General features: G+C 42.0%; 2 protein-coding genes across 3 annotated transcripts; one reads left to right on the top strand and one right to left on the bottom strand.

Annotated features, from left to right (window-relative positions):
- Nucleotides 1-337: 337 nt before the first annotated feature.
- LOC103671894 (cytochrome P450 1B1) lies at nucleotides 338-7417 on the top strand. Its single transcript, XM_040623121.1, has 2 exons — nucleotides 338-1413; nucleotides 4279-7417. The coding sequence occupies exons 1-2, from the start codon at nucleotides 371-373 to the stop codon at nucleotides 4865-4867; spliced, it is 1632 nt and encodes a 543-aa protein (XP_040479055.1). The 5' UTR covers nucleotides 338-370; the 3' UTR covers nucleotides 4868-7417.
- Nucleotides 7418-30581: 23164 nt separating this feature from the next.
- RMDN2 (regulator of microtubule dynamics 2) lies at nucleotides 30582-98325 on the bottom strand. Of its 2 annotated transcripts, XM_040623120.1 has the most exons (12): nucleotides 98184-98325; nucleotides 90376-90843; nucleotides 64943-65117; nucleotides 63319-63421; nucleotides 60162-60222; nucleotides 55436-55511; nucleotides 54494-54571; nucleotides 49740-49838; nucleotides 46457-46510; nucleotides 45832-45912; nucleotides 35821-35870; nucleotides 30582-34740 (listed from the first exon to the last, which is right to left on the bottom strand). In XM_040623120.1, exons 2-12 carry the CDS (start codon nucleotides 90825-90827, stop codon nucleotides 34731-34733), a joined length of 1239 nt encoding a protein of 412 aa, XP_040479054.1. In that variant the 5' UTR covers nucleotides 90828-90843; nucleotides 98184-98325; the 3' UTR covers nucleotides 30582-34730. The 2 variants fall into 2 exon arrangements, with proteins under 2 accessions (XP_040479054.1, XP_040479053.1); XM_040623119.1 differs by lacking the exons at nucleotides 30582-34740; nucleotides 35821-35870; nucleotides 45832-45912; ... (5 more) ...; nucleotides 63319-63421; nucleotides 64943-65117 and adding an exon at nucleotides 80673-82037.
- Between the last annotated feature and the right edge of the window lie 23480 nt (nucleotides 98326-121805).

The raw sequence follows: 121805 nt of genomic DNA, 5'->3' as shown, positions 1-121805 counted from the left end.
GGGGGGGGGGGGGGGGCCGGGGTGGTAGACACTGAGAAGGAATTGAGCGCCTCCGTCTTGATGCCCTCCGGGTTGTCCCCGAATTGCTGGAACCGTTACGCAGCTGGGGATTGAGGTGGGGACCGAGAGTGCGGGTCACAGAGAGGTGGAGACACGCTCTTTGCCTTCTCCTTCGGGGAATGGGTTTGGGATGGGAAGAAGCGTCCTCTGCTGCTTCCCCAGTGAGCCCGCCCTACCCTGCCCTGTCCTACGCGCGACCTCCTCCCTTCCCACCGGCGCACTGTAGCCGGACGCCAGGCGTAGGGGCGTGGGGCGCCAGCTCCCTTCTCGGCACACCTGAGCGTCACGCCTTCGCCCTTCTCTCTCCAGCATGGCCACCAGCCTCGGTCCCGACGCTCCCCTGCAGCCCAGTGCGCTGTCGTCCCAGCAGACCACGCTCCTGCTGCTCCTTTCGGTGCTGGCCGCGGTGCACGTGGGCCAGTGGCTGCTGCGGCAGCAGCGGCGGCAGCGGGGGTCGGCGCCACCGGGCCCTTTCGCTTGGCCGCTGATCGGAAACGCGGCGGCGATGGGCCCCGCGCCGCACCTCTCGTTCGCGCGCCTGGCGCGGCGCTACGGCGACGTCTTCCAGATCCGCCTGGGCAACTGCCCGGTGGTGGTGCTGAACGGCGAGCGCGCCATCCGCCAGGCGCTGGTGCAGCAGGGCGCCGCCTTCGCCGACCGGCCGCGCTTCGCTTCCTTTCGCTGGGTGTCCGGTGGCCGCAGCCTGGCTTTCGGCCAGTACTCCCAGCAGTGGAAGGTGCAGCGGCGCGCGGCGCAGAGCACCATGCGGGCCTTCTCCACGCGCCAGCCGCGCAGCCGGCGCGTCCTCGAGGGCCACGTGCTGGGCGAGGCGCGGGAGCTGGTGGCGCTGCTGGTGCGCGGTAGCGCGGGCGGCGCCTTCCTCGACCCGCGGCCGCTGACCGTGGTGGCCGTGGCCAACGTCATGAGCGCCGTGTGCTTCGGCTGCCGCTACAGCCACGACGACGCCGAGTTCCGCGAGCTGCTCAGCCACAACGAGGAGTTCGGGCGCACGGTGGGCGCGGGCAGCTTGGTGGACGTGCTGCCCTGGCTGCAGCGCTTCCCCAACCCCGTGCGCACAGCCTTCCGCGAGTTCCAGCAGCTCAACCGCAACTTCAGCAACTTCGTCCTCGACAAGTTCCTGCGGCACCGCGAAAGCCTGCAGCCCGGGGCCGGCCCCCGCGACATGATGGACGCCTTCATCCTCTCGGCGGGAACGGAGGCGGCGGAGGGCTCAGACGACGGCGGCGCGCGGCTGGACCTGGAGTACGTGCCGGCCACTGTCACCGATATCTTCGGCGCCAGCCAGGACACGCTCTCCACCGCGCTGCAGTGGCTGCTCGTCCTTTTCACCAGGTAAAGCCTCCAGGAGGTGTGGGCCGGGCCTGCCTTTCCTCCCCTGTAAAAGGCGGGGTAGGACTAGAATATGCTGAGGTCGCGACGAACGCCCAGGGTTGGGGGTTCGGCGCCAGGTCCCCACCTCTCAAAAGCCCAGCTCGGGAAGGAAGGCAGCGTGCGGGCGGAGACCGCGCGCGCCCCCTACCCAGCCGGGCCCGGACCGCCAGCGTCTTTGATCTTGGCGTTCGCTACCTCTCCAAGTGGGGACAAATTTGTGAGAACCCCCTGAAAGGCAAGATCTTTTAAGTGTCCGCAGGTCAGCCCCGATCTCTGCCTCCTTGGCACAGCAGAAGCAGAATTGGCACGGGTCCGAAAGAAAGGGTAACGGGAAATACGTTAAACAAACACAGCCGCTAATCGGCTCGGCCAGTCCGGGAGCAGCTCAGAGGCCGCCCAGCCCCGGCGCTGCAATCCAGCCGCGCGTCCGGGCTTTGTTCCCGGGCAGAGGGAGCGCTCGGCGGCGCTTACTCGGCGCGGAAGCTTTAGGAAGGCGGCCAGAAACTAGCTGGTTGCGCTGGGTTTACGAAGCGGCCGCGCTAGTTGTGTCGGAAGTGTCCGGGTAACAAACCGGAGAAGCAGTCACTTTCACGGAGCGCAGAGCGGCGTCTCGAAAGGCAAACCGGGTATCCAGGAGGGGTCTGCGGACGGACTTTTCTGGTCCCCGGGCCCGGCTCGGTTGCCAAACTGGTCGGCAGTGTCCACCTGGATTACGGTCGCAGAGCTCAAGGAAGCTCCGCACGCAGGAAGCAAACGGATTGCTGGGAGAGGGTTTATTAGAAAATAAAAAAAATTCACACAGGACATGCTCTTGCTAAAAGATTAAACCACTGTTGATCTGAAATTTAGATTTAACAGAGCAGCCTGTTTTTGTCTGGCAACCCTGCTCCAGGGGCAGATGTCTCCTTCAAGGCACATCTTGGTTGCTTTGGAAGACCTGAAGCCCTGGTTGGGCCATTTCTTGGCGCGGAAGGCAGCGGTGGGGGTTACTGAATTTGCTGGCAATCCAGAAATTGGAAGGCAAAGACTGCTTCGCTTCTTATTAGAATCCTGCAACCTATATGCCCTGAGATCCTCTGCAACTACTTTTATAGATTGAATTTTTTGTATATTTAACTGCTTTTCAGTACTAAGAGCACAGAAACACATGCGCAATGAGCAGAAATCAGACACAAAGAAGTCAGTAAGAGATCAGAAAGAAGACATCCCCAAATGAGATCAATAGGCCCTTTGCATCCCACCATATCATCTTTTGAAACTGCCTTTTTTTTTTTTTAAATCAGAAACTGAATTGGGCAGCAAAAGTAAATAAAACAATTTTGGAGTCACTTTCAATTCAATATTGCTGATGAATACGTTTTTCTTATTTTTAGTGAAAAGACAGTATGACGGAGGTTGGCAAATCACATTTATGTTTACTCTCTGGCCTTTCATGAACAAGTTTGCAGACCCTAAAGTATGATACTCATGAAGCAATTTTTAGATCATCCATAATTTCATACCATACATGCTTAAATTTTTTTCAGAGATGCAATAATTATTTACTTTTTTTTAACTTCTGACATTTTCACTTATTGTAATGGACATTTGCCTGTCTTTTAAACTTTATTTTGGTGATTTTTGATGGCTCCCTAGTATTTTTGTCATAATAGCACCCTTATACATGATCACTTCTTGTAATGTTGTCGATTTCATTTTCAAAATTTCGGCTATCGTTGTAGTTACATATTTTTGTACCTGTTGTTTCCTGCACATATATTTCTAGGCATGGATTACTGGGTTTAAAAAGAGTGGGGGGGAGTTACCCTTCTGCATCTTGCTTTGTACTCAGATTTTGTTTTCCAAAAGGACAAACTATTTGTATTACCAACAGCGAATAAGCATTACAGTTTGTACCGTTCTCTCTTGAACATTGGGAATTTCCTTTTATTTTTTATTTTTTTAAAGATTTTATTTATTTATTTGACAGAGAGAGAGAGACAGCCAGCAAGAGAGGGAACACAAGCAGGGGGAGTGGGAGAGGTAGAAGCAGGCTCCCAGCGGAGGGGCCTGATGCCGGGCTGGGGCTCCATCCCAGAACGCTGGGATCATGCCCTGAGCCAAAGGCAGACGCTTAATGACTGAGCCACCCAGGCGCCCCTGGGAATTTCCTTTTAAATTTAAATTGAGAAGAAGTGTAGCTTTATCTATCAGGATAAAGTTTGTGCAGGGTGAGAGCAGTGTATGTGCTAGAATTACCCTGGGACATGAGTGGGGAAAAAGGATTCATTTTGGGGGCTGCTTTTTTACTTTTGTGGGCCTGGGCACTTAGGCCTCTGTAGACGGTGTACCCCGTAAGAGATTTTTAATGACATTTTATTGCTACATTGGAGTAAAGATAAATATGTTAAAATTACATATTAAAACATTTTCTTTGACCTAACAGTTCTATTTTTCTTGTTCTGATTTTGAATGAAATGAAAACATTTTCATGGGCCCCTGAAAAGTTTTGTGGGTCCTTCGCACTGTCTGCTGTGCCTCATGGAGAAGTTGTCTTTGTCTGTTAGGAGCTTCTTCAGGCTAGACACCTTAAGACTGTTTTCAACTTATGGTGGGAAGGAGAACATCAGCCGTGTGAGGCTTATAACAGGAAACGTAACTATTAATTTATCCATCCTGTAATTTAGTGAAAATTAGGAAGCTGGGATTCTTTTCTCTTTGGGGCCTGGCAGTGTTAGTTCAGCCAGTGATTCAGATAAAGAAAGTGGAATTAAATGGTCGTGTGCTTTCCAGATGAGAGGAGAATTCATTTGCCTCACTTATTTTCTCCTTCTAACAACCCGACAGGTATCCTGAAGTGCAGGCTCGGGTCCAGGCCGAACTGGATAGGGTCGTGGGTCGAGCCCGGCTCCCCTGCCTGGACGACCAGCCCCACCTGCCCTACGTCATGGCCTTTCTGTATGAAGCCATGCGCTTCTCCAGCTTCGTGCCCGTCACCATTCCTCATGCCACCACCACCCACGCCTCTGTCCTGGGCTACCACATTCCCAAGGACACGGTGGTTTTTGTTAACCAGTGGTCTGTGAATCATGACCCGGCGAAGTGGCCTAACCCGGAGCGCTTTGACCCGGGCCGGTTCTTGGACAAAGACGGCTTCATCGACAAGGACCTGGCCAGCGGCGTGATGATTTTTTCGGTGGGCAAACGGCGGTGCATCGGGGAAGAGCTTTCCAAGATGCAGCTGTTTCTCTTCACTTCCATCCTGGCTCACCAGTGCAATTTCAAGGCCAATCCCGACGAACCCTCGAAGATGGATTTTAATTACGGTCTGACCATTAAACCCAAGTCATTCAGAATCAACGTCACTCTCCGCGAGTCCATGGAGCTCCTCGACGGCGCTGTCCAGAAGTTACGGGCCGAGGAGGACTGCCAGTGAGAAGCCAGAAGCAAGTTCAAGCTGCAGACGTACTCAAGAGTGGGGGGTGGGGGGTAGACTTTTCTAGCGCCTCTGGGCCCCTTTCTCAATTCGCCTCTAAAGTGAACAGAAACCCACCGACGGGCAGACGAAGTGCCGCCCGCGTGTCAGAGGAGCGCTGGGCGGAGAGGGGGCGCCTGGGCGGGTTCGCAGCCCAGGAACTAAAGGGTCCCGGAATTCCGACACAATATCGAGCGCTCGTTACGGGCTCTCGGGGAGCATCCTCGGGAGCTGGAACCCGCATGCGCGCAATGACCTAACGGAGAAGAGGCCCCGCAGCCCGGCCTTTGCGGGCGGCGTCCAAGACCGACGCTCCGGCGCCGAGTCTGCTCCGCAGAAAACCGTAGTAAGCGAAGTTCCAGAATGTTTTGTTGAATACGCAGAGGCAAATAATTTCCGTGTGAGACATGGGATGGAGGGGGAAAGGGAAAAGGGTCCAGACCAGAAATCCCTCTCGCACCTCTTCAATCAAAAATAGTTGAGGTCGGCTGGGTTTGTCTCTTTGCCTACTGATAGGCTTTCTCTTTTTTGCCTAAATCATAAAGTCATTTGCATACAAAGAAATTAATAGTGGTTGATTCAGTGATTATAGGAGGCTTCAATGATTTATTATGAATTTTAAAGTGTAAGTTGTTGAAATGTAAAAAACTCCAGGCCGAAGTCATACCTCTATTGTTGCCAAAGTACAGAATTTCAATGATGAGAAGAAAAAAAAAAAAGATTTACCAGCCCGGCTAAGGTTTATATTATATGATCATAATGCACTGATTTCAGTAAGTCTCATAGGTTAAAAAAAGTCACCAAATACTATTCAATATATTTACATAGATAGTTATTCATAACCAGTATGTATGTTATTGGACTATTATATAGTATTAGTTATTTTGGTTAAGATAAGTTTGAATAATGTACGTCTTTCCAAAAGAAAGACAAATTAAAAAGTACAATTCAACCAATTAGGGCTCAAATACGTGAAATGAGCCTATTTTGACATCATGGAAACCAAATGAAAGCAAAGTCCATTCTCTTATCTGTAACTTGAATGAGAACTGAAAAATCTCAAAATTGGATCTCCAAGATGTGTTCCTTATTACTTTACAACATATTTTCTAAAATTACATTCATAATCTAGAATCTTCTTGTGAAATCGATGTAGTTAATATAATTCCAAACTCTTGGCATGCTTAAATTTTAATTAAATTTTAAAGCCATTAAAATTTAGCTCAACGATAACTTTTTATTGTTGAGTTCAGTTGAAGTTCCTGGAAATCTGTCCATTAGTCTGTGCAAGGCAGAGAAATTTAACCCATGTCTGCCTGATGAATAGGGAAAAATGCAATGAATTATCTAGATGTTGTCTTTATTAGAGAACCAGGGTGGGGGGGGGGAATTCCCATCATAATAGGCCTAGTTTCTTAAATGATTTTTTAAAAATAGCATTCATGTCTGTGTTTTGGAAAGTCAGAATCAGAAGGTAGTGTTGGGAGGCTGTTTTGAAGATTACATCACATTCCATGGGAGCTGATCAGGTGAGACATGCTGTTCAGGAAGGCTGCCCCGTGAGCACTTTGGTAACTGAAAACATGAAGCCTGAACAAAATACGTATGTTCCGCTTACGTAAAGAGCCAGAAAACCTTTAAAACAAACCCAAGACAAATGGAAGATGGTGAAAGTTCAAAGTGAAGGTTGGAGCTTTGACTTGCGTTGCTGTGAACTTGCAGGAAGGTAGCCCATGTTCTGAAGGTTTACTGCTTCTTACATTCTATTAAGGTTTTTGGAATCTTTTAATCAGAATTACAAAGGGAGGAGTGTCTGGCTGTGCGAAGGGTGGTGAGAAAAAAAGTGAAAAAGGAAAAGGAAGAAATATGGTTAGGCCTTTCCCCACGCATTCCAAATTAGTTCATCTGAAGCACGAAATTTGGAATATGAACACTTAGAAAAAAGATGTTTCATGGACCGCCTTTAAATCCCAAGTAGACTAAAAAAAAAAAACCATGTCTACAACACAGATCTATTTTGCAATTTGGAATTCTTTTATTAATAGACATTTCATATAATTTTAATCAATAAAATCTCATCACTCTACCTCTTGAGTATGGAGAACTGTGCCGGTATTTTTAAAGGCACTAAAACCAGCTGTAGACATAAGGCTTACTCACTACATTAAAATTTTTTTTGTCACACAGCTATTCCAAAACGTGATTACCCCCCCCACCCCTAGGCAGGGCCGAGACAGTGATTTTAGGCTGCCCTAGCCCGCTTACTCTGAGACGTGTGTGGTACCAAGAGTAATCACGTACCAATCTGGATGCCTCATTAAGCCAACCAAGTGCAGATGTGCTAGGATCTGTTGGTACGGACGCAGGCTCAGTCCGTCTGGGACTTCTGGCGATGGAGAAGCTATGCTACGTAGGAGGAAGTGAGGTGGGCTCTTGGAGGCTACCTGGCTTATTTAAATACAACTAGGTTATTCTCTATTTTATACTCTAGTTAAAGGAGGGAAAGCAAAACCAAAAAGAAACAAATACAACTAACCAAACTTGGAGGCTACAATAATCTGGCTACTGGTTTAATCAGAAAATCTTATTTTATTCCTTCCAGAGAAAGAATGTATTCGCTGGTCACTAGTGTAGTCAGAATATCAACTCCAGGTTACTGTGATAGTTAAAGTATATTATTTCTTAAATGCTTCCTTGATATACCGAAGCTTTGACTTTGCAAGAAGATCACTTTTTTCCCAAACAAAAAGACGTCTCAGGTGTGTTTTGTGGGTTATCTGAAGGCTTTCTTTTTCCCCCTCCGAAAGCTTTCATGTCTCAGAACTTAGCCTTCACCTGTGAAATGCTATTACGGCCTTAATATTTCCTTGTTAGATCTATATTAGATCAGATAGCTGCATAGCCTTTATATTAATTTGTATGTTTTTAGCTATGACGCACTGTGTGGTACTTTAGTAGATGTTTATAGCTCAACGATAACTTTTTATTTAGCCTTTTCTTATTTTTGTATTTTATCGTGTATGCCTCCAACATGTACAGAGCAGCTGTCATCCTTCGTCGTAACTCAAATACAGCAACACAGCGTTAAAATGTATCTTTGTTTGATATACCAGATGAAAAAATTCTGTATCTGTAATTACCTATAACCGGACACCATTACCAAAGTAATAAAAATCACTTTCATAATCTCGTTATGAAGTTTTACTTTATGTTGTAGCAAATATGCTACATTTTTCCAACATGCATCCATTCTTACTGCATCCATTCATTTCAACTACTACTTATAAGTGCTTGGATTAAAATGTTACATTGTAAACATCTTACTTGGCCATTTGACATTTTAGGCTTTTTGCTTTTTTTTTTTAATAGGCTTTCAGCATTCAGTTTCCTACCAAATTCCTGATCTCTGTATTTTTGAGTTTATAAGAACCAACACAGAGGTTAAATTTCAGTGGCAAATACCTAGCAAAGTGGGAGTTAATTTTTAATTTTGAAAGATAGACTAGATTGAGATTTTTAAGACTCCAGCCTTTCATTTCTGCTTCATCTAAAAACTGCAGGATGCCCTTTCACCCCTCAGCAGCTCACCAGTCCTTTCCCCTAGTATTTCATTCATTCATTTTGTTTCCTTTTGTCATGAAAGCTTTCGTGTGTGTGTGTGTGTGTGTGTGTGTGTGTGTGTGTGTTTTGAAAGTTTTTGTCTTCAATTTGGCTGATACACATTTGTTCATTCATTTTTAAGGTACATGTGCCTTAATATATACAATTCATGTCCAATAAAAATAGAAGAGAAAACATTCTGTCACATACTCTGTGGAAATATTTTCTGCGACCTTTTCACTGGGTGAAAGATGTGACTTCCCAGAGCCTCTGCTGGGACTCTCCGGGCTCTCACCGCCCCACCCGCACGGATGGCAGGGTGTGCAATGCCGAGGGCTCTCATTTCTTCCAGACCGAAGCTCCCATTACCGTGAAAACAGGGAAAGAAATTGGGAAGTCAAGTTGCACACAGTGTTACTGATGCCTTGGCTTGACAACGTCATTTCAGCAACTATCAAAGGTATGGCTATAAATTGGTTTAAGAGAAGACCCACTTGTTTTCCGAAGGTGCTAACATAGGATCTTCAGAATGGTCGTAAAGTTTTAGGATGAGTGAAATACATTTTTCCATAGGAGACATTTTAACAAAATTCTAAGTGGGGTCAGGTGTTTGCAAAAATGTCAAGCAGAGTTGAATTCCATCCCATCAATGCACTAAAATGTAAGGCTGGAGGGCAGGGTGGGAAACGGATGTAGCTTTAGACAGAAGACAGGCATGATTGCTGCAAACGCGTAGAGGTTATTTCTCTGACCTTGAAGCCAGTCCATTTTTCTGCGGAAGTCTGCCTGTTGACACTCCTCACTTCGCCTCCGCGACGCATATGCTCTCTGCTCTGCAGTTCTGACCTACAGGCTATAATTCTCAGAGAAGGGAAGAAAAAGAAAAGAATACGTTCAGAAGCAATTATTTGTAATGGGAAAGACTGGAGAAAATCTGGTTTGAATGGGTTTGGGCAAGCTACGGGCAGCAAGGACTAGAGCCTGGAGCTGCTGCTGACGCTGCCCGGGCTGCGGGGGGAGCAGGGGACGCACAGCCGGCACGTGCTGAGCGCCGACGCCGTTTGAACCGCCAAGCGGAGCAGAGCCGCCCAAGAATTCTGTGCGGGGCGCACTCATGTGGTGTGTCCTACACCGAGAAGTTGGCGGTGGAGAGATGAACTGACGCTCGAGACGTGAACGGACTCCAAAGCCCATTGTCATCCTGCTGTAGTGTCACCTTCCGACCTGGCCGTGTTTGGGGGGACAGTCCAGTCCGTCTGTATTTCAATCTCCACGATCCTTGGGTTTCACAGCCACGCACCTCCTGTGTCTGGGGCACATTGCACACGGCAATCAGGGTGTAGCTGACTTTGTGAAGTGCCGGGAAGACTCACAACACCCCTGTCTCCTGAGAAAAGCACCCTCAACTTCCTTGTTAAAAAGAAAGAATGGAAGGGAGGGAGGGAGGCAGGGAAGGAAGGAAAGGGAGAGAGAAAGAAAGAGAGAGAAAGAAAGAAAAAGAAAGAAGGAAAAAGAAAGTAAGAAAGAGAAAAAAGAGAGAGAGAGAAAGAGAAAGACAGAGAGAAAGAGTCATGCTTTGTTTTACAATCCTAAAACCTCTAGCCTATAATCTGTTTGGGCTAGGGATCCTTGCCCGAGCCAAAGGCCATCCATAGGTAGGACCGGTTGCCTGTGAAGTGGCCTGATTCAAGCATTCTCCTGATGGGGGGGGAACCACAGTGAACATTGGCTCATGTGACCGATCAGAACCTTTCCTGCTCCTGGTGAACCGGAGTAGGGTGAACACACAACATCCGCGGAGAGAGTGCAAAACCAAGGTATGAATGAGACAGGCATGTTGACGGGAAGCCTGCCTTTGAAAGAGCTTCCTGGAGCTACTGGAGCTGGCATTGGACCACCTGAGCTCCCTTTAGGTGATAGAGAGGCTAAATAAACTAACCAGCTAAGTGAGTATTCTGCTAAGTAAACAACACAATATTGCACAAATTGCACAATATAGCAGCACAAACCCAACAGCCGCTGAGATCTCTTCGGGTCAGAGCTAAGAGTCACTCCACCAGCCGGGAAAATCTTCTAAGCTCTCTTAAAAATTTTTAATTCTGTTTTTTTATTCCTACCTGCCTTTTTTTGTTTCTCTCCCTCTCTTGGGGCTTGATGGGTACTTTTTGTTCGCGGGTGTTCCAGTAACACTTGTAGTATTGTTTTGTATACATGTGGTTTTGATTTGTGTCGGCGCTCTATCTCATCTCGTTGCTTAGTCTTCTCTCTGTACGGTACTTTCAATATCGTCTAATCCCATGGCTTCTACCCGCTGCCTCATGCTTCCGGGCATTCATCCACATTTTCTCTATCCAAGTCTTGGGGATGGGCACCCAAATGGCCTCCAACTTCATGTGTCCCCAGATAATGCTGCAAGGAGCATTTTTGTACGTGTTCTCTTACGGACCTGTGAGAAGTCCATAATACACGCCATACCCACGATCGGAACTGTCAAGTTAGCAAGGCCGTGTCTACGTGATTTAGGGACAGTAAGCACGTTTTCCAGGATGCCATCAGGCACACTCCCATCAGCCATGTGACGGTCCCTCTACACCTATGTCCCCACCAACACATGGAAATGACCTCATTATTTTTTTTTTACATGAAATACACTGTTTAGGGAGGTATAATGCATTAAATAGGTTTTTTTTTTTAAAGAGATGTCTACCCTCATTTTTCAATATGTCCTGTAGATATATTTGTAGTTCTGTCACATCTCTCTTCGATGCTACGGTCATTAAAAGCAGGCACCAGGTGCCAACAATTTGCTATTGAATGGTGGTTTGCATATGCAATTATGAACGAACAAAGGAGTGAGTTCTGTTGAACCTGCTTGTCAACACGAATGACACCATCTTTCCCCTGACCCCATTCGCAATCCGTGCCCTTGAAATCTGACCTCGGTTTCCTCTCCCTGCTGTACTATTGAGCTTAGTTAAGGTTCTGAGGTCCTCTCTAACTCACGCTGTGGCAAGCAGAAATGCCAGTCCTGGGTTTTCCTCCTGTGGTATGAACAGTGGCTTTCAAACATTTTTTACCATAATCTGCAGGATAAAATACATTTTGCATTATGACTTAGTATGTACCTATGTGTGTGACTGTGTACTTACATACTTATATAAAAATAGCATTTACTGGGGCGTCTGGGTGGCTCAGTCGTTAAGCATCTGCCTTTGGCTCAGGGCGTGATCCCAGGGTCCTGGGATTGAGCCCCACATCGGGCTCCTTGCTCAGCAGGGAGTTTGCTTCTTCCTCCCCCTCTGCCTCTCCCCCTGCTTGTGCTCTTTCTCCTCCTCTCTCGTGTCAAATAAATAAATAAATAAAACCTTCTTAAAAAATAGGATTTACTGTTGTTTTCTGTGATGCAATCTGTTTTCAAATCTATTTTATTACTTTTCATTAAAGATATACTGTAATGAGATACCAGCACAAAGCTTTGATAGAGGTTGAATTAGAAAACAAACACCGAATCATAACAAGCGCTAGAGGTCATTGAAGCTACTAGAGCATTTAAACATCACTGGTGGGGAGCACAACACGGTACGGCGTGATCCAGCAATCCCACTCCTGGATAGTCATCCTACAGAAATGAAAATTCACTCACATAAAAGCTTTACATTAACATTTATAGCAGCTTTATGCATAATCACCGCAAACTGGAAACACCCCAAGTGTGCTTCACAGGTGATTGGCTAAGCAAGCCTTGGGACGTCCACTCAGAGGCGTGACACTCAGCAATAAAAAAGCCATGAACTCAGCTGGTCTGTGCACCCGCCTGGAGGAATCTCGAGGGAGCACCATTGAGTCAAGAAGCCACCCTCGAGTGCTTCTATACTCTCTGAATCCAGTTGTGTGACGGGCTAAAAAGACACAAGTACAGTGATGGAGAGCGCATCACTGGCCGTCAAGGGTCAGGGCTGGCGGGAGGCTGTGACTACAGAACGCGGAGTGTTGGGGAGGTTTCTGACTGCGATAATATAGTTACACAGACCTACACATGTGTTAAAACTTATAAACTGTACATTAAAAGAGGCTGGAAAGTATTTTTGAAGGAGAGTTGGTGCAAACACGCTTCAGGGAAGCTGAAGGGAGGCCGGCCGACAGGACAGCAGCTGCTGGGAGCCAGGGAAGCCCTGAACTCAGAAGGTCAAGTCCAGGTGTGTGAACCAGGCTCCTGGCCTGTGTTGAGCCCTTGTTGGCTGAGGGAACAGGGTGGTAGCAGGCTCGCAGGGCAGAACCAGAAGGTAAGAAGCCAGTGTTTGGGGTGAACAACAGCAGCTAGAAGTCGTGAGTTGGAACCTGCTGCTTGGCACGACTTAAATTCGATACCGTAAGTGTTAACCGAGGACCTACTGTGTGGCGGGCACTGTTCTGGGCACGGGAGATAGAACGGCGAGGACGACACCTGGCTCTGAGCTCTTGGAGCGGACATTCTAGTGGAGTGAACATGGAGAGAGAAAAGAAAGAAAGAAGACTTCAGTTAGTAGTAAGTGCCCTGTGTTGTAAAAACAATGAAGCAGAGTGGAGAGTGTGTGTGTGTGTGTGTGTGTGTGTGTGTGTGTGCGCGCTGTTGGGGGACTCTAGAAGGAGCAGTCAGGGAAGCCTTTCTGAAGGAGGTGGCAAGGAGTAGAATTAAGGACAAGCATCCTCTTCCTCCCACCCTTTGTGTAGGAAATAACCGGCATTGAGTTTTCAGAGAATAAATTAGTTACCAAAAAAAAAAAAAAAAAGCTGGTTACAACTCATTCAATCGATTCTATGGTCCCTAATGAGTCACAGGCCACAGTCTGAAATAAAATCACCTCAGCGCGCCCAGTGACAGCTGCTGTGGGCAAGCCCGTCGTCAGCCTGGGCGTTTGGTTTTGCCACACGGCGTCGGTCTGGTCCAGCCCGCTCCTGCCTCTGCCTCCAAGCTCCTCCCCGGGAGCACTGAACCAGCTCCGCAGCATCCCCAGCCAGGGGGCCCTCTGCGCACCTACGGATGTTGGCGCTCATGTGCTTGGCAACGGTGCTTCGAAAAACACAAGTTAAAAGGGCCTGTGGATTCTTCAACTTTACAAGCAGCGAAGGATTTCAAACTGCTTCTTCGGAGCACTTAATGGATCTTCTGGAATATTTCTCAGACTTTACCTCTGGCCCTTGAATGAAAGTTTTATTGTATCTGCTTGAAAAAGGATTTCTGCCCTCATCTCCGCAGGCTTGCGGGGAAGAGCCAGCAGTCTGGGGTTGCTGTGTCCCGGGTCCTGCTCCCCCGGTGCCGCACTGCGCGTCTGCAGAGGCTGTCCTCGTGTGCCTTGCTTTGCTGTGTGTCACTCAGACGCCAGATCTCAGGTCACACCCAGCTTCGAGAGTGTTCACAGTTCCTTTGGGGCTGGTCCTTCTGACGCCTCCTTGGGTGCTCCCCCCCTTTCACTGCTGCCCCACTTCAGGGGGCCATGGGGCACCTCGGCTCTCCGACTGCCCCTCTCAGCAATCATTGTTTTAACTTCAGACCCTGCTTCTGCAGTTTCCACGGTCCCCGAGCAAATCCAGCTGGCACTCTGCTTTCCTAGCACTTGGCATTGACGTTGAGGGAAAAAGTGGGGAAACACAGGCTGGACAAAGACGTGGAAGAATAAGGTTTGTTTTTTACTGTTGTGTTTTCCAACGTGGTTTCCAGAAACTCATTGTGGTAAAAAGCAGAGCAAGCCTGCTTGCCACTTAGTTTTCATTTCTAACTTCACGAGATGGTTCTGGAAACACATATCAAGGGGTTTGTTAACAAACCCCCCAGACACGGTCCTCTCTCCTCAGGGCCCCTCCAGGCCCATTGTCTCTGTGACGATGGGGCAGGGTGCTCAGTCCATGATCCAGAGTCACCCCTGGGCTCTGCAGAGTGCGGCTCCTTTGTCACTTTCTTTGCCCCGCTTGCTCCTCGCCCCTCGCTCCAGCCCGAGCTCAGCCCTCACCCTCACCGTCTGGATGAAGCGTACTGCGACCACCGCCAGGCACTCTCAGCTCTCCTTATCTTACTCTACGTTTCCGGCATTTCTTTTTTCCTTTTGCATAGCACATACTTTCGGCTAATATAACATAAACCTAACCTTTCCACCTTGTTTACGGCGTACTGTCTCTCTCTAATGGACCTCACTCCACAGAATGTAAGAATGGGCATCTTTATGTTGCTTGGAAAGTAGAATATCCGATCATCCCACTAGGTTTCCTACACAACATCTGTGTGGTCCAATCACTGCCCAAAATAAACAATCCATTCACACACACACAAAATTAGTGAATCATTGTCGTATAGACCTGTGCTGTCCAATAAGATAGCCATTAGTCACATGTGTCTATTTAAGTTTAAAGTAGTTAAGATTGAAAAAATTGAAGTTCAGCTCCAGGGTCTTGCCAGCCATATTTCAGGTGCCCCGAAGCCACGTGTGGCTAGCGGCTACTGCTGGGGACAGCGCACATATAAAACACTTCCATCAGAGCAGAAAGTTCTACCGGACAGCACTGCCACAGAGGAATCAGTTTGTCAACGTATTGGATTTTTTTCTTTCATCCAAGCGGTAGCTATCTACTTAGTGTCTACTTGGAGTAAGGCATCATCGTAAGAAATGCATGTTGCCCAGGGGGGATTCGGAGAATTTTCTTCTTTCAGCAAGTGGGTCTGAAGATAAATATAATATGAAAAGATACGTATCAAAAACCTGGAGGTAGATACAGATGAAGTACTGCAGGAATTCAAAGGAAGGAGAGATTTATATTTTCCATTTCAGGGTAGGAAGTCAAGGAGGACTTCTTGGAGGAGGTGGGTCTGAAACAGAAAACTGCCCATTACTTTAGTTTGAAAGCACAGAACACGCAACACATTGAGATGACTAGAGGAGAGGACCCCTATAAAGTAACAACCTGATGGGAAAGTGAACACACAAGGAGATTAACAGTGATATTCCCATGGCTTTGGAGTTCTGCTTTTACTCCTTCCTCACCTTTGCCTTGGGACAACAAGTCCCCCAGGAATGAAGACTTCTGGTCCTGACATCCTGTGCCTGCACAGAGCTGGGAGAAGCAGGTGGAAACCAACAACACGTGAATGGCTGCTTCTCTGAGTCTTGCCCTCTGTCTGGGAGTCGCAATGCAGGGAGAATCTTCTCCTCATGCCACTGCCCGTGCAGAACAAAGCTTGAAGTCCTGACCTAAAGAGTTCTATCGTAGGATGACGAGCGATTGAATGTGATTTTTCGGGTATCTGAGATTCTCCACCTGGGCTCATTCGCCCTCTCCCCTGAGCCCATGGGTGCTGACCTGTGTGAGCCTGGACTTCTCTCATACTCCCCGTGGGAAGATAAACTCGGGGCAAAGGAACAAGGCATGTGAGGAGCACAGTGATTTCCACAGAAAACCATTACCTTTCGAAGAGCTGGTGTAGCTCTCCAATGCCACTAATCCGATTTGAAAACTTCGGAGTGCCTCTTCCGACACCGCTAGGACAGCCCCAGAGGGCTCGGCTGGCCCCCGGCCATCTAGAGAGATGCCATCTTCTGTGGTTCACGCCAGAGGTCAGCAAACCGCAACCCACAGACCACATCCGGCCCATGGTGTCCTTTTCTTCCAGCTTGTGAGCTATGACCGGTTTCTACGTTTTTTAATGGTTGGCAGATATCAAAAGAAGAATAGTATTTGGTGACACGTGAACATTTCATGAAACTCAAAATTCCGTTTCCGTAAATCAAGTTATGCTGGGACACAACGACACCCATTTATTGGCTTTTTGTCTATGACTTGTTTTCCTTCCCGGAAGCAGAGTTGAGAAGTTGTGACGTGGACCACGAGGCCCGAGAAGCCGACCATATTTACTCTCTGGCCCTTTACAGAGGAAGGGTGCCGGTCCTGGTCTGTACCATCAACTTCTCGCGGCTCTGGTGGACGTTGATAATAACTTCCTCATGCTCCTCAAGCACGTTATGGCTGACAGAACACTTCCCCGGGCGCCATTTTCCCCTCGGTCTTGGATCGTCCTGGGCTCCGGCAGGCTCTGGCAGGCCGAGGCCACTTCACAGATAGACATGAACCCACAAAGCCCACACCCCAGGGGAGGTCATTCAGGAGCAGAAATGGGCGACAGGCATTTTTTTACCAAGGCACTATTCCAGAGTGTTTGAAAAGGAAGGCATTTAATCACAGACTAGAGAACACAGCAGTTATGTTCAGGCAACATTCAGACCCACGCAGTGTGGTAACATCACTGAAAAAAAAATATAAAAAAACAAAAACAAAAACAAAAAACAGATCGTGGGGTCAGGACTTGAAGTTCTTGCTCAATTATTTCCTCTTCCTGAACGATTTGGTTTCCGTAAGTGTGTATCATCTGAAAGGGTGCCCTGCGCAATTATTACGTGTAGCCTGAGATAAGGCAACCAATCCAATAAATGAAATTCTTCATCTTATATGGTCACAGGGGACACTCTGAAGTGTGTTTTTGAGCAATTCTCATACGATCTTTTGTGCAGAGCAGAGTAAATCAAGTATAATTTTATATACATTCAGATCATTTATTCACATCCAATTTATGCTTCTAAGCATTGTTAAGCACTGTTAGATTTTGTTATAAGAGAAAACTACTATAAAGACAAACACAGTTCCTGATTCAGTGGTGTTTATTCTCTTTCCGAAGAGACACACTCAAGCACCCCGACCGAACACAGTGGGATGGACGCAGCAACGATTTCGAACGAAGTGCAGGGGCAATAAAGATTAGAAAACACCTAATTCGCCTAAGGAATGTGGGGACATGAGGGTCGGGAATGGCTCTGAAGAGGAGGTTCCATGTGAGCTGGGCCTCGAAAGATGCTTGGGGTTGACCAGAGAGACAGGATGCTCGGCAAGGGGGGCTGAAAAGATCCTGGATAGGCGCTGAGGGGCGGAAGGGCCTGGGGGTCTGTCTGGCTCCCTGCTGGGTCTCCAGTGCTTGCAACGGTGCTGGCGCCTCGTCCGTGCTCGGTAAATACCTGCTGGATGAAGGAAGCTGACGTGCTGGGGGGTCGTGATAATCCAGATGGAGCGGGGGCTTGTTTGCGTGCGCGGTACCGTGCTATTTGAGAACCATGCGGGGATGAGATGAGACTTTCAATTTGATTTTTCATGCGTCCGTGGATAAATAAATAGCTCGTCTTGGAGCCCCCGGAAACAGCTGCACCCTCTCTTCAGCCGCATTTCTGTACATCGTTGACACGGCTGTGAAGCTTCCCGCACCGCCCAGGACACTTCTGCTACCGGTGCTGAGATAGCCGACTGTTCACAACAAGCCAGTACCAGCCACCTGTGTGCTGTTCCGTCTGAGGTCAGACAGGCTGGGCGTCTCTGGCAGCTGTATTTGGAAGGCACTATTCTTTCACTCAAAAAAGCATATCATGATTCAAGTGAGAAAGTTATATTATTATAAGAATAATCTTAAATCACTGCTCTCTGTTTGCTTGTTTGTTTCGAGCATGCCAGGGAGGGGCAGAGAGAGAGAGAGAGAATCCCAAGCAGGCTCCGTGCTCAGTGGAGAGCCCAATGCGGGGCTGGATCTCATGGCCTGGAGATCATGACCTGAGCCGAAATCAAGAGTCGGTCGCTTAACCCACTGAGCCACCCAGGCGCCCCCACTCATTTATTTTTAAGGGACATTATTCTTTGTACTTGCTGGTACTTTACTTTTGTGAACAAATGACTTTCAATCTCACAGTGATGAAGATATAATAACTGGGATTGAGGACCAGTGCTTTGTATGACAAAGAGCCCTGACATTTATAGATTCGGCAGTCGTGGAGTTCGTGACCGAGGATCTGTGCCATATAGTGATTTTTCTGAGGCACAAACTTGAATCCCATGGCCAGCGAGGCCGGAGGATGGGAGTGAATCCATTAGCTGGTGAACCCAGCCCACTGCCCACCTGCCCATGTCAAAAAAGCATTAACATTTTCTACTTGACTTCAGAGTCCTGTAATTCTTGGGAACCGATTCAGAAAAATAGTTTGTAGAAAATGTCCCCAGGACAAACAACAACTGCTGGTGATGACAATAAAGAGACAGAGAAGTCTTCAGACAAAGAAGGGTCCTCAGGCGGGTTCATCAGTGCCTGTGGAGAATCATTAAGAGTACGGAGGTCACGCAGAATTTCCATTTCCACTTGACTGCATTGTACAGAGGGCGTGCAAAAGCCCGCTGCCGTGCACGAACACCTCCCGACACACCCCTCCTGACTGCCAGGGGTCAGCGATACCGTCAACACTCCCCTGGCAGTGTGGTTTTGCTATGAATCCGCGTGACCCTGAAAAAGGGGGTTGGCAAATCAAAGATAAACGTCAAACCAGACTTGGTCTAATTGCATAAATTCCAGGTTGATGAAGCCTGAGCTAATGAGGTTTCATGCCCTGAAGGAAATCTTAATCCTTGTCACCGGGCTTGGGGATGTCTTTCCTGAAGAGGCTCGCGGGCCCCCCGGGGCACAGCGAGCCCCACGAGGCCACGTTCTAACTTGCTCTCCCTCTCTGCAGCTCCGATTCTGGCCTTTAAAAATAACGTGCCCTTCATGATACTTTCCAGGTAATTCTTCCAGGTGGAAGACTGACAAAACACGGGGTTACCCATGAGCCTTCTTGGGACGCTGCTCGCCTCTCTCGTTTCCTTCTGATCCTCAGGCATCGGCCACGGGGGGTTGTCCCACTTGATCTCTGAAGTCGGGTGCCTCTCTCTCACAGCCACGAAGCTAGACTCAGATGAAGAACTGCTATTCGACTTCAAATTATGATGCTTCTATTAAGCATGTTGGGGGAAACCGTAAATAACAATCCTAGGCATAATCTTCCAAAATTAAGTAAGAACTCATTTCAATTTCTTAAACTCGTGTCTTTTAAGGGGCCGCTTGCTCTCAGAGTGGTCCTAACTTTTTAAGGTCTTTATACTGACGGCCTGGTTTTTTGTTTACATCGATCCTGTAGAGGACAACACGAATCCCGACAACTCCATAGAACGACATGTCGTTATACTGAGACAGAAGAGGAGGTGATGGTCCGCGCTCAGGGCCACGGAGTGAATAGTCCTCCGATCTTACGTCAAGAAATACATGTGGCCTTCGTGTCGGGTCATGTTTTCTCTCGGTTCCAAGGTCACAATGAGGTGACCGGAAGCTCTTAGAAACTGAAGCATGGTGGGATATCCAGGGCCCAATTCTGCCCTGGATATATCCAATATCCAGTTCTGCCCAATTAAAGACTAGATTGCACCCCAGGCAGCCAGGGCAGAGGCCCCATGACTTTTACAGATGCCGCAAGAACATCCGAGATCTGGAAACAATATAACGGGCTGGTGATGTTGCTCGCCTCTTCACGAACACGAGAGGAGAATCAGAGAAATTGGGGCTACAAGTGGGGATGTGTGGAAGGAGATGGATGGTCAAGGGATGCATTTTGGCAAAGTAGGTAATGCTGGAGCAGGTGGGTGTGCTGGCCACAGCGGTCCCACAGGGAGGAGACGATGAGGCAGGACAGAAAGGAGCCAGTTGTAGGAGTGAAGTCCCTGAGAAGGCAGCAGAACATGGAAGGCACAGCACATGGGGACACTGGGTCGGGCGTGCCTTCTTCTTTCTTCTCAACCCACATTGGCCTTCCTCCAACTTGGACTTGCTGATTGCTGCTGGTCCACTGGATGCTGGAGGGCAAGGGTCTTCACCTGCCTGGGACACGGTCGTGGATTGTGCTGGAAGCGCAGGGAGCCCCGCTGGGCGAATGGCATGGCCCAATAGCCTGAGGAGAGGAGGGGATACCGGGAAGTGGGAGGGGGGCGAGAAGGGCTTGCTGTGGGTTTGTCAGACACGGTGCTGGGCGTGTTCACATTCCTTGCCTCACTGAATCCTCACAGCAAGGCCTGACCCTTGGCATCCAGGGGCAGGTGGTGAAACAGGAGACATTAGGGCCTTGGGAGGGCAGGGCCAGCCCGGCATCCTTCCCTGCTGTCCTTCCTGACCCCTCAGGGAACACGATGGATGATTTTGTAGCAAGGGAGGAAGAGGGGGCTTCCCTCATCTGTCTGCAAACCTAATTCCTCTGCAAGGAGGCAGGGCCTTCTGGTTCACAATAGGAGTGAAAGGGAGGGGGAATGTTTCCATCAACACAGAAATGAGGTATCAGAGGAGCAGGGGGTGACACAGGAGGGACCGTGTCCCTTAAGTAAAAGGAAGTCACAGCTTCTGAGGAAGAAGTAAAAAACAGGGGTGCCTGGGGACGCTCAGGAAAAGCTTTACAGACTGCATGTCACCTGCCACAGATGCCAGGGCCAATCTATGCGTTTAGAAACCACAGTTTTGAGTCATTTTGCGACTCACTAGTTTTATGACCTTAGACAAGTTAGTTAGACTCTCTGGACAATAGTTTTGCACTTATAAAACAAGAACAATACCAAATACCATGGCTAAAACCCTAAAGGACAGTCCTAAAATGAAGAGTGACTTTTCCAGGACAATCATATACATTAAAAGTATTTATTTTTTAATATTTACGGAATATGGAATGTTGAATAGCATTTGGCCTTTAACTGTTGCTTAAAAAAATCATTACTGTGTTTTCATCATCATTTAAAAATTTCCAATCAAGTTTGGGTGCAAAAAAACCCCTGCACTCCCTGCTTGGCTTCTAGGGGACATACCCGAACCGGAAACGGGCCAGACCCTCCTGGTGCTGAGAGGGCACTTCTCAGGGCAGCGCTGGCATGAGAGATGCCAGGACATTACCCACGGCCCTCAGATCCAGACTCCAGAATCAGGTCTGGTGAGACCAAAGCGTCTGCTTCTCTACCTGTCCGAGTCTACCTGTTAGTCTCAACTCTGCGGGGTTCCAAGAAGCCCCCAGTTTCCTTTTGATTTCAAAAGACTTTTACCGGGTGCCTGCTGCGTGGCAGGGTTCGTTCTAGATGCTGTGGGTGCAAAGACTGAGGTGTGTGGTTTCTGTTGCTTGCACACAGCTCAGGAAGATGGAAGGAAGCCACAGACCAGGCCCCCGAATGCGCAGGCCCTTGGCCTGCAGACGCAAACGGCCCCACAGCATGGGCTGCAGACATCGGGGCTGCAGCCCTGAGCCTCGCAGGAGACAGTGCTGAATTTCCCAGAAAACAGCTTACACAACACGGGGTATCAGTTTTCTCCTTGGCTCCTTCCCCCATGTACCAAGATAACTGAACCAGTTACACAGAACACTCGGCTTATTTGATTGTTGGGAAAAACCAAAAACACCCCAAGGGAAGGGAGGCCAGAGTGTTTGGTGCAGAGAGACTGGCAGCTAGTGGTGGCCTTGCCCACATGCTCCCTGCCCGGCGGGGGGACCAGGACGCCTCCGCGCAGGGCTCCCCCCACCCCCAAGGCCAGAATAAAGCCCTCCAGTGGAAAGTCCCCGAAGGCCTCCCTCGGGGGGCTGGCTCATCGGAGCCACTAAGTGCCTTCCTTGGTCTAACTGCGGGAGGAAGTGGAAACAAAGAAGGGAACAAGGGAGAAGAGACACGAGAGGACAGAAGGAAGGCAGCCAGCGTCCTGGACGCCAGACTTGAAGGTGAAGTCAAAACTACCAGGCTCCAGAACTCTACACGCTGACAAACCACTCCAAAGCATCGCGTTTAACCTTTTCTTGAAATTCTCGTTCCCTCCCCTCTCTTTCCGGCAGCTCTGGGTGCGACTCCCAGCCCTGAGGTCGGTCACACTGCAGGAGTCATTTAGCTGCAGGGAGCCTCTGTTTTATCACCTGTAAAATGGGCATAATGACCTTGTGGGGGAGAGAAGGACAACAGCCGGAGTGTCATGCACAAGCATTTCATGCAGTGTGTTCCGTGAGTGGTTTGTGAACTGCCTGCCTGAGTTTCTTTCAAGCTCTCAGCAGCCAACGGAAACCTGAAAACATGATCGAACAAAATATGTGAGTTCAGGAAAGACTCATCAGGATTCTGAACTCATTTCGAGACCCAATTAAGTCAAGGAAACCGACGCGGACTCCCCAACGAGTGTGTGTCGTCGCCCCCCCACCCCCCCACCCCGAGTCTGTGGACGCCGCCCGACCCTTCCTCTGGGCTTCTGGGCCTGTCACCTGTCCCTGCAGATAGTCACTCAACAACCAGAATCTAGATGCAGAGTCAGCAAGCACTTAACCTCATTCTTACATGTGGGCAACTTCGGTGACATGACAGCGTTAGGGGCATAAGAAGCAACGTGGCAACATCTCGAGAAGATGTGGCTCGCTGGCCCCCGCAGGAGGGAAGCTGAGAAATCCTCTCCGGGTCCCTATGTCAATTATTTTACTTGCATGCATTTAATCTCTCTCACAAAATGTTGCATCGTAGCACTTTCCAGCACCGCTTGATGAATGGGAAACGAAGGCTCACAGAGCTGAAGTCCCAGGTGCAGCTGTGTGCGCGGAGCGAGAGCGGGCCTGGATCGGAATCCGCTTCTGAACGCAGTACTGTTTCTCTCTCACATCGTGCCCCCTTCCCCTGGAAGCCTCTGTTTATGGAAAATAAACGAACTCCAGGGATAAAGCGGCACATGTTCCCCACAGTCTTTGCTTCGCACGCCCTTCCTGCTCTTTCTCTGGAAATAGAGCACGAAGCCCCCAGCACCCCGAGGCAGCGTGCCGTCCCCACCACGGGGTTCTGGCCCGGGTGCTTCCCATAGATCTGCGTCTCTGCCAGCTCCGCACAGCTCGTCTCCGGCTCTGGTTTCTCCCCGCGGGAACCCGAGCGGCTGTCTCGGGATGTGTGATCAGACCGGCTAAGGAGTTACACATGTCCGCGCAGACGAGGGGGCTTTGGGGGCGGCTCCGCGTCCAGGAGAGCCTCGCTGCTCCCCTGCTCTGGCTCTCATCGAGCTCCTCGGGACGCCGCGCTGCCTGCCAAGATGAGGGCAAACGAAGCGCGACGCTCCCAGGGGGAATGCGCCTCCCGGGACCTGCCTTTGGATGGGGTGCTGATTATTCCGTGGCTCCCAACCTTCTCTTCCTTCGGGGGAGGGTGTCTGGATTCTTGCTGGGGCTCCAAAGCCCATGGCTCCTTTGGAAATGAAAGGTGACAACGGCAAGGGGCGTGCATGTTACAAGCAAGGTGCAACTGGGAGTGAACACTGGCCTCTGACCAGAGTTTGCAAAGTGCGCTCACATTTGTCATTTCGTGGCCTTCTTGCGGGAAGCCTATGCGCTGGGCACGGCAGGGAGGAGTCTCCCCAACACGTACTTGCCTTGCTCACACCCTGAGCCGTGCCTCTGGGCTCCTGGTAAGACTGTCCTGCAGGGGGTGGATAGCCCTAGGCGACACCTCAGGTCTCTCTGTGATGAGATCTCCATGATCCTCCATCGTCGGCACCTCTTTCTTTATCCTCAAGTCGGGCCCATCAACAAGGGTCCCCCGGATGTGTGCCCAGCGAAGCTCTTTTTCCACTTGTCCTCGTTGCCCCTGAGCCTTGCATTCCTTCCTGGATAGCATACTCTTCCCTGCTGTAGTGTTCAGGGCTGACGAGCGTCCGGACCTCCCTGAGCAGTTACTGCGTGCAGGAGGGTGCCTATGACGGGGCGATGCCCGGCGTGGGGCTGTGAACAACAGTGCCTCGGGAGGACGGGTCTCAGGATGCTGCTGCCTCCTGCTGGGAAACAAGCCGGCAGTATTGTCCATCTTCCCACCCTCTTCTGCTAAGGGCTCCTTTACTGCATCATCCATTGCACGGGCCCCCTGGATCCCATATTAAATTGGCACGTGTATCTGGGTGTACTTACAGCCTCTCTATTCTGCGCCCCTGATCGCTTCATCTATTCACTCACAATACAGCCTTAATTCTTAGAGATTAATAATACATTTTTTTCCTATCTGGTAGGTATGCTTGCCCTTCCTTCCTTGACTTTTTCAGAGTCTCTACAACCACTCTTGCTGTCGCTTGTCCGTTTGAATCTTGGGACCTGAAAAGAATCTTGTTGGCATTTTAATGGGAATTATGCTAAATTTGTAGATTAACTGAGGAAGCTTTGGTAACTTCAGGATGCTGTCCTCTTAGTCAAAATTATAGTAGGTCTTTCTACTTGTTCAAACCCTTGAGGCCCTTAGATTTCTGCTGTTTATCAGGCGTGTTTCTCGTGTCTATTCCTAGAGACTGGATTCTGTCTTGTGGTTATGGCACATAAGGCCTTACCTTCCACTACCTCTTCGAACCGGCTGTTTGTGTTTGGGACGGCTGTTGGTCTCTACGCACTGCACTCTTAGTAAACTCTCTCATGTTTGGAAATAGTTTTTCAGCTACTTCTCTCAGGTTTGCGTGTATGCAGGTCGCTTTACCTACATAAATAACAATAGTTATTATACTCTGTTAATCTATTACTTCCAAGCGGACTCTGTAATTTACTTGTCTTTTTAAATTAGAGCTAGTACCAGGGCGCCTGGGTGGCTCAGTTGGTTGAGCGTCTGACTCTTGATTTCTGCTCAGGTCATGATCTTGGGGCGGTGAGATCGAGCCCCACATGGGGCTCTGCACTCAGCCTGGAGTCGGCTTGAGATTCTCTGTCTCTCTCCCTCTGCCCCTCCCCCTGCTCACGTTCTCTCTAAATAAATAAATAGATACATTTTTAAAAAAGATTTTATGTATTTATTTGAGAGAGCAAGTGAGAGAGAGAGAGCACAAGCTGAGGTGGGAAGGGGCAGAGGGAGAAGCAGGCCCCCTGCCAAGCAGGGAGCCCAATGTGGGGCTTGATCCCAGGGCGCTGGGATCATGACCTGAGCTGAAGGCAGACACTTAACCGACTGAGCCACCCAGGCACCCTTATTTCTATTTTTTAAAGAATTTCTTTTTTAATCAAGAAAGGAGGCAATCCTATACTTTGAAAAGTTCTATTTGTGTGTATGTTTTATAAGTATTTTAATAGAGTTTTAATGTTTGTAATTTATAAATAAATGAATGTAAATATGTTGGGGGATGCCAACTTTTAAAAACTGCACCAAGCATGCAATCAAAAAAGCTTGGAGACCAATGGGCTTACAAGATTGTAATAAAATTACTTATATTAAAATATTAACATTTACCATATATAATTTTTTAAAATGCAGAAGTCACTTGAGGATCTGAATGTTTTAGGTTCATCATTATGGATATAGGTTATCTTCTCAGTTGATGGGAGATTGGCTAACTAAGCATCAATCATTGGAAAGCCTTAGTTCACCTCTGAAAAAGTCTGATTTCTGTGGCCTTCTGAAAGTCTTCCTCTACATTGAACGGTTTCAGGGAAGCAGCAATATGCTGGGTTTCCCCAGCCACACCCCCAATCGTGAAGGCACCATAATATGACAGAGGAGGGGTAGAGGGTGGGCCTGTGTAGCCTGAACCCTACCTCTCTGAAGCATGCCTTGGACAAACAGAGTGTCCCAGTTGAAAGATGCTCTTTCTGGCAGAGGCAAGGTGGTGACACACCTAGGGACAGACCGCTCAAAGGATGCGAAGGAACCAGACCTCAGAAAGACTCATTGCTTCAGCGCAGTGGGACCTCCTGTCAGGGCCACTGCCAGAAGTCTTCTCGAGCAGATGATGACAAGTAAAGAAACACAAGTATTCTCTGTAGTCACGAAAGAGGAAAAGATGGCTAGAGGGATAAACATCTCAACCAACAAATTCTTTTTATGGGATGTCTGGCTTTCTGCAAATTTTTACTGAACCGAGACATGTGTTCTTTTCAAATTAATACATGGAGTGCAAAAACTCAAAACAATATGCTGATTTCTTCCATAAAGATAATTCTCAAGCTAGCTGTGGTTTGTTTTACATGTCAACAGGAGTAGGGAGTTGGGGGAGGAATCTTGTAAAGTCTGGAAATGAAAAGTTTGGGTCCACATGGAATGACTACTCTATAATCAAAAGTAAGTTCTGTCTCAGTCTCCTTCCTTCCCTCCATATCCCTCCCTCCCTTCCTCTCTCTCCTTCTCTTTTCCTCTCTCTCTCTCTATACATATACATACATATATATATATATATATATATATAATAAACATATATGTTGAAAATTGCAAATTTAATTCAACTTTAAAAGTACTCACTGAACACCATGGGAACACAGAAGCAAGATAAAATGGAGTGACTTTTAACCTATTTAAGGAGTGAATACATGTGCATATGGAGTTGATAACGATTCAAAGAAATACAGAATTGTGGGGTACCTGGGTGGCTCAGTCGGTTAAGCGTCTGCTTTCAGCTCATGACCTGAGCTGGGGTCCTGGGATTGAGCCCCACATCAGGCTCTCTGCTCAGCAGTGAGTCTGCTTCTCCTTCTCCCTCTGTGATGGCTCTCGCTTTTGCTCTCTCTCAAATAAATAAATAAAAACTTAAAAAAAAAAAAAGAAATAGAGAATGAATAACAAAATGAGAAGCATGGACTGTATTGCAAGAGGTTAGAAAACTCATGACTGGTTGTTGGGATTGTACCAGTGGGGGTTCCTGTAAGTACAGTGGAGCAAAGGGGGTTAGAGAGACATATGATTTATCTTCCTTCTCCCAGCATTGTTCCAGTGTCACAGGCTCAATCCACCTGCCCAACCATCTATACCTGGGGTTTCTGAAGGTCTGTTCTGATGACCTCATCCTGGGACGGGAGGCAAATCAGAACTTCTGTCAGCTTTCTTACGTGCTGCCAGTGTCAAGGAAAGAAAGAAAAAGTAACAGCCTACCAGCAAGTGAGAAGAATGTTTTTGGCTGTAGGATTATTGAGTTTAGTGCCATTTGCTAGTCAGAGCAATTCAGTCAAGGAAGTAGATACCCGATGAAATCATGAAAAGATGCTCAGTTATTAGCGAAGTGCAAATTAAAACCACAACGCAATGGCACCACATGGCCATTAGAATGGCTAAGATTAAAGACAGTCTGGCCGTGCCAAGTGGTGAGGATGTGGAACTCTCATCCATTTCTGATGGGAATGCAAAATGGCGCTGCCAGTGGAAAAGCAGTATGGTGGTTTCTTGTAAAATGAACATATGCTTGCCCTGTGACAATTCCATGCCAAGGTCTTTGTCTCCACCTTCCAAATAAAAACATGTCCTTGAAAGACTAGTATATGAATGTTCACATGAGCTTCGTTCATAATAACCCCAAACTGCGCACAACCCCAAACAGGTGAACTGATAAACCATTTATGATATTCGAGTTACGCAGTATTACACATATTACACAGTAACACAACGGAATGAACTATTGGTACCCCTGATACCACGGATGAACCTCAAAAATGTGCTTGGAGAAGGAATGATTCCCTTCCTGTGCTATTCTCAAAAACAACCTATAGTGCCAGAAAGCAGATTTATGGTTGCCTGAGCCTGGGGTGCGGGCCGGAGATGGAGTGGGAAGGGCCATAAGGGAACTTTCTGGAGTGATGCATGTATTTTATATCTCGACTGTGGTAGGGCTTAAACTGGTGTATAAATTCGTCCCGACTCATCACACTGTACACTTAAAATGAATGCACTTGGTTGTATGTAATGTATACCTCAGTGAGGCTGATGTAAGAAGAGGAGGAGGCGGCCTTCCTCGGATGAACGGGCTTTCAGCGCGGGTGATCCAGCGAGAGAGAGCACTCACCTCTGAGCAGTGCCCGGGGGGTGAGGGACAGTGAGCAGCTCAGCCCCACATCTTCTACGAGGACGAGGATGAAGGCTCAGTCAGAGCCTGGCAGCCACGGTGCAGGGTCTGCTTGGTTGGCTGTTTCTTCGAGACCCAACTCAATTCACTGGCTCCTCTCTTGAACAAGAAACTTAAGTTGGGGGGCCTCGCTAACTGTGCTTTGAAAGAGCATTCCTCATGGGCCTTGGGCATCCTGAAGAGGGTCCCTGTTCTGAGAGCATTTCCAGTCTGAGACAAGGTGGGAGGTCAGAAGGAGATGGGCAGCTTTCGCTTCTGCCTCTTTGTGAAGAAACCATGTGTTCATAGCACGTTGCCGAGTTTGGGGAAAATCCAAATAAACTTCCCCTTCACCCCCAAACTTCTCAGCCAACTCAGTGAGCCACATTGGAACAGTCTAGATGTGGGGAGGGGAGATTTGCAACTGTGAGATAGATCATAATCTCCACTAAGTAGGCTCTGAAATGCAAATTATAGTTATGGAACAGTGAGGATTCACATAATTACACTGAAATTAAAACGGAAACAAAGTAGGACTGTGAGCGGCATCTCGTAGAGAAATGACCACAACCAGATGTATGTAAATTGTTCCCTGAGTAAGGCTCCTTTCCAGGACTTTCCCATGAATTTATATTCTATGGACACTGAACTCCCTATCCAAAGCCCATCTTAATTACTATTTTCCTTTCCAATGAACCATTTCCCCCACCCTGGGAGATACTTGTGTGTCGTTGGCTAGTTTAACAATTACACGAATTTCAAGAAGTCTTTGTTTTTAGAAACAAAAGATAGACTGCCATAGGCACTTTTTAGGTAAATAAAAACAAAGGAAAAAGAAAGAGTTCCTAAGTACATTAAATCTAAAATGGCTTAAAGCTGACTGTATGGTTTTGAATAGGATTTCCTCTCTCCCTGCACAGGTCGGGGCTGGGAGTCAGCACCCGGGGCGGTCTCCACTCTCTCATTAGCTAGGTATGTGACCTCCAGCAAATCGAACCTCCTTCCGGTTCCTCACGGTCAAGTTAAGATGGCACCATGTCTTTCCCAATCTCAGCAAGGAAAAAGCTTGCACTGAAATGTTACATCTGGTGCTAACACTTTGAAAAACCGAAAGCTTGATATAAATATAAAGCAGTGGGGTTTTTTGCATTTAAAAGATAACTTTGACAATGTTACGAACATAATATATGTGCTATCACTAGATGTACATGCTGTAGGACTGGTCCCTAAAGCAATAAAAATCATCTCATTTTAAAATCTTCCAATCTGTTAGCAGCAAGCACAAGGGCTAAGTGTCCTCCAAGAACAGCGTTCACTCGCACCAGGTGGCTGTTAGGAACGGTCCTCTGTCATCGCTCTAAATCGTCTCAAGTTCCACGCTGGGGGATGGCAGGACTTACTTCATTACTAAACCAAGAGACTGCAAACCGCAGCCTAGAAATGGAATATGAATTAAAATTTCAAAAAGAAAAAAAAAAGCAATTGGGTCCTAGAAATGCCACAATGATTAACCCTAGTATATGGTCTATATTCCATTCAGTGCGTAGTAAAAAAAGAAAATGGAATGTCCACGTGTCTGTGTTGTTTAGGGCAGTAAGAGAGTACTAGGAATTTGAAGTCAAGGGCTGGTCTTGGCGTTGCCTCGAGCTTACTGCCTCTGGCCTAGTCCCTGAGCTGCAGGGCCGCTCCATTTCCTGCCCTGCTCTCCCTTCCCTCCCTCTGCTTGCTCCCTGTCACATCATCTCCGAGCAGAAATGACCCTTAATTTTCTTTTTTAGGAAGCCTAGGAGCTGTGAAGTGCTTTTGTGTTTCTTAGTGAACACATGTTAATTGAGTGCATACTGCTAGACAGGCAATACAAAAGTGACTAATCCATAGTCCTTGTCTTGCTGAAGATCTGATGGCTGGTCAGGCTAACAAAGGACACAAAAAGTGCCTTGCTATTTGGGGAAGGAGAGAGCACATCTGGTTATGTGAATCAGGAAGGTTTTATGGTGGAGCTTCTGTCACTTGAGCCAGGGCTCGAGTGGGTTAGAGAGATGTCCACAACTTGGGGCTCAATTGCAGGACCCTGAGATCATGACCTGAGCTGAAACTGAGTTGGACACTTAGCCGACTGAGCCACCCAGGCTCCCCTGACTGGGACCTTTTAAAAATTAGGGCAGCCAATGTTGGGTTCCAGTGATTTCATACACACCACGGTGTGACTGGTCTACCTGACAGGAAGTGGTTGCCCACTTAGGGCTCTGCGAACAGCACAGTTGAGTGACATTAATAACTCCTAATGCTGCTTCTACTTGTGATTTTCAGCAGATTCTTTTCCCAGTCAAGTTTCCCAAATTTAAATTAGTTGGGTTATGTAAATCTAAAGTATTCAAGAAGGAAGAAAGGTATAATTTAATTCTTCGTATGTAGACTTTATTTGCCAATGCTTAAGAATGCTGTTTAAAAACAAATTATCTGAGTTGTAACCAAAGTCTAATTAAATAATTTCATAGTACAATTGTTCAACTTGTTTTGTATTATAGAATGGATACATCTGAACATTATAGAAACTTGTTTTAAAAAGCAATTTAATACGTTTGAGCTTGCTGTATACAAAATAACGGTTTAGAGGACTGAGAAGTGCTCCAGAATGACAACTCCCTGAAGTTACAATTTCTGTTCTTCAAAATCCAAAACATGGATGAAAACGTATGAATCAATGGTTATCAAGATACTGGACAGCGAGAAAGAAAGGACAGTCATGGCTGGGAGACTGTAACAAACAAGGTAAGCCCTACAGTTGGCTGGGGTTACTGCCTTAGGACAGTTTCCAGGCAACAGCGCACAGAGGGGGAGCCCGAGAGGAGCCCCACAACCTCCTTGGGTGGAAGAGACAAACTGATCAACAAAATGCCCATCAAAATCCCAGGTAGATTTTTTTTCTTAGAAATTAAAAATTGATTCTAAGATTCATATGGAAATGCCAAGAAGCTAGCACAGCCAAAACAAGTTTGAGAAGAAACAAAGATGGAGGAATAACAGTTCCTGATTTCAAGAGAATATAAAACCACAGTAATCAGCAGTGTGGTACTGGCATGAATACTGATAAACAGATCAATGGAACAAAATAGAAAGTACGTCCGTTTATGGAAAACTGAGTTCTGACAAAGGTGCAAAGGCAACTTGGTGGGAGAACGATAGTCTTTTCAACAGATGGTGCTAGAACAATGATATATCCATATACACAACGAATGAACTTCAATCCATACCTCATGCCATATACAAAAATGAACCCAGAATGGATCATAGATTTAAAGGTAAAACTCCACATACAAAGTTCCTAGAAGAAAACATAGGACAAAATTTTTATGACCTCGGATTAAGCAAGGATATTTAGAAACACCACCAAAAGCAACATACATGAAAGTATAAATTGATTCATCAAAATGAAAAATTTTTGTCCTGTCAAAGACACTGTTAAGGAAATTAAAAGATAAGCCACAGAGAAAAAATATTGGCAAATTACCTATCAAATAAAGGACTTCTATCATATAGAATATATAAAGAATTCTCAAAATTCAATAAAAAAGAAAACAAGTATCTTAATTAAAATAATGGACAAAAAAATTTGAATAGATACTTCACCAAAGATATACAAATGGCAAATAAGCACATGAAAAAATACTCAATGTAGTTTGCCACTAGGGAAATGCAAATTAACCCCCAATTAGATATCGCTACACACAGAGCAATAGCTAAATTATGGAGAATGACCATACCAAGTGTTGTTAAGAAGGTAGGGGAAGTGGAACTCTCATTCATAGCTGGTGGGAAGATAAAATGGGATAACCACTTTGGAAAGCAGTTTGACCATTTTTTAAAACGCTGAACATAGATCACATGATTCAGCCATTCTACTCCTACGTATGTATCCAAGAGAAATGAAAGCACATGTCTATTTGAAGAATTTATATGAATATTCATAGATTTATTTGTAATAATCAAATACTGGAAACTTCCCAAATGTTCATCAACAGGTGAATGGAGAGAAACAACTGCGATATGTCCGTGCAATAAAATACCCCAACAATAGAAAGAACACACGACGAGATGAACGAATCTCAAAAGAATTTTGAGTGAAAGAAATCAGACAAAAAAAGAGAAAACATAACGTACAATCCCAATTATATAAAAGTCTAGAAAATGCAATCTAGGTGACAGAAGGCAGGTCAGTGGTTGTTTGGGGATGGAAGGTGCAGGGAGAGTCAGGAGGGAGGGGTTGCAAAGGGTGTGAAGGAACTTTTGGGGTGATGGAAATGTCTGTTACCTTGTGGTGATGGTTTCAGGGATACACACACACACACACACAATCAAGTTATCCACCTTAAATATGTACATTTTGGTGTACATATGCCAATCACACCTCAATAAAGCTATTTTTGAAACTAATGACATGACTTTGGGTACCTAGAGCAAAATCCTGGCTTGGAAGCAGCGGAAGTCATGGAACAGCAAGATATTAATGATACTTAGTTCTGAAATGTGACCTTGTCTCTAACTGTGAAATAAAATATTCTTGTTAACTGTCCAAAAATAGGCCATAAAGTCTCTACGGAAGCTTTCCCACCACACAGATCGAGGGGAACGCATCCTTTAAAACAGGTTTCACCACGTCTTTTCCTCCTTCCTATCTTGGGAAAGGAGAAGGAGGGGAATATGAAAATAGATTTAATATAAGGCAAGATACACAACAGGCTATTAGAAATTTATGTGACCCAGAAAATGGATATCAATATCCAAAAAATAAATACAAGTTTTTTCTTTTACCCCCACATCCCTTTGGACCCCCATTTGCTGGCAGGATTGCACAGTGGTTCAGACTACAGCGTGGACTGAAGCAGACGGCCCAAGTTCAAATCTTACGCTGAGCCCCGTGCGGTATTTAATATCGCCTGCCTTAGCCGCCCTGTCTGTAAATAGGGTAATAGCAAAGGTTCCTTCTCATCACGCCGCTGTGAGGATTAAATGAGTTGCTGTAGGTAAAGCACTTAAAACAGGCAGAACCATGGGTTAACACAATGCAGTGCTACCATTCCGGGAGCCCCTAATCTACGACAGACATGCTGGGCTGCCATCAGTTAAACGTAACTGGGCTCAGAGAAGAGGGCAGAGGGCACAAGATTCCGAGAGCTGGAACCTAGTCCTGGCTCGGCCAGTGCCCAGCGCCCCAACCCCTTCCATGTGATCTACGCATCAGAGCTTAGACTGTTTACTGGGGAGAAGGAGAAGGCTGGTCTAGAAGACTGTCTCCACGGTCCCATCCAGCTGTTAGTGCTGCTTTTTAGAATTCAGAATTATACAAATATTATCAAATGAAAAGCTTTTTGACAATTGTAAGGATGATTGCTAAAATTTTAGCAGAACGCTGACTTAATGTTTTATGAGAAATTTAAACATGCAGTTTATGATCTTCTGGATCAGAACCTCCCCTTTTCAAAGCTGTGCGTGAAGTCTCTTGGAAGTTTAGGAGTTGGAGTATCTTGCTTGTGGTGGACGGCGCACCGCTAGCTTGGCCTCAGGGACCCCCGGAGAAATCATTTCGGAAGTGCTCTGGAGCAATGCTGTCTTCTCGCAGGCCAGCAGCATGAGCGGCGAGTGAAGCAACCACGGAAAGAAAGCTACAGTCAGTTCACGTGACTCGCTTCGTGGGAAATTCACTGGAGTATTACCATCTACAATAGAGCTGCCATTGGAGAAAAACACTCAGCTTTTCAAAGGGGGCAGATTTAATGTGGAGACTGTGTTCCGTTGTGACCTAGACCACAGGGCTTTAACGTTCATTTGAAGGGGATCCAGGAGAAGCATGACGAGGAGGGAGACTTCCTCTGCTANCATCCTGCTGAAGAAATTGTCGAATGTGTCAGCAATTCCTGATGCTTTAAAGGTTCCAGTAACTTTTAGGAGTGTTACACTCCCGTTGGGGTCAAGTCCTTATCCAGAAACTGGATCACTCCACCAAGGGACATCAGCCTGTCCACGGAAGACACATTGACTCCAGGGACCAAACAGGAATTTTGTTAAAACAAATGCAGATCGGTTCGATGTCCCTCATATTTCCTAGCAGAAGTCTTTGCACTGCTCTCCACTGGGATGAGCTGCTCCCACGTGGTTGATTCTGTCATTTGCTGCCAGTGACAATCACCTGTCTCAACTGGCCCATTCCTTGAGCTCTTTAGAGAGAGCCAGAGGCATCCGAGCCTGTGGATACCGCGTATCTGAGCAGGGACCTACAAGACTCCTGTCGCTTCCAGCTGGTGGTGTCAACATTAGACCAGCTGTCCGAGTTTGGGCAAGAATCAGTCGAACCCATTCAGGTATCTCGATGGGTCACTGGAAAAGAGGGAGGAACCAGCTCATTGTGATTAAATGGCATCTCTAGGCCAGGGCTTGAAATCTTGAGTGTATAAATGTGTGTATGTGTTTGGGATCGCAAGCAGGAAATTCAAGTTTTGACCCGATTTCCAGGATGAGGCTGGTTGAAGTGCAGTGAGGAATCTTTATAGATCACAGCGAGCTAAGTTCAACGAAACAAAAAATCCTTTTAGTTTATTAAAAATTGGGAAATACAAGAAATAAAATGCAACTCCACAGAAATATGAACTGCTACCAGATTAGTATCTTTCCAGGTGATGCTTTTTCGCACACGTTTTCATATAGCCGAGATGACATGTACACACTACTTTGCCTTGTACTTGCTCTTAAGATGATTCGAGCGTTGCACAATTTTTGTAACGTTTTCTATGTCAAAATAATATCCTGTTGTAGTTTTATCCTAATATGGTTATATTCTCATACGGTGCTTTTTTTTATCATAGGACTTAGCGCTCTGCTATAATAAATAATGTTGTTATAAACATTTGTGCATAAGTAATTGCACTTTTTCTCTTTAGGACTATTTCCCTGAAATGACATTTCAAGGTTAAAGAGTTAACACATTTTTAAGGCTCAGGATACATTGTACCAAATGTTTGTGTTTAAAATACCCTTGGGCCAGCTGTGGTTGAGAATGTTCCAAACTTGTGGCATCATTACCAGCACTGAACATCTCTTGAAAGAAAAATTCCTTGCTAATTTGATGACAAAACAGTATCTTACTGTAATTTTACTCACATTTCTGATTACTAGTTACAAAGTATTTACTCTTTTGTTTTTCCTCTTCTGTCAACAATTTGTTTATGACCTTTGCCCATTTTTCTCATTTTTCATCCACATTAATGAAATTTTGTTTTGTAAAGTCTCCCATTGAAGCAGCAATAAAACACTCACTAGTGTTCATTTAATTGAATTGATTTAAATATTTTATTAAGAAATATTCTGAAGACTATAGTTTATTGATAGGAAAAATATAAATCATACATGTTTAAAGATCATTTTGTACTGACATTATGGGAACCTGATTTCTCCAAATAACATGATTAGTTTCGAAGTGTTACTATTGGAATGCATTCTGCAGAAACGCGGTTTTACCTTCAAATCTGAGCACATTACCCTTACTTCAAAAAAGAAAAAAGGATAATAAAAAACACAACTTGGATTAGTTTAAATTTTTAGTAGACCACATCTGATTTGTTGAAGAGTAAGCTCTTTTATTTACCTCTTCAAGGACGTGCTTATTTTTTTCACTTCTTTCTGTGCATCTTTATCCTATAAAGAAAATACAAGTACACAATGAAATTTCACACATTGACCCTGCTATTCTGGGTACTTTGAAGCAATCTTTGGTGGAGTGAGGCGATACTTTCTGAAGGACCACTACAAAGAAATTACAGATTTCTTAGATCCGGGCATGATTCAGATCTCTGAGAATACATGTCACGTGGAGAGCTATTTCCAGGCTTTTCCCCCACCAGGCCTGGAGTGGTGGGAATACAGGGAGAAGAGAGCCTTCCGTGTAGCGGACACACTCAGTATCACCAATGTGCTAATGGTTAACTCTGTTTTCTTCTTCAACTTGTACCACGAGGAAGAAGTCCCAGCCCTAGCAGAAGGATCTGAGGAAATCTGAGATTCTACTGCAAGATCCAGACTAGCAAATAAAACTTTCATTACTGACTTTATCAAGTAGTTTACATTTAGGATGAAAAACCATGTAATATGTTTTTTAGTATCGCACATGTATTGTCATTTCTTTAAAACAAGTGTGGAGGTTAGAAACAGTGGCAGTAAATTCAGACTGCAGGGTACTCCTCTATACTTTTGCATTTAACATTTATGGAGGGGTGCCTGGGTGGCTCAGTTGGTTAAGCTCAGGTCATGATCTCGGGTGCTGGGACCGAGCCCTGTGTTGGACTCCACGCTGGGGAATCTGTTTCCCCCTCTGCCTCTCCCTCCTGCTTATGCTGTCTCTCAAATAAATAAAATCTTAAAAAAAAAAAAAAACCCAAACATTTATTGAGCACCTAATCAGAAAGAATTTAAGGGATGTAACAAATTAAAATAAACAGATGAGGAAAAATGAACAAGTAATATTTGGAAGTAGCTGTTAGATTAAAAAAAAAAAACCAAACCTGGAAGTTCTTCAATAGTTTTACTCATAAAGTAGTGTCTGATCAATAGGATGTCTGCTTCTATCAAATAAATATTTTCTGAAGGTTGTGAGAAAATATGACGAATGAATTTAGGGCATTAATGTATTATTTAAAAGAACGTATAAAAAATAAGCTGTAACCCATGTTTATCTTTGCAACCCTACGGCTAGCTGAGTGCCTGGCACCTGGAAGTCTCGAAACGGATGCCTACTATTAGCGGTTTGATGCTAGAACATACAGTAACATTTTCCATCAATTAATTTCCAGGACTCAGTTTCTTACAGAATAATGACATTCATGAGAGAATTATTTCAATCAGATGCCTAAAGAAATGAAAATGCATAAACCATAATGAAAGACTTAAAATTAGGATCAGAGCGTAGCAATATTTGCACTCACGCACCACAAAGAATTCCTCCAACCTCCACCCCCATTCAGCTGGCAGTGAATGCGCACACTCACACACCCACAACATCCCCCCCATTTCACCTCTTTCCCAGGGCCTCCATCCAAGTACTTTATTTACTTATGTTTTTATGTACAGAGGGTACTGGCAGAGCTTTTTAGCCCAAAATGCCAGCTAAAGCCACCACCTCCGACCATGCTCTCCTCTGGTAGAGTCCAAATTATATGTCCTTTACACCATCAATCCTCGGGGGTATTCCTCTTTGACTCAACCTCTCACCTTCTCCTTTTTTCTCAGACATTTCTACAGAACTCCCTGATGGGGACTTGTTTTGAAGCCACTTTTCCATCACTGGTAATGCATTTGCTGGGAGAATATATTTTGGGGGCAAGGGGAGAGGATGAGGGATATTACTGACGGAGGGGCTAGAGCCAATGGTAGAAGATAATTGCCCTCTACCACTTCTTATAGCTGTTAAACTCCTGGTCACTCTCCTCCTTAGGTTTATTTTTTTATGACTTCAGCACCTGGGTCATTCTGCACACCGTCTGCCATCACTGTTGGAGACATCCTTGTCCTTGTGGCCTGTGGATCCCAGCCTCCCAGGAGTTGGTCTCCTCATCTTCGATGTTCTTCCCCACCACCCCCGTGAGCACACCCTGGGCTGCATCACGACCTAGAACTGCTCTACGTCTGAAATAGGCATCCTGCTCTCTGAACACAACTGCCTATCTTTTCGGGTCGTTTATCCAATCACTCTCAATAACACCAATTTTTCAACTTCTGCAGGTTTATTAAGTGATTTTTCCCTTACTGTTCTCTATCGGCTTTCCCCTGCCTTGACTTATTTTCTACCCACTTTAGGTCCTACATCCATCAACTCTCTTAGCAAAAGATCAAAACCGTTTCTCTGTCTGTGGCGCCTGCCCCGGTTCTCTACAAACCCACACGTCTACAAACCCACTGAGTTTTCTATTGAGGCCACGACAGAAAAAGAGGACCGTGATGTGCTCTAGATCCCTTTCTGACCTCCTCAGGACCTTACTCTATCAATTACGTCCTCTCTCCCCAGTCTTTCTAGAACCCTGCCTTCTTTGCTGGCCCTTTCTCATCATTTAAATATGCTCCCCTATTTCCCATCTAAAAAAATATGATTTCTCAACTCTGGCACCACCTTAACTGCCACCTGACCTCTCTCTTCTCCTCGCCATCAAGTTACTGGAAGGCGCCTACACGTCCTGACGGCCTTTTCTTACCTCTGGTGCTCTGCACTGTCTCTGTTTCTATCGTTCCACGGAAACAATCTGGGTGAAGAGCCCCAGTAACAGAGACACCATTAAATTCAGCTCATTCCAGTCCTGACTTCTTCAGAGTGTCTGACAGAGGTGACCACTTCCCCCATCCTTTGGCTTCTGAGGCCCCGTCTCCTGTGGCCACTTCTTTCCACCTCACCTGCAGCTTCCTTTTCCTCCTCCCCTTCCATTATGTTGGTGTTTCTCAGAGTTGATCCTTGGCCCGCTGTCTTTCAAATACTCCATCGCTTTACTGGGTGATCTCTGCCATCTTGTGGCTCCAGGCCTCAGTTATAAGATAAATACACAATCACTTTATGGGCTAGAAAACCTCACAGACACAAACTTAAAAGGTCCATAACTGAACTCACTTTCTCTACCAAATCTGATTCTCTGATGTCCCCTAGATCCTTAAAAGGTACCTCCATCTACCCTGGTCAGTTTCTAAAGCCAGAAACTGAGATCTCATTCTTGAGTCCTTTGTCTCCTGGAAATTCAATTTCTACATCTTGCAGAGAGTACCACCCACATATCTGTTAAATTTGTGCTCTCCTTTCACTCCTTACTGCCATCATCTTGGTCTGGGTCACTGGCTCATGCCTGCGTTATTGTAGTAGTTACCTAAATGGTACTCCTTCTTCCAATTCTGCTCCCCTCCAAGCCGCCAGTCTCCACATGGTAACTAGTGTGCCCTCCCCCAAACCTCATTGTGTAGACTTGCTGCTTAAGACCCTGTAATGGTTTCCCCTTGCCTTTAAGAAAAAGGTACACAAGGCTCTCATCTCTTTTCTCCCTCTACTACTCAATATTTCAGCCATACTGTACATCTGATTCAATGCTTGTAGGCATATTTGTGAATTCCAAGCCTTCGTTTGTTTTTAGCGTCTTATAAAGTAGGGCATGTATATATATATGACCCACATCAGTATCACCTGAGTTATCTGAATCACATAGTGTGTGTTTATTTGTCCATGTTTCCATTCACCTTTGCCACGTAGATACATATTTCAACACCAATATAATCATTAGAACACAATATTTTGTGTTCTACATTTTTCAGTTACATTGAAAGTTGTTTTCTGATTGAACAAAGTCTTTGTAAATATGTTTACAGCTGCATTAATAATAGAAACTGATCAGCTTTCAACAGTGATCTACCAAAGGGAAAATGGCCTGATTATTCAGCATAACATTTCATGACTTTTTGAAGCCAAATACCAATGTATTAGATTTTTTTTTATCAACAACTTTTATTAATCTACTGAGGGATTATCTTACTGCCTATTACATTTTACCAAATTCTGCTTTCAACATTTCCAAGAATGCATTACAGTTCTACCTTTTTACACTACATTATTTTCAGTGCCATGTCATTTGCCAAAAGTCTAAGTTTTATGTTGAATTGTGTTCTAAAGGGTTCTTAAGAGTTTTGTATGAGTTTTCTTATATAAACTGCAGATAAAGGCATTTCTACTTGGACTTGAAGTCTGAGGGACTCCCCAGTGTGAGAACTTGAAGGCTGACTAAGGTATGCACGATCACTGAAGGCTTTCCTTCATTCGTGATGCTGACGGTGTTTCATACAGTGAGAACCCTCACATGTCCTGGAATGTTACTCTGTGAGGAAAGGGTTTCTCCTGTTGATTTCCTTGAATTACTTCTCTAACATGAATTATCTGGTATTTCTCAAACGGCTTCTTCCTCCTGGGAAAGACTTGCTGTTTTCCATCTTGTTTTGCTCAGTGTTTGTGCATTCCAAGGCCTGAGCTTTGGCTGAAGGATGCAGGGTGTCTCCCCTGTGGCAACTCTTGTGTAAAGGTTAAAGCTGAGGCTGAAGGTTCTTCTACATTCATTACATGTATAGGGTTTCATTCCAGTGTGTTCTCATGATGGGTAAGGTCAGAGCATCAGCTAAGGGCTTTCCACACAGATGACATTCGTATAGTTTCTCTGCAGTGTGAATTCACTCACGCTGTTTAAAGGATAAGTCATTACTGGAGCCATTTCCACACTGATTACGGGCAAAGGGTTCTTCTCCTGTGTGAATTCTCTCATATAAACAAAAGTCAGCCCTCCGGCTGAAGAGTCTGCCACACTCATTACATGTGTAGGGATTCTCTCCAGTACCACAGACTGAGTCAGTTGAGCCGTGGCTAGTTCCCCACGTTCATCGTATTCAAAGAGCTCCTCTCCAGTGTGGAATCTCTGCTACTAAGGGGGAGAGGAGTGGCTGCTGCACGTCTGACTACATCCATTCATCAATTCATTTTTCTACATAGGAATTCTATGCTGATCCTTCGGCGACACTCTCCAATTGAAGTCTTTGCCACTTTGGTTACACTCACATGGTGTGATACTCACCTGCCTGCATGTAAGTTTTTTCCTTCATAGCATGTCAACTGCACAGCTAGCTGATTAATTTTGAGGTCTTCGTTATGTGTCAAGCACTCGCTATATTGGCCATATTTTGCAAATGTCATCTTCTGAGGACTCAGGTTATGGGTTTGAGTTCAGGTTACTTCCTTTCTTCCCCAGATTCAGACTATCCAAATCTTTCTGCCGAGACAGCACACTTACTCTCCACAAAACACTGCAGTTTCAAATTCCGGGAATAGAAAGTTGTTCTCATGCATGCATCTAGGCCCTAGAGCCCAAGGGCTGACCTTCTCAGTATCAAGTGCAGTTGATGAGCTTAGAGCTCCCTGCAAGGGACAGAAGACTTGTCACAAGTAACTACCATGCCAGGAAGAGATTACGAGTGCCACAAGAAAGAAGCACATATGGGAAAATATATCGCCACTCTCTGCCAAAGACTTTGCACAAGTACGAGAGAGACTTGCTTATATTACATTGTTATACTCCTGGCATTTGGGTGAGGATTACCAATATCAACTTGACTAGACCGGGTACTGCTTAAGAACGACGATTCCAAACCGATGCTGTGTTATCAGTTATTTTAAGAAAATTATTAAAAGGAGATCTTAGAAACTTCTTTCAGGTGTTTTTAAGATCAACTTAAAAACTACAACCAAGACCATTATATATCTAGAAAGCTTAACGAAGAATATATTTCAGAACGCCAATCAATATAAGAGAAGAGCCAAAAGAGTAGAATTAGGGGATTGTGAGCAGAGCAGCACCCCCACCTGCAGCTCATGAAAACGTCTGTTCAGAGAGTGGGACAAGTCTGTCCGTCCTTTAGCGGCTTATTAATTTCTTTTAAAATGTACCAGGAAGAATGAATTCTCCAGGTGTGGATGCCACAGATGACTTAATCTATAAGAAATAAATCCATACCAGAGATAAATTGGCAAATCAGAATTTCTAACAAATGGGACCCTGGACAACACTGCTGGGTTCCAGTAAGTGACCCACTCATCACTGCGCTGTCCTGTTCCCTTAACAGGAAGGCAGGGTGAACATCTGTAGACTAATTCTATTTTATAAACTTCTCTGAAGCACCAATCTCCTAATTAAAAAAATCAAATATGAGGTCTTAACTAAGTCAGAAGATTAAAAGCAGGATTAGGATTTTATCGCTAAGAGTGGTTACTAATACGTGGGCTGATTCTTCATCTATGTAACAGCATGGAGGTACCGCCCAGGATTTTAAACCGCAGGTAACTTCCTTGTTGGCCGGGACACAGCAGTCTTTACTTTGAGTGCTCCCGGCGTCCTCTTCTTCCTGGAGTTGTTTCTCGTATACTTTATTTACTGTCCTCTAAGCTTTGTCTTAGAAGAGCAATTAATGCCACTTCAAAATATCACAGCCGTTTAGGAACAGTCTGTTCCTTTACCGATCAGCGCACCGCTCGTGGTAACACAACCCTACGCACTGCTTGGCCCGCGGAGCGCTGGCAGCGCCGTCCAGGTCAGTAACTTGGACGCTTCCTGCTGGCAAATAGCTCCCGGGCTGCTGGTGTGGTCCCGAATTCGTTCATCAAGCATTCTCACCCTGCCTTAGACACAGGAATCCCTCTTATTTTAAAAACAGAATGTTTCTCAGGACCTGAGATTACCTTCCCAGGGTCAAGAAAAGTCCACATGAATAATAACATACTGCAGTTTCAAGTTCTGGGAATACGGAGCTGCTCACACGCATGAATCTGGGCCCTAGAGCCCAGGGGCTGACATGGCCAGTACCGAGTGCAGCGTGATGAGTGAGAGCTCCCCAAAAGGGACGGAAGACAGCTCACAAGTGACTACCTCGCCAGGAACAGGTTATACGCGCCCTTAGGAAGAAGCGAACAGGTCACGCCAATGGCCCAGTGGTCTTCAATGTCATTAGTGACTCTGCTGGACTTTTTGGAAATGACTAGACTGGTCAACAGAATCACTAATGGGGTATATTTCAGTCAGGAAAACCTTACCGAGATGAGGGGTGCCACAGATAACTCTCCTCAGTCTATCTGCTAACTGAAAAAGAAACTGAGATATTCCCAACAGTACATTTACTACTTGAAAAAAACAAAAAACCCAAACCTCCCAGAAAATACAAATGGAAACAAAAAAATAACATGGGAAATATTTACTAATGCTGTTTCGCTTATTACATAAGTATTTCCACAGTGCCCAGCTCTCTTAGTTACATTCGTAATCTGTCCTACTTATTAGCACTAGTATTTTTATTTGCATGGTATTAGTCTTCTGATTCTTCCTACCAGGACTTACGAGGGCTTATTATATGCCAGGCCTGGCACCTGGCACTAGGCATAGAGGGGTGAGCGAAACACACCTAGCTGAGACTCTCGTGGAACAATCACGCACATAACGAGGCCACCACAGCCCTGCTAATCGATATGAAGGAAAAGCACGAGGTACTTTCTTGCCTGGGAGCGTCAAGGAAGTCGTTCCTACAGAAATGACATTCGTGGTGAGGCTTGAAGGGTGAGTAGGAATAAAGGTGGTGAAGGGAGTGGAGGGCTTGGATGGGAGCATTGCAGGAAGAGGTAACAACAGGGTCCGAGGGTGTGAGGCAGGGAAGAGCATGGTGCAGAGGTGAGGAGAGCGGGGCACATCCATCAGAGCCGTGAAGGACGTGCTACACATTTAGGACTTTTCAAGCAGGGAAGGGACAGATTGAGGTTTGTTTAATCTGTTGCCTTGGCTGCTATGAAGAGCCAAGAATGCACTGGAGGGAGGAAGAAAGCTGTGGGGCCAGTGGGAGGCTCCCACATCGCAGTTCAGGTGAACTTGGGGGCTTTTGTGCTTGGAGTGGTGGCAGCAGAGCGAGAGAGCCGTTGGGTGGCTCACGGCATGTTTCAGGAGAGGAATTCTGAGAACGTCGGGACTGGGTGGATGTCTGTGTTGGGGGCCGAGGGAGAAGGAGGGGTCAAGGATGATTCTCAGCACTCCCGATTGATGAATGAATGTGCCATTTAGTAGATGGGAAGATGGAGAAGGGCAGACCCAAAGGCCTGATGACGAGTTAAGTTTGAGATGTCTGTGAAACATCCAGGTAGAGATGTCACACGGGAAGTTGGATAATCAGGTCTACAGCTCAGAGGGGAGGTCTAGAGATACTGATTTGAGGACTCCTGGCAAGGAGATAGTATTTGAAGTCACGGACAAGAGGCTAGTGGGGTAGGGAGGACAAAAGGTAAGAGGAGAAGAGAGACTTAGGGGGTCATCGATATTTAGCCCTTGTGTGAGAGCTCTAAATTTCGTGCACGGATATTTGCATGTCACACCACATATTATGCCTCGTTACCATTCTGTAGTCTAATCTCAAATTCTAATAAGAATGCATCGACGCAGTTGAAAATGGCTGCATGTAAGCTAAGGGACATCATTCCGGAGAGATGGGAAAGATGGTAGGGTCCCCATCTCCGAAATGGAGCAGGCAACCAGAGGGAAAAATCTGCCCCCAGAATTACATAACGTGTCTTCTGGGGAAATGCCACTACTGAGCCTGTGCTGTTGAGCTCAGAACTGACCAACGGAACCCACTGAGGGATCTGAGGCAAAGGACAACCAACCCTGCAGGAAAGCCCGAACCCAGAAGCCAGCTAGACCTGGCGCAGGTCGTTGCGGGGAAGGCGCCGGGAAGGCTGACCAGCCCTGTCTACAGACGTGGGCATCCCCGAACCCTGAAGCTCCCGGCAGGCCTCATTCCACTTCCCCCATCATCCATATTTCCCACGACTGCCCTGGACACCCCGTTCCCTCCAAGCACACAAATCTCCGCTCTTGCACCGCCGCGCCTTTGTTCATGACCTGCGATGTGCTTCACTCACACCTCCACACCTTCAAAGCCCACCTCTGATGCTACTTGATCTCTTCTAGGTGAAAATAATTTCCATCTTCACNNNNTCCATAACCAATTATTTGTGCCTCTCTTAGCACTTCAGGCTTTCCGCCCTGAGCTACAGTTATTTGGATATATAACTTCTATTCTGGGCTGTAGAGGACTGTGGGCTATTCTAGAGGGCTGCGGGCATGCCTTCCATGCTTATATTTGGGATCACAACAAACATCGGAGCCAGTGTTGCTCCAACAGAGAAGAGGGATGCTTATTTCTGAGGTAGGTATGTATGTACGTATGCATTAATTAATTACATAGGCTCCATACCCAGTGCAGAGCCCAACGTGGGGCTTGAACTCACGACCCTGAGACCAAGACCTGAGCTGAGATCAAGAGTCAGACACTTAACTGACTGAGCCACCCAGGCGCCCATTGAGGCATTTATTTCTTTTAGCTGTGATTCAGAGGATGATAATATTTGGTGGTATGAAAAGGGAACAGGAGAACATTTATCGATTTTCTTTTGTTCCCACAATACCCATATATGGCTCACAGAAACACAGACTGGACTGTTAACTCTGAAATTCCTAAAACAGAGCACATCCTGAACACTGAATTAGTGAACAAAAGGATAAGAAGCCATACGATAGTTTCTTCTTCATTATTGGTAGGTGTTCAAAGACCAAAAAAATGTGAACACATGATTTCAAATCTTCTTCCTGCTAGAGGACAGCCATCCCCTGCTGTGAGCTAAGGACTGAAGACGGCAGTCTCTTGCTCTTGCTCCAAGGTGGGCAGCCTGCCTTCTTGTCTGCTGCCTATCACAGTGTCATCATCGGCTCCCCAGAATTAGGCTGCCCTCTTCCTTCCCCCAGCGGGGCTTAGCCTATTCCCTGCTATCTAACACTTAACAGTCATTAGGATGTTTTAACTGCTGGCCCATGACTTGTGTGTCCCTTAAAGATATAGGGAGTCTGCTGGTGAAGGGTTACCTACAGCAATTTTTAAAAACTTCATACTACACGTTAAATCCAAAGTTTTAGTATGCAAGAAAAATCCAGATGTATCTAATCCATATTTAAGCCAGAAAAGGACTAATAAAATAACAGCCCTCATTGGCACTGTTGGGACTTACCTCTTTGGTAACACAAGGAAGCAACACTGCCAGGTTACAAAACTTCATAGCGTTGTCTGTTTGTTCGAGATCAATGTAACACTAGAAATGAGAAATAGTCAGTATGAAAGGCAAGCACATTTTTATGTAATGGACTCAAAGTGATCTTAAAACAGTGGTCTTCCTGGGGCACCTGGGTAGCTCAGCTGGTTAAGCATCTTACTATTAATTTTGGCTCAAGTCATGATCTCAGGGTCATGGGATCGAGCCCCAAGTAGGGCTCTGTGCTCAGTGCAGAGTCTGTTTAAGATTCTCTCTCTCCCTCTGCCCTTCACCCCACTTGTACTCTCTCTCTCTCTGTGTCTCTCTTCCAATAAATAAATAAAATCTTTTTTTTTTAAGATTTTATTTATTCATTTGAGAGAGAGATAGAGCACAAGCAGGGGGAGAGGGAGAGGAAGTGGGAGAAGCAGGCTCTCCACTGAGCTGGGAGCCTGACGTGGGGCTCGATTCCAGGACCTGGAGATCATGACCTGAGCTAAAGGCTAGCGCTCAACCATCTGAGCCACCCAGGCTCCCCAATAAATAAAATCTTAAAAAAAAAAAAAAAACAAAAAAAAAACCTAAAGACAGTGGTCTTCCTTACCTTGGCCAAGAATAAGTAATTGGACTTAGAAAAACCAGGGTGTAGTTCTTCAACCTGATTTTAAGAGAAAACAGAAAAGATAATAATGGGACAATATTAAAACAACAACAACAACCAGTAAAGAGGATATATTTCAATAAATGAAATACTAACCAAATTGTCCTAAAAATTTAGGTTGATTGTGCTACATCAGAATAATTTTATCAGTTCAAGTATCCCCTGGGTAGAAAATAGAGCTTTTGAGATTATCCATTAAAATGAAGTTATTATTATGTTCATAAACCTTACAAAAAAACAAGATATTTTAAGATTTTGGGATTCCTTTGTATAACCTATCCTTTCTCCTTTGTCCGTTCAAGAACAAAAACAGTTGGTGATACACTCTCCCAGGACAATTCCTACACAATTTACAATCTGTTTAGGAAATGAGGACAGGATGACTGGTATCCCATGGCAAGCATCCTCCACTGCATTAATATTTGATTTCTTAGGATTTCAACATATCCCATGAATTGAATCATACCTGAAATCCATCACATCAAGTATTTTTTTTCACATCAAGTATTTTTAAAGAAAATGCAGACCCATGAAACTAGTCCAAGTAGCAGACCTACTTGCAGATTTTAATAAGTGGGTATTATGCAGGCACTTTACTCCTCATCTACTAAACTCTTATGCACCAGTTCACTTTCTATATCTCTGGTGAAGAAGAATTTTTTCAGGCATCTGGCATTGCTACTAGAAAGCACTTCTTAGAACCTAAATCAATCTTTGGTCAGGGTCAGCTTCTGCTGTTGTAAGGGCATATGCAAATAAGTTCCCAATCTGACCCCGGAACCCAGCCCAGAGAGACGCAGAACCCAAGAGAAGAAGGTTACTTTAAAACATTTACAAAGATATGCCTGTTTTACAAGATACAAATAATACGGACATTTCTAAAATTAAAAAGTGAAAGTTTCTCTGTTCTAATTTTATTTTCGATTTCAATCTCATTCCCCAGGGGTAACCACTATCAACAGTTTGACATGCATCCCATCAGACCTTTAACAAGTATACACAAATAAAAATATCTGCTTTTGAAAAAAAATTAATATGGGACCATTTCTACATATTGGTCCAAAACTGATTCTAAAGCCAGAGCTCCAGGGGCACCTGGGTGGCACAGTCGTTAAGCGTCTGCCTTCGGCTCAGGGCGTGATCCCAGCATTCTGGGATCGAGCCCCACATCAGGCTCCTCCGCTATGAGCCTGCTTCTTCCTCTCCCACTCCCCCTGCTTGTGATCCCTCTCTCGCTGGCTGTCTCTCTCTGTCAAATAAATAAACAAAATCTTTAAAAACAAAAAATAAATAAAGCCAGAGCTCCAGATCTCTACAGAACTGAACTGGATGGTCTGGGGACACATTCCTGGCCCCTGTGAACCCTCTTTGGAGGGACAGAGTTGGGGACAGGAGTCCTACAGTCTGGGGTCCAAAACCACAACTTCCTGCTGGGACCAAGGGTTGCAGACTCCCCTTGGGTGTGGGATCCCAGTTCCTTCCCCTCCACTTCCCAGTTTTCTTACTTCCTCCCCAGCCTTCGCCCTTAGCACTCTGGGCTCCTCAGGACCCTTAGCTGTGGCAGTCAGTACAGGCGGAAGCTTTCCTGATGCCTTCTCACTCCCTTAACAAATACCGTAAAATGCATTTTCAGACAGAATCTAAGTCATGACTGAACGATGAGGCCCCCAAGATGGTTTGCCAAGGTGTTTACAATTTAATGGAGTTAAAATTCCGTGAGCTTTTATTGAGCTTACTAGGTTTGGGGCCCTCTCTAAGCAATTTCCTTGTATTAACTTATTGAATCTTCACAACACTATGAGTCGGGTACTACTATCTCCATGTCATTGATTAAATTGAAAGAGAGGTTAAGAAACTTAACCGACGTTAATCAGTTGGTAAGTGGCAGGACTGAGATTTAACCAGGTGGTCTGGTTCTAGAGTTTGCAATCCTTACCTCTACATTATTGGGTCTCTGATCATTTTTGATTTTATCTGGGAAATATTTCAGGTACATCAGCACCTTAAGAACTTCTGTGCAATGTCCTGAAAACCTGAGCCCCCATTTATAACTTCGATACAGTGAAAAAATGAGTTTCAAGTCCAAATGATATTTTCCCTAATTAGCTTAGCACCTTCTATGAACTATCTTAAATATAACATGATCTTATAAAATGTAAATGTAAATTCCTATAAAATGTAAAATGAAAGAACTAATTCTCAGTGGTAGATTAAAAGCTGAAGAAACGGGGATGACACAGTCTCAGACTACATGCATATCTTTGGTCTGCCATTGTGTGACCCTAGAAAAAATTAAGTTCCTGAGGTCTTGATTTCCTATTTATAAAATTAAAAACCTCATGTTAAAAAAAAAAAAAAAAGACACGTCTGGCCCCTGTGCTTTTATACCCTGCACTCTTTTCCACTGGGCTCAGGCTTGATCTCAGAACACTTATTTTTTCCATAGGGCATTGTAAGCAGCCGCTAACCATTCATAAAGAAATGGAAAGTGCAATGAAACCTATTTGCGATCTTAGAATATATGTTCTCTAAATTCCCTCTTAGTTCTGCAAGATCAACCCCTAAGATACAACAAAAAAATATGAGCATACATAATATGTTGGATAATACAGTTTAGAGCTTGATTTTGTCCATATTGTTACAAATCTGAAATAGGTAGATATGGAAAGAAAAGTCATCTCATTGTCTATAAGATTCTATAATTGCTTCCAGAGAAGGGTAAAGGGATTAGCCCACCAGGAAGTTGATTATATGCACATGCGCGTTATTACTGTTTAGAGTTTTACTAGTCTAGCAATTATACATTTTAAGACAGGAATGAAAATACTGGTTTGGTCTGATGCCCCATGTTCCACAGAACTGTCTGCAACTTATGGAATGGCTTTTAAAATAATAACTCTCCCTTTTGGCATCTTTTAATTCTTCAAGATTAAACTGCTTCTATATTAGGTTACTTGGGAGTATTTGGGAACAAGTCTACTAATCGGGACATGAATGCTTTTGCATTTACTCACACGACCTGGAGAGCTGCTCTTGGATTTGGTAGCAAGGGCTGTGCACCTAGGACCAAGGGCATAACTCGCTGCTCTGGGAAGCAGTTGGAACACGCCCAAACTAGGATTCAACCTGGAGCTTCCGTTAGAGAGCTACACATGGAGAAGGGTAGGAGGGATTGGTGCAGGTTGTAGCCAGTTTGATACTAAAATAACGGATAGACAAAATAGACCTTAAGGAAATTCTGCAATGCTTCTTCTACAGTTGAGGACGGTATTTTTCCAAACAGAGTAGCAGCCATTTTTTTCTCAATCCAGCTCAGTTTTGAGACCTGCAAACAGGGAGGCGACATCATTCTTAGAAAGTTGCTCACCTTTTGAATGAATACTCTCTCCTCAGTTAGACGTGTGTGTGTGCAGGTGTACGTGTATGTATATGCATAGAATATATAAATATAAACATATCCATAAATGACATATATGACAGAGATCATCTTTATTGATATTTTACCTTCCCCTTTTTATAGTTCTAACAAACTATGAGCTCTAAAAGCACTGGTTGCCAAATCGATTTGAAATACTCATGAGCAGATCTGTGTTCAATCAGAGAAAGGGATGGGGATGGGGAATCATGCTGACCCTGTTTGTCTATGTGAGTCAAGATTCTGAGATGACCGCATAGTATTTCTTTGCACACAGTGTAGGAGCTACAAGCCCCCACCTTTGCTTCCTTCCTGCCTACGCCCTGCTGCCAACCTCACCAAGAACACAGCATCCCAGAAATGTAAATAGAAGGATCCTTACCCCGGAGGGAGTATAGAGTGAGGGCCCAGTACACATATTCGCAATCCAGGAGAAAATTTTTTAAACCAGTAACCACCAAAATTAAAATTCATATTATCATTTATTTTTTGCTTCCTTTTTTCCCCATTTTAATTCCAGTGCAGTTCACATACAGGGTTATATTCTTTTCAGGTGCACAATATAGTGATTCAACAATTCCATAGATTACTCAGTGCTCTACAAGAGAAATGTACTCTTAATCCCCTTCATCTGTTTCACCCACCTCACCTCTGATAACCATCTATTTGTTCTCTGTAGTTAAGAGTCTGTTTTTTTGGTTTGTGTCTTTTTAGTTCCCTTGTTCATTTGTTTTGTTTCTTAAATTCCATATAAGAGTGAAAGCATATGGTATCTATCTTTCTCTGACTGACTTATTTCACTTAGCATTATAGTCTAGGTCCATCCATGTTGCTGCTAATGGCATGATTTCATTCTTTTTTAGGGCTGAATAATATTCCATTATATGGTATAATATACCACTTCTTCTTTATCTATTCATCTATTGATGGACACTTTAGGTTGCTTCCATAATTTGGCTATTGAAAATATGCTACAATAAACATCGGGTTGCATGTATCCCTTTGAATTAAAGTTTTTGTATTCTTTGGGTACTCAGTAGTGCTATTACTGGATCATAAGGTAGTTCTATTTTTCATTTTTGAGGAACCTCCGTACTATCTTCACAGTGTCTACACCAGTTTGCATTCCCACAAACAGGCATGGGGATACCTATTTCTCTACTCCTCGTCAACACTTGATATTTCTTGTGCTTTTATTTTAGCCATTCTGATAGATGTGAGGTGATATCTCATTGTGGTTTTGATTAGCATTTCCCTGATGATGAGTGATGTTGAGCATCTTTCCAAATGTGTCTGTTGGCCATCTGTATTTCTTCTTTGGAGACAGGTCTGTTCATCCTTCTGCCAATTTTTAAATTGGATTATTTGTTTTTGAGTGTTGAGTTGTATCAGTTCTTCATATATTTTGGACACTTACCCTTTATTGGATATGTCATTTGCAAATATCTTCCCCATTCAGTAGGTTGTCTTTTAGTTTTGTTGGTTGTTTCCTTTGCTGTGCAGAAACATTTTTGGGTCTTTAGTCTATTTTGAGTTTTTTTGGTGTATGATGTAAGAACGTGGTCCAGTTTCATTCTTTTGCATGTAGCTGTCCAGTTTTCCCAACACCACTTGTTGAAGAAACTATCTTTTTCCCATGACATAGTCTTGTCTCCTTTGTCAAAGATTAATTAACCATGTAATTGTGGGTTTACTTCTGGGCTTTTTATTCTGTTCTATTGATCTATGTGTCTATTTTTGTGTGAGTAACATACTGTTTTGATTACTACAGCTTTGTTATATAACTTGAAACCTGGAATTGTGATATCCACAATCTTGTTTTTCTTTCTCCACATTGCTTTGGCTATTTGGGTGGTTCCATACAAATTTCAGGATTGTTTGTTCTAGTTCTGTGAAAAATGCTGTTGGTAATTTGTTAGGGATTGCATTAAGTCTATCGATTGCTTTGGGTAGTATAGACAGTTGGGACTGTCTATATTTGTTCTTTTAATCCATAAGCATGGAATGTCTTCCCATTTCTTTAGGTCATCTTTAATTTCTTTCATCAATTTTTTACAGTTTTCAGAGTACAGGTCTTTTACCTCTTTAGTTATGTTTATTCCTAGGTATTTTATTATTTTTGTAATTGTAAATGGGATTGTTTTCTTAATTTCTCTTTCTGCTTTTTAGAAATGCAATGGATTTGTGTACATGGGGACTTTCTATCCTATGACCTTACTGAATTCATTTATCAGTTCCAATAGTTTTTTGGTGGAGTCCTTCGGGTTTTCTATATATAGTATCATCTCATCCATGAATAGTGAGTTTTACTTCTTCCTTACCAATTTGGAAGCCTTTTATTTCTTCCTCTTATCTGATTGGTGTGGCTAGGACTTCCAGTACTATGTTGAATAAAAGTAGCGAGAATGAACATCCTTGTCTTGTTCCTGATCTTAGGGGAAAAGCGCTCAGTTCTTCACCATTGAGTATAATGTTAGCTGTGGATTTTTCATATAATGCCATTATTATGTTGAGGTATATTCCCTTTAAATCGACTTTGTTGAGGGTTTTATCATGAATGGATGTTGTACACTCTGTCAAATGCTTTTTCTGTATCTATTGAAATGATCACATGGTTTTTATCCTTTCTCTTAATAATGTGATATATCACACTGATTGATTTGCAAATACTGAACCACCCCTGCATTCCAGGAATAAATCCCATTGGTCACAGTGAGTGATTTTTTTAATGTATTGTTGGATTTGTCTTGCTAATATTTTGTTGAGGATTTTGCATCTATGTTCATCAGAGATACTGGCCTGTAGTTCTTTTTTGTTGTTGTGTCTTCATCTGATTTTGGAATCAGGAATTTGGAAGTTTTTTTTTTTCCTATTCTATTTTTTGGAAAAGTTTGAGAAGAATAGATATTAGCTCTTCTTTAAATATATGATAGAATTCACCTGTGAAGACATCTGGACTTTTTTTTGGTTGGGAGAGTTTTGATTACTGATTCAATTTCATCACTGGTAGTTGGTCTGTTCAAATTTTCTATTTCTTCCTGTTTCAGTTTCGGTAGGTTATGTGTTTCTAGGAATTTATCCATCTCTTCTAGGTTGTCCAGTTTGTTGGCATATAATTTTTCATAATATTCTCTTACAATCCTTTGTATTTCTGTGGTGTCAGTTGTTATTTCTCCTCTTTCTTTTCTGATTTTGTTTATTTGAGTCCTCTTTTTTTTTTTTTTTGGATGAGTCTGACTATAGGTTTATCAATTTTGTTTATTTGTTCAAAGAACCAATCCTGGTTTCATTGATCTGTTCTTTTTTCTTTCTTTTCTTTTCTTTTTTTAGTTTCAATTATCATTTATTACTGCTCTAATCGCTATTATTTTCTTCCTTCTGCTGGATTTGGGTTTTGTTGTTCTTCTTTTTCTAGCTCTTTTAGGTGTAAGGTTAGGTTATTTGAGATTTTTCTTGCTTCTTGAGGCAGGCCTCTGTTGCTATACATTTTCCTCTTAGAATCACTTTTGCTGCGTTTCAGAAATTTTGGATCATTGTGTTTTCATTTTCATTTGTCTCCATGCCTTTTTTTTTAAATTTCTTCTTTGATTTCTTGGTTGATCCATTCACTGTTTAGTAGCATGTTATTTAACCTTTGTGTAGATGTGGTCTTTCCAGATTTTTTTTTAAGCCTCAACAAATAATGTACATTCAAGTCCCAGACTCATGTGAAATAGGGTCAATGGTTTTTAAGCCTGAGGGGTCTTTTACCTTAATGAAGACTCAGATTCTTAATATTTAAAACTGGCATGATAAAAACTGCTTACAGGGCTGTTTTAAGGATTAAAGGAGATAAGAAATACCAAGTATAAACTGCACATCTGATACATAGCAGGTGTTCAATAAAAGAGCTTCCTTCTCTGTTCCTAATCCTCAAACCTCAATTAAAAAGCTTCCTCTTTTGCTTATGCTAATTTTCTCATTCAGAAATAGCATTTCTGTTCAGCATAATTTTTCACGCATCTCTTAAGACAGATTTTCACATTCTGTTAATTTTCTATAAACTAACATCATTTAAGACACTGGATCTTAGACTTGCCAGCTGCCTTGATTTATTTCTATATGTTTCATGTGCCTTTCTAAATTCAGTTCTTTGAAGACAAGAACAGTGGGCACATAATTTATGCTCAACACACTCTGATAAATGAAAAAGTCCTCTCACAAAACACAGAGTAGTACACCAACACAGAGCACATGCGTGTAGGTGGCTGACCACCAACCGAGAGCACAAAGGGGACATGTGATTGCTGCCAGGGGAAACAGACAGGTGGTCAGGGGAAAAATACAGATACGTACACACACACACACACACACACACACACACACACATATATATAATCATATACTGTATGTAACACAGTATTTAAACAAATCAATAATAAACTCATAAAATATGTACTGACTGATCTTATCATTTTCCCTACAGTAGGCACAAGGTAAAACACTTAAAGAATAAGTCACTGAAAATATACCCGGTAATCATAGTATACTTAAACAAGATTTATAGATAAAAACATTCAACTCACAGTATAACAGTATCTTCCTTTGAGGTAATACAAAAAGGGTTCTTCAGGTAAAAATTGGATTGCTTTATCTAGATGTTCCTGGAAGAAAATCCAAAACAAATACCATCCCTCAGATTTCAGGCAGTGTTGAATGGGAGTGTGCCTAGTAATGTCAAGGAGGCTTTACCGTGTTGTTTGGTCCTTCTCCTCAATCCCTATCACTAATACAAGTAAGTCTTACCAATAATTCAATTATCAGGAATGACTGCTCACAACTAGAACCAGACTGTGGCTATGATTTAATTAAGCGATGGATAACTTAAAACCAAATGTCACTCTAAAAACAGAAAACGTCTGATGACTTTTTTGTCTGCCCATGCCTTGCCTCGCTGATACTTAGGAAGCATGCTTGCAAATATCAAATGATGAGGGTATAACGTGGGGAAGAATAGCAGAACTAGGTGGTAGAGAAATCGACATCCCTGACATCACTTTAATGGTTATAGGGAGCTGGAAAACAAACTCTGACCACTTACATGGAGCTATCAAAGCTAGAGGCACGTTATAAATGACGTGCATGGGCCTTATTTACTTCACTCACTTATCATGTTACGTTTAAGCCTTAGATTGGATTCTCCTCCTCCCGCCAAATCAACAGGCAAGGAGTGTAACTAATTAGTCCCAGTCATGTTGATGATGTTGTTGAGCTCATAACCAAAAGACTAATCCTCAGTCTTTGAAAAAGCCATACTCATCTACTATGTGACTTCTTTCAAGATCCAGAGTAATAATAGTCTTCAGTCTCCCAAAGTTTCATTCTTTTTTGTGCAGTACGAGTCAAGACTGTCACTTCATTTAAATAAAAAAGATAAATTCCTTGAGATTCATTCGCTGAATAATTTGATTTCTATCTTTTAAGGGAACATAGAGCTACATTAAAATATTGTTAATATCAAGACATACCTTGAAGCGATGCCCATAGTTGATTTTGTTTTGTAAGCCCTCAAACTCAGATACGTAGCCACACAAAACCGCATACCTGAAAAGGATAAAAGCAGCGGATACTATCAAATACCATCAAATATAACATTTAAAAAAATCTCTAAAGCATTCATTAATATTTGACAGAAGTATTCATATGGACGCAAGGGCCCTAAAAATAAAAAATACCTGACGTGAACATGAGGCGTTTCCTCACCTCTAACTGGGGAGACTAGCACCATCTCATACGTACGCTGCGAGGGCAAGACGCCTAAAACACATAATTGCTTAGAATACTACCTGGCACGTAGTGAGTTCCAAGACATATGAGCTGTTGCTATCACCATCCTCAACATCGAAGTTACAAGGAGGCTCTCTGAAAAAGTCTCGTCACGCAAGTTACTCTGTTGGATAGCTGAGCCTTGACCCCTTCTCTCGATGTGGGTAACCCAGAAGCTTGCCCACATTTCTACATCTTGTCCACAAGATTGTTGTAAGTAAACTTAGCTTCATGGCTTGCTTAAATCCAGACAGACTAGCTCAATTTCCCTACACTATATGCTGGCAAAGAAATAAAACACAAATCATGTCACATTTTTAGAAAAATCTGTCAAATCTATTTGAACTTTGTCATCCAGAGATTTACAGAACAACCCAAATATTTGTGCTGGAATCAAAAGGAAACAATGTATGTTCACTGATCTTGAGTGGTGGGACCAATCATCTCCTGATGCTAAACGTCAGCATCAGAATGACTCTGTGCACAGCGCTAGGCACGGACTGCTCTCTCAGCACACTCTCCAAGCTACTCTGAGCGAGGAAAAAGGGGAAAAAAACCCTATGACTTATGAATACTATTATATGAAATACGCACATTTCCTTATGACTAATCAGTCTTAATGCTTTTCATAATCTTTTTTTGAAGTCTATTTCTTTCTTTCTTTTTTTTTCCTGAGCTGAGATCAAGAATCAGATGCTTAACTGACTGAGCCACCCAGATGCCCCCTGAAGTCTGTTTCTTTAAAGTCTAAAATATTGTTTATCTTTCTACACCTCGTAAGTTCAAAGTTCACCAGACCACTTTTTCGCAAAGGATCATCACTTCTTTTCTGGCAATCAGTTCCACTTATGTCTCTGTGTGTCTGTGTGTTTTTGTGCTTTTATGCTGTTCATCTTTAAACATGTAATTTAAAACTTTACTTCATGAACCATCCCAAGCTGACGGGAACGCTGAAGAACGTTAATTCACAATATGGTCTATTACCTCCATCTAGAGGTCAGGCTCACCATACAAAATTGACAAAAATTCTGTGTTTCTTTGCATTGATACTGAATATATCTTTAATACATGACCAACATTCCTGTTTCAACAACTACTAAAATAACCCCATTAGTTTCCTTGCATACTTCCGAGTCAGCATGAATGCTACTTATCCTGTGAGAAAGCAGTGGAAAAATAATGTAATAGAAAAAATAATGAGTATCTAAGAATAAAAGATCTGGTTTTTGTCTATTTATTGTGTGACTCTTGCTTACTCATCAGCGTATTTCGCCCCCCACACCTTCTAGACACGCTACCTTGCTCATCCTTCTCTGTAAAACGGACGCAGGTTGCTCTGTGATTCATGTGCTGTAAGCCATGGGGATATAATTTGTGAACAGTAGAGCACAACAAATACGTAAGACGTTATTTGTAATTAAGGTCAGGCCTATCGGGCTAACAAACTGCAAATCCATGGTGACTTTACTCTCTGGGTTCTAGAAGTATTTTAGGCTGGGCACAAAAGCGACAGAATTTGTAGCAAACACTTTAGGCTTTGGGGTCAGATAGTCAAGGTTGCAGCTACTCAACTTCGCTGCTATGCACACAGGTGTGGCTGGGCGCCAGTAAGACTATTTACAAAAATAGGCATTGGCCCTGGGCCGTAGTTTGTCATTTATGCTGAATGAATGAGAAAATGTCCTAACATCCTGAAAAAGATCTTTTTATGCTATTTTATTACAATTAAATGTGGAATCAGTTAGCCTAAATTTTAACCACTGCTTCTCAAGTCAAAGTTTTAATTTCTCTTTTTTCATCACCCTAAACCTCTACTATTTGAATGAGAACTCTTGTATTCACTACACATTATAATACGTTCTAAGAACTACCTTAAAATTGACATTTGAATTTGTTAAATTTTATCAACTGAAGAGATTTTAACATTTTTTTAAAATTAAAAACTGAGACTGAATAAGAGATCACGTGCAACACAATGGGATCATTACTCTGTGTGTGTGTGTGTGTGTGTGTGTGTGTGAGATTTGAACTTGGAGTCAAATACCATAGTTAGAAACAAGGCAATCCGTTCACAACAAAAAGTGCAAGAAGATGAACAAAAGAAAAGCAGCCAGGATAGCATATGACAGACCCTCCTAGGGCAGAGCTACGCATAATTTCTTCTTACAAGATGGATTTCAAGGTACTTATGAAGCCCCCAGAGAAGACGCAACATTGGTCCTCTATGAAAATGTGAAGCTTACAGAGATAAATGCCCTCAAACTGAAGACTGAAATCCACTGTACATTTTCAATGTGACTCTTCACGGACACAGATGTACGTGTGGGAGAAGGAAGAGGACAACAGAGGGAGAGCAATGCAGCGGGAATGAGAGAAAGAGGAGCGGCAGTTCAGAGTGAAGAGTAGGGCTTGGGGGTTCTTTCTGCATCTAAACCTGGCCAACCAGCTCCCAAACACCTCCAGCATCAGAGGAGAGGAAGAGCTTATGGCTGATCCGTACAAATTCATTACAGTTAGGACTAAAAGTGGAAGAACAGAAGTACCTGAATGCATACATATGTTAACTTATTAATACTTAATGCATACGCATAGTAATTTATTGACACTAATCTGCAAATTTGATGCATACATATGTTAATTTATTAATACGAATTTGCAGATTAGGTGAGAAGGTATATTTGGCTATAGAAATAATAGCCAAGACCCTTACCTACTGGGAAAATGGTCTTAAAGCTAGGTACCAGGGTGTTAACTGCAAAACTTTCTCTTAGAGTTGTGGCAGAGGCACCAGGGGCACAGAACGATACTTTATCAGGTACTCCAATTCCTAAAGCAAGGTGCTCCACTGCCCGTGCGTGACACACTGAGGAAACGATTCATAGGTTCTGCCAGGCTCGGCCCTTCACCCTTCTCCAGGCTACAGAAGAGAAGGTAAAGAAGGATTCCTGTGGATAGGCGGACAGTGGGCGCGGCCTCCCACCTTCTCATGGGAGGGGGCAGGAGGGAGGCTTGTGCCTCCCTTAAGCCAAGTGAGGGCACGCCAAAAGATCTGTTTTTAGGGATGCCTGGGTGGCACAGTCGTTACGCGTCTGCCTTCAGCTCAGGGCGTGATCCCAGCGTTTTGGGATCGAGCCCCACATCAGGCTCCTCCGTTGGAAGCCTGCTTCTTCCTCTCCCACTCCCCCTGCTTGTGTTCCCTCTCTCGCTGGCTGTCTCTGTCAAATACATAAATAAATTTAATTAAATAAAATTTAAAAAGACGTGTTTTTATTTTGGCCTGTGTCACTTAACGACATAAAAAATGTTCCTTGACTCCTGACCAGAGAAGCTTTAAGATGAGCGTGTGCGTGGAGCTCACCCTGCTGGTGGCAGAGTGTAAAGAAACAGGTCAGCTTTGGGAAAACTGCTGTTTCAGAGTTAGCTGGTGGAATGAAAATGAATTTTCTGGGGGGCAAATGAGGCCCTGCAGAAACGGAGCCATTCTGAGAGAGATTTTGCCTCAAAGTGCTCCAGAAGAATAAAAATAATCCCGAAGAGAGGTAGATTTCTGGAAACCTAGGTCTAAGAGAAGGGTCATAAATTAACTTCTTATTGTTATCTTCCTAGCACCTGAAGTACCTGTATTGCTGTAAGAAACTAAAAGATACTGTAAAAATGAAACCACAGGGGCGCCTGGGTGGCTCGGTTGGTTAAGTGTCTGCCTTTGGCTCAGGTTGTGATCCTGGAGTCCAGGATCGATCCCTGCCCTGGGCCCCCTGCTCATCAGGGAGTCTCTCCCCTTACCCTGCTCACGCTCTCTCTCTCAAATAAATAAAATCTTTTTAAAAAATGCAACCACAGTGTTAATTTAAAACAATATATTTCTTCTTATTTGTGTTTTGTAATTCCAAACATACAAAGGATCCAAAACAAAATATACTCAAGAATAAATTTGTTTCCCCAAGGATATTCGCCAACCCAGCGAATTAAATTCCCTTTGTTTGAGCTTTCTTATATTATATTTCTTATATTAAAAATGGCTTTGCTTTGACCTGTAGAATTTGGACACATGGACTCATTAAGGTATAAGAAATGAGTGACAGTCTTTTATTCTTTGAAGCATTCTTCCTACATCTCATTTAGAAACATGGTATCCCTTCATGGTATTTGTTTTCAAACAAAACGTTAAATTATATTGAATTAGAATTTATCATGTTCAGAAGCACTGCACTTGGTAGATTCCCTTATGAAATCATCAGGGAAAGTTTACTTTGAATATATGTAAAATATAAAAATACATAAGAATAGTTACTGTGCTATCTACTAAATATGTTTTTCAGTGAATGTGACAGACAGGTGAAATGGGTCAATAATATCTTAAAAATCAGTTGTAACGTATATAGAGGCATAGGAGGATCTAAAAAGACCACGTAAGTTCTGAGTACTTACCACAGATGGCAATGTCCGTTCGTGGGTGCTCTAGTAATCGCTCTTTCCCCTAATGTCTTTCCTGAAAAACAAATGTACTCACATTTAGTACCTTCACGCGAGCTGGTGGAGGAGTGGATTATTGCATTAGGTCAGTGGTTCCCAAAATATAGTCCCAAGACCGGAAGTATCACCTGGGAACTTGTGAGAAAAGCGAATTTGGGACTACAAGGGAGACTCACTCCCTAACAAGGTCTGGGCTCAGCAATCTGTCTCAACTGCTAGCCTCTAGAGATTCGCTGTACGCTCAAGTGTTGAGCTCACTGGCTGAAGTGATGTAACCAGGTGCAAGAAAAGTCCCTCAATCGTTATTTGAAAGCAAACAAAGTGCACGCAAAAACCAAAAGCAGGGAACAGAGTGACTAAGTCCATATCAAGGGAAGGCTTCCCAGGGAAGTGCTACCTAGTCACGCACTATAATGAACAGGCTCGGTCCGTAAATAATCGTCCCAAATCATTTCCCTTGGTTTTAGGGTAACTTTTCATAGTGTCATAATTACTTTGGATAGAGGTTTGTCTGTTGGCCTGAAAAGTCAAAATGCTCCTAACAAAACTGAACCGTCTGAGAATCCTTCTCAAAAAGGGGCTGCTTTGTCTTACACCATCTCCTTGTTTTTGCTGTTGTGGCCTTGAAGAGAATACCCAGGGATCTGCAAAATGCTCTTCTAAATAAGTGGCTGAGATCACCTTTATAAATAAGGATCTTTTATTCTAAAACCATCCTATTTGTTCATTTGTTAAGGGGGTGCACTCTGTCATTTACAGCTCTATCCATTAGAACCATCTTGTGTAGAAATCTACCTAAACCAGAGAAAATTAAAAAGTGAAGTGTTTGAACACTAACTGACGGTACACCGTATATTAAAAGAACGATTTTTAAATAAACGGCTGAAACACATAGTTTTAAATATACATTTAAATATTAGAAACAAGATCAATATTTTAGCTACTTGGCCAAACGAACAAAAAGAGCTTTGAGCGGGTACCACACGCCTAAAATAGAAAGTCCATTACCCTGGGACTATAAAAGGGAGCTGGGTAGTCTGCAGCCTGGTGTTGCAGGCTCGCTGATGCGGTGGAGTCTGAAGGGAAAGCTGGTGCCCTTACAACGTGGTACTTCGTGATCTACTTGAGGCACTTGTAGTGATCATTTAATTCCGGAAATTATAATAATGTTCCTTTAGATAGGAGATTCATATTGTATTTGGAATACAAATTATGACCAGAGTACTTCAAAGGATGTGCTGCATAATACTCCACGGCAGCGTGAGTACACCGAAAGAATTCTGCACCCCGCCCCCGCGATCACACCTTCCCTTGGCTTAACACTGTTTATGGGGAATAACGTTCCGCACTTCCTCCTCCCTCACGCCGAGTTCCAGTGTCCCCCAGTGCCGGTCTGGGCTCGAGCATACTGTGGCGTCACCTTTCGCAAGCACTCACTACCTGAACCCTGAAGTATGACTGGGCTGTCTTGATGTTCATCTTTCTAGCAAGCTCCTTAGTAGCGCATCATCTGAATCACATTCACCTCCCTCCTCTCTCCCGTCACGCCTCCCTCCACCCCTCATTTTAACATTGTTCCTGGACACGGTAATTTCAAATAAATATTTCTTAAATGGATAGGAAAAAGAATTCTTTTTACTATATTTCAATATCTGAATGAATGCATTTGAGGCTTTCGCCCCCTTTTTTTGACATCATAAAAGTTTCTCTCCTTTTTAAATAGAGCCTCCACTCCATTTTTGTCCCCCAGTTTCCTCCAGCCTCTTTTTCCATTTTTACCACCTCATACATTAACTCAATTAAACTTCTACTCTGTTTAAAAATAGAGATCCCAAGTAATTTCACCCTGACTCTTCCCTCCCTGGGAGAGCCTTCCCTGCATCGACCCCCAGCCCCTGCCATCATATCTTGCTGTTATTACTCTTAACGTGCTGCATTCTCCTTTCCTCACAATGGGTTTCCGTCTGTTTCTTTATATGTATGATTATTTCAATAATACTGCTTCCTCCACAAAGCCATCGGCTGGTCTAGAGTGTGAGAACATGTGATTTTGCTATCATTTCTAATCTCCTATCCACTCAGGCGGAGCCCTGAGGCTCAGGGTAGGGCAGGGACTTACAGGGAAATAAAAAGTATTTCATATTGATGAATGTTGAAACAGTTTACATAGATATTCTGTGATTTTCTCAGTAGATACAAACATAAATCAGTTTTTTCTCTTTGTGCGAAAGTCATTGGGCGAGGAAATCCACAAGTGGAAGGTGTGTAATTACGAGTGTGGAGATAAGACCTTCTTGGAAATAAAGATGACAGTGAACGAGACTGGAACGAGGTCTGTGGTATCATTATGCTTTGCTGTTTCTTAATGCTATCTTAGAGAAAGAAAGCTTGGAAAAGAGGAGGTTCGGAATAAAAGAAGAATTAAAGAAGTTTTGATTTGAGGTTACTAGGCTGAAGCTCAGAGAATGGCAGCTAAGGGGCTTTTTGCAAGAAAGGGTTTTGATAGTGAGAGCCAAGGTGAGACAGATATATATATATAGGAAAGATCCGACATTCCGGCTGTTTTTCTTCTGTTGTTACTATGGAAAATGTCAGAAATATGCAAAAAAAAGTCTAGTAAACCACCATGTACTATATGCCTTAGTGTAAACGATGTCAACTCAAGGCTAATCTTGTTTTATCAAGACGAATTTTGGAGAAAAGCAGGGAAGCCTGAGCAGCTCCTTCTCTGGCGCCTGAAGTTCTACATTAAGGGAGGCAGGGAGGGTGTTCTTGATTGTGCTAAGACAACTGTCCTCTGCCTCTTTTGCTCCTCAAACATTACCTCTGAATGTTTCGTCTTTCTGTGATTTTTATAAACTTTCATATCTGAAGTTTGAGTTTTTCAGTTGCCTATTCTAATATGCTCAAACTTTTTTTAAAAAGAATATATACTTTAGTCCTAAGAAATCCTTTCTGTCCTTAGACTGTATATTTTTCAGTACTAGGATATATTAAAATAGATTAAACATATTGGTTTTAGCTAAGATAATTTAACTTCGATTAAAATTCATTAGTGGGTTATTGTAGATAATGATTGTCACTTGAGGAATCGATCTGTCCAAATACTTACCGATATTAGCATAATGTTTCTTTTCTTGAGCGTTAGTAGATAGCTCATACATGTCTCCGTAAGCACGAGCTAACCGCCAAATAAACTCTATTTCATCCCTAAACTGAAAAGAAAAGATAGAATGGTACATTAGATTAGCTCAGAAACTTAACCAGACTATAAATGTTTTCCACTGTAACTTTTAAAAAATTAGGCAGGTGTACTGATATTTATAGATGACTGAATCTATTCATGTGCATACAACATTTTAAATTCAAATATTCATGGCTACAAAATGTGATTTAATACAGCGTGACATTTGGATCTTAAAACTAACGAGTGTTATCCAGACACGGGCTCTACACCAACAAGGAAGAGAGAACTGATAGGTGCCGGAATCTGTAAGTTTTCCCTGGATTGCCGTGTCCTCTTTTTATTTTCCTTTCTAAGTTACCTACCGTCAATATAATGCCTCAGTGAGCATTACAGATCACATATACTCAAACGAGCAGTCCATTTTTAACCTAAGTTACCTACAAATATAATCATAATCATTGTGTTTAGAGTTGCTAAATCCTCAAATGATTTAAGACTTAAATTGCTCACAGGAAAGGAAGATTTCTTGCTCACTGGGATACTGAGAACTTTTCTTTTTTATTTTCTCTTCCTTTTCTTCCTTCCTTCCTTCTTCCCTTCCCTTCTTCCTTTCTTTCTTTTCTCCTTCCTTTCTTCTTCCCTCCCTCTTCTTCCCTTTCTTTCATTTCATTTTATTATTTATTTTTTATTATTATGTTCAATTAGCCAGCATACAGTACATCATTAGTTTTTGATGTAGTGTTCAACGATTAATTAGTTGCATAGAACACCCAGTGCTCATCACAACACGTGCCCTCCTTAATATCCATCACCTGGTTACCCCATCCCCTCACCCCCTCCCTTCTGTAACCCTCAGTTTGGTTCCCGGAGTCCAGAGTGTCATGGTTTGTCTCCCTCTCTGTTTTCTTCCCATTCAGTCTTCTCTCCCTTCTTCCCCTGTCGTCCTCCGTGTTATTCCTTATGCTCCACATACAAGTGAAACCATATGATAATTGTCTTTTTCTGCTTGACTTACTTCACCTTTCTTCCCCTTCTTTCCTTTCTTTCTTCCGCTTCTTTCCTTTCTTCCTTCTTTCCTTCTTTCTCTCTTTCTCTTTGGTGGTAGTAGAGGGAGGGATGGGCTTTCTCAATTCAGCCCAACATTAAATGTTGAAAAATGACCATTAGCAGAAACACACTGAAAACTGATGGCTGTTACACTAATAACTGTAAGATGGAAAACTTAAAATGTAGCTTTTCCTGCCCCAACAGAAGCAGTAGGTCTTATTCTTTATTTTATAAAGTACATCTTAAATATGGCAAATTAATAAGAATCAAAGAAAAACAGATGTGTATAATTATATCTCTGGTTCTCATTTTCATGATCTTAGAGCCTAATAAACTCTTATAATTTACTTTTTGAAAGTTACAGTTAGATTATGGAAATATTTTGCATCAACCACTTGGCTTGTGTAAACTGTAACACAATTGCTACAGTCATAACATGAATGGGATAGCAGATTAAATTAAAATTAAAACTATACAAACGTTATTGTCTCATATCTCTTACCTTTTCTTTGTGATCACAAAGTAGTTCAAAACTTTCCATCTTGCTACATTCATTCATACGTAAATTATCAGCCTTCTGAAGAAGGACATCTAAATTTAATTCCTCTATGTGTGTGTTAAATGCCTTAGGGACTGGAAAATTCTGTTCTTCTGTGTCAGTATTAGCTGTAATATACCTAAAATTCAGAAATAGTAAATAATGATCAAATCTCTTGATTATTATATAATAACAGCCTGAGTGATTCTTTTAAAATACAAGCCAGTATGCTGTGAATACAAGAACAGATGAGCGACTGGTGAAATAAAAGAGGTCAGAACTTGATCCGTCCATATAAGGAGCTGTGGTGCATGACGGAGCTGGCCTGTCAGATCACTGGGAAAATAAGGGAAGGGCCAGGAAAGAAAATGGCTATTCCTATGGAAAACAATGAAAATGAATCTCTTCCAGACACTATTATAAAAGTAACTCTGGATGATAAAAGGAATTGAGTGTTAAAAATAATTTTCTAAACCCTAAGTAGAAAACTATAGGTGAATATCTTCTAGTTTTGGGAGCAAAAAATTTTCTTAACCAAGATATGAAAGCACTAACTATAAACAATTAATTATGAATGACTCATCAGTTTAGCTATATTAAAATGAAAAACTGCTGCGAATCAAAAGACAATTTCAAAAATATAAGAACACAAATTAAAAACCAGGAATAGATGTTTTGCAACACACACACGTGGAGAACATTGATATCAAGAACACATAAATGCTTTCCTAAAATTAGATAATAAAAGACGCAGTGAACTCAACAGAAATATGCTTGAGAGATATAAATAGGCTTTCCCAAATGAGAAAATACATAGAGTCAATAAACATAAGAAAAGATGTTCAACATTCACTAGCAATTAGAGAAATACAGATAAAGACCACAGAGAAATATTATGTAAAAAGTCTGACAGTACCAAATGCAGGGGATGAAGTCAATCCACAGGCTCTGATATGAATGCAAACTGGTGAACCCAGCTGGGAAAGCACTTTGGAGTTATCTTTTATAGTGAACTTTCACATGCCCTAAGACCCAGTAACCTGGTCTCTTGCATATGTGCAAAAAAAGATATGCATAATAGAGACAGCAGTACTTTCAAATAGCAAACACCAGGAAACAACCTAAATGCCCATCAAAGAGTGAGTGAATATTATACAACAGTCAGAAGGAAAGAAATACAGTGATGTGCAAAATATGAAGGAATCTTAACAAACTTACTAAGTGGAAAAAAAAAGCTCTTAAAACTATATACAACACAATCCCCTTTCCATAAAAACAATCAAAATTAAATATGCATCTTAAGGAATATACACACACTGCAATAAAATGATATATTAGAAAAGGAAGGAATGAACAATATAAATTATACATTCAGGGTAATTATTACCTTCAGGGGAGGGAAGGCAGGGAAGGCAAATGGTTTGATAAGGATTATTGTTTAGGTTCTATCTTTTGTTTTAGGAGGTAATTTCATGGAAGCTTTTACATTATTTATAATAACTAACCAACTGAATAAAAGTGACACACGCATGGACCAGTCCTCAGAGTTTGTAAGAGCTAAAAGTAGTTTTCAACCCAATTCTACGTACCTGAGATATAATAAGAAAATGATAGCCAAAAGGAAGTAACTAGTTTAATATCAAACATAATATTCTTTAGAGCAAAAAGCATTAAATTTAAAGAGGGACACCAAAGCTAAATGGTACAATTTATGATAAAGAAAGGGCAGTTCTAGACTTCTATGCATCTAAAAACACAAGTCTCAGATATACAGAAAACATAAATTAACACATATAAAGAGAAATTGAATCCACTATCAGAACGGTAAATTTTTAACATAACATTCTAAGTAATTGATAAAGTGTAATAAAAAGTGAGGGTACAATTTAAACACCAAAATTAACAAACTCAAATCCAACCAACACATATAGAACTAGACACTGAGTCCCCGGAAAACAATGTCATATGGAATATCTATGAATTAGCCGCATACACAAGGCACAAAGCAAGCCACAAATGGTAACAAACAATCTGTTGTGTAGACCATATTTTCTGTTCACGATGCAACTAAGTTAGAAATCACCACTAAAGAGTAGGTGAGAAAACACCCAAATTTAAAAATAATGGAAACATTTCCATCTACATGCCCACTAGAATGGCTAAAATGAAAAGACAAAAAATACCAAGAATTGGTGAGGATGTGGAGCCAATGGAGCTCTTATACATAGATGATGAGAGTCTAAATTGGAAAAACCACTTTGGAAATATGTTTCGCAATACATCCTAAAGCTGGCATATGCATACTCTATGAATCCAGTCATTTCACTCCTAGGTATAAACCCAGTGGAAATGTCTACATATGTTTATCCAATCATAATAGTCTGTAGCTGAAAAGTACCAAATGCCTATCAAGAATAGGAAGCTTATGGGGCGCCTGGGTGGCACAGCGGTTAGGCGTCTGCCTTCGGCTCAGGGTGTGATCCCAGCATTATGGGATCGAGCCCCACATCAGGCTCCTCCGCTATGAGCCTGCTTCTTCCTCTCCCACTCCCCCTGCTTGTGTTCCCTCTCTCGCTGGCTGTCTCTATCTCTGTTAAATAAATAAAATCTTAAAAAAAAAAAAAGAATAGGAAGCTTATATACTGTGGTATATTAACACAGTGGAAGAGTATTTAGTAGTGAGAATGGCCTAAACCACACACAACAAAATGGATGAATATCACAAGATCATGTCAACTGGGAGAAGCTAGACACAAACGAGTACGTAGGGCATTATTTCATTTAGATTAAGTACAAACATAATTTTAACTAACATATGCATTTGGAAATCAAGACGGGTTTTCCTATAGCTGCCAGGGAGTGACTGGATGAGAGTACGCTGGGAATATCTGAGGTATTGTAATATTCTGTCTCTAAATCTGGGTGCTGACTTTACCACTGTGTTCAGTCTGAAAATCCATCTGTGTACTTGTTATGTGTATGCTTTTCCGCATGTACTCTGCATTTCATAAAGTTTAAAAAGAATTTTAAAAAGATACATCTCATGCATAAGAGAATGTAAGAAAAGAAAGAAAAGCAGAAGTTGTTATAAACAGCATCAGGAATGAAACAAAGCGCCATTGTTACTACAGATGGAGCATAGATTTAAATAATGGACTACCATGAACAATTTTATGCTAATTAATTTAAACTTTAAAGTGAAAGACAACCACCTAGAAAAATATAATTGGCTAAAACTGCTCAAGAAAAAAACCCAATCAATCAGTCTAGAAAATGAAATAAAAGGTGCCCATATTGGAAAGAAAGAAGTAAAGTTATCTCTAATCACAGATGACATCATCTTGTTCATATAAAAATCCTAATGAATCCATAAAAAGCTTTTATAAGAACTAATAAGAACAAGTTCAACAAGATTGCAAAATACCAGACCAACTTATAAAAGTCAGTTGTATTTCTATACATCTAACAAACAATCCAAAAATGAAATGAAGAAAATAATTTCACTTACAATGTTATTAAAAAAAAAATTAAATTCTGCGGCGCCTGGGTGGCTCAGTCAGTTGGGTGTCAGACTCATGATTTTGGCTCAGGTCATGATCTCATGGGTGGCGAGATCAAGCCCCGAGTAGGGCTCTGGGCTCAACAGGGAGTCTACTTGAGATCCTCTCCCTCTGCCCCTCCCCCCACTCATGCTCACTCCCTCTCTCCCTCTCTCCCTTTCTCTCTCTCTCAAATAAACAAAGAAATAAATAATCTTTTTTAAAAAGAATAAAATTCTTAGGATTGAATTTAACAAAATATGTGCAAGACTTATATACTGTAAACTATCAAACATTGCTGAACTTAAAGAATAGGATCTAAGTATATGAAAAGAAGTCTTGTGCTCACGAATCAGAAGATTTAGTTATTATGATGGCACCTTTCCCCCAATTTATCTACAGGTTCAAAGTAATTTCTATTAAATCTCAGCTGACAACATTTTCCCCTCAAAATTGACAAGCTGATCCTAAATTTCATGTGGAAATGCAAGGAACCCAATAGAGCCAAAATAATGTTGTAAAAGAAGAACAAAGTTAGGGAATTCACACTTCCAGACTTCAAAATTTACTATAAAGCCACAGTAGTCAAGACAGTACTGGCATAAGGATGACAGACATATGGAATAGGGATTAAAGGCCTATTAAAAATTCAGAGTCTAGAAATAAACCCTTATGTTTATGGTCAATTTGTTTTGACAAGAGTACCAAGCCAACTTGGTGGAGGATACAATTTTATTTTCAACAAATAGTACTGGGATGAATAGATATCCACATGCAGAAGAATGAAGTTGGAACTTTACCTCACACCATATATAAACATTAACTCAAAATGGATCAAAAACATAAATGTAAGAGCTAATATTATAAAACTCTTAGGAGAAAACATAGGAGTAAATATTTGTGACCTTGGACTAGGCAATGGTCTAGCACAAGTGACAAAAGAAAAAATAGATAAAAAAGATTTTACAAAATTTTAAACTTTGGTGCTTAAAGGAAATTTTCTTCACTAAGAAAACGAAAGATAATTTAAAAATGGAATAAAATACTTTCAAGTCATATATCTGACGCATATCTAACAAGTATATCCAACAAGTACACAGATGGATTTACAACTCAATAACAAAAAGACAATAAATTCAATTTAAAAACGGAGAAAGGACTTAATAGATATTTCATCAAAAGATGAAAATAGCCAAAGAACACATGAAGAGATGCTCAATATCATTAGTCATGAGTGAAATGCAAATCAATATCATTAGTCATGAGTGAAATGCACATCAAAACCACAATGAATTATCACTTCACACCTTTGAGGATGGCTACAATAAAAGAGACAATAACAACTATTGACAGAGATGTGGAAAAACTGAAACCCTCCTACATTGCTGATGGGATTGTAAAATGGTGCATCAAGTTTAGAAAACAATTCAGTAGTTCCTCAAAATGTTTAACATAGACTTATCATGTGACTCAGCAATTACACTTCTAAGTAAACATCCAAGAGAACTGAAAAACTATGTCCACACAAAAACCTGCATAGGAATGTACATAGAAACTTATTTGTCATAGCCAAAAAATGAAAACAACCCAAATGCCCTTCATCTGATGAATGGGTAAACAAAATGAGTAAACAATGGAATATTATTTGGTAATACAAAGGAATGAAGTACTATTGCATGATACAACATGAATGGACCTTGAACACATTATGCTTAGTGAAAGGCCTGTGCATGAAATATACAGGATAAGCTAAGCCATGGAAACAGAAAGTAAGAATAATGGTTGACAGGGCCTGGGGATGTGGGAAGCTAAAGAATGAGTGGGTACAGGGTACATGGCCTTTTTTTTGAGTGATGAAAGTGTTTGAAAATTAGGTAGTGGTGATGGCGATACAACTACGTGAATAAACTAAACCCCACCAAATTGTACACTTTAAAGGGGTGAATTTTACAGCATATGAAGACTATCTCAATAAAGATTTTATTTTTATAAGAAAAAAGAACAAAAATGTGACTATTACTATAGCCATTAAATAAATTAAACCAGATTCTGTGTATCTATTTCAACACACACACACACACACACACACACACAGAAAGAGAGACAGAAACAGAGAGACAGAGAGAGAGAGAGTCAGTTTCTCTCATGGGGAATTCTATCAAATATCCAAAGAATTAGATTTATTCAAATTCTTCTAAGAAATTCAGAGGGAACACCCTCAGCTCATTTTTTGAAGCTGGTAAAACTGACACCAAAATCAAAGAAGGATAGTATAAGAAATGAATATTATAATGTCTATAGACCAATTTCACACATAATATAGATGTAAAAATACCAACCAAAGATATCAAAGACATCAAAAATATCAAAAAACTGTAACAAACATGAAAGAATGCCTCATAACCAAATTGGATTTCTCCCAGGAATTACAAGCACAGTTTATTGAACATTAGAACATTTCTTTAGCACAACAGATAGAATGAGAAAAACTGCATGATCATTTCAGTGATTACCAAATTTTTTTCTCAATAAATTCAGTTCCATTTCAGGACAAAGAAATAGCAAACCTGTGAACAAGGAGTAGAAGGGGACTTCTGAACACAAGGTTATATGCCAAAACTGTAATACATTTCACACTTAATGATGAAACATTAGAAGCATTCTCCTTAAAACGAGAAATAGAAAAGGATGTTCAATACTGATGCTTCTATTCAACAATGTACTGCAGGTCCTGTTAGCACAATATTAAAAGAAAACAAATAAAAATTAAAGAACTGGGAAAGAAGAAACAGAACTATTATTATTTAAAGTTTATGCAATAGAATAAAAATCCTATCAGAATTTACAGGTAAGTAAATAAAGCTAATTAACATTTATGATCAATTTTTGAAAATCAATCATGTCCTTATATCTATAAAACAAGTTAGGAAATGTAATTTCTTTTTCTTTTTTTTTGAAGGTTTTATTAATTTATTGTCAGAGAGAGCACACAAGCAGGGGGAGCAGCAGGCAGAGGGAGGAGGTTGGCAGGGAGCCTGACATGTGGCTCAATCCCAGGACCCTGGGATCATGACCTGAGCCAAAGGCAGATGCTTAACTGACTGAGCCACCCGGGGATCCCTAGAGAATGTTATTTCATAAAATGTAACATTTACAGGAAAAATACACAGTATCTGGGGAAAAAAATTCCACTTTTTTTTTTACGTTTCTACAGAAAACTTAAAAAAAAATATTATTTGAGGACATTAAAGAATATCTAAAAAATGGACAAAGATCCATAGATAGAAAAACTTAACATTATACCAATTTTGCATGGCCCTAAATTTAACTACACTTTAATGCAATTCCAACCAAAACCACAATGGTTTTTCCTTTTAAGAACTTACCCGACTCTAAAATTAATATGGAAAGGCAAATGCAAGAAGAGCAAAGACACTTTTTTTTTTTTTTAAAGATTTTTATTTATTTATTTGACAGAGATAGAGACAGCCAGCGAGAGAGGGAACACAAGCAGGGGGAGTGGGAGAGGAAGAAGCAGGCTCACAGTGGAAGAGCCTGATGTGGGGCTCGATCCCAGAACACCGGGATCACGCCCTGAGCCGAAGGCAGACGCTTAACCGCTGTGCCACCCAGGCGCCCCAGAGCAAAGACACTTTTAAATAATAATAAGGACTACAGCATAAAGGATAAAGCTATAAGAAGTCAGTGTGTTATTGACATTAACAACAGACAAACTGGCCAATAAAACAAAAGAGAACACTGAGCTAGTCTCTTCCCCACATTTAGAAACACTCAAGTGTGGGGAAACTGTTTTCCTACTTTGCATAGGAATCTTCTACTTACAACTGGGCATTTATCAAAAATTATAAGAAAGTTTTGAAAGCAAATTTTAAAAATAGGGTATATCTAAATAGGCATGGCAAAATGCAAACATACGTCTTAATTTTGGGTTACAGCTGAGATTTGTATGGGGGCAAAAAAAAAAAAAAGGCAATTCACAGGTTATCTGATATCAAACAGAATTTTCCAATACTCTTTCAGCAGGTCTAGAGAGATTCTACCATAAAATGTCAAATTTACTTACAAACATTTGCAACTTCATGTACTTTTCTGGCCCTATTTTCTGCTCCCAATTTGAATAAGAACTATGCCATTTCCCCTATCCCTTCATTTCCTCTGCATAATCAATTACTTGCTTCAATAGCAACAACAGCATCTCTGAAGGTATCACTGAACTATTTAAAGAGAAAATGATATTATTTTCTATGAAAGTAAAGTAGCGTATTTACAAAAGTCAATTAGTAGTGAGTTGTATCAGAATAGGCAAAAACAAGTCTGGTTACAGTATGGCATCATCTCACCATATCAGGCATCCTGATTTAGTTCCTTTTGCTCAGCCTTATCCAATACCTCACTTCCCCCCACTTCTTTTCCCCCAAAATATATACATGCAAAAAGAGACTGATGTCAGCAAGAGAGTGAAGAGGAAGCTCTAGGTCCTCATTCCCACATGGAAACACTAGATGGACAACAGATAGAATGAAACAGTTTTGTGGGAGATTTAGAAGCTAGTCAAGGATTTGCAGTAATGAAGTGAATGCCAAATCAAGAAAAAGCCACACTCAGAATGGTAGGAAACTTCATGGTGTTTCTGTTCATCCTTGCCTCATCCCTCCCTGGCATCATATAGCACTGATGGGAAGTTTCCAATTCCCAGCTCCTCCCTTGGGGCAGAAGGAAAAGAGTGGATCTTGTTTGCAACATTCTGGCATGTCTAACGGCTTCCTGGGAGACTGTTTTCTGTTTTGCTTGCTTCAGAGATCAGACAGAAATAAAGGCATCATTTGGATATCAGATTGGAGATCACCAAAAGCAGTGGCAGGCACTGTGGCATGTGAGAATTACAGGGGGACTGCAAACTCCTGGGTGCCTTCGTGCAAGAGATTATGGGGAGAGGAATACAATGAGACATCTAAGAACAGGAGTAAGACTCACTGAAATTAAGATATTTAAAAACAGTCACGTATGTGGGATAATTAGGGGAAAAACACACACACATGGGCCCAGGGAAAACTAGTGCCTAGAAAAGACCCGAGAAGTCCTTAAGCCCTCACACTGGGCTAATTAGTGAGGGTCTTCTGCTGCATGGAGCCAATCTACAAAGGCTAGGGTATGTGGCTGTTTTTTCAAATGTGCAGTTTTCTTTTCTTTTCTTTCTTTTTTTAAGTAGGCTCCATGCCCAGCATGGAGCCCAATGTGGGGCTTGACCTCAAACCCCAAAATCAAGACCTGAGCTGAGATCAAGAGTCAGAGGCTTAACTGACTGAGCCACCCAGGTGCTCCAAAATGTGCAATTTTCAACAAAAGATCAGAAACCATACAAAGAAACAGGATAAGATGGACTATTTAAATGAACAAAATAAATTTCCAGAACCTGACTCTAAAGAAATACAGGCTTTAGACTTAAACAATTTTAAAACAACAGTTGTAAGTGTACTCAAAGAGCTAAAGGAAAATATGGAGAGAGAACAAAAGAAAATCAGGAAAAGAGTATATGAACAAAATGAGAGTATCAACAAAGAGCTAGAAATTATTTTTTAAAATAAGACAAATTCTGGAGCTGAAAAAATAAAATCAGTAACTTGAAAAATTCACTAGAGGGAATCAACAACATATTCAAACAAGCAGAATAAAGAATCAGCAAACTTGGGGCCGCCTGGGTGGCTCAGTCGTTGGGCGTCTGCCTTTGGCTCAGGGCGTGATCCCGGAGTCCTGGGATCGAGCCCCACATCAGGCTCCTCCGCTATGAGCCTGCTTCTTCCTCTCCCACTCCCCCTGCCTGTGTTCCCTCTCTCACTGGCTGTCTCTGTCAAATAAATAAATAAAATCTTTAAAAAAAAAAAAAGAATCAGCAAACTTGAAGACAGCTTAGTTTAAATTCTTGAACCTGAAAGGTCAAAAATGAAGAAAAGTTAACAAAGTCTAAGAAACTCTGTGGACTAACATAAACCAGACCAATATATGTTATTAGAACACCAGAAGAAGAAGAGAAAAAGGGATAAAGAGCTTATTTTGGGGAATAATGACCAAAAACTCCCCAAATTTGAGGAAACATATGGATATACAAATGCAGGAAAGTCAGAGAATTCCAAGTAGGATAAATTTTTAAAAATCCACATACTCCCTTGAACTGTAGGAAGTTAAAGACAAATCTTAAAAATCTTGAAGACAGTAAAAGAAAAACTACTCATTATATCTAAGGGATCTCCAGTAGGATTCTCAATGGATTTCTCAGCAGAAATCTTCTGGCCTGCAGGCAGTGGGATAATATATTTAAAGTGCTGAAAGATAAAAAAAAAAACCTGTCAATCAAGAATTCTGTATTCAACAAAACTGTCCTTCAAAAATAAGAGAGAAATTAAGACATTCCCAGATAAACAAAAGCTGAGGGAGTTCTTTACCTCTAGACCTGTTCTATAAGAAACAATAAAGGGAGTCCTTCAAGTAGAAATGAAAAGACATTAGCAGCAACTTGAAGGCATATGAAAATATAAAGTTTTCTGATGTAGCTAAATACATGGATAAATATAAATACCAGTATTATTGTAATTTTTGGTTCGTACTCCACTTTTTATTCTTTTACAGTATTTAAAAGAGAAAAGCATAAAATAATGATAAATCTGTTTATGGCTACATAATATATAAAGATATAATTTGTGACATCAATAACTAAATGGTGGGTGGAGCTGTTAAAGAAGTTATTGTATGCAATTGAGGTTATACTGGTATCAATTTAAAATAGATTGTTATAACTTTAGATGTTATATGCAATGCCCATGGTAAACACAAAGAAAATATCCACAGAATACACACCAAGGAAATGAGAAGGAAATAAAAATATGTCATTACAAAAAATAAAGTAAATACAAAGGAAGGCTGTAACAGAGGAAATGAAGGCCAAAAACCTATAAGACATACAGAAAACAAATAGTAAAATGGCAATAGTGTGCTATTCTCTATTAATCACTTTAAATTAGTAATTATTTGGGGGCACCTGTGTGGTTCAGTCAGTTAAGCATCCAACTCTTGATTTCAGCTCAGGTCATCATCTCAGGGTCATAAGATCCAGCCCCAAGTTGGGCTCTTCGGTCAGGGGTGGGTGGGGTTGGTCTGCTTGAGATTCTTTTCCTCTGCCCCTCCCCCACTCATACTCGCTCTCTCTCTCAAATAAACAAATAAATCTTTAAAAAAAGCAAAATAAATTAGTAATTATTTGGTAACTCATTTAAATTACTAATTAATTAATTAGTGATTAATTTAAATGTAAATGGATTAAATTCTCTAATCAAAAAATGCAGGTTGGTATAATAGATTTTAAAAATCAGGATTAACTCTGTACTATCTATAAGAGACTCACTTTAGCTGAAAACACATATGAGTTGAGTAAAAAGATAAAAAAGATGCTTCATGTAAATAATAACCAAAAGAAAACAGGGTTGGCTATACTAATATCAAACAAAATGACTTTAAGTCAAAAAGTTACAAGAGACAAAGAAGGACATTATATAATTATAAAAGACTCAATTTGCCAAGAGTATGCAACAATAATAAACATATGAGCACCAAACATTAGAGGTTCTAAATATTTGAAGCAAACATTGACAGAACTGAAGGGAGAAACAGACAGTAACATAATAGTAGGAGACTTCAATATCTCACTTTTAATAATGGATAGAACAACCAGATAGAAGATCAATAAGCAAACAGAGGACTTGAATACCATTATAGACCAATTTGACCCAACAGACAAATACAGACTACTCCACTCAACAACAGAAGAATACAATTCTTCTCAAGTGAACATGAACACTCCCCAGCATACATCAAATATTATACTGCAAAACAAGTCTTCATTAGTTCTAAAAGATTAAAATCATACAAAGCATCTTTTCTGATTGCAATGAAATGAAAGTATAAATCAATGGCAGAAGGAAAACTAGAAAATCACAAATATATGGAAATTAAACAACACACTAAAACAACAAATGAGTCAAAGAATAAATCACAAGGGAAATTACAAAATATCTTGAATGAAAAGGAAGCAAAACACAGTATACCAAAATGTACAGGATACCGTGAAAGCAGTGATAAGGGGTGAATTTATAGTTATAAATGCTTTCATTAAAAAGGTATCAAGTCAACAACCTAAATTCATAGCTTAAGAAACTAGAAAAAGAAGAGCAAACGAAACCCAAAGCTAGCAAAAGAAAGGAAAAAGATTAAAGCAGAAATGAACATAATTGAGAATTTAAAAAAAGGAAAGAAAATCAATGAAACCAAGGGTTGGTTCTTCAAAAAGATCAACAAAATTGACAAACCTTAAGCTAGACTAAGAAAAAAGGATAGAAAATCAAATAACTAAATTCAGAAATGAAAGAGGAATATCCCCATCAATTTAACAGAAATAAAAGGGTTATAAGAGAGTACAATGAAGGATAACATGCCAACAAATTGGATAACCTAGATGAAATGAACAAATTCCTAGAAATGTACAACCTACCAAGTCTGAATTAGGAAGAAACAGAAAATCTGAACAGATCTATAAATAGTAAGGAGACTGAATTAGTAATCAAAAACCTCCTAACAAAATGCCCAGGACCACCTGGCTTTACTGGTGAATTCCACCAGACATTTAAGGAATTAACCAGTATTCCTCAAACTCCCCAAAAACCTGAAGAGAAAGGAACATTTCCTAGCTCATTCTATTAGGCCATTATTCCCCTGATCCCAAAGCCGTACAAATACACTATAAGAAAAGAAAACCAGACCAACATCTTTGATGACTATTGATGCAAAAATCCTGAAAGAAATACTAGCAAACAGGATTTGAAAGCAATTATACACTATGACCAAGTGGGAATGCAAGGATGGTTCAACATATGAAAATCAATGTGATACACCACATTAACAGAATTAAGGGGGGAAAAACCTACATAACCACTGATGCAGAAAAAAAGCACTTGACAATATTTAACACCTTTTCATGATGAAAATGTATAACAACTTGGGGCACCTTCCTGGTTCAGTAGGTTGAGCATCCGACTCTTGGTCTAGGTTTGGGTGTTGATCTCAGGGTTGTGAATTCAAGCCCCATGTTGGGCTCCACCCTGGGTGTGGAGCCTACTTAAAAAAATGTGTAACGAACTAGCAATAGAAGGAAACTACCTCAACATAATATAGGACATATATGAGAAGCCCATAGCTAACATCATACTCAGTGGTGAAAGACTGAAAGCTTTTCCTCTCACATCAGGGACAAGACAAGAGTGCCTGCTTTTGCCACTACTATTCGCCACTACTATTCAGTACAGTACTAGGAGTCCTAGCCAGAGCAATTAGGCAAGAAAAAGAAATAATAGACACCTAAATCAGAAAGGAAGAAATAAAATGATCTCTTAGCAGATGACATAATCTTAAATGTAGAAAATCCTAAAGATTTCACACACACACACACACACACACACACACACACACACACACAGAGTAAGAATTAATAAACAAATTCAGCAAAGTTTCAGAATATAAATCAATTTGTAAAAATCAGTTGTGTTTCTATACATTAACAAGAAGCAATCTAAAAAGCAAATAAAAAATGACTATAATAGCATCAAAAAGAATAAAATACTTAGGAATAAACTTAACAAAGGAGATGAAAGATTTATATACTCAAAACTATAAAACATTGTTGAAAAAAATTAAAGAAGACATGGAAATTCCACGCCATGGATGTGGAGACTAATATTGTTAGGATGTCAATATTTTCCAAAGCAATTTATAGATTCAGTGCAATCCCTCTCAAAACCCCAACAATGCTTTTTGTAAAGAGAAAAATCCATCCTAAAATTCATGTGGAATCTCAAGGGACCCTGAATAGCCAAAACCACCTTGAAAAAGAATAAAGTGGAGGTCTCACACTTCCTGATTTTAAAACTTATTACAAAGTTACAGTAATCAGAATAATGTTGACTGACATAAAGTCACATATATACATCAATGCAATAGAACAGAAAGCCCAGAAGTAAACTCTCACATATGTGGTCAAATGATTTTTGACAGGGGTGCCAAGATCAATCAATGGAGAAAGAGTAGTCTCTTCAACAAACGGTGCTGGTAAAACTGGATATTCACATGCAAAAGAATGACATCAGACTCTCTCCATACAAAAATTAAAAATTAACTCAAAATGGATCATTTACTAAATGTAAAATCTAAAACTATAAAACTCTTAGAAGAAAACATAGGGGAAAAGCTTCATGACATTGTGTTTGGTAATAATTTCTTGGATGTGACAACAAAAGCACAGGCAAGAGAAGCAAAATAGATAAACTAGACACCAAAATTAAAATAGATAAATCAGACATCAAAATTAAAATAGATAAATTAGACATCAAAATTAAAATGAAATTTTGTGCATCAAAGGACACACTCAACAGAGTGAAAGGCGCCCATACAATGGGAGAAAAGATTTGTAAATCATATATCTGATAAAGGGTTAATATCCAGGACATATAAAGAACTCCTACAACTCAACAACAACAAAAAGCAAACAACCCAATTAAAAAATGGGCAAAGGACTTGAACAGACATTTTCTCAAAGAAGATATACAAAAGGCCAATAAGCACATGAAAAAATGCTCAATGTCACTAAACATTAGGGAGATGCAAACCACAATGGGATATCACCTTATACCAATTACGATGATTACTGTCAAAAACCAGAAAAGAACAAATGTTGGCATCGATGTGGAGAAACTGGAATCCTTATGAACTCTTGGAGGAACATAAAGTGGTGTAGCTGCTATGGAAAAAATATGGCAGTACCTCAAAAAAATTAAAAACAGAATTGCCATATGATTCAGTAATTCCATTTCTGGATATACAATCAAAAGAACTGAAAGTAGGGTCTTGAAGAGATATTTGTACACCCATGTTCATAGCAGCATTATTCACAACAGCTAAAAGGTAGAAGCAACAAAAGGCCTATCAACAGATGAATAAATAAGTAAGATGTGGTCTATACATACAAAGTAATACTGTTCAACCTTAAAAGGGGAAACTGACACGTTATAACATAGATGAACCTTGAGGACATTATGCTGAGTGAAACATCTGTTACAAAAAGACAAATATCACATAATTCCACTTCTTTAAGGTGCCTAGAGGAATCAAATACACATAGAAAGTAGAAAAGTGGTTGCCAGAGGCTGGGGGGATGGGAGAGTACGGAGTGATTTTAACGCGTCCAGAGATCTGTTTGGAAGATGAAAAAAGCTCTGGAAAAAAATGGTGATAACGGTTGCAAAACAATATGATGTACTTAATGCCACTAAACTTAAAAATGGTTAAGACAGTAAATTTTATGTGATGTGTATTTCACCACAATTTTAAAAAATGAAGTAGAAAAAAATTTTTTTACGATACATGCTAAAACTTGGAGAAAAACACGAAAGTAAAAGTAACATCTTAGCCTGATGATACAGGTTTAGAGGGCATTTTATCATGATATATAATTGAACATAGGGCCAATTTCTTTCCTCTACAAAGACTAACTATATTCTAACAAGTATTTTAAATTGTCTATATGCCTTTTTTCAGTCATTAGTTATTCTGATAAATATATCTATAGACTTTGATATAATGGGAAAAAACTGAAAGATATTTACTCAAAAATAAAATTTTGGGAGACACTTTTTAAAATAAAATTTTTATTTAAAAATTTTTTAAAGGAAAAATTTTGGAAAAAATCTGAAAAATATTCACTTTGAAAAATAAAGACTATATGCATTTATTACCTCTGATCTCAGAGTTCTCTGAAGTCTCAGACATGCACACACAAATGTGTATTAAAATTATTTAGTTAAAATACCTGGTTTCAATATATTCTATATATTTCCATTGTAATATTTTTTACTCATCCTTTGATCCTTGTATTAGTAAAAATATCATCTGTCACTGGGCTATCTGGCATGAGAAATGTAGCTTACAAGGCTGATACAAATTAAAATTTGTGAATTTCTGAATATAGCTCTCTAGATGACATAGGTAGGAATACTGTCTTTAATGACTACGGTAGGATAAAAGAAGATGTTAAAACGCTCAGAGAATGTCACACATCTAGAAGACTTATATATCAATGCTTGATGTTATTTTCGGACCACAGAAATCTTACAATAATCATCCAGAAATCTGAGACTGGTCAACCTGTCAACAATCTGTTAAAAGCCTGCAACAGATTAATAATCTCTGACTTCCAAATTCCAAGAATGTCAATAAGCTATCATTCCAAAAAAATAAAATAAAATAAAGCAATTAAAGTTAAATATAGACTGCAACGTGGAGGTCTTTTTTCTGAAGAGGCAGTGAAGCTTAGTGAGATTGGAGACTCTTCTAGGAGAGCTGAGCCGTGATTTCTACAGAGCATGCTTGGTGGAAACATTTCTGATTTGAGCCACCCTTCTAAGAGAGGGGAAAGTCTGAGGTGACCTTATTTTAGGAATTGCATTGATGAAGATCTGTCTTCATCATGAGACGAAATAGTAATGTTTTCATCTTCAAAGGACTCTGAAGCAACATCCTTCTGAGGTGGGATAAAGCAAGTAGTGTTTTTTTTTTGTTTGTTTGTTTTTTTATAAAATGAAGAAAATCCAACATTACGGAAAACAGGGGCAGTTATCCCGAGAGGGATGCTGTTGAACCACAGGTGGAGAATGATCTGTGTGGTGACTTTGGGAACGGGATTAAAGGAAACTTTCCTTGATTGGCCTCCTTCTTCAATATCGGTGCCGGTTTCATTTAGTTGACAGGTATAGGAAATAACACCTAGAAGAGAAGTTAAGGTTGTTGTGCTGTGTTGACAGGAGTTTTCACCCTCAGAGTGTGTATAAGTTGAAGAATTAGTTTTTGTCCCAAAACTCATAAAATGTATAATGTTATATTCAGGAGAACAAGAGTTTAGATATTTTCCAGGGCCAGTAATACTTGAGTTTTTAGAAACTATTCCCATTTCTTCTGCATTAAAGATTCTACGACCACTTGATTGAAGATCAAAAAAACTAGCATTCTCGTAACAGGAAATTACACTTAGTTTAGGGGAAGTGAAAAAACCTTGGGATCTAAGGCCAAGATGGTCTGAGGAAGATTTTAAATCACTGAAGATTCTTTTCTCTTGAGAATCAAAGTTAGCTCTACTGTGTTGATGGCCGGGGAAAATATTGCTTTTCTGAAATCTAGCAAGTAAGGAATGTCTTCTTCCAGAGAAAGATGAGCGAGTAAATAAATTTGAAGGTACATTTTTACTTTCTCTATACGAACTGATGTTACATATTGCAGACAGACGAGCTCTTTTAGGATCAAGAGATAGAGTTCGATGAATAAAAGAAGAGGCTTCATGCTTCAGGGGGTCTGAAGTAACTTGATCTGCAGGATAATTTGGATGCAAGCTCTGGTCCTGTTTGCTGCGGCTAGAGTGAGAAAAGTGTCAAATGAGGAAAAAAAAATAGGGAGCAGAGGTGGAAACCTGCCAAGCCTCTTGAAGAGTCATATGCACTTTATCAATATGGAAACAATAGGGAATGAGAAAATTATGGTAGCTGAATGGATGGTCACACAGGTGTACCCCCTCCAAAATGCCCTAGTCTAAAAGATTCTCTCTACTTACATAGCACCTGCCCCATCTATTAAACCTTGGGAAGATCAGTTGAAAGATTCAGGGAAACAAGCAGAAAGACAGACGAGGGGAAACATACAACAAGGCACGAGAACGAAAATATCCCCTGAAGGCAAGGAGAGGGCTTCCTCTTTTAAAAATAGTAAATCATAGTATCTGTTTGAGATTCTTGAACTACCATATTTAAGGGAGTTAGGTAGAATAAATGTATGCCCTGTTGACTAATACATTTTAAAATATTAACCATGGATGAAGCAGGACCTCTCTGGAAAGAATACTTCAGAAAAACATCCAGATAGGCCTCGTACTCAGTTATTGCGGGGAATTAAAGGAAGCATTAAAGCTGGGTTCATGAGCACGTCAATGTTCTTCAGCTCATGAAACATATGGCACGGTGGGGGTTTTTCTTTTCTTTTTAAAGGCTTACCTTAAGCATTTTCCCATACTGAATTTAATCCAAAGTAAATCTCTCCCTTCCTTCCTAAGCCATCATCCTTAAGCCACAAAATGCCCTGTGTAGGTGGAACAGTTGAGAAGACTGAACGCTTCAGCTGCGTGTGGAATGAACATGGCAATAACACAGAATGTGATGACAGCAGACTCTAGAATCTCGTGACATCAGGTTTGCATAAAACTGTTCTGCGGCTCGCCTTTCTGAAAAGCTGCAATTCACAGGCCGAGGGGGAATGCGTATTCTAACTTCACCATATTCAAGGAGTCAGCCAATAAATCAAGGCGGGAGAAAACAGGATGGAGGCAGTAACGTATATAATATCTGCACAATCTTTTGCTTGGGACTGACTCTCTCACTAGCCGCCCTACACACCCCTGGCTTACTAATTCATTCTACTTTCACATGAACACTTTTCACCCCAGGTTTTTATACCCTCCAGTGATATGGAAAAGCCACCATTACAGACTTTGGTCCAAAGATATATGGAGAAGGGAAAAAAAACAAAACAAAGCAACCCAAACCTAAATAGCCAACATCACTGCCCCCCCAGAACGAAATCAGCTTTATCTATGTTGGCAGTAAAGCATGCCGTCTGATCGCGTGGGCCACATGCCCCAATAACAGAGATCTGCTGGGTCACTGTTTCTAACTCCTTGACACAACTCATACCCATTTAAAGACAAGGGTAACAGAGTTATCAGAAAACAAATACCGTCCTCTCCTTTTCCAAACCACCTTGGAGCCCTATCCATATAATAGGTACGTGTGTCAAGCCAGCGATGACATAAAACACTGCCTTGAATATAAACTTTTTTAGTTCTTGATATCCTGAATACCCTGCTACCGTAACCTTCTGATTTTGTTCCCTTCCTAACAATCTTCTTTGGGAAACCTTTGAACAAATTACTTTTCAAAGGCCTAATGCGCTCTCATTTTCATCATATAATTGTCAGTTTGGTGATCTGATTTTACCCTACATAGAAGCTAATATATTCATCGGTTAATGTCTCACACATGGTTCTTAGGGGTCAGAAGAAGAGGACTTTATTACGCACAGCGAATCCCGCGGTAGGATCACTGACATATTTGCGCTGGTCCTCCCAGACCCCAGGTCCCACAAGGGCAATGCAGAGAGCCTGGAGATTCATCGTTTGTACAGATTCATGTTACAAAGCAAGGAATGCTGAGCTTAGGGAACCCACTATATTTACCCCAAGCAGTAAGCAAATCTGCTAAATGTGCTGCTGGTCCTGGAGGGGAACATCACCTCATTCCTCAGGGTTTTTCCCCACAGTCCTGACATATGGCCTAGCCAAAGAATGGTCAGACATGCAGACCTCATACCCTTCACAAATATTAACTCAAAATGGAACATAGACCTAAATATAAAATGCAAAACTATAAAACTCTGAGAAGATAACACAGGAGAAAACCTAGATAAATCTGGGTCTGGCAATGACTTTTTAGATAGAACACCAAAGGCATGTTCCCCCACTTCCGCCCACTCCCTCGGTACTGGTTCCAAAAGGCTCTGCACTCTACCTCTTCACTCTTCCCATGCGATACATTCTGCCCGAGCAACGCCGTCCCTCCCTACAGCATTCAGCATCATACACATACTGGTGGGATGCCTGGCACAGGATCGACTCTCCCTGAAGAAATGCTTCTCTCAGCCCTTCAGCTGCTTCCTTTCACAGGCTCCTGGCGGGGGAATGCTCACGCTGGCACCGGCTTCCATGTTTTGGCAAGTCCTGCCCAGGAGGTTTAGAACGAAAGAGGACTTGGTCTGGATTGCTCTCTTCTTGGCCTTTGGCTCTGGTTAAAATTAGAACACAGTCTCTCTCTTTCGCATTCTGTTACATTGTTTTAAAAAACCTGTATTTGACTTGGAGGACTTTGTTTTGTTTCCTAATGTACCTCCAGAGCCTACCGGGTGCCCGGCACCGAGCAGACATTGTCAGTGAATCAATGAAGAGGACACCAACTGTTAGTGTTACCTTCCTTTATGATTTCATTTTTAAAAGAAATTCATAGATAAGAAGACCGAAATACAAATACCGATGAGATGCCCAATCCTCTTAGTGTTCGGGGAAATGCAAACGGAAATAATTATCAGTTACTACTTTATCTCTGTCAGGTTGCCTAAAATTAAAAAGTCTATCTGTAAAAATTTGTATGGGAAAACAAGAATTCTCATACACCAGCACACTCTGAGGAACAGTTTAGTAATACAGCATAGCACTATATTTGGTCTATAACTCAGCATCCACTTCTAAGTATATACTTTGAAATTATTCCACATGTACGTAAGGAAATATGAAGTGGTTCAATAAAGCCTTGTTTAGAAGAACCAAAAATGGTGACCTAAATAAACATCCATCCATAAGGAAATAAATTAAGCCATTTCATACAATGGAATACAACACGGCAACTGAAAAAAATGAAATAAATTCACATACAACAATCTGGAAAAATCTTAAAGAAACATTTGATGCAAAAGCAAGTTACAAAATGTTATATACCATATAATGCCATTTATGTAAATTTTAAGAACCAAGCACCATTTTTTTTTTTTTTAAAGATTTTATTTATTTATTTGACAGAGACAGAGACAGCCAGCGAGAGAGGGAACACAAGCAGGGGGAGTGGGAGAGGAAGAAGCAGGCTCACAGCGGAAGAGCCTGATGTGGGGCTCGATCCCAGATCGCCGGGATCACGCCCTGAGCCGAAGGCAGACGCTCAACCGCTGTGCCACCCAGGCGCCCCCCAAGCACCATTTATTCATTGTTGATGTAAACATGCACGTGTAAGAGAAACATTCAAACTTCCAAGGCAAGAATCTGCACCAACTTTAAAGTAATGGTTACCTCCAAGAGCAAGGACTACGAAAAGGATTTCATTTATGCGGTAATGTTTTATTTTTTAAAAATCCTAAACAAAATACGATTTTTTGGTGTGCAAACGTGCTCTTCCACAACATGAAAGATTACGGAAGCACCACATCACGAATATCTGAATTTGTCTTTCTCTCGAGGCCTTGAGAAATTGAAGTCCAACAGTAAAACTGACTTGGCAGAAGTAAATAATAGCAAGAATAAAAAATGTAAATGAACAAAAAGCAAAGACAATATTTTGGCTTCTGAAATGAAAATGTAAAGATTTTTTAAAAGATTATTTATTTACTTATTTATTTGAGAGAGAGCATGAGTGAGCGAGCAGGGGGAGGGGCAGAAGGAGAGGGAGAGAGAGAATCCCAAGCAGACTTCCCGCTGAGCATAGAGACCGAGGCAGGGCTCAGTCTCGCAACCCCAAGATCATAAGCTGAGCTGAAATTAAAAAAAGTTGGATGCTTAACTGACTGAGCCATCCAGGCGCCCTGAAAATTTAAATAGTTTTATTTTATTTTATTTTTTCCTCATTTTAAAAATTATTATATTATGTTAGTCACCATACAGTACATCATTAGTTTTCGATGTAGTGTTCCATGATTCATTGTTTGCGTAGAACACCCAGTGCTCCATGCAATACGTGCCCTCCTTAATACCCATCACCGGGCTAGCCCATCCCCTCACTCCCTTCCATTCTAAAACTCTCAGTTTGTTTTCCGGAGTCCATAGTCTCTCGTGGTTCGTCTCCCCCTCTGTTCCCCCCCCCTTCATTTTTCCCTTCCTTCTCCTAATGTCCTCTCTGCTTAAATAGTTTTAAATAAAACCTCAAAAGCCTGTTTCTGTCTGTGGTCTTGCTGACATCACCGTCCTCTATGATTTGTAGAGTAATATCCAAGGTACTAGGTATTATGGCTTGTGTTATGGCTTGGTGTTCCTTTGAGGGTAGATCTGTGGGGTTTTTCTTTTCAAATAATCGTGTGTCTGTTGATACTATCCGAAGCTATCATATGAACTTAACACTAAAAGGAAAATACCTATATCAGGAAAAAAAAAAGAAGGCCTGTAGGATTACTATACAACCCTGATTTACCCAAAAGGAATGTTTCATTTTGAAACACATCTATTCCTTTCTTTTTTTTTTTTTTTTTAAGATTTTATTTATTTATTTGAGAGAGAGATAGAGCAAGCACAAGCCAGGGAGAGTGGCAGAGAGAGAGGGAGAAGCGGGTTCCCCGAGGGGCAGGGAGCCTGACGTGGGGCTCAATTCAGGACCCCAAGATCATGACCTGAGCCGAAGGCAGATGCCCAACCAACTGAGCCACCCAGGTGCCCTGAAACACATCTATTCTTCATAAAGCTCACTTAAAACGAAGAACTATGACTTTATTATGGGATATTACTTTAAACTGGAACAAGATGGAACTTTTGCAAGAGAGGTTTCTAAAGCTTTACATAACATTGTGATTTAAATAACTTTTAAACCCATGGTTCCATAGAGCAATACAGATAAAGGTTGACAGAAAAAAGAGCAGTGAGCAGCTTGAAAAAGAAAATGAGCTAAAAAGTTTCCAGAAATAAGGAAGGACTTCTGTTTAAGCTGAAAACACCAATGTGAACTCGTGACCTTGAAAATATTTAAAATGATCTTTCTTTACCCTGACCCTAAATGGGCCCACACATGCTCTGGTATCATCGTGCCTACAAACAGTCCGTGTCTGGACACCCAGCTGCTGCTGTCTAGTACCAGTTGTCACTGAAAGGAATCAACGTCACCAAGGCAGTGGCTGACTCCAAGTCTTGGAGCAGGGACAAAAACAAAATCAGTCGAAACATAATATTACCAAGAAGCACAGATACTTTCCAAGATGTTCGCACTACTGCTAAGAAGGGAAAGGAAAAAACTTGACAGACCCTCTGATGGCCGCATTATGAGAATCTGAGCCTCAGGCACCACCACCTCCACAACAAAGGAGATGAAATTAGCTTAAGTCCAAAAAAGGCATAAATCCATACATCCATAATGATACCATGTGCTAAGGCAGGCATGCAGAAGATAGTGTTTGCAGAAAATGCGTTCTACTGATCTACCCACTCGAGCTTTTGATACCACCTAAGGCTATAATTCATTTTTTTTTTTCCTTTTCTTGTGTAGAACAGTGTCAGCAAATTGTGACTGGCATCTTTTTTACTAAAAGAAATCAAAAGCTCCAGGAACCTTTGGCAAAAGAGTACATAGGGAATATGCAATTATCATTTGATGTTTTAATTTTGCTGTCAAGGACACTGCTGTATCAAGGATATATCTCATCTTAAATATGTTAATGGGGTAAGGACTGTATCTTACCATGACCAGTCACTTCTGTCCCGTGGGAGGTTTATTAGGACAGGCAATCTAAAATTTACACAAATACATTTTATAGAAACCTTGTTTTTAAAAAGTATATTATTTATTTAAAAAGTTTGTCTCTAGGTTTTTATTTAGAAAGAGGTATTAAATCTTTCTGTATCTTATTCCTCTCTCAAAAAAATCCACATTAAGTGTCCGTTTGCTTGTTTTGTTTATTCTATTGAAGTATAGTAAATAGGAAAAAGTTCCCTTCTACTTTATTAAGGGCCATTCACTGTAATCTACTCCAAGTCACTAGGGCTCCCTTGCCTCTATTCTGGTGTTCTATTGCTAACAAAGGTACTCAGGATGGAGCAAGAAAAGGGAATGTCTTACCTGATATTAAATCTTAAAAGTTTTTATTAGCCGTCTATGACTGTCTTTCATAAATTAGACAAATCCTTCTTGAACTCACATAAACAACTTATGTCTATACTATTACTTGAAGTTAATTAAGTCCCACAATTATCTTGTTTTTCTTTGTCCAAACTTATCTTTTTTTATTTAAATTCAATTAGCCAATATATAATATGTCATTAGTTTCAGATGTAGTGTTCAATAATTCATCAGTTGAGTATAACACCCAATGCTCATCACATCAGGTGGCCTCCTTAATGCCCATCACTCAGTTACCCCATTGCCTCCCCTTTCCGCAACCCTCAGTTTTTTCCCTGTAGTTAAGAGTCTCTCATGGTTTGTCTCACTCTCTGAAGACTTCCCCTTCAGTTTTCCCTCCCTTCCCCTATTGTCCTCTGGGCTGTTTCTTATATTCCACATATGAGTGAAACCGTATAATAATTGTCTTTCTCTGATGGTCCCAAACTTATCTTAAACTTCTGAAAGGTTGCCTCTCTTCCTAGAATTTTAGAATTTCTTGAACAAGCCTGTGCGCTATCTAACCTGTGTCATTTTAGATGAAGGGCTACTCAGTCTTTTGGCCTCCACTCCTACACCAGGACTGCCATCTCTCCGCCCAGTCTAGGAGATCTTCTCTGGCTAGTCCTTAGTTCCCTTATGTCCTTTCGAAGATGTGCTTGCCAAAGCTGCACACAGGATTCCTCATGAAGAAATGCCCTAGATTTACACAAAGGTATGATAATCATTGCTGGTCTTCAATAACTTTCATTGATGTCCAATGTTGTTAGGATCTTTGTCCTCATTAGAGTACTAAGCTGCGTTCTCTATACCCTTAATAATTAACAGTGCCTTTTCAGAGTTACAGTTCTGGAATATTTAGAACTCTTTCCAATTCCTTTTAAACACCCCACTGCCAATTTTAAAATCAGTCTACAACTTGTTGTTCAGGAACACAAATGTTTAAAACCTTCCCGTTATTTAATCTATCATTTGTGGCTCTTCCCTATCTGAAAGATTCTTCATATAGTTATGTCTCCAGTTCATATATAAAAATGCTAAGTAATTCCAATTCTAGCATGATGTCAAAGATCTGATCAACCACTTACACTTCTTTATCTATGAAACACACTTTTATCCCTAGGCTTTGTTTCCTCTCTTCTTCCTCCTCCCTTCTCCCTTCTCCCAATTCCATGGTGATTTAGCAGAACACTCATTCATTTGTGAAATATTTCTTGGCATCTACTCTGTGCTAGGTACAAGAATAAGGTGTTAAGAATATAACAAAGAAAACATAGTGTCCCTGCCCTAAAGAACCCCTGGTGACTCTTTATTTACTTGCCTATTTTACTCCTCAAAAACACTAGCAGAGCACAGGTTTTTTTTAAAATTCATAAATCATTTGTTTTTCTTCTAAAAGAATATTATTTATGTTCTTGGTTTTAGAATTCAAAGGACTGCCATTGAGGATGGTGAGGATGAAACTGAATCACTTGTACCTTCTCAAAGCTTTTCAGCTCTGCGCTGCCCAATTCAGTAAGCCACTAGTCCCATGGCTGTTTAAATTAATTACAATTAAATAAGATTAAAAATTCAGTTTCCCAGTTGTACTACTACATTTCAGGTGCTTAATGGCTAATGTGGCTAATGGCTACCATATTGGCAGCCTAGATTTAGACCATTTCCATCATCATGGAAAGTTCTAGCTGGGAGCACTTCTTGGACAGTTCTTATAGAAAGGGTCACACCGTGGCCACATATATAAATAGGTTACAATTCTGGCAAACAATTACTGACTTTTTCATTACTCACCTATGGCACCTGGTGCTAGCAAGCCACTTATATTCTTTTTGTCAATGCAGTCTAAACTATCTTAAATACAGACCACTACTGAATATGGTTTTAATTATGATGTCAGCCAAGTAATCATTTCTTTTTTAAATCTTACTAGTGGCAGAATATATAACTGGAAATGCACAATGAAAGTCCCTAAATAATAGCAATAATGAAATAATCAATTCAACATGGGAAACATCATCAAGAAACTTACCCCCCTTCACTTTCTGCTTCCTCTGAACTATTACTTGTTCCAGAACTTTGAACTGTGGGAAGCCTTCTTTTTCTAGCTCTGTGCTGAGGACTTATCTTATGAAGTGTTATCTTCCCTCCAAGTTCACCTTGTATATATTCCTCCAGCTTCGGAATGGTTTCTTTAAGAACTCTGATTTCCTCTTTGAGTTCTTCCATATTTGTCAGTAATTCATTTAACTTCTCCAATATCTGAAGCTGCCTTCCTTGAAAGATTGCTGCTGTTCCTTGGCCATTATACATTTCATCTTGAAAAGTCACGGAATCAAGCTTGTTACCCAGAGAAAGAAATTTAGGTAAATTCAATGTTGTCCTTGATTTACAAATCTTGCGGTACCACAAAAGAAGCAGGCTGATTCCAGTAGTTCCCACCATGATGCCAAGTATCAGTTCTTTGTTTGTGGAATGAGGCATTTCTTGAATTTTATTTCTAAAATTGAAAGCATAAATGTAAATGAATGTTGTTTCTGTCTTTGCCCAAGACAAAAATATTAAAGCTTTCTCAATCAACAGAAGTCTACATCGTAGACACACACGCACACACAAACACACACACAATAAATCATAAACTAAAATATAATATAAGTATACTATATTTACCTCTAAAATGTGTGTGGCCTAATAGAAATATTTACTTTAAGGATATCACTGAAGTCCAGTGTAAAGTTTCAATTTTAATTCAGAATTTGTATTCTACATGGCTGATCTGAAATTTACTCTTTATCATATTTTTAAAGAGTATGATAAATAGTGGTAAAAGCATCATTATATATCTCTGGGGGGAAAAAAGCTATTTAAGAATTCAAATTGTGGGGCGCCTGGGTGGCACAGTCGTTAAGCGTCTGCTTTTGGCTCAGGGCGTGATCCCGGCGTTCCGGGATCGAGCCCCACATCAGGCTCCTCCGCTGGAAGCCTGCTTTTTTCTCTCCCACTCCCCCTGCTTGTGTTCCCTCTCTCGCTGGCTGTCTCTGTCAAATAAATAAATAAAATCTTTAAAAAAAAAAAAAAGAATTCAAATTGTGCTTAACTGTGTTTGAAACTTTTATCTGTATAAAATTCGTATGCTGATTTCTGAGTCTTATCCTATCTTTAAGGAAGTCCAAGGAGCTTTTTCTTAGCATCCAGTTCACATGTATACTTAGAGTAATAAACATTTTAAAAGCCCAAGGATTTGGAAAATAATATATATCAGAGAGCTCTGGCAAGTCTGGAACCCACGTCATCTCTGTTTTATTCAGCATGCAGAGCAAAAATGCTAACACATGCAGGCTTCATCTCCTTTCTCCTTTTGACCCAGAATGCCTCTGCTACTTACATTTCTATTTCTGTCTGAAGTCTTAATGTTTTTATTTTCTTTCAAATTTTCCTCTTTTTCAAAGTAGCAAAAATCTCTTTTCTTGACTCTTTTCTTCATCTGAACTTTCACTGTTTTACATTCAAGGCTCAAGCACTAACCTGCCTAATTCCACATAAACTCAGCTACTTTGACTAAATGCACCATAATTGTTCTTTTCCCATCTTCACTAGTTTTATTGCTTATCTCTGTTCTGAAAATCAGAAGACCATTAATGGAAAACAATAATATAATATGATATAATATAATAATAATACATAACCAAATAAATATATAATATTAAATACATAAAAATAAACATATAATATTAAATAAATAAAAATATATAAAATATGATATAATATAAATATAATATTTATAATAATATAAAGCCCCTTTCCTTCCCAGACTTTAAAATGGCAATAAGTATATTAATGCTATGATAAACTTCTGTGTTTAGAATAAAATGTAGTGAGGCTTCTTTACAGACTTTGAAGTTCCCCAAATTATTTTCCCATCAATATGCACTATTTTGTAAACAACTTTATTAAATTTTGTTAGCCATTTGAGAGAAATGTTACAAATAATGATAAACTGTCCATTACAGGAATCTGAACTCACAAAATTTTCATTTGTTTTTTTTTTTACACTTTGTCAAGGAGCAGACTATTACAGCACTGCCACCTATGATCCCAAAGAAAAAGGAAACACACAAGGTAAGTCCTATGATCTCCCTATGATTGGAGGCATTTTTGGACTGTGGCACAGGGAGGGGAAAACCAAACAAAGCCTGGTAGTCTACTGAGTTGAACAAAGAACAGAGTTCAGAGAAACTGAAGGACCTAGAATTTGTGTGGCACAGTACTGAAGGTGAGTAAAGTATGTACAGAAAGAGCTCTAGAAATATACATAGGAGTCTCCTTAAATCTTTAACTGAATACCAGTCTGAACATGCATAGCATCAAACCCCATCAGGCCAGGCAAATTAACAATTTCCAGGAAGCTATAAACTTAACTTCCTAAAGATTACACAAATTCCCACCAGCCAGAGTGGACAGTGTTTACCAAATATCTGAGGGTTTCAATAGAGATCTCAGAAGGGTGATGCCTTGGAAATAAGGCCTAATTAACCCTAGAGTTAAGATCTATTTAGACTTGCTCTGAAACAGACTAAAAACACACCTCCAAAGGATCAAACTAATTCACCCAAATAATTTAAGTGCCTTCAAGAGAAAGTCCAAAACTCTTTGAAAAGTTCAGAATGCAACGACATAAAATCACAATGTTGATCATCCAATCGAAAATTACTAGATACCCAAAGAAGCAGGAAAATGACAGAGATGATGTAGTTAGCAGATAGGATGTTAAAACAACTATTACAAATATGTTTGCTATTTAATATAAATATTAAAAATATGTCAAAGAAACACATAAACATGATGAGGAGAGAAATAGAAGGTATTAAGCAGAACCAAAGAGAACTTCTGGAGATGAAAAATAAAATATCTGAAATAAAATATTATTGAATGAGATTAACAGAAGAGAAAACATTGTGGAGAAAAAAATCAGCAAACCTGAAGAAAAAGCAACAGAAACCATCTACTACAGACTAAATGTTTGTGTCCCCTCTAAGTTCATATGTTGAAATCTTAATTCCCAAGATAATAGTCTTAGAAGGTAGGGCCTTCAGGAGGCAGAGCCTTCATAAATGAGATTAGGGCACTCATAAAAGAGAACCCATAGATATCCCTGTCCCCTTCCACCCTGTAAAGTTATAAGGAGAAGGTGCTGTCTATGAACCAGCGGGCCTTCATAAGACAATGAATCTGCCAGTGCCCTGTTCTTGGATTTCCCAGCTTTAGAACTGTGAGAAATAAATTTCTGTTGTTTTGTAATAAATGTTCTGTTGCCACCCGGTCTATAGTATATACAAAATGAAACAGAGAAATTAAATTTTTTTTAAAATTTTAAATGTAAAAAAATTTTTTAAAGATTACAAAATATTTGTATACACACACACATATTAAGACTAAGAAACAAAAAAACAAAAAATCAAGCACAGCCTATGGCAATATCAAGCACTCTAAAACATATATAGTTCAAGTTACAGGGAAGAAAAAGGGGTACAAGAAATATTTGAAGGAAAAATAGCCAAAAAATTTCCAAATTAGACAAAAACACTGCAAACCAGTGATAAAGAAGAAATCTTAAAAGTAGTCAGTGGGAAAAAATGACATATTGTGTACAGAGAAAAAAGGATAAGATTACAGCAGACATTGTCTCAGAGACATCATCTTAGAAACTATTCAGGCAAAGAAACAGGAGTGACATCTTTAAAGTACTGGAAGAAACTGTCAACTTACATTTCTATACCCAGTGAAATATTTTCCAAAAATGAAGGTAAAACAAAGACTTTTTAAAGTGGTTGTTTTTTTTTTAAGATTTTATTTATTTATTTTCCGGGGCGGGGGGCACATGCAGGGGGAGCAGCAGGCAGAAGGAGAAGCAGACTCCCTGCTGAGCAAGGAGCCCAACACAGGACTCGATCCCAGGACTCTGGGATCATGACCTGAGCTGAAGGCAGACGCTTAACCAACTGAGCCACCCAGGTGTTCCAAACAAAGACTCTTTTAGACAAAGAAAAGTTGAGAGAATTCATTGCCACCAGACATGGACTACTAGAAATGCTAACAGAGGTTTTTCAGGCAGAAGGAAAATGATGACCTGAATCTACACAGAAGACGAATTACGTCAGTAGTGGCAAATATGAGGGTAAATATGAAAGTCATTTTTCTCAAGATTTCTTTATAAAATATTTGCTTATTATAGCAAAAATGATATTAACCAATTATGGGTTTATAACATACATAGAGGTAAAAAAATGAGGGCAACAATAGCCCAAAGTATGGAGGGGACAAAATAGGGTATAGTGTTGTAAGGGTCTTGGATTATAATGCAGTGTCATACTAGAAGCCAAAGATGTACAGTTGTAAATCCAAGGGCAAACACTAAACAAACAACCGTAACACTTTTTTTAAAAACTTCATAAAGGTATAAATAATAAGCCAAGAGTGGAGATAAAAATATAAGACTAAAGATATTCAATTAATCCAAAAGAAGTCAGAAAAGGGAGAAAAAAGAACAAAAGGGCAAACAGAAAGCAGGTAAGGAGAGAAGAAATGATGTCATGACTATATTGGAAAATGGTGCCAGAAAGATGGAGAAATAATAGCATTTCTATTTGGGCATGGATGAGATCCAATTTTTTTAAAAAAAGGAAGGTACAATGATGAAGTAAAAGATCAGAGAATCACTGCAGCAGTAAACTTGAGAAGGCAGAGGGATGGTTGGTCTGCAGTACACAGGCACAGACGTTGACCTTTGATGGAAACACAAACCGTTCATTCATAGCAATGAAAGAAAAGGCAGATTATGTGAACAGATTCAGGAAGGTGGGTAGATGTGACAGTGGGAGCTTATGGAAGTTCTCTGTGGTTTCTTCATTGTTCTAAGTGAACTAGGAAACAAAATACAGAGCTGAGGGTGAGAATGGGGGAAGGCACACTGGAAAGATGCAAATTCTGAATTCAGCTGTATACCTAAAATGTGCCTTCCTATGGTCTATATGCTATGATCCCACATACCTGAGCAAGGCATTGCTTCTTATTCTCTAAATGAGCAACTAAAGGTGGTGCATCAAATGATGCCCCACGGGAGAGTAAGATTATTTCCAAGAAGTCTGCCTAAGAGAACATCTTTTCAGATTCCGTTAGTAATAGATGATATGCACTGAACACAGAGCGTATCCTATTCGGATGCTCCATTTCATTACAGGTCTCAGTGTGAAAGAGAAGGACTAATGATTTTAAAATAATCACTTTCCAGAAATTACCTCAGATGTTGGTGAATATTATATCCAAGAGAATTAAGAATCCCTTCTTCTAAAACCAAAGATTCTAGTAGAATGGCCGTGTGCTTAATCTGGCCTGCCTGACCTCAGGGAAGTTTACCTGGAATTAATTTTTCTAAGCAAAAAGCATTTTTACCTAATTGGTAGAATGGAACTGTAAATCTAACGACTTGTCCTCTCCTATCCCATCCAGGAGACATGCCAGCAGTAGACGGATCAATTCAGCTGAAGTTGTGGGTGATTATTATTAGCTGTACACTTATTTCCACACACACAAAAATATATCACCAAACTAAATTTTGAAAGATTATTGCAAAAAGGCAACAGAGAATAAGAAAAGTCACTACGTGCCCATGACTTCCATTTGCCTTACATCTAATAACCATGCATCAAACTTGATCTTGGCTTTTTGTCAAAAGATTAATGCAGAATGTTCACATGCTGATCCGGAGGTCTATTAAAAGAAATCTTCCTATTCTGATTGCTTTCTTGGCTCATTCCTGATGGGCCTTCCTTGAACGTTACATGAAAAAATGTAGCCTTGTTTGAAATTATTTTCATTTAATCAAGTAAATAAATGGAATTCAAAATCTACCTAAGAAGGCGATCTGATTCCTGAGACTGTCCCAGGTTTAAATACATGACCAGGAGCATGAATTTTTGTTTGGCCTTTTCTTTAGGAATTATACCAATTCCACATTATCTCTTGGAGGCAGGTCCAGATAAGCAAACTGAGGCATACAACCGTTAAGTCATTTACCCAGGGGCCATCCGAGTAGGCCAGGAAAACCATTACCCTGATAACTCCTGGATGTACTGCGGCATGATGAAGATTCAGAAAGCATCCATAAGGATATGAAGGAGGATGCTGACTGGGCAGAGATGTTTGCAACTGAAATAGGATTTCAGAACTGTAAAAATCAACTGGGGAAAAAGCTAGAATCAATCAGTAGAGCAGGTATTGCTTTTAAATAACCACAGTTTAGAGACTGATAGCACAAGCTATGTTTGAGTTTTATTATAAGTATAAAATAAACCTGCTTCTGAGCCACCAACGTGAAAAATGCCACTAATTAAAAATAGTAATTAGCAAGGGCACCTGGGTGGGGCAGTTGGTTAAGTTCCAGACTCCTGGTTTCTGCTCAGGTCAGGAGCTCAAACTGGTGAGGTCGAGCCCCTCCTCCAACTCACCTTGGAGTCTGCTTAAGACTGTCTCCCTCTCCCTTTCCCTGCCCCCTGCATTCACACACTCTCTCTCTAAAAATAATCTTAAAAAAAAAAAAAGTAACTAGCAAAGTAATAAATCAGAACACTTGCCTGCAGGCAGTATAATTTCAAAGGTTATATGACATTATTTATGTAACTTTTATATGTTTAGTTATCAAATTAGTATACACTACCCTTTAGTATAAACACACAGTAATTAAAAAATGTATTGACTAGAAAATCAAATGCTAAGTATTATTCCCGTTACAAGTTTTGATTTGTAACGTGTTAGTAATAATGATAGAAAACGAGACATTGTTTTAATAAAAAATATTGTCATCTAAAATTAATGGGTAATACATAATTCAATTATTTGCGGATGAGAACCAAGAATCCTACTGAAGTAATAATCACCAAACTATTATCGCTGAAGAAATTTCTACATTAAAATTAACTTTTAGAAATGGAAATTGTGCTTACAATGTTTTCAGCAGTATCTGGTGTATATATTCATTTAATTCATCAGCAGAATCTTAGGGGAAGTACATAAAATATGTAACTCTGGTACTTGGAAGATGTATGAAAAATTTTGCAAGAAGGGTAAAGGAACACCATGGGTTACACTCAGGCCTGAGGTTTGTTTCCCAAAAGATTATCTCTGAGACCTTGAATTGGCAATCAGATTCCTCACAGCGATCTGGATAACCTAATACCTTCTAATGAATTCTGATACTCCGATTTCATCAGGTTCTATTTTTCCTACTTAATAATTTCTTTTAAAGTCAGGGCTCTCTGATGTTTGGCTTATTTGCAAATGTTTGTGGCACTGAAAATCTGGCCTTCCTTTCATATAAAATAGGTAGAGAATCGGAGTCAGGGCAAAACATGACAAACATGTCTGAGGGAGGCTGAAAGGTAAGACCCGGGAGCGGAGGCTACTGAGGCGACCGTGTCTCCGGCGGCAACTTCTCCGGTTTTCGGGGACCGGCCGGGCCGCGACAGCACCCCGCCGGCTCCCCACGCACCCACGACGGGCGGCCCGCGTGCAAACACCGGCGAGTTCCAGGACCGACGCTTCCAGACGCCGGCTCGACAGGACTGCTCCGGGACGGGAAAGCCACCGCCAGCCGGCTCCGCCACCGGGAGGACACACCGCCGCGTCGGCCGGCGGAAAGATGCCCCGCGGGGAGCCGGCGGCGGGGACCCCCGCGAAACCCGGAAGTGCCGCGGCGGCCGCCGGAAGTGCCGCCTCAGCCCTCCGCACCCCCGGCGCGTCCGGCCTCCGCCCGCCGAGCCGCCCACTGCCCACCTCCGCACGCACCTGAGTTCGCCCCGCGGGCCTCTCTGCCGTCGGAGACCGGGGACTGGGGACCTGCGGCCGGGCGGACGGGAGCGGAGCGGCGGGCGGACAGCAGCCCGAAGCCCGCGGGTCCCCACGTCCGGCCCCGCGGCCCGCCGCGTCCTGACCCAGATAGCGGAGGCGCCGGGGGAGGAGCCCACGGCCGCTCGCCCTACGGCTCCCGCCTCTTCCCGCGGGGGGTTCGACTTACCCGGGCGGGCGCCAAGCGCACCTTTTCCAGAAGGAGAATGCGCTCCGCCGGCGCCTCGGCTCCCACCGCACATTGTTGCCGGGATGCCGCCTCCCCCTCCAAGCCCATCTCCCCGGGGCCCCCGGCCCTGGCTCCGGGCCACTCGCGCCCGGCCCATCGCGTTCTTCCCATCCCTGCAGCTCCCAAACCCGCCTGCCCCTGGCTCTTTCCCGCGCCCAAACTTCTTTGTTGCCCCCGCCCCAGGGCACAACCTTGAAGTTTGATCCGCATTACAGGGTTGCGCAGAAGTCTTGCACTAATTAGTAACCGTGTCCGAAACCACGTTTTCTTAACTTTAACTCACGTTCCATTTTAATAACTAAAATCCCCAACCTCTTCATACCCCCAGCATTCTGAGTTGCCTTTAGCTGAAAACCACAGGCTTCTCAGATACTTGACATAAGAGATTTTACCCAGCTTTATTTTCTGTGGTTTGTACGATGAAAACAAACTCTGCCAAACAAAAACAGCACACTCCTTTCTGTATTGCCAACCAACACTTTGGGCTTTAAATTTAGGCTTGCAGAGAGTCTTGATTACTAAATTCCTCACCAATGTACTGAATGGAATTAAAAACGAATCACTCCTATTTATAAAAAAACGAAAAATCCTGCTCTGTGAAAAATTAAAAGACTCATTTTATAATCTATACAATGCTATTTACTGATGGGGATTCTATAGGATCCTTGAGGCTGTAAGGTGTTTTTTGAGTTTTAAGCAAGCTGCATTAAATAAGTGAGCCTACCCATAGCCACAGTCATTTTATTAAAACAAAGTTATATTTTGGAAGACAGCAAGCTAATACTTCTAAGAATTGAAACTAGCTAGAATAGCACTCCATTCCAAAAACCACTTTCATTCTCATTTTATGGTTTGCAAGGATATTACAATATAATGCTAATATTTGCTTTGTTTAACCAGAATACTGTGTAACGTAAACCTGTTATTCAGGGTGATAATAGGTTTTTTTTTTTTTTTAAATGGGATTTAGATACAAAAGAAACTATACTGTCTCTACCGTAATACTTAAAAGAAGCTTAAAGCATCTTGCAATTTTAGCTTTTCCAAAAGCAGCCCACTGCTGTGTCCTCAGTACACAGCACGGAAGAGGTCCTCAAGAAAAATACGGAGTGTGAACTGAGAACAAGGCCTTACCAAGTCTCTGCTCCAAGAGGAAGACGGCAGCTGGCACTGACTTGTTATTCAAGTTCAGGAAGGAGGGTGAAATAGCTGGACTCCTGTATGCATGCCTACGTAGTGCCTGCTCCTTGGCCTACCGCCAGTATCTTTGATTCCGTTCATTGCTCAGGGAAAATTATTTGAGAGGTAGAAACTGAGATAGTGGTAGCCATTGATCTTTGGTAAAGTTCAAACTAAACAGCACAGAGAGGAGCTATCCTTGCCGGGCACTGTTGTAGGGATAACCTAAAAAAGAAGAAATGACTCCCCCACCCTTACCCGAGTGTAGCGTCAAAGGAACTACTAAAGGGGGGTGTGGGAAACAACCATTAGGAGTTTCAGAGTTTCTGTTTGCCATGGACAAAGGTCTGTGTTCCCTCAAAGTTCATATTATCAAACCCTAATCCCCTAAGTGACGCGATTTGGAGGCGGGGCCTTTGGCAGATAATTTGGTTACAAGGTTGGAGCCCTGTGAATAGGATTACTGCTCTTATAAGAAGACTAAGGGGCCAGAGCTCTCTTTCTCTGCCACGTGAGGGTACAGTGAGAAGCCAGCTGTCTGCCCCCTGGAAAAGGACTCTTACCAGAACCCAACCACACTGGCACCATGACCTTGGATTTCCAGCCTCCGGGGCTGTGAGAAATAAGTGTCCTTGAAGCCAGCCGGCCTGTGGTAATTTGCTAAAGCAGCTGGAGCTGATGAAGACACTTTCCTCCATCACAGCTAGCACAGTGCTACCATTATCTGGCCCTTCGCAGTTTTTCCTCACCTGCTTTTCCAGCTTTTCCTTACCAGGCATCATCCCATACTTCGGCTATAGCCAAACTGACTTATCATCTTTCCATCAGCCACAGATTTTCCAGTCTCTGTGTCCTTTTCAGGCTGCTCTCTGTGCCTAGAATACACTACTACTGTTCACTGCTTGTGAAAAACCAATTCTTCCACTTTAATCTGCTTCCCTTGAGAAGCTACTCTGTACATTTTTCTCCTCCCTAAACGATGTATCCATCCATGGCCCCATCAAAACTTTCGTGGAAGGATAAGGATTTAAACAAACCCCAAAAGCCTCCCTGCTGCCTCGCATACACCTCTCTCTTGTGCACTGTATTATTACAGCCTGGTCAGTGCCTATGGGGTCCTTGAGATTGGGACCCTTTTCAAGGCAAGAGTGTATCTGTCTTGGTATCCCCAGTGCCTGGCACAGTGCACATAGCCAGTGTTAAACAAATATTTCGAAAAAAAAGTTTTGAAGGTAATATGGATAGTCAAGAGAAAAGCATTAAGAAATTTGTAGTCCTTCCTGTAGTAAAGTGCATGTTATGGGTTTATCAGAGTTTTTTTTTTCTTTTCTTTTCTTTTCTGTTTTTGTTTGTTTGTTTGTTTGTTTCTTGGGTTTTATCTAAGAGGCTTTATTTCCAGAAAGCAATCGAATGACCAAGTTGGTTTTAGCCCTGTAACAGTTATCAATCTACTCTATAGTTAACTATTCTTATATTTCCTTGTGTAATTATTTCCAAATCTTTTTATCACCTATCAACTTACTCAGAGAACAGACCATTAAGGGCGATGAAACTGTTTAGTTAGAAGGTAATCAAGAGTTTTGCCTCCAGGGGCACCTGGGTGGCACAGCGGTTAAGCGTCTGCCTTTGGCTCAGGGTGTGATCCCAGCGTTATGGGATCGAGCCCCACATCAGGCTCTTCTGCTATGAGCCTGCTTCTTCCTCTCCCACTCCCCCTGCTTGTGTTCCCTCTCTCGTTGGCTGTCTCTATCTCTGTCGAATAAATAAATAAAATCTTTAAAAAAAAAAAAAGAGTTTTGCCTCCATTTCCTTGAGAAGATAAACTCTTTTTTTGTTCTAGAAATTTGACCTGGATTTTGCTTTAAGACTCAGGAATTGGTGATGGTCAGATATTGCCATTTACATTCCAATACGTTATATTTTTGCTCGCCAAAGGTTCTAATGTACAACCTGAACTTCTGTGAACTGCAGGTTGAGCTGTAAATATAATAAGTATGGCCACGTCACCCCCAGTTCCTACCTCAAAACAGCAACATCTACCTTCTTCTCCAGGCTGGGGTCAGGGAAGTATTTTGGTGCTCAATAACTGAAGACATTATTTGAAAATTAAGAACACACTAACCGTGAAGAGCGAGAGATCCAAGGCTGGCCGTACAGACAAAGAGGCGCAGAGGGAAGCCAGCCGGCGCAACTGAAGCTCCAAGTTTCCCAAATCAGACCTGGAGACCAGACGAGAGCCAACAGCAACACCAGCCACAGCAAAAATACTGATTGCGTCTTACACTGAGTTCCTGCTTCCTTCTTCATATGAATCGTCTCAGTCCACCGTCCCAGGAATCCCGTGAGATAAGTAATGTTTCGGGTAAGGAAGCAGAGGCTTGCAGAGGTGAAGAAACTTGGCCCCAGTCACACAGTCATTTTTAAAGGCAATAACCAAACCGAGCTTTGTCTGAGAGCCTTTCCTCTCAACTACGCCCTGTGAGGCCAGCCATCTTGATGCCTGATAGAATATTCGAAGGAGGCTCATCAGAACACCTTTCATTAGCACATCCAGAAGTTTGCAGGTGACACAGTCCGGTCTGCCTCTCCCATGTGAGTTATTGGTGGGGTTCACAGCCTTCACTTCTCCTCTTACAAGAGGGCCTGAATCTCCAGATCAGAGCACCTTACCCCCCCGGGGAGCTTCTCTCCAGGGGTTAACTGTTATCTCTAAGCCGCAGGGTGCATACAGAATTATGGTGGACCTAGCATGGTCAGGTTAGGCTAGGAATAAACTTGCGGAAAAGAGAAAAATAATACTGTGTCTAAGGCAGATGGGGTGTCTTGGGGGGCATTTTTCCTCTTAGGGGACCCCAGAACACAAGAAAATTACCCCCCCAAATTATGAAATTACTCTGAGATTACTGTGACTAGATTGGACCTTCCAAGGGAAAAATGTTTTGTTTGAAGAAGGCATAAGTAAGTTTCTTAACTGTTTCCACAAGACTAAGTAGTTAGTGTAATAAACTATTAATCACTTAAATCCAATAAAATAGTTGATCCAATATTCCTGTGCTGAATAAAATTTAAATGGAATTTTAGAAAAACACGTAGGAAAGAAAAATTAGCAACAATATTTATGTAATACTACTTAGCAATCCAATGTTGAAACCATTTATTAAAAATACAACGACCTCACTGAAATATGGAATTCTTGTTAGAAACTTCCTGTTTGGCTAGAAAAATTAAGTTTTTGTTCAATGAAGAAACAGTCATTTTCAGAAATGCATATACTTTGCCCGATTGATACCAACCTTGCTCAGTGATGATTAGCAGTTGTTCCAGGACACTTAAGGATAGGAATGAAATTTCCTCAGAAATTGCAAAGGGCTTTCTAAGTCACAGTCTTACACTGGTTTCCTGTAGTCAGCCTGTTCCAAGCACAGCCTTGGATTCACTCAAAAATGGAACCCAACAGATTCAGAGTAAAGAGGAATCTTGCCCCTCCCTTCTGCATTTTTTCTTCATCTTGAGAGAAAATGTTCAGGGACATTCTTGACGATTTGTGTTTCAACTTCACAAGCCAAGGTCAGTTTCCTTGTGGCAGGTTCAAAACAAAGTCAAATGTTCATCAGTTAGGCAAAATAGTGTTTGTACAAATTAGTTAAAATAACTGGATAGTTACACTTATACATAAGCAGAACAAAAGATTTCATTTTGAACTTGGGTGGTTAGTCAATTTTGGACAAGGTTCAGCTGGGGAGAATGTAGGTTAGCAGTTTCCCAGACCCACTGTCCTCAGACTATATAAAGACAAGTTATTTTCGCCTTAGAAACAGATCTCTTTCAAAAAATTGCTCAGTAGAGACAGCCTCTTGTATGCAAATAAATCTATAGGAAGAATCCACTCTTGTGCCCAATAGAGACACATTAATTCACCAACCATTGTTAAAACTTTTTCCATTTTATAAAGATTATACTCTCACCATTACAATTAAGACACATAGAAAAGTGAACCTAGAAAAAGAAGAAAATTGAAATGATTTTAGAGGAAAGCTTGCCCTGTAAAGAAAGTGACTAACCCATAGGTATTAGGGTCCAAAATAATTATAGTTTGTTTGGAACTTGGGACAGATCTTACGAAAATCACACTATAAACTGTGGTTTGTTTTCTAAGTAACCCCATAAAATCCTTCATAATCTATATGAAAACAAACTATATGGTTTCATCTGAATTCTCACTCAGAACTGCTGATATTAGGATATCACCCATCTGTAGCTATGGCCTTAGCTGTTTCCACTTAGGGAGAAAAAAAAAATAACGTGGACTTGTCCCTGCCAGTTGCAACAGCTAATAGCTGTCCAATGAAAAGAGAGACCCCATCTTCTAGCTATGGCATCTGCCTACCAACTAATTAAAACAAACAAACAAACAAACAAACAAACAAACATCTTCCTACCTCCAACCACAGCCTCTGCTGAGTTTTCTAGCAAGGAAAGAACTATCCATTCAGCCACAGGGCTCTTTGATTTCTCAACTGAGGCAAAACAACTGTTCTATGCTCCTTAAAAAAATAAAATAAAAAGACAATTCCAACAGTAATGACATTTATTCTCTCTCTCTCTCTGTAATGGAAACCTCGCCTTTCTCAAACAGAAGGAACTTTTCTCCTAGACGTATGACTGGCTAGTCACTCATGGTATAAGAAGTATATAACTCAAGGGGTGTCTGTAATGAATAAATGAAAGACTGTTAAACTAATTTTATCATGTAGATATTCACATAGAAAAATGCAATACAACTTTACAGAGCGACAGTAATTCCAAAAAAAAAAAAATTAATTGTGAGAATCCAACTTTCGCCATAAAGGCACTTCTATTCTTTTCCTTTGCTAAATATTTGCGATTTTGAAGACACGACCAAAAATAAGGTGTATTTTTTTCTCCCCTTTTTAAGGTGTAAAAACTGCAAAGATCTTTCAACAACATGCTCTATTGTCATTGTGGCTTAGGTTAGGGCTTCAAAGGCATCAAATAGCTAAAGGAAAAATGAAAATTTCAGTTGATCCAAATATTTTTAAATACTTTTCTACCATCAATTATCCTTCCTACAAAAACTTCTTTCTTTTTTTTTTTTTTAAGATTTTATTTATTTATTTGACAGAGATAGAGACAGCCAGTGAGAGAGGGAACACAAGCAGGGGGAGTGGGAGAGGAAGAAGCAGGCTCCCAGTGGAGGAGCCTGACATGGGGCTCGATCCCAGAACACCGGGATCACGCCCTGAGCCGAAGGCAGACGCTTAATGACTGAGCCACCCAGGCACCCCCCTACAAAAACTTGTTAACCCTGCCTCCCCTCTGGTGTTTCTCCCTTATCTCACACCGGGCACAACCAGAAACTAAGAGAAAACTTCCCATTCACAGACTTCGTTTCCTGCTTCCCCAACCATTTATCAGCCCAGGGCAGAAACCACTAAAACTGCTCTCACGAAGAGGACAAAGGTCTTCTGATTTCCCAAATTATTACCTTTGAAGCTCTTTGGAACAGGGTTTTCCAACTTCAGTCCTGCCGAATTTGGGCACTAGACAATTATCTGTAGAATGTGTAGGATATTCATGCACTAGGTGCTGGTAGATCTATAAGTCAACAGGTCCCATCATGGAACCTCAGCCCTTAATTAACAGTGAGTAGCCCAGTCAAACACACGTACATTTTCCTAAAGAATTAAATACTCCCTGGGCAGGCTTGTTAAGCAACGCCCAAACATCAAAAGAATGTGAGGTGAGTTCCTCATTTCTAAGTTTAGATAATTTTTCTTAAAAGCATGGGCTATATCTTATTCATTTTCTATCCTTGATACTTGACATTCACTAATATGTATTGAATGAATAAATAGATGGACGGGTAAATTAAAATGCCTTGGCATCTGAATTCTTTACTTTTCAACCTGAAGTTTTGACAAGTTTGCACATATGTAACCAGCCTACGTGATTGTTAAAAAAAATTTTTTTTTTAATTGATTAATGCCAGGTAAGGTAGGTTACAGAAGAGAAAGGCCTATTTGGTCATGGGATATGGAATTGGAGGGAAGCTGAGAAAGGAGACCTCAAGTTTCCAAAATTAAATGGACTTTTTTGACCTCACCTCAGAGACCTAAGTTTTCCCTCAAGCTAACTCTGTTTATCAAACTACTTTTCTCATCAGAATTATACTATCCAGTGTTTGTAATTCTTTCTAAACATATATATATATATACTTCAACAAGGTTTACCGTCACTGGTTTCTGCTTTGCAAAGCCCACTAAATCTAGGTAGCATTTGTAATGAAAATGGTAAACTGAAAGATTGGTAAACTGAAGATATTTATGTGCGTATATATCAACTGGACTGCTTGCTTATTTTATGGATTCTCTGACTACAAGTCTTCAGATTCTTAGCTCTGAGATGGGGCCCAGGAATTTGCATTTCAAAATATTATTCTGACTTGATGTCGCACGGACCACACTTTGAGAACCATTGCTTGTTGCAGTAGGGATGGTGATCTGCTGAATTTCTAAAGTAAAAATGAGGTCAGGCAGCCTTATACTGGAGGAACCACTGTTAAATCTGGTCTTTAGTCATTTTTGGTGTTTTATGCAAAAAGAAGCTCAAAGACCATGTTGAAAGAAAGCAAATGAAATTCAGATTTGGGAAATCGAGTACTTCATTAGAGGTTCTTCAAGCAATTTCTCCTGTGAGTGAGAGAGAGAGAAAGAGAGGGCGAGCACAAAGATGAGAAAGGGTAAGAAAGGCCCACACTTGTTCCGTTCTCAAGATTCCAACTCAAAGGGAATATGCCTCTTGGTACTTTTTGTTTATCCTGTACCCTATGGCTTAAGGCACTTATTAGACTCACTTTTTGAGATCATCGATTAGATCTTTAAAGGGAGTACACAGGGACTTTGAGAGCTGTGGAAGGAAGGAGAAAACAAAGAATGAAAATCTAGGTGGAGATGGGGTCACAAAAAATAGTACAGAAGCTCTCCACTCTGTGCTCGTGTATGTTTACAATAGCCACATATTCAAGATAATAAGGAAGTCACTTATTTGGTCTGTCATGGTACCATGCAAGAGCTGTCTAAAAGCACTGCAAACAGAGTGCCAGAGAAACCTCTATCAGGAACAAATCCAGAATGCGAGGCAAAGCACTGAGGGGGTGGTACTGAGAGGACAGGCGAGCTGGGAGCTGGGCTTGTGGACCCTCAGAGAGAATGAAGCATTTACCTCTGGAGAATGGGATGGAGGGGAAAGAGAAGAGGACTCTAATAACACTAAAACCAGAGAATCACAGCAGGAAAATCAGAACACAGACTAAAATATATTTACTCTATTTTCACAGCTGGTGGAAATTAGTTCTCTTTCCGATGACTTTCAACGTATTACTTGGCTGCAAGTAATAGAAAGACAACTTGACGTGTCTTAAACTCTTAAGGTTTTTCTTATCTCACATCTCAAAAAGTCTGGAGGTCTGATTGATTCAGCATCTCAACAGTATCATTAGGAGCCAGACACTTTCTATATTTCCAGTTTGCAACCCACAGCATATTGACTTTCATCCTAGGCCTGCATCCTCATGGTTGCAAGATGGCTGCCACAGCTCCAGGAATCATGCCCTCTCACAACTGCTTCTAAAGGCAGGAAAGAAGAAGGAGGCTATCCTCTTGCGTCTTTCTTTTTATGATTAAGGAAAATTTCCCCGGATATTCCTTATGTCTCCGTGGCCATAACTGCTCATACCCATGCCATCACCAAAAGGGAGCTGTTTTAGAAAAACAAGTAACTGTCATTTGCACCTCTGCTGTAGGAGGTGGACTCTGTCAAACAGCCAGAATAGGAAGGCAATTGTGCAAAGAAACTTCTGGGTAAGCAAACAAAATTGCTTCATGAACAGATCTGGTGTCTCCCTTTATATATTTCAATACAAGTGAGTCAGATTTCTAAACCTGGCGTCTTATTAGAACAGCTCAGGCCCAGATATTTCCTATCCCCTGAGAGTAATGCTAGCCAATTAACTGACTTTAGGGAACAGGGTGTCTGATCATGAGCTAGCTCTCCTGCTATTGTGATTTCACACTTGAAGGAGCAAAGTCTGTATGAAGAAGGAGAATGTGTTCCAACATATTATGTTGCCAGCAACATGATTAACAGAGGTCTAAAAATATAGGAGGTCAAGAAGGAGCTTTGTTTTGTATAAATCATATTTGTATTCATACAAAAACAGCATTTACTCTTTTTCCTTTGTACACATATAAACAAATTTCATGTTGGACATGAAACATTTGAGGAGGTGCTCCATGTCTAATGGCACCTTAAAAAAAGAAACAAAGATTCTGGCTTTTACCTTCACAAACAGTGTGGGAGTTAGGGAGTTAGTGCAGCCTTATGCAGAACTACTACGACATTCTTTAATAAAGCAAAATATTGCTAATAGAGCAGATAGGACTTTCAGTGGTAAGATTCAAAAATGCAGAAATGTCACCTGCGCTCTTAATTTGTGATTGAGCTTGGTGGAGGCTCTTTTCATCCTGGCTAGCGATGCACTGGAAGAGGTCAAAATCACCCGTTCAAGGTAATTCAGCTACTTCTAGATTTTTAAATCCGGGAATCTTCCACTCTGATGCACCTTCTCTCATTCTCCCTGAGGGTGAGCTAAGCTCTTGGGGAGGCTCCTGTGTCATCCTGGCACCTCGCCAGTGTGGCCATGCTCCATTCCCATTCGCTTCTCATTCCAGGGAGCTTGTTTCTGCCCACCCACCCCCCCAAGCCCTATCTCCACCCTGTCCTTGGGTTCAGGCTCTGCCTTCAGCTGCTCGTGTCCCTGGCCTTTGGTTTCAAGGTCTGGCATTTTGTTTCTTTTGGGTCCCAACCATAAGCTTTTTCTGCTCTCTGGCCCTCCCAGCACTCTGCTCCCCAGCTCTCCACTCTATCCCTAGGGCTTTTAGAAACTCTTGCCCACTCTCCTACCTGAGTGGGGTAGCAGAACTTTCTGAGATAAACCAGCCTATTCATAAAAATAATGGTGACCCAATAAAGCAGAGTTATCTAAAGAGAGACTTCCTGACCACGAGATTTTCCAAATCCCGACTTTCCCCTAACACAGTTGTGTGCCAGTTGTGACTATCATAGAGGGAAAATAAGAAACCAGCCTTGCTTCCAACAGCACGAGCACTGCTCTGGGAAAGCAGGAAGAATTCGATCCTCTCTTCTTAGATAAGGGAACAAAGTCAGAGATAAGATAATGTTGCCTTTGGGGAAAAAAAATGTTTGCTTTCAGTGGTTTTCCTCCTGGGAGCCCGACTGGTCTGCGGGGATTCAATACTCCACTGAGTCAGTGCGGGTTTTGTGCCTATAAAGCAGTCAGCTCCTGACGCGAATCCCGAGTACCCCACGTCCAATCAGCGCCCACTGGGGCCTCAGTGGCGTGGGGCCGTGTACTGCAACTGAAGTTCTTGTGTTTTAAAAAACAAAGCATGAGAAGAAAAAGCTGATGGATATAGTTTCACAATTTCTAAGTGTTGTTTCATGCAGGTTAAAGGAAGAGTGTTGAACAGCGACCGTCTATGTTAAAGCCACAGCATGCTGAAGGTTAAAATTCAAGTTAGATGTTTTGCACAATGTAGAGCTAGGAGGACTTTTTCTGGGGGTGGCAGGGGCAAGGGTCGTTTATAGTCTTGGGCTGGCTTGATGGAATAAATAAAGGTGGGAGGGAGAGCCGAGTGGCTGTTCTGCCTCTGACATCGATTTACTTTGTGGCTTGAAGCAAGTCCCCTTAAAGGATCTCTGTCATCGATGAGTCAAGGACCTAGCCCTGAAGTTGTGTGGAGGACCAAAGCGGACAGACCCGTCCGTCCGAGTGCCTGGAGCTTCTCCACAGGGCGGTGCTACGGAAAGAGCAGGGGTGACTACCTTGTGCCTTGGTGGACCTGATGGTGACCCATGAGAGCTGAAGAGGCTTTCTGAGAGCATCCAGCCCACCCCCCTCATCTGACGGATGAGGAGCCCAGAGAGGGAAAAATAACTTAGCAAGGTCACATAGTCTGTAAGTGCAGAGCTGGACCTGTAACTCAGATCTCACCATTGCCACGAGGGTTCTGGTGACCTCCATGTCTAATGATGAATAATGAGCTTATTTTGTGGTTAGAAGCAAGGCGAGCATGCTCACGGTGTTCTCAACAACACGACAGGCTCTGTGTCCTAGAGAACGGAGGGATGGCTTAAGGAAACATCGCCAGTGAGCCAGGCGGGGGCTGCTTCGGGTGTGCGTTCTGGTCAATTCTGTCATCCCTAGCAATGGGCCATCTCGCAGGCCTGGGGCTGCCATCTTCAAGGAGGGGCAGCCCAAGGAGTGCTCCGTGCTCCTCCCCCAGAGACTTGACCGGCGGTGAGGGCAGGAGGAAGAAAGCACTGAGCAAGCAAGGCAAGGTGGAGGGCGGGAGCAGAAGTGGGCTGGCCATGCTGACCTGGGCACAGAGGGCTTCACAGCTGAGTGTTCTCAAGCACATCACAAATGCTTTGCTTCTTTGTTTGTTTTGTTTTGTTCCCCCAGGGGTGCTCTGAAGAGTTGCTTTGAGGGAGTCAACTGTTACATCTGAAGCATGTAATGATGTGACACCGGTTAGGAAGCACAGTGTTCTGCGGACCCAGAAGCCTCCGTCCCCAGACTCTGAGTGACAACAGCTGGATGTGGGGAAAACTGTACCCGGTGAAAATGTTGGTGAGGAGAAGGCGGGAAGGGGAGGGAGCAAGCCAGCGGGAGAGCAGACAGAAAGGGGGCTGCCTCTCCTGATGGAGCAGGGTTGGGGCCTACCTGACAGGAGGGGCAGGTGATCTCTGGGCTGAGGGTGTGAATCCAGCTGCTGGGCCAGGGTCCTGCTGGGGTTTGGAGGAGACAAGCAGGATGGAGTCACACTGGACCCTTTTGCAGGCTGTTCCAAGCGGAGCCTTTGGGCAACAGAGGCTTCCAAGGGCTCCAAACGACTCTGCCCCTAAGATACAGCGCTTTGAGTCCTAACAGGCCTGGACTTCATAATAAATAATAACAAGTGTATTTCTTTAGTATTTCCGTGAGTATAAAATGTGATAAACGTTTTTTCATGCTCTCATTCGATAATCACAACAAATATTGAGTTAAATGTTATTATCTTCATTATACAGGGGAGGAAATTGAGATTTAAAGAATGCAAGTTGGTACAGCCGCTCTGGAAAACAGGTCCCTTAAAAAGTTAAACATTGAGCTACCCTACGATCCAGCCATTGCACTACTGGGTATCTACCCCAAAGATACAGACGTAGTGAAGAGAAGGGCCATATGCACCCCAATGTTCATAGCAGCATTGTCCACAATAGCTAAATCGTGGAAGGAGCCGAGATGCCCTTCAACAGATGACTGGATTAAGAAGTTGTGATCCATATATACAATGGAATATTACTCAGCTATCAAAAAGAACGAGTTCTCAACATTTGCTGCAACATTGACGGCACTGGAGGAGATAATGCTAAGTGAAATAAGTCAAGCAGAGAAAGACAATTATCATATGGTTTCTCTCATCTATGGAACATAAGAACTAGGAAGATCAGTAGGGGAAGAAAGGGATAAAGAAAGGGGGGAGGTAATCAGAAGGGGGAATGAAGCATGAGAGACTATGGACTCTGAGAAACAAACTGAGGGCTTCAGAGGGGAGGGGGTGGGGGAATGGGATAGGCTGGTGATGGGTAGTAAGGAGGGCACGTATTGCATGGTGCACTGGGTGTTATACGCAGCTAATGAATCATCGAACTTTACATAAAAAACCAGGGATGTACTGTATGGTGACTAACATAATACAATAAAAAAAATATTATTAGAAAAAAAAAAGATGTTAAAACAATGTCCCAAGACTACCAAGCATATAAGCAGGCAGAGATTCCAATCCAATTCCTATTCTAAATTCATTTTTAATTATTACATTACACCACCTTCTATTGGGCAGGTTATTGGCTCCTGGGGGAGCCAATATATGGGGGCGAAGTGAGAACTTATTTGCTCAAGAGGGGTCAATGACCATGTACAGCAAACTCAGGATTCTAACGGGGTCTCATCTGGGGACAGAGATGGGCGAAGTGAGCAGGGACTCTACACACTTGGATTCTGCCCCCGGGGTCTGATCCAGGCTGTTCCTTTAAGTGACACAATTTTTTTTTTCTGTGCAAAATGGTGGTTTATTAAAGCACAGAAACAGGACCCATGGGCAGAAGGAGCTGCTGCCCTGGGATTGTGAGTGACATTAATTCTAGGATTTTTTCTGAATGAACCTGCCCATTCCAAGCTTTGTGTCAGGAATCAGAAACTCTGACTGATTGAGGAAGAGAAAGAGGAAAAGGATGATGGAGGATGGGGATGGAGAAGCAGCGGACACAGAAAATTCTGCCTCAGGGCTGCATTTCTCTGTGGCTTTTGAGCCTTACCCCATTAATAGCGCTGGCCTTGCAGAAGCCAAAGGGCAGGATGGAATTGTGCAGGAGAGCCCGGGATTAGGGAGGATCTACTTACACCAGATGTTTGTTCAGGCGGAAAAGGAGGCCGCTAATTTGGGCAGGTGTGTGCAGATGGTGATTCCAGGTGGGGAGGCAGCATACAGAGTCCCGGCATGCCCGTGGGGAGGGAGGACCAAGCCGCAAGAGGGTCTGGAGCAGGTAGGAGGGGTCTTTGGGTCCAGGAGATCATGTGTCAGGAGGAGCATGGATTAAGTTATAGGCAAGTAAGCCAGCCTAGAGCACTTAGGACTCCAGAAAGAAATACTAGACAAGCTAGTGGGTGCTGGCATCTAGTTCAGTTGTACGAGTCCTCAGAGCTGCCACCAAGCCTGGACAGACCACTGATGCCGAGACAGAGTCTGCACCGTTTAAACCTTCTTGGCTGGTTGACTCTGCTCAGTTTGGACGGGAAGACTGGCCACGAGAGGGCAGTAGAGAGCCACTCCTGAGGCTGAGGATGGTGGGGGACTTGGGCCCTCCCAAACCTGGGAAAGTGACACCGATCCCTGATCCCTCCGCTTCACCCTGGACATTCTGATTCAGAAGCGGCGGGGGCAGGGGTGGGGGGGGGCGGCTGGCCCACCGTAGTTTTAACCCACGGCCCGCCTGACTCTGATGAGACAACTGCACAGCTGGCCTACTAAAGTATTGTGAATCTTCGATTATCTTCAGCGACCTTAACCCAGGACGACAAATATGATCGTTTGGAGAATAATACCTGTTAAAATGTTTTATTGGGAAAATAGATCACGTAACAATGACTATCTAAAACATACGTTCATTTCAAAGAAGAAGAATAAGGGGAAAGAGCTGTGCCAACACCTGTTAGGTTGAAACGTAGAATGTCGCCAGCCCCTTAGAAGCCCGTGTGCCGGTCTCGCCTCCCAACCCCTCCCTCCCTCCAGAGGGGACCATGATCCTGAGGTTTGTAGGAATCACCCCCTTCCTTCTCTTTAGAGCTTAACACCTCACATACGTTCATTTCAAAGAAGAAGAATAAGGGGAAAGAGCTGTGCCAACACCTGTTAGGTTGAAACGTAGAATGTCGCCAGCCCCTTAGAAGCCCGTGTGCCGGTCTCGCCTCCCAACCCCTCCCTCCCTCCAGAGGGGACCATGATCCTGAGGTTTGTAGGAATCACCCCCTTCCTTCTCTTTAGAGCTTAACACCTCTGGGTTTCTGTTTTTTTTTTTTTTTTTTTTATTCCCTAAATAATATATTTAACTTGGGCTGATTTTGAATTTTTAATAAAAGGAATTGTTTTTTTCCGTTAACGGTAGGCTTTTGAGACAAATCCATAGGGACACCTGGGTTTGTAGTTCATTACTGTGTAGGGACACGCCCACCTGGATTCATCTCCTCTTTCTCTCTTGTCTTTGTTCAAGTGAACTCTACCCATAGCATGGGGCTCAAACTCACAACCCCCAGATCAAGAGTCACATGCTCTACGGACTGAGCCAGCCAGGTGTCCCCATCTCCTCTCTCATGGACACTTACAGTGCTTCTAGGTTTCTCTCTCTCCATTTCTGTGAGTATTCCTGTACCTGGAGAATTGTGCAAGAGTTTTTCTAGGGCACATATCCAGAAGAAGAATTGCTGGGTTTTAGCATGCATAATAAGCACTAACCATAAAAAAAAAAGACTGATAAATCTTTAAAGATAGTGAAAAGGCAAGCCACATCCTGGGAAAAGATGTTTGCAATACAGAATACTGATAAAGGGCTAATATGCAGAGTATATAAAGAATCATGAATCAGTAAGAAAAGGGGAGACAACCTGGTACAAAGACAGGCAAAAGTCACATGTGCTTCAAAAACAAGGAGATCCAGAAGGCCGCTGAAAATACTGAAAGATGCCCAACCTCATCAGTTATTAGAGAAATGCAAAGCCGCAAGGAGAGATCAGCACATAGCTTATGGATTATTCAAAATGAATCAGTCCGTAGTAAGTGTTGTTGAGGTTGTGGGGCAATAGAAAAATCCACTCATTGCAGAGTAAATGGTAGAATCACTTGGAGAAACACCAACATTATTGAACAAGTCCTCCCAAGGCTCTGATCTTACAGGACAGGTAGGAGAATGCAATGGAATCCAAAAAGCCTGTCCAGTGCTGAAGCGGGGCCATGAAGGGGAACTCGTAGAGGGAATCTCTAGGAAGCTCTTGCCTTAGCGTTGCTATGGCCTCGTGGGTTCACACCTAAGCACCTGATGGGAGGCCCAGGGCTGCCATGGCTCAGCAGGGCCCGTCGTCTGGAAGAGCTAGACATGTAGCACAGGAGAGAGAGGCCAACCGGGATGGACCCTCCAGGGCACCGTATCACAAGACTGTCAGAGAGAAATGGCTCTTACTTCACTTACTCTCACTTCCCGAATCTTGTCCAAGTTTGTCTTTTGGCCAACTCTAACCAGGACATACGGGAAAGGGGATTCTGGGAGATGTGGTTTCCACTGTATTCGTTTCTTACTACTGCTATAACAGATCACCAGAAATTCAGTGGCTAAAAATGCAAACTTAGCAGCTTACAATTCTTGAGGTCAGAAATCCCAAATATGTTCCACTTGGTTAAAATCAAGGTATTGGCGGTGCCCCACTCCCTCTGTTGACTCTGAGGGAGAGTTCACGTCCTTACCTTTTCCAGCCTCCAGAGGCACCTGCATTCTTGGCTTGTGGTCCCTTCACCCATCTTCAAAATATGTCGCTCCAGCCTCTGTGTCGGTCGTGATATCTCCTTTCTGACTGTGATCCTCCTGCTTTCCTCCTATAAGGACCCTTGTGGTTATATTGTGCCCACCTGGATAGCTTGGGATAACCTCCCCATCTCAAGATCCTTAACTTAATTACTTTTACTAAGTCCCTCGTGCCATGTAAGGAAACACATTCACAGGTTCCAGGGTCTAGAACACGGGCGTATTTGAGGGGTTGTGATCCAGACCACCACAGCGGCACAGCCCAGCCGCCATCTTACCGACTGGAGCCTTGTTTGCTGGATGATTTTCAATTTGCTCACCTAGGTTCTCCTAACATGGCTCTCTTCTTTCAGGGATGAATTAGGCTGGTCATTTATAGATACTCAGGCTCATAGATCTTTCCAGTCTTTCCCTCCTCTCTCAAGTCTTGCTGCTATCTCAGGTTTTGGCACACACAGCCAAATCATGAAGGTATGGAATCCTGGGAATTCCTTTTCACCTCGGTTTGTTGAAGGTGTCCTTGGTGTTTTTTCTTTCATCATCCTGTAGCTATGTCTGTTTTTTATGATCTGGGGATAAAATAAAACTCTACTGTCACGAGTTCTTGCTATCTGAACAGTCTACATTCTTGCCATGGTTTTGAACCCATGGGTAGAATACTACTTTTTTTTTCAACGAAGTTAGAAGATAGGTATGGTGATAAAGATTAATGAAGGTTTTCAAAAGACCTTTTCTGAGGATGGATTTCCTAGCCAATCTCTTCCCAAACCTTCCCCTAAAATATGGCTCAGCACTAAACTTCAAAGCTGAGTAGCTACTTATACTACTAGAAATAAAATTGGATATGAGGGTTATGTGGCCAAGATATCCTTCCATTATGGTCAGAAATGAAATTGCAAAGGTTTAGGGTCAAGATATTTTCTCAATTGAAGTATCAGTTTCAAATACCAATTTTAAAGATTCTCAAACAAAGTGGTTTGATTTCTTGGTGTCTTATAAGTGTTTGGCTTCACTTCATCCCAAGTGAGATTTCAGACTATGAACCACATTGGAAGAATCCCTTGGACCACCCACCTCAAAACCTCTGCTTACAACCATGGAACACACACACACACACACACACACACACACACACACACCACCACCACCACTACCACCACAACCACACCATTTGAAGTGCCTGCTTAGCATGTGACCATCTTTGTGGTTATAATCATCAAATATCTATTTCTGTATGCTTTTTATGGAGAGTTCAAATCTCTAGCAGAAAATACTCTTCGAACAAAACCTACTCATTGCATTTGGGCAACCACAGACCACCTGGAGGGCCTTCAAAGACCAGAGCTTCAGAAACTACAATTTAGAGCATAAAAGGAATCATGGTGCCTTGAGTTGAGGAGAACCAAAAAGATACCTGGTACCAGCTCACCCCAAATTTGAATACTAACAAAGCATACAATGTGTACTGGTTCAGATATTTTAAAAAAAAAATGTTTTAAAGGGATGAACTATGGAACCCCGTTGTCAGCTAGGACCAGCTGTGCTTTGGGCATTTAGGCTGGGCTCCTACATTCACAAATGTTGCTTTGTTTTGTCTCCCTCTCAACCTGGAAACTCAGATCCTTGGAAGCTTCTGTAACTAGTCTTTCTATTCAGTCATCTCTAAAAGTTAATAGTGTCAGAGAGGAGTCCAAGGGGTCATCGGATGCCACACCCCACAGCCTGACATCTCCTATATCTTCCCTTCTCCTCTTCCTCCAACCCCACTTCCTAACTCTACCTCCCTCCGTCCATGGGGAGCAGACAATCCCATCTCCTTGCATCGCCTGCCCTTTCCCTGTGGCATCATGGCCTTGGCCAGTCTCCCCAACCCCGTCCCAGACTAATCTGCTCTGAGTGGCCCAACTGAGTATTTCCCCAACAAGGATGAGCCTCCCGTGAAGAGGAATTCACCTACCAGCCACTGAAAGCACAGAAATGTCTTCCCCTCCTGACACAAATGGCAGGTAAGGCGGTCATAAAACCAGGAAATTACATGAAAAGTTATTCAGTCTTTTCCTCCACAGAAGACAATCCACATAGAAACCCCAGACAGGCGAGGATGAGAATGTCTGAAGGTTTCTCCTAATGCCTTCCCTTAGCAGGCTTACCAAACTTGTGTCGCCTGAATTTGTCGCCTCTCCCAACACTTCCATCAGAGTACTACGCCGTTCTTTCTTCTGCATTCTTTCCAAATCCTGGGAAATCTTCTTCCCCATGAACTAAATCTGTCATCCTATTCTTTCTCCTTGCTTATAGGTACGTATCCAACAAGTGAATTTTCTACTGCTGGGTTTCGTGTTTATTTCACTTGCTGTTAAAAAGGCAACATTGCAATGAACTGTACTTATCCATAGAGAAATCAGTAAGTTCTTACAACAAAAGAAGGATGGGTTCCTGTATTTTTTATTAGGAGTTTCATGCATTTATGTACCATTTTACTGATAAAGCAGCAAGCGCCTGACATTTCCTTGCAAACTCTACCTCATCTAGCTGTCTCAGAAATGAACAGACAGGGATGCCTGGGTGGCCTAGTGGGTTAAGTGTGTGCCTTTGGCTCAGGTCATGATCCCAGGGTCCTGGGATCAAGTCCCACATCAGGCTCCCTGCTCAGCAGGGAGTTTGCTTCTCCCTCTGCGTCTGCCGCTCCCCCTGCTTGTGCTCACGCGCGCTCTCTCTCTGTCAAATATATAAATAAAAATCTTGGGGGAAAAAAAAAAGGAATGAGCAGACATCACAAAGCTTCACGGGGCTGCCTCCCGCTAAGTCAAACAAAAGAGGGCCCTGTCTTTGTTCAAAGGACTTTAAGAAACAACACAATATAATAGGAAACATTGGATTTAAAGTCTGAGGGCCTGATTTCAAAAGGACTGCGGGCAGGTTATTGCAACTCTCTGAGATTCCTTGGTTTCCTCATTTGTAAAATGAGTAATAATCATTACTGCCCAGCGTGCGGTGGTTGTGAGAAGCAAATACAATTGTGCCCGTGAGAGTCCTGTGCAGACTGCAAAGCATTGTACGACACTGTGATATCATGCCAGGGTTTAGCCATCAATACAAGTACTGAAGAGGATGTGAAAGGAAGGAAAAGTGAATCCAGTTAATTCTCTGAGTCTTCAGGTACATTTCTGTGGACTTGAGCTTCAAATCCCTTCCCGCGGCTTGAATTTTGATACAAACCTTTCCTTTATCTCCAACAGTAGCCTTGAGTTTGCAATGCACTGGCCATGGCCTGGGTCAACTAAATACATCTGCACAAGCAGCTTAAAGTCAGCCCTCACAGAGGAATGTCCCACCGAACCATGAATTGTCCAGCTCGGATGTGTTCGCCTCTCCTCGGCTGCAGACTCCAAGCCTGTCCCTGTGGATCGTGCCTTTTCCTGCTCTCCCAGGCCTTACCTGAGCAATGCACCAGTACAGACATGGAGACACAGTCTGGGCTTCGGACCTGAGCAAGTCTTCCTCTTCCCACCCAGCCAAACCTTCCGAGGAGGGCCACCCCCATATTCCATTGTGGACTCAAGGAGGCTGGATTGCTGAATATGGTGCGGGCCTGACCAGGGTGGGCATGGCAGGGACTTACCATGTCTACAGGGCTGGCTTGGGTCTGGCAGTCCCCTGCTGAGTCAGGCTTTAGACCTTTGTTGCCCGATCTGGGAGATCTGGAAGGAATGAGAATGCGCAGAAGGGTCTGGACAGGGAGGATAGGGAGGTTGCAGGGGAGCCCTGCGGGGAAATGTGCCAGCAGCCATCTACCCACCAGTAGGAAAGTGTTTCAACATATTAAGACCTGGAATACTCTTGTGGGGACACACAGGCTGAATACCAGCCCAGGGATTGAGACGTCATCTAGTCTGTCCCCTTGGCTTTACCCATGAGCAAATTGAGTAATAGGCCAGATCACTTTTCCAGCAATGGTCTCTTTGCTGCATTCTCTCTAGCCAATTGTCCTCAATCTTCTGGGCTTCAAAACATGGAGGACTACAGAGTGCCTGGTTTCCATAGCAACCAGAAAACAGATATTAAGCTGGGACAACCCTTTAGTCAATTAAAGTCTTATTACTGGCGCCTTTGATGGGATTTCCTAACACTTCCTCCTGTTCCTTCATCAGTAATTCACATCAACACAGCTTGACCAAGCAGCTACTGTGTAGAGTGGGCTAGATTCTATAGGCGCTTCGGAGGACCAGAGAGCCTCTGCAGGCGGGAGTGGACAGAGGTGCCGTCTGAGGGAGTCCAGGAATTCCTAAGGATCCGAGGCGGGAGAGGGGAGGAGTGTTCAGCCAGGAGCACCCAGAGCAGGGAGCCCCAGCCTGAAATGGGGACAGACAAATGGAGCCTGGTAAAGACACACTCACTGAAGAAAAGACATGTCTGTAGATCTCCAGGTGGGATTAGGTGAGACCAGGGAGCTCAGCACTGAGAGCAGATACAAATGGTGGCACGTGGGTAGGGCAGTCATTTCTTAGAAACGAATCTTATGCCAAAGCTGAAAATACACACTAGATGAAGGCAGAACCGTGAGTTGGGGGTGGGGTGGAATGGAGAACATCGGGGAAGGACAGGGCTCTGGGAGCACAGTTTGGAAACCACCGGTTTAAAAGAAAGCCTTTGGTGGCTGGCAGATCTTGCAGGATCACTCATGGACGGGTCACCTCATTCCAGAATCCCCACAAGGAAGGCCTCAGATTCCTCCAGCTCTGAGAGATTAACACACATTGGAGACTCGCTTCAGGAGACTGGAGTAAAGAGCAAAATGTCAGCAACTGGGTTTTCAATGGACTGGACTCTTCACATATTTTTCCTGTTGTTAAGCTATGTGGCGAACTAAATCATAATCAGAAAGCACTTTAATACCTCGGCGTAAGAAATCATGGTCACTTGTCTAGAGATATTGGGTCTGTATCTTCAGCATTCTCTTTCCATATAGATACACACCTGTGGTGGGACATAACCACAAGGAATCAGTACAAGTGGGAACTAAAGAAATCAAATCTTTAATTGCATCAGGCTAAAATATCCAGATATTTGTATCTTGTAATCTGGTGGACTCCAAACGTTATGGAATGTGCATCCCAATTAGCAAAACTGTTAAAGCCCCTACCCCCAGTGTATGTATATCTATTTATGAATTATATGTACCATCTACTGATATTTTAAATATTAAATATGAATACGTTTAATTAAAAATGAAAAAAAATTCTAGTATTTTCTTTCTTCATAACTATGGAATATTTAAAAGCTCTTTGATGACAGAAATGGATTCCATATCCATCGATTTCCTATGTGTGAACATCTTTTCAGTGGAAAAATTCAAAACATCGTACCGAACACTTAAGGCGCGTCAGCCTTTCTTCGGTGGGCCGTACCAGCATCACCATCTTCCTCACTTACAATTATTGTCACCACGTATGTAGAAACCGTGATCCCAAGCTCCTAACTTGCATGTGTGCCCTTTGATCTGCTCTAACATTGAAGAACTTGCTGCCTTCCTTCTGTGCATGGAAGTGTTATGATTGTTAAAAATATTGATGACGTCAAACAAAGAAGCAAGTGGGCTGTCCCGTTCACACCGACGAGAGCTGGGACTAAGGTGGTTTCTCACCTTGCAGAAACGCTACGAGCTCCCGTCACAGTTCAAGCTTCCCCCCCCCCGACCACCATCGTGCCCCCTCAAGAAACAAATGTTTCTGTTACGCATCAGCATCCATAGTAACACCTAATAAAGAGGATGATTTGGACTGAACATACTGGCCTCAATGTCATTCCATTTTTGCTGTTATCAGTAAGCACAGGGTGTAGTTCAGCCAAATTTTTAAGGCTTTTGAAGATTTCTCGATGAATGAAGCAGGGAGCTGATTCACCGTCACTGGTGCAAGCATCTTGGTACCAAGTGACTATGAAGAAGCTTGTCTCACCTGATCCATCAACTTCTTTCCCTTTCCTACCAGCGCCTGGGTCTAGAGACAAAGACTTTCCTCTCATCTCTATTTTATTTCCTATGTGGACTTTTATGGTCCTTATGGGTTTTCATATGTCAAAGAAGGAAATAAAAGAATGTGGAATAACTTTCTCCCTCTCTGAATTAAGCCTGGGTTTTAGGCTTAGTGTGTTGCTACAAAATCCTATTTTGAATAACTAAAGCTATTATTCAAAATATCAGATTCTTTGCCACTTGGCGTTTCTGCTGTAACCATCTTAATCCTAGAGACAGATGACACTTCAGGCTGTTCCGGGAAAAAAGGGCACGTACCCCCAAAGTGTAGAGAGAAAAGCGCATTAACATTTTTAGACTTCTGTCCAGAGCCCCGTCCATTGGCCACAGAGTTTTTGCCGTGTACCCTACAGAGCCCGTTTTGCTGGCCTTCCGTGGTGACACCAGTAGCCACGTGATGCTGCAGCTGGCAGCTCCCTGAGGACTCTATAACTGGGTTCTCTGTCATGAGTGTTTCCCCATAAGGCTGCAGCTACCGTGGTTCTGGGCTTTGTTCTCGAACTCTTCCTGCCCATTGCCACCAGGGACGCTCTCACCCACCCCGGGGGGAGGCTCTGATTCATGAATGGTCTGTGTGTGGAATGTCTATAAGCCTAGCATTTGAAACCCAGAACTCATTTTTCTGTAGAGAGAGTGTTCTAAGTGTTTGTGGGTCTCCAGGTCAACCCACAAAGACTCATTCAACCCCTAGTACAGGTAATGAATTTTCCCTTTGCTCCTTTTATATATCATAGAATTACAGACTGTCAGAGCTGAAATGGAATTTAGAACGTTGTGTTATACACTGCTAACAGAGTTGTTTTCCACTGCATGCTATTACAAATGTCCCACATTCCATCCCCTTTAGACGTTAAGTAGGGTCCTGTGGTCTAGCCAGTCATCCTTTACAACATCATGTAGTCAT

The sequence above is a fragment of the Ursus maritimus genome, unplaced genomic scaffold, assembly GCF_017311325.1.
Source record: "Ursus maritimus isolate PB19 unplaced genomic scaffold, ASM1731132v1 scaffold_6, whole genome shotgun sequence".
Classification (NCBI taxonomy): domain Eukaryota; kingdom Metazoa; phylum Chordata; class Mammalia; order Carnivora; family Ursidae; genus Ursus; species Ursus maritimus.
This window is presented reverse-complemented; position numbering and strand designations above follow the sequence as displayed.

Coding starts and splice junctions, on each gene's coding strand:
- RMDN2 (XM_040623119.1), bottom strand. CDS start 90,827: ATGCCTCATTCCACAAACAAAGAACTGATACTTGGCATCATGGTGGGA. Junction 82,038..90,375: donor GAAGCAGAAAGTGAAGGGGG/GTAAGTTTCTTG, acceptor TTCTCACTCTAG/CCGCAGCAAACAGGACCAGA.
- LOC103671894 (XM_040623121.1), top strand. CDS start 371: ATGGCCACCAGCCTCGGTCCCGACGCTCCCCTGCAGCCCAGTGCGCTG. Junction 1,414..4,278: donor CTGCTCGTCCTTTTCACCAG/GTAAAGCCTCCA, acceptor ACAACCCGACAG/GTATCCTGAAGTGCAGGCTC.